Source organism: Aotus nancymaae, unplaced genomic scaffold, assembly GCF_030222135.1.
Source record: "Aotus nancymaae isolate 86718 unplaced genomic scaffold, 86718_ANA_hifiasm-v0.15.2.pri h1tg000089l, whole genome shotgun sequence".
Lineage (NCBI taxonomy): Eukaryota > Metazoa > Chordata > Mammalia > Primates > Aotidae > Aotus > Aotus nancymaae.
Window position 1 is genome coordinate 26,453,016 of NW_026988504.1, and position 111,691 is coordinate 26,564,706.

General features: G+C 52.0%; 4 protein-coding genes and 1 non-coding gene across 13 annotated transcripts; 3 read left to right on the forward strand and 2 right to left on the reverse strand.

Moving 5' to 3' along the window:
- Nucleotides 1-16,320: 16,320 nt before the first annotated feature.
- On the forward strand, nucleotides 16,321-24,224 carry NR1D1 (nuclear receptor subfamily 1 group D member 1). Its single transcript, XM_012452008.3, has 8 exons — nucleotides 16,321-16,988; nucleotides 19,635-19,976; nucleotides 20,258-20,346; nucleotides 20,450-20,594; nucleotides 20,948-21,591; nucleotides 21,912-22,097; nucleotides 22,896-23,106; nucleotides 23,735-24,224. Exons 1-8 carry the CDS (start codon nucleotides 16,958-16,960, stop codon nucleotides 23,932-23,934), a joined length of 1,848 nt encoding a protein of 615 aa, XP_012307431.1. The 5' UTR covers nucleotides 16,321-16,957; the 3' UTR covers nucleotides 23,935-24,224.
- Nucleotides 24,225-24,388: 164 nt separating this feature from the next.
- THRA (thyroid hormone receptor alpha) lies at nucleotides 24,389-55,036 on the reverse strand. Its single transcript, XM_012452009.3, has 9 exons — nucleotides 54,909-55,036; nucleotides 43,003-43,357; nucleotides 40,572-40,639; nucleotides 39,902-40,002; nucleotides 32,895-33,042; nucleotides 32,054-32,259; nucleotides 30,337-30,483; nucleotides 28,464-28,722; nucleotides 24,389-27,795 (listed from the first exon to the last, which is right to left on the reverse strand). The coding sequence occupies exons 2-9, from the start codon at nucleotides 43,053-43,055 to the stop codon at nucleotides 27,545-27,547; spliced, it is 1,233 nt and encodes a 410-aa protein (XP_012307432.1). The 5' UTR covers nucleotides 43,056-43,357; nucleotides 54,909-55,036; the 3' UTR covers nucleotides 24,389-27,544.
- An 8,510-nt stretch (nucleotides 55,037-63,546) lies between these two features.
- Nucleotides 63,547-93,434, forward strand: MED24 (mediator complex subunit 24). Of its 9 annotated transcripts, none has more exons than XM_012451997.2 (27): nucleotides 63,547-63,645; nucleotides 64,354-64,542; nucleotides 64,632-64,714; nucleotides 75,625-75,663; nucleotides 75,982-76,055; nucleotides 76,422-76,654; nucleotides 76,799-76,855; nucleotides 78,321-78,432; nucleotides 78,573-78,723; nucleotides 79,017-79,130; nucleotides 79,688-79,735; nucleotides 80,992-81,074; nucleotides 81,367-81,453; nucleotides 82,768-82,879; nucleotides 83,678-83,820; nucleotides 84,375-84,412; nucleotides 84,852-84,934; nucleotides 85,284-85,462; nucleotides 85,574-85,673; nucleotides 86,293-86,468; nucleotides 89,393-89,657; nucleotides 89,962-90,143; nucleotides 90,265-90,355; nucleotides 90,637-90,736; nucleotides 92,318-92,398; nucleotides 92,670-92,818; nucleotides 92,955-93,434. In XM_012451997.2, the coding sequence occupies exons 2-27, from the start codon at nucleotides 64,413-64,415 to the stop codon at nucleotides 93,069-93,071; spliced, it is 3,027 nt and encodes a 1,008-aa protein (XP_012307420.1). In that variant the 5' UTR covers nucleotides 63,547-63,645; nucleotides 64,354-64,412; the 3' UTR covers nucleotides 93,072-93,434. The 9 variants fall into 9 exon arrangements, with proteins under 9 accessions (XP_012307420.1, XP_064225219.1, XP_012307427.1 ...); XM_064369149.1 differs by having other exon boundaries at nucleotides 92,321-92,398; XM_064369147.1 differs by having other exon boundaries at nucleotides 63,561-63,636.
- Nucleotides 84,683-84,786, forward strand: LOC135271743 (small nucleolar RNA SNORD124). The gene has a single exon (XR_010339877.1). It is a non-coding gene; the product is annotated as a small nucleolar RNA SNORD124 (small nucleolar RNA).
- A 1,314-nt stretch (nucleotides 93,435-94,748) lies between the features above and the next one.
- CSF3 (colony stimulating factor 3) lies at nucleotides 94,749-96,912 on the reverse strand. Its single transcript, XM_012451992.2, has 4 exons — nucleotides 96,730-96,912; nucleotides 96,234-96,341; nucleotides 95,943-96,089; nucleotides 94,749-95,777 (listed from the first exon to the last, which is right to left on the reverse strand). Exons 1-4 carry the CDS (start codon nucleotides 96,910-96,912, stop codon nucleotides 95,613-95,615), a joined length of 603 nt encoding a protein of 200 aa, XP_012307415.2. The 3' UTR covers nucleotides 94,749-95,612.
- Nucleotides 96,913-111,691: the final 14,779 nt, after the last annotated feature.

Sequence of the window (111,691 nt, forward strand, 5' to 3'; positions counted from 1 at the left end):
AATGCTTGATAATGTAGTTATCACATTATTACTAATTGGCAGGATTTATTGATCAATATAAAGGGGGCTGAGGGAGAAGGAGGACTTTCCCGTCAAATTTCTAAGATTAACCAGATGGCAATTCCATGAATAAATCACATTTTCTTCCTCTCTAGCCCAACTGTGGTTCCAGACCAGCACCTTCAGTATCACCTGGAAACTTGTTAGATATGCAAATTATTGGCTTCCCACCCTAGACCTAATGAATAAGAAACTGCGGGGTGAGATATAGTAGGTGGTGTTTCAATAAGCTCTCCAGGTGATTCTGATATACTTTAAGTTTGAGAACCACTGCTTGGGACTCTACAACAGGGATTGGCTGACTTTTTTTTTTTTTTTTTTTTTTTTTAGCTGGGTATGGCTATGTTGCCCAGGCTGGAGTGCAGCAGCTATTCACAGACATGATCATACTGAACTGCAGCTTTGAACTCCCAGGCTCAAGTGATGCTCCCACCTCAGCGTCTTGAGTCACAGGGACTACAAGTATGTGCCACAATGCCTGGCTAATTTTTGCTTTTTTTTTTTTTTTTTTTTTTGAGCCTGAGTTTCACTCTTGTTGCCCAGGATGGAGTGCAATTGTATGATCTCAGCTCATCACAACCTCTGTCTCCTGGGTTCAAGCAATTCTCCTGCCCTCAGCCTCCCGAGTAGCTGGGATTACAGGCGCCCACCACCAAGCCCAGCTAATTTTGTATTTTTAATAGAAGCGGGGTTTCTCCACGTTGGTCAGGTTGGTCTCAAATTCCTGACCTCAGGTGATCCGCCCTCCTTGGCCTCCCAAAATGCTGGGATTACAGGTTTGAGCCACGGCGCCCAACCTCGTTTTGTAGAGATGGGGGCTCACCATGTTGCTCAGGCTGGTCTCAAACTCCTGGGCTCAAGTGATCTATTCACCTTGGCCTATCAAAGTGCTGGGACTACAGGCATGAGCCACTGTCCCTGGCCCTAACTTTTTTTTTTTTCCTGGAAACTTTACAGCTCTAAAATCCAAAGTCTAGGATTTCACTGCTCCAGACTAAGTAAACATGCTTTTCCCCACCAAAGCCAAGGGTGGAATTTTTGGATTGGAAGTCTGATCTTGATGTCAATTCACAGGATGACCTGACTAAACCACCAGAAAACTGAAACCTGAGAAGACGTCTTCTAAGAAGAGAAAGGAATTCTTGCTTCCAAACCATTCAGTTTTTAAGCTGTGGTGATCCCTGAACTAAGAAATACAAAAAAGGGGTGGGTGCAGTGGCTCAAGCCTGTAATCTCAGCACTTTGGGAGGCCAAGGTGGGCAGATCACCTGAGGTCAGGAGTTTGAGACCAGCCTGACCAACATGGAGAAACCCCGTCTCTACTAAAAATACAAACTTAGCTGGGTGTGATGGCGCATGCCTGTGATCCCAGCTACTCGGGAGGCTAATGCAAGAAAATCACTTGAACCCTGGAGGCAGAGGTTGCGGTGAGCTGAGATCGTGCCATTGCACTCCAGCCTGGGCAGCAAGAGTGAAACTCCGTCTAAAAAAAAAAATAAATAAAAAAAATAAAAAGAAGAGAGCTCTCAAAGGCCCATGGGGGCAAATAAGAGTTGCCAGCTGTTAGGGAGCCTAGGAAAAGTGTTTAGGACCCGTAAATCAAGTCCTTAAGTCTTTTTTTTTTTTCTTTTTTGAGACGAAGCCTTGCTCTGTCGCTCAGCTTGGAGCACAGTGGTGCAATCTCGGCTCACTGCAACCTCCACCTCCTGGGTTCAAGCGATTCTCCTACCTCAGCCTCCCAAGGAGCTGGGATTACAGGCGCCTGACACAATGCCTAGCTAATTCTTATATTTTTAGTAAAAATGGGATTTCACTGTGTTGGCCAGGTTGGTCTCAAACTCCTGACCTCAGATGATCTGCCCGCATTGGCCTCCCAAAGTGCTGGTATTACAGTCACTGTGTCAGGATTTAGCCACTGTATCGGCCTCCCTAAGCAATTCTGTCCCTAATGAGATAATCATTCTTTTTGCCCTCTGCCTAAGGGTATGGAAAGAGTTAAAACCAACACTTTCACCGTCCCTCTAAGGCTTATAGAATGGCAGATTTCCATTTCTATGACCTACATTCTTTGAAGGGAATGCCTATGTTGTGGAAAGAGGATGCAGCAAACCTTTTTACTTGACTGGGCTTGGTTTTCCCAGACCAAAAAAGAAAATGGAAATAGATCATCTCTAAGGTCCTTTGCAGCTTGATGACTGTATAAAGCTACATGTTCCAGCCAACAGTGGGGCAGAACTAACTAGGTAGTAAAAGGAGGAGACTTGTTTTGGCTTCTCCCCAGGGAAAGAGGATTCATCTGGACGGTTTCCTGAAGCTCTCAGAAAGGTAAATAGAGACTGAAGTTGCGTGGCTGGTATTAGCCCAGTCCTGTGGCACCGAAAGGACACCACGGTTGGAGAGGCCACCTTTGCCTTCTCTGGGAGGATAGGGGTTGGGAAACCAGTATGAAGCCACAGAGGCTTCCAGCTTTGCAGCCCGGCCTGGCTCAGCTCTTTCAGGCAGAAACCCTGCCCCTCGTTGTGTGAGCAGGATGCTAGTGTGCTGCTCTCCTGCTCTCCGTCTCGGGGGCCTCTCAGAGGGTAGGATACACCCTCCTTGCCTTCCCGCCCCCCCATTAAAAATCACAACTCAAATTTGGGTATTTTTCTCCTTCTGCTAGCCCCGCCAAAACTTTCAGCGCGTTCCGCCCACTCCACGTGGACCTCCCTTCCCTGTCCCAGCGGCCCCCGCGAGAACCCTCACCCCCAACATGTGACCAATTGTTATGTTTCCTTCCTGAGGCTCCCTTTCAGCTGGCACCAGCTAACGACTGAACAAAAGTGCCCCCTTCAGGGTGACTGTGGGGCAGCAGTTTGAGGGGAGGAAAGCTGATGAGGGATTAAGTACAATAGGGAATGCAGCTGCCTCTGCTTAAAATGATTTAATATCCAAATAGTTCCCTGGCTAATAACTAAGGATTACACAGTCAAACGATGAGACGAATGCAAGAGAAGGGTGTCGTCAAAGAAAACTACCTTAGGTGGAGTTGGATAAAGTTTTAATTTCCAGCTGCAAAGTTGGTTACCTCTACTCCAACTCCATTTCCGTGGAGTTCTTCATGATGTTGGCAGAGTACTCAGATCCTCCCATTCCAGACAAGAGCCAAGAATGCCCTAATTATGGGCTAGGTGATGGGAACAGGGCCTCCTCTGGGTGGGTGAGCTGCTTTTTGCTCACTACCGCCACCCTCTTCCTCAGCAACACTCTAGTTGTCTATGAGCTTGGATTCCTCGAGCTGACATAAATTGTTTCCAAAACGGAATATCTCCCTCTCTTCCCATTGGGGAACATTTTCCCTGGATGGGAAGAGCCCCAGGAGATCATGTTGGAGGAAGGAGGAGTGGGGCAGGCAGCAAAAATTAGTCCAGTGGGAAGCCTTGGTACATGGAACAAGGGGGCTAACCAGGGAAAGTTAGAAAATAGGTCAAAGGAAGCCACACTAGTTTCCTTGGAAAAAAGTCTAACCTAAGCTTTGTCCGTTTTTCACCTCCCTCCTATTTCCTACAGGACATGTAGGGTTGGGTAGGGAACTGAGGGTGAGGAAACATTCAAGGTTGGAGGCTGACTTGGGGAAGGAGTTATGGGCAAGGCTCAGAGAAGGAAGAGTAAGACTAAGTAGTGCAGGTAGGGAAGGGTAAATTTAAAATCAGAATTATTGTGGGGCCGTTTCTTTCTCCAAGGTCATAGGGGTCATGAATAGTGGATTGTCCAGAAGCTACCAGCCTGGGAGCCCTAGGAGGGCGACCTCATTGTAGCCAAGAAGCACACTACTTAGGGGCATGTTAAACAGTAATTTGTGGAAGAGAATGGGAGGAGTCCTGGGGCACCTATTTTCTTTTTCTTTTGTGTGTGCTTGTATGTGTGTGAATTTCAACTTTTATTTTAGATTCAGGGGGCACCTATGCAGGTTTGTTACAAGGGTATATTATGTAATGCTGAAGTTTGGGGTATGATTGAACCTGTCACCCAGGTAGTGAGCATAGTACCCAATAGGTACTTTTTCAATCCTTGCTGGGGCACCTGTTTTCAAGGGAAACAGCCCCAAAGCGACCAAACTAGAATGTTGAGGACTCTAGCCAGGACATTTGCTCTCCTATAACTCAGCATCTGTCAGCGCTCCCATTACCAGGTGCTATTTCCAGAGTCCTGGGCTTAGGGAGAAGGAAAGGGAGGGGCAGAGGTGGAGAGGCAGAGGGAGACCAGATGGGCTCTTCCCCCAGCACAACTGCAATTCCAGCTTTTAGCCACTCAGGGGCTCCCAAGCTCAACCACAACCCCAGAGTAAGGGAGGGAGATCAAGTTAACAAGCCTCCAGAGGACAGCTTGGGTCATCAGGGATGACCCTGAGCAGAGGGGTAACCCAGGAGTCATCTGCTCTGAGGCTGCAAGCCCTTCACAAGCCAATGAGACGGCCTCCAGCCTCAACCTTTCTCTCTAAAAGGGACTTAGAGCACTGAGAAATCACTCCCCACCTCTTACCCTCACCCTCTTCTCTGTGGTCATTTCCTCCTCCATGTATTTCCTTCCCCTACCCCATCCTCATGGTAGGAACCATCCCCCAGCCTGTCAGAGTCCTGAGGAATGTTTTTGCCTTGGCTGAGTGCCAAGCTGTGGACTTCCTGGGCTTTGGGGTGGGACTTGGCCAAGGGGAAGCCCTTTGGACCCAAGAGCCACTCGGTTCTGCACGGCCTGCCCGCTTTCTCTCTCTCTCTGTTAAGCAAAAGGCTCATCCATCACTCTGTGTCACCACCGCCTCACTTCCTCCCCCGACAATAGGATTTCCTTGCCAGGGCAAAACACACAATCTGGAAGCAGTGGTCATCCTAAACACTGTGGCTTATAGTGGGAGAGAGGGAAAGCACCTATTTCAGAAACTGCCTTCCCCATTCCAGAAGGCCGATAGCTGGAAAGAGGGATTCAGTTGCCAGGGTCCCGAGGTAAGGACTTTGTAAATGGTAATTAATCTCGAGAGCTCCTTCTGGATCCTTCTCAGAACCCTGAGTCTAAAGAAGTACAGGGTCTCTATATAGTTAAGCCTGGGAGTAAGTGGATTTCTGCATATCTTACCTTATACAGCCTTCATTTCCCTGAAATAAATCAGCTGAAATCTGAACTCACTCTTCCACATCATCTTTCTAGTCCCCTGCAGCAGACCGGTGTAACAAGAATAGGGAGCAGGCAGAAACCACTCCCAAATCTCATGAATAGAGACTGGGCCTGTCAGGGACCACTGGCTCCTCTCCAAGGGGTCACTGCTCAGGTGTACATTTTGGGGATGAGAGTCTTCTGATCTATTGCCCACAAAAAGCCCTCAAATGACAACATGAGAACATATAGTCCTGTGGCATCCCCTGCTTCAGGGTCCAGTCCCTCAATGCCCCTTTTGCAGCCTGTCTGCCTGATGTCATCATCTGTAGACCTGTGCTAGATTCCCAAGTTCCTATCTTGAAACCTCAGCCCCCGCACCCAGGGCCTAGGGGAGAGCCAATGTGGGTCACTGCAGCTGAGCCTGCAGGGCTGTCTGCTCCTTGAGCCTAGAGCCTTTCAGACACAGAGAGAAAGCCTTGAAGAGAAGCAAAAGAAAGGGCTCTGTGAGAATCAGAAGAAAGCTTATTCCTCAAAAAATGAAGCAGGGAGAGCCCAGGAGTCAACTGCTAGACTGAGACAGTAATAGGAGTTCTGCTCCTGAGAACTGCCTGTGATGGAGAGAAGGTCTGAGGAGAGGGGTGGGGCATGGCTCCCATCCCTCTCCACCACCACCCCCATTTGCCTGTGTAAGGGAAACCTTTGGATCTGGTGTCTGTCCCTCATTCTCCACTCGCTTTCCAGACTCAGGTTTCGTTCTCAGGAGGCTTTGTGATTTGCCTTAGGGACCTTTGTTTCCTCTGGCCACAGTTTCTGGGTCTCAGGAAGGTGGGGTAGATCAGGGATGACCCCGCCCTCCTCCCCTATTGAAAGACTTTTCCTGCTTGTTATCTGCTAAACTCATTTTACCCAGGGAACTTCCAACCTTCTGGGACCTCATTCCTTCTCTTGGTCTCCCTACCCTGGCATCTGAGATCTCAAGGAGTGAGTATTTGTGTGTGCCTGTGTGCATGGTCCTCATATTCTTTTAGTTACTCATAGGGAGTCAAGAGCCTATGGCTGTAACTAACTTGGGGTCCCCATGGCCAGCAAAAATAGATAAGGGCCTAATTTCTACCTCCAGCCTCAAACAAAGCCACAATCATTTGTTCAAATAGGAGCCTTGGGACAGGAAGAAAAGTAAGATGGAGGAAGGATAAACAAATATAATTCTAGCCTTTTCTTTCATTCTTCCCTCACCCAGTACCTTCCATTCCTCTTTGAGATCTCAGCTACTCATTATTCTACTACTGTTGTGCCATGTGCCCACATTTCCAGAATCTGCACACAGGAAGCACTCAATAAATCCTTTTTATGCTGGGTCAGACTAAATCTGATTATGCTCTATGGCTGGACTTTGAGATGAAGCAGCACAAAGGGGGAAGGCTGATATGTCCCGTACCTTTTTTTTTTTTTTGAGACAGGGTCTTACTCTGTCGCCCAGGCTGGAGTGCAGTGGTGCAACCTTGGCTCACTGTAACCTCCACCTCCCAGTTCAAGCAATTCTCCTGCCTCAGCCTCCCGTGTAGCTGAGATTACAGGCGTATACCCCACCTGGCTGATTTTTATATTTTTTGCTAGAGACGGGGTTTCACCATGCTGACTAGGCTGGTCTCAAACTCCTGGCCTCCAGTAATCCACCTGCCGTGGCCTCCCAAAGTGCTGGGATTACAGACATGAGCCACCACACCCAGCCTACATGTCCGCAGATCTTGGGCTAGATTCTCCTAGAGGACTGATTGCTAGGGACCAAAGACCTAGAACAGTAGGTCTCAGGCTTCCCAGAATCCCAAGGGCCTTGTTAAAACTCAGATTGCTGGACTTTGCTCCCAGAGCTTCTGATTCACTTGGCCTGGGAATATGCGTTTCTAACAGGTTCCCAGGTGATCCTGACCCCTTTGCTGTTCTTGAGAACCACTGTCTTAGAGAATCCCAGTTCACTGTGAGGACCTGATTGGTTCCTTTTTTTTTTTTTTCTGTTTCACTCTGTTGCCCAGGCTGGAGTGCAGTGGCCTGATCTCGGCTCACTACAACCTCCACCTCCAGGGTTCAAGGGATTCTCATGCCTCAGCCTCCCAATTCTTAGCTGGGATTACAGGCGACCACCACCATGCTTGGCTAATATTTTTGTATTTTTAGTAGAGACAGGGTTTCACCATGTTGGCCAGGCTGGTCTCAAATGCCTGACCTCAAATGATCTGCCCACCTTGGCCTCCCAAAGTGCTGAGATGACATGGCTCCAATTTTTTTTTTTTAAACGGAGTTTCGCTCGTTACCCAGGCTGGAGTGCAATGGCGTGATCTCGGCTCACCGCAACCTCCGCCTCCTGGGTTCAGGCAATTCTCCTGCTTCAGCCTCCTGAGTAGCTGGGATTACAGGCACGCGCCACCATGCCCAGCTAATTTTTTGTATTTTTAGTAGCGACGCGGTTTCACCATGTTGACCAGGATGGTCTCGATCTCTTGACCTCGTGATCCACCCTCCTCGGCCTCCCAAAGTGCTGGGATTACAGGCTTGAGCCACCGCGTCCAGCCCGGACATGGTTCCAATTTTATGTAGTTTAGGTGGAAGGAACGGGTGAGGACTGTGAGAACCTGCTCAGCTCTCCACCCTAAGGGGTACACAGATCTTAGAAAGAGAGGGCAAGGGCAAGTGTAAGTCGGTCTCAAACTGATTATCCATTCTGTCTCTTTTAAAATAGTCCATTGATTCCACCCTTATTGAAAGTCACTTCCCCAAAACATGTTTTGCAGCAGCAACAGGAGCACTAGGAATTTCCTGTGACTAGGCAGCGCCAGTGCCGGGAGGGGTGGAGGCACTGCTGAGGGAGCGCCTTCCCTTGGCTCGGGCAGGGCCACGTGCCCCACCCCCTCGCTCGCACATGTCTCCACCGCCACCGCCGCAGCAGCCGGGCTGTTTATGAGCGAGTTGTTGTGGTAGAAATGGAGCAGGCTGCACATGCTCAGGCCATGTGACCCGGCAGCCCGCGTGAGCCTCGAGCCGGCACAAACACACTGGGCCCCTTCCTCCATGGGCCAGAAAAACAGGCTGCGAGATGAGGAAGGAGGGAAAGGGCTCGGGGCTCCCTTCTTGTCTCCTCGCGCTTTATCCTGCTTCTGTCTCCTTTTGTCTCTCCTGAGCCACCAGCGGAGCAAACACCCAGGAAGGAAACATGGTCTCCCCAGGCAGCCCCTTAGTGTTTACACAACCGGGAACCCTAAGCCTCAAAAGAACAAAGGACCTTCACAAGCCAAGAACACAGAAGGGCCCACCCCAGCCCTCATAGTGATGTGTTGATGTCAGCCCAGAGCCAAGACTTGGCTTCCCTGTAGCCTGGGCTCCCCCAATCAGACTACCCTGTCCCTTCTTTCTAGGAAGGAGGATGCCACACACACACACAGCAAGTGCCCACTCCAGGATTAGAACAAGGACAATTCAGAGATTTGTGTGTTTGGGGACATGAAACAAAGGTTCTGCAGCAATGGTCTCTAAGGTTAGTGGACAGGAAAGGGAAAGTCCTTCTGCTACTTGGGGATGGGGAAGAGCTGAGGGCTGGAGGAAACCTATAAGGGCTTTCCCACTAACCCCTGTGCAGCTGGAGAACAAACGTGGGTGCAAAAGGCATATTCGGCCTCCATCCCTCATTGAAGTGCCCCATTCCATCTGCCTGGCCCTCTAAATCCCATGGGTCCTTCTCTGGGCACTCTAACCACAGACCCCCCACTTCTGGCCCGCTGCTCCTGCCCCCTACTCGTGACCCCATTTCTAAGCTGTGATGCCTCTTGCTGGGATATGAGGCTCTGCTGGAGTCAGGGGGACAGTAGGTTAGCAGGAACAAGCAAATGAAATGAGCACGACCCACATTTCCTCATCGCACCAAAACTTCGCAGATCCTGCATTGCAGAGCTAGCGCTTTTTTTTTTTTTTTTTAATCTCCGCTGGGCCCCTACACACGTCTGCATTTTTGCAACCAGCACAGATTTTTTTTCCAGGGTGCAAACTGCGCATTCTAATGAGCCAAAGCTCCTTCCTGCGGCATTGAAAATCTCTTTGGCAAATTGCTTCTTCCCCGATCACCCTCCCCTCAATTTAGAAGAGGGGGAGGGATCCCAAATTTGTGAAGTCGAATCCTCTCTCTCTCCTTCTCCTGCCCCCCTCCCCCAAGATACCGCAGTCTTTCCAGCCCAACTAACAGCTGCAGACCAGGGGAGAGAAGTGGGAGGAGGGAAAGTGAGGCTTGTTCCTTCTTTCCACTCAGGCTGAGCTGGTGGGGCGGGGGTTGCTTTTTTCCTTGGGCAGCCCATTGCAACCCCCCTTTTCTCCCCATCCCAGCCAGTGTTTATATAAGCCTCCCAGAAGCTACACAAGGCCCCTAATGCCTGCCCAGGCCGCAGCTCCTCCGAGGTCCATCCTGCTCACGAGGACTGTCATGAGCCTCTGGCCTCCCCAGGCAGCTGCATGGCGATCTGCAGAGGCCCAAAGAATGGAGAGACACTGGATAAGGAGAGGGTTTGAGATGGAGGCAGACGTGGAAAACCCCCTCTCCTTTGACCCGCCCTCCCCCCATTCTCCCTGCATCTGAGTTCTACAGAGGCTCAAGGGCAGCCAATGGGCAGGTGCAGGGGCCTGGAAGATGATACCACTGTGGCTCCAGCAGCATGGCAAAGATCGGACAGGAGGCCTTGGCATAGCATGTACTGGATGCCAGAAAAAGGGTCATCTGGGGCTTAGTCTCCATTGTCAAGGACAATCCATGCCGCCTCCAGGATCCTGTGATGTGGGTGGGATCCTGGGCTCTGAGAGGGGGACCTTCCTTCAGGTTCTCCAAAGCATCTGCTTAAGAATCGTTGGCCCAGGACAGTGGCTTTCGGAAGGGCTGGTTTTAGAGGTGCACATTGCTCAAGCAGGTAAATGGGGAAGTGGGACGCTGTTTCCTTAAGGCTTTGGACACAACTTTTGTCGGTCCTTGGTGGCCTTCCACACTCTCTCTCAACCAATCTTTTTTTTTTTTTTTCTTTTTTGAGACGGAGTTTCACTCTTGTTACCCAGGCTTGAGTGCAATGGCACAATCTCGGCTCACCGTAACCTCCACTTCCCCGGTTCAAGTGATTCTCCTGCCTCAGCCTCCTGAGTAGCTGGGATTACGGGCATGAACCACCAAGCCTGGCTAATTTTGTATTTAGAGACAGGGTTTCTCCATGTTGGTCAGGTTAGTCTTGAACTCCCAACCTCAGGTGATCCGCCCGCCTCGGCCTCTCAAAGTGCTGGAATTACAGGTGTGAGCCACCCAGCCTGGCCAATCTTCTTAATACAGCCCCTGTAAGGAAGCACCATGGGACTTTAAAGGGCCCTCACCTACCTGCCCCACTCTCCTCACCACCAGCAGCAGACGGCAGAGTCAGAGGGTTTGGGTAGATAAGAGTTTTCAGATGCCTACTTCTGCTAGTCACCTCTATAGCAGTCCGTGGTTTGTGCACCTTGTTCCTGCCCCTTCTACTTTTAGAACCAGATGAGGGAAATGTAGGATGGGGAGTGGGAAGAGTTTAGGGGAAGAGGAAATGTGGCTGGGGTTAAAGGAGAGATTGTGGAAGGCTGAGGTACTCCCCGGGACAGGAACAAGGGGTGCTTCGGGCTTCTGTTCTTGGTGATACATCCCACTTCCGAGCATCACCATTGCTTGGGAAACACCAGGATCAGTTTGCTGCTCAGACGTTCCCTGAAGGCAGCGGTACTCACTCTCTCTCTAGGAGGGGCAGTCTTGCTAGTAGAATTTCATCTTCAGGCCTGGGGTTGACCCTCCAGCATTGCCATTTCTTTTTTTTTATTTTTTTGAGACAGAGTCTTGCTCTGTCACCCAGGCTGGAGTGCACTGGTGCGATCTTGGCTCACTGCAGCCCCCGCTTCCCAGGTTAAAGCGATTCTCCTGCCTCAGCTTCCTGAGTAGCTGGGACTACAGGCGTGTGCCACCACGCCCAGCTAATTTTTATATTTTTAGTAGAGACAGGGTTTCACCATATTAACCAGGTTGGTCTGGAATTCCTGACCTCGTGATCCGCCTGCCTCAGTCTCTCAAAGTGCTGGGATTACAGGCGTGAGCCACTGCGAGGCCACATTGCCATTTTCATAGTGACATTGACAGTGGTAGTTCCAAGAGGTAGCCAGAGGAGGGCTTTAGCCCCTCCAGTAATCTCCATCAGTGCCATCATTCTTTGATGTGACATCTTCTCAGTCTTAAGTGCTATGCAAATACAGCTTCAAGACTAAACACTAGACTCTCTGGCACCCTGGACAAGTTAATAAACTTCTCTACGTCTCAGTTTCCCCATCTCTAAAATAAGAACGATACCTACAGCACAGGGTTGTTGCGAATATTAAATGAAATAATGTGTATAAAGCACTTTGCACAGTGCCTGGCATACGGTTGCTACTTAATACATATTTATGGCTTCCTTTCCTTGGAAAAAGCAGTAGTGAGGCAAAGATAGAATCTGAGGCAAAACACATCCATGGAACCCAGCCCTGGCTCATGCCTTGCCCTTTCTTTCTCCATTCCCCTCCCCCGCCCAAAAGCAAGTTAGCTCGGACATTGTCCTTCCTGCGGCATGTTCTTGAAGTTCTCCCCAACACATCGAGGCTTTGGGTGGGGTAGGGAAAGAGAGCTGCTTTTTAGAGACAAGCAAAAGGATTTAGGAGGACAGGGTGTGAGTCTCTCCCAGGCACATGGCTAGTTCCCTGACTCAGGGGCATCCCTAGCATTTCTATACCGGGGTTGCAGGGTTGCATCACCTGGGCAGACAGGTTTCTACTCTGGGCAATGGTTCCTTGGTGAGAAAGGAGGGGGTTGAGAAGGGACCTACAGAAGCCTGACCTGTTTCCAGCAAGGACCCACCCGCAGTCAGTCAGTCAGTCAGTCAAACAGTCGCCCAAGATATAGGCCACCCAGAATTTGCAGAGGGTGTTGCCCTGTTACCCAGAACCACCTACTGACAGGGAGAAAAGATCTCAGATCAAACACGCACACCCACACACACAGCATTCACACCCACACACAAACATGCAGTCTCATTCACCGTCATACAGTCACACACACACATGCACACATACATAATTCTGACCAGAGCTTAATGTTCTCAATACCTTTCCTTCCTCTCCTCTGTGTCTGCTGTCCTCTGTAGTCCAAGGAAATCAGGGAAAATTAAAGACATATTTGGAAACACACCGGCAGGATCCAACACTGCCCCTAATGGGAAGCTTCGTCCCCAGAATCCCAGACTCAGGAATCCATGTGGAAGTGTGTGCAGAACCAGGGTAGTGCCTTGCTGTAGCAGGTTGTGAATATGTATCTATTTTACCTGGATCCTATCTGAGTACCATTTATAAAGAGTTCAGTCCTCTCTTGAGCTGAATTGGGCTATCGGAGAAATGGTGTGTTTGTGTGTGTCTGTGTGTGTGTGTGTGTGTGTGAAGTGAACAGCAGGCTGGGTGTGGTGGCTCATGCCTGTAACCCCAGCACTTTGGGAGGCTGAGGTGGGTGGATCACCTGCAGTCAGGAGTTCAAGACCAACCTGATCAATATGGCGAAACCCTGTCTCCACTAAAAATACAAAAAAATTAGTCAGGAGTTGTGGCATGCGCCTGTAATCCCAGCAACTTGGGAGGCTGAGACAGGAGAATGGCTTGAACCCAGAAGGCGGAGGTTGCAGTGAGTCGAGATCGCGCCACTGCACTCCAGCCTGGGCAACAAAGCAAGACTCTGTCAAATAAATAAATAAATAAATAAATAAATAAATGAAGTGAACAGCAAGGTCCAGCTGGAGGGGAGGGGAGGAAGGTTGTGCTGAGATGCACCTGTTGTCTTAAGGTCAAGGTTGAGGTCAAAGAGAAGCCAAGATTCTTCTTGCTGGCTTTGGGTCTGATAGTTCCTGCCTTTCTCCCAGCAGCTGCTGACAGAGAAAGGAGCAGGGTACACAGACTGCCTAGAAGCTTCTGGAGCCAAAGGAGAACCTGCCTTTTCATTCTGTACCCCTCTCACCAGCTGAGAAGAAAGACCCCCAAATTACTTCTTTGTCAGAGAAAAGGAGGGGTCCTATAAAAAGTGCAGAGGCACTCCAGCCTGGACAACAAGAGCAAAACTCCGTCTCAAAAAAACAAAAAAAGAAGTGCAGAGGAAGGAAGGAGCGGGGGAGTAAGGTAACCCCTCTCCTGTGCCCTCTCCCTCCCAGCCTCTGCCTTCATACTGCACACAGACTGCAGAACAACCCAGCTTTTTGCCAAGAGTAGGGTCAGACTGACTGAATTTCAGCTCTTTACCTCCTCTCCCTCTTCCTTCTCACTGGTTGCAGCGGGGAAGGAGTCTTGACCCGGCCCCACCTCCTAGGGGAACAAACACCCAGCAAGTAACAAGGGGTAGGCAGGACCACCACAGCAGCAAATAGAGCTGTGCGCGTTGAGGACGACCCAGGGCAAGTAAGGGGAGGGTGCTAGTGGTGGTGCTGGTCTGTGGGGAGCTAGATGCATGCCGGGGGTCCTGATTTTGAGTCCAGCCCTGACAGACGCCTGGGCTCTGGCCCTGGCTTTGATGGAGTTAAGTCACAGAGAGCAGGCAAGTGCAGGACATGGCAACTCACCTCTTAGCTTTCCCTCCGGAGCACAGAGGGCGGAGGGAGAGTGGGTGGAAGCTGAAACCAAGTTTTCCTGAAAAGCCTCTTTCCTTGTTTGTTTTAGCCCCTCCCAGTCCCTCCTACGCTCTGCTGCAGCTTCCTAACTCTGAGCCAAAGGGCGAGAGAAGAGCCCACTGCCCTCTCTCTCCCACTTTTCTTGGGTACAGGGGAATAAAGCTAAAGCCTAGCCTGTTCTGGGAAGCTCATCTTCCACAGGGAGTCAGAGGCTGAGTGGTCAAGCTCCTGTAGTCAACCTCACTGTCCTCACTACCCAGTTTACTCCTGTGCCCATATTCTTTTTTTTTTTTTTTTTAGACAAGAGTTTTGCCCTTGTTGCCCAGGCTGGAGTGCATTGGCACAATCTCAGCTCACTGTAATCCCTGCCTCCCCGATTCAAGTGATTCTTCTGCCTCGGCCTCCTGAGTAGCTAGGAATACAGGCGTGTGCCACCAAGCCCAGGTAATTTGTATTTTTAGTAGAGACGGTATTTCTCCATGTTGGTCAGTCTGGTCCCAACCTCAGGTGATCTGCCTGCCTTGGCGTCCCAAAGTGCTGGGATTACAGGCATGAGCCACCACACCCAGCTTTTTTTTTTTTTTTTTATATGGAGTCTCACTGTGTTGCCCAGGCTGGAGTGCAGTGGCAGCGATCTTGACTCACTGCAACTTCTCCCTCCCAGGTTCAAGCGATTCTCCTGCCTCAGCTTCCTGAGTAGCTGGGACTACAGGCGTGCACCACCACACCCAGCTAATTTTTTTTGTATTTTTAGTAGAGAGGGAGGTTTCATCATGTTGGCCAGGCTGGTCTCGAACTCTTAACCTCAGGTGATCTGCCCCCTTCAGCCTTGCAAAATGCCGGGATTACAGGTGTAAGTCACCATGCCTGGCCTCTCATATTCTGTTTCTCTACCTTTTTGGTGGATTTCATGTTTCCCAGGCATCCATCAGTACCATCGCAGGAGCTGCTTGTGGAGAACAGCTTCCTATTTGAAGAAAACCCTCCCTAGGAGCACTGGGACTGGGAAGGAATTAGCAGGAGCAGCAGGTGGCTCAGGCTGCCTCTCCCTTGACTGCTTGAAGAAGCTTCCATCCCCCCCATGCCCCAAGCCCCAAGCTCTCTAACATGATAGACATCCCCTACTTGAGATCTGTTATTACTCATGGGACAGTTGCTGCTCTGAAGGGAAATGCTGGCTGATTCTTTTTTTTTTTTTTTTTGAGATGGAGTCTCACTCTGTGCCACAGGCTGGGCAATAGCGCGATCTTGGCTCACTGCAACCTTCATCTCCTGAGTTCTAGTGATTCTCCTGCCTCAACCTCCCCAGTAGCTGGGATTACAGGCGCCTGCCACCATGTCTGGCTAATTTTTGTATTTTTAGTAGAGATGGGAGTTCGTCATGTTGATCAGGCTGGTCTGGATCTCTTGAGCTTAGGTGATCCACCTGCCTCAGCCTCCCAAAGTGCTGGGATTACAGGCGTGAGCCACCAAGCCCGGCAATACTGGCTGTTTCTAACCCCCGTTCAGTGTTTCACTTCTTTATCTGCCCACCTCCCTATTCAGGGTGGGCAGATGAAACCAGCAAGGGACTTCTGACCTTGGGCCAGTCACTTCTCTTAAGTCTCATGTTCCCCACTCGTAAAAAGAGGGAGGCTTAAGATGATCCTCATGTTCTCCTCTGAGTAGTAATCTTCCGTGGAATTCAAATTCTACCCTCCAGCACCGAGGGGCGGGGGTGTCACTCTGCCCCCAGCCCCTACCTTATCTCTTTCCCATTACTTTAGGACCTCAAAGCACTTTCACTATTAAGTTCCCCCGTTGCCCTTTTTATTTCCCAAACAAAGGGAAATGACTCACCCCAAAGTCAACTGGAGTGGGTGGAGTGGTGTCATACAAGCAAACAGGGAGTCCCTACAGACATCCCTACCTCTGTGGCAACTCCTTCCCCTAGAGGTGTTCTCTCCAAGGGGAATAGAAGGGAAAGGGGGTCACATTTCCTTTCCTTCTCTGGACTTTGTCCCGAAGTAGACAGCAGCCTAAACTCCTGGCTCCAGGAAAATCTCCCTCCCTGGCTTCTCTCTCCCCAGTCACCAGTAACCTCAGGACGAGGTCAGTCCTGCAATCACGTGAAGCCCTCACGTTTGCAAGGTTTGCAGAAAGGGCCTCTTAGCTTTGATCTCCCAGACAGCAGCCAAGCTTGCCAGTCCCTCCCCAGAAATTCACATGCCCCTGCCATACAGGCTTTCTAAACACGCCACCCTGACTCTTCAGCGCACCCCACCCTACCCCACTCTCAGCTCCTCCCAGGTCCCGGCAAACGCTGTGCAAGGCAGAAAGGGGAAAGCACGCAGTCCGCCCACTTTGTCAGTGGACTGCAAATCCCGACAGTCTTGTCGCTGCGCAGGCGCACGGAGCTCAACGTGCCGGCTGTTGGAAAAGTGTGTCACTGGGGCACGAGGCGCTCCCTAGGATCACATGGTACCTGCTCCAGTGCCGCGTGCGGCCCGGGAACCCTGGGCTGCTGGCGCCTGCGCAGAGCCCTCTGTCCCAGGGAACGGCTCGGGCAAAAGGCGGCTGAGATTGGCAGAGTGAAATATTACTGCCGAGGGAACGTAGCAGGGCACACGTCTCGCCTCTTTGCGAATCGGTGCCCCGTTTCTCCCCATCACCTTACTTCCTGGTTGCAACCTCTCTCCCTCTGGGACTTTTGCACCGGGAGCTCCAGATTCGCTACCCCGCAGCGCTGCGGAGCCGCCAGGCAGAGGCACCCCGTGCACTGCAGAGACCTGACCCTCCTTGCTACCTTCTAGCCAGAACTACTGCAGGCTGATTCCCCCTACACACTCTCTCTGCTCTTCCCATGCAAAGCAGAACTCCGTTGCCTCAACGTCCAACCCTTCTGCAGGGCTGCAGTCCGGCCATCCCAAGACCTTGCTGCAGGGTGCTTCGGATCCTGATCTTGAGTCGCGGTATCGGCTCTCCGCCCTTAGCCAGTGCCCAGCGGGCAACAGCGGCGATCGCAACCTCTAGTTTGACTCAAGGTCCAGTTTGAATGACCGCTCTCAGCTGGTGAAGACATGACGACCCTGGACTCCAACAACAACACAGGTACTGAGATTCCTTTACTATCCATCTTCTTTTCTCTGTCACTGCCTCCCCATCTGCATCTACGCCTTATAACAAGAGGAACTTTATGAGGGACCCGGGACTCCCTCGGCCCAGAGATTTGCTAACATGCTGCAGGGCTTTAGTGTGGGATTTCCAGAGCGGGTTGTTCGGGCTGGGAATGCTCCCAGAAACGCCCCATCACCACCCCTCAGAGTCCCAAAGCTCCCTTGAGCCTCGAATCCCGTGGCGGGAGGAAATGGAGAAGGGGTACGGTGGTGAAGCGAAGACTTCAGGGAGACTGGGAGCTTTGAGACAGTGCCCCGAAATGGCACCATCTGTCCACTGCCTGCAGCTGTGGTATGCCTGGCCTCAGAAAACGGACCCCCTTCCCTCTTGTCTTCCCCTTCCTCTAGTTCCTGCAGGCGCGAGGGAATCTGAGAAGCAGTGGCGCGATCGGGGCTCAAGGAAGGTGGGGCTAGGGGAATCGGTCGTATCTCACTGGGGAATCCTCAGTGACAGGAGGGAGCGACACTTGAGGAGTCCGGAGCGTGGTGCCCAGCCCGAGGGAGGGTACCTACAGGGCCCCGGCCGCCGGGAGGGCTCACATGGCTCTAGAGCCGGGCCCACGTGCTGCGTTTGTTTTCATTCAGCAGAAGCCGTGGCCGCCACCCCATTGGTCGTTGCCTCCCGGCCTGGTTACATAATGAGCTCCGCCCCCCCGGTCGCCCCGGCAACGCGTGTTCCCTTCTCTCCTCCCCTAGGTTGTCCCGGCCCTGCTAGCTTTCGGGGTCCTGCCCAAGACCGGATCGCCGGGGAGGGGCGGGGAGGAGGCGGGGCTACTGCTCTCGATTGACGGGAAGCGGGGAGGGCGGGGCCTCCAGTTCCGGGGTTCCTCGTTGGGGAGCCACGTGCGAGAGGCACACGTGGAGCGGGGACGTGAGGCCGGCTGAGGGCCCAGCTCCCGCCCTGCCCCGCCCCGCCGAGATCTGGGTGAAGCTGGGCTGACTCACCGCCCCCGCCTGCCTCCTTTTCCGGTCCGCCTGCCCGGCCCGCTCCCCACCATGACCAAAACAGAGTAACAGGGAGCCATCCCTGACCTTTCATGGCCTTCTGCTTACACTCCCTAAGGAGACCTCACCCCAACCACCCTCATTCCTTTCCTCTTCACTCTATTTGCACCTACTTCACTGTACTGCATTTAGACTCAGCTTCCCCACATTCCAAATTCTCTGTTCCCCAAGCTTCTCTTTCTTTAGTTCTGCGAGCATTGTCTTCCCCTGACCTCCACCAAAAAAGCTGGGGCTCCCCAAAGCAGCTGCACCCCACAATCATAGCTGAAATGATACTGTCCTTTCTCTTCTCACAAAAAGGAAAACTGAGACCCAAAGAGGGGAGTTGATGTCCTCTAGGTCCCAAAACAAGTTGATAGTGATGGGTCTAGACCTAGCCTCTTTTGAGTGTGCCCCTCACTTCCACATTGGAAGCCTCTGCATGAAGGTCTCACTCCTTTTGGGGGATGGGTGAACTAGGTCAACTTCATTTACCACCAACTAATGATTCCATCCCCCACCTCAGCCCTGAAACTGTGGGAGCTGATGTGTTGTGCAACTATTTTCCAAGGAGCTGGGTTCACCCTGACCAACCTTGAGCTATTTTAGGGCCGCCCTGCCCAGTTTAGTGTGTGTCAGTGGGTGAGCAAGACATGTGCCTCTGCAGACACAGTGGCATGGCGTGTGTCAGCTCACACGTGTCCTGGAATCCTCCCTTCTCCCACCCCGCCCATGGCAGGCCAATCTAGGTGCTTGGCAGAGGTGTGGCAGGCAGGTCACCTTTTTCTCCTGCTAATACCACGGGAGCACAGCCACCTGGTTGGCAATGAAACCAGAGGGTCAAAGTCTCTGAGTGGGTAGAGAGCCAAAGTCGTTGTTACCAGGCTGAGATCTGAAGGGGGAATTTTAGAGCCCTAGGCTGGACAACTTGTACTTCCACCTCCTGGAACTCGCACCGCTAAGTCCTTTCTGGACACAGAGATAGAGTCCACTGTGACTCACTCTCTTAGAGGCCAGGGGAACCAGGCTGGGCAGATTCCTTCCCTTCAGTTCCCTCAGAGAATATATCTCCCAGACTAGGGGGAATGTGACCGTCTTTCTTTTGTAAGACCTCCACTCTCTTTACTGTTGACTAGATATCCCTCCATGGTCCATAGTCTCATCCCTGGATGAGATCTTAGTGTTAAAATCAGCAGCTGGGATTTTGTTTTTGTTTTTGGAGGACTGGGCACTATGAATGGTGCTCAGCTGCTCATCCCATCCCCCGATCTTCCACTGACAACTAAGTCATTAGCTGCAGTCGATATTCCCAAGGAAGGCATATAGGGAAGTTGGGCACATATGGGAAATGCCACAGGGGTCAAGCCTCACACTCAAAGCAGGAGCTGCACGTGTCCTGCAAAGGGTCATGGGTGTTGCTTGGCGGTGCTGTGTCTACTGTGTGTTGGGGAATTGCTTATTAACTTCAAGATTAGGGGTTCCACGTGGTAAACTGAGTGGCCAGCAGTTTTGGGGAGACAGTGGGGATGAGCCCAGTGGCACCCTAGGTCCGGAGACATGGCAGCTGACACCCCCTTTCCTTTTGTTCTCCCTCCAGGTGGCGTCATCAGCTACATCGGCTCCAGTGGCTCCTCCCCGAGCCGAACCAGCCCTGAATCCCTCTATAGTGACAACTCCAATGGCAGCTTCCAGCCCCTGACCCAAGGCTGCCCCACCTACTTCCCACCGTCCCCCACTGGCTCCCTCACCCAGGACCCAGCTCGCTCCTTTGGGAGCATTCCACCCAGCCTGAGTGATGAGGGCTCCCCTTCTTCCTCATCTTGCTCGTCATCCTCCTCCTCCTCCTCCTTCTATAATGGGAGCCCCCCAGGGAGTCTACAAGTGGCCATGGAGGACAGCAGCCGAGTGTCCCCCAGCAAGAGCACCAGCAGCATCACCAGTGAGTACCTTTCCAGCTGACTCGGAAGGGAAGCAGGCCCAGGTAGATTGGGAATGGGTTTTCCCGTGACGCAGGTCTCACCAGGGCCTACTCTGGCTTCAGGGATTTCTCCTAGAGTAGCACCAGCCCCTCTTCAGCCCAGTCTAGTCACTCCAGTGCCCCTTGACTCCAGAGTTCCTCCTTAGCTTTTCCCTCTTGGGATCTCCCGCCCAGAAAGCCTCCATACCTCTGGCCACTCAGCCTGGCCTCTCCTGCTCACCTGCTGCCCGTCTCTTCCACAGAGCTGAATGGCATGGTGCTACTGTGTAAAGTATGTGGGGATGTTGCCTCGGGCTTCCACTATGGTGTGCATGCCTGTGAAGGCTGCAAGGTGAGACGGGCTGGGGGTAAGGGCAGGGGCAGGTGGCCCCCTCCCCCTGGACACAGAGGTGCAGCCATGATGGAGGTGGTCACTAACCGCCCCTGCCCTCCAGGGCTTTTTCCGTCGGAGCATCCAGCAGAACATCCAGTACAAGAGGTGTCTGAAGAATGAGAATTGCTCCATCGTCCGCATCAATCGCAACCGCTGCCAGCAGTGTCGCTTCAAGAAGTGTCTCTCCGTGGGCATGTCTCGAGACGGTGAGGCAGCATCCCCACATCATCCCGCTTCCTTCCGCCCAAAGTTTCTGAATTAATCCCTCCCTTTTAAAAAGTCCCAAATGGAGACACATCATACTATGAATCTTATTTGCACAGGGCATGTCCATCCTTCATCTGCTTGGGTCAACATAAACTTCTATCCCGTTGGTCCCTCGGGTCACCTCCTACCAGCAGTCCCTCCTTGGGAAACCCCCTTGTTGGGTGCGGTCTTGCTGGTTTTAGTTTTGATGTGAAGCCCCGAGCCTTCAGGGCCTTGCCCTTTCGGGAGGAAGGAAAGACGAGAAACACGTGAGTGTGGTTGAGAACTTCCTGACACTGTTATCCTGTCGCAGCTGTGCGTTTTGGGCGCATCCCCAAACGAGAGAAGCAGCGGATGCTTGCTGAGATGCAGAGTGCCATGAACCTAGCAAACAACCAGTTGAGCAGCCAGTGCCCGCTGGAGACTTCACCCACCCAGCACCCCACCGCAGGCCCCATGGGCCCCTCGCCACCCCCCGCTCCGGTCCCCTCACCCCTGGTGGGCTTCTCTCAGTTCCCACAACAGCTGACGCCTCCCAGATCCCCCAGCCCTGAGCCCACAGTGGAGGATGTGATATCCCAGGTGGCCCGGGCCCATCGAGAGATCTTCACCTATGCCCACGACAAGTTGGGTAGCTCTCCTGGCAACTTCAATGCCAACCATGCATCAGGTAGCTCTCCAGCCACCACCCCACATCGCTGGGAAAGTCAAGGCTGCCCACCTGCCCCTAATGACAATAACACCTTGGCCGCCCAGCGTCATAATGAGGCCCTAAATGGTCTACGACAGGCCCCCTCCTCCTACCCTCCCACCTGGCCTCCTGGCCCTGCACACCACAGCTGCCACCAGTCCAACAGCAACGGGCACCGTCTATGCCCCACCCACGTGTATGCAGCCCCAGAAGGCAAGGCACCTGCCAACAATCCTCGGCAGGGCAACTCCAAGAATGTTCTTCTGGTAAGAGCATGGGGGCGGGTGGGTGCATTAAGAAGGTCGGGAGGACCTGGCAGTATGGACTTAGCATAGGGCAGCTGGGTGTTCCTGGAGGCTGAGTGTGGGGATTTCCTCTTCCGAGGAGAGAATGTCTTGTCTTGCATGGGCTCTGCCTGGGAACCCCTGATCTCTACCTGGCACCTGATTGCTACTTTATCTGAAAGACCCATTCTCCAGGGCCACAGCCCCTAGCCCAGGCAGAATCTGGGGTCCAGCTCGGCTTGGGGAGTCCATCTGACCCAGCCTGGCTGACACTCCCTTCCCTCAATCCCTTCCTCCCCCAGGCATGTCCCATGAACATGTACCCACATGGACGCAGTGGGCGAACGGTACAGGAGATCTGGGAGGATTTCTCCATGAGCTTCACGCCTGCTGTACGGGAGGTGGTAGAGTTTGCCAAGCACATCCCCGGCTTCCGTGACCTTTCTCAGCACGACCAAGTCACTCTGCTTAAGGCTGGCACCTTCGAGGTGAGTGACTGTTTATGCTTCCTGCTTTTGTTTGTTCGTTTTGAGATGGAGTTTGGCTCTTGTCACCCAGGCTGAGTGCAATAGTGCAATCTCCACTCACTGCAACCTCTACCTCCTGGGTTCAAGTGATTCTCCTGCCTTAGCCTTCCGAGGAGCTGGGATTACAGGTGCCCGCCACTGCGCCTGGCTAATTTTTGTCTTTTTAGTAGAGACAGGGTTTCACCATGTTGGCCAGGCTGGACTTGAACTTCTGACCCTGTGATCCACCCACCCTGCCCTCCCAAAGTGCTGGGATTACAGGCGTGAGCCACTGTGCCTGGCCATTTCCTGCTTTTGACCTTGGGAAGGATCCAGCAGAAAGCCTTAGTGTCTGGGGTGGGCTGGACCTCTGAAAGGTTTTGGAACCCAGTATCTTTGTCCTTATAGCCTCTGATTGGTGGAAGGGGCTGAGCTGCTGCTGCTGCTGCTGCCTCTGGATGGCTGGGACTTCTGTCATCTCAGCTGGAATTTAATCACAACCCATTACACTGAAGCACCCTCTCTAGACAAGAACAGATTAACGTTGGTGAATGCCTTGCCCAAGGTCACAGGTAGTGACAAAGTTGACACTCAGATTCAGGCTGATTAGATCCCAAAGCCATCCTTCCACATGGGCTCCCTCATTGCCCATTCAGAAACAAGCCCCACTCTACTGAGAAATGGAAGGCAGCACCACTAAACCCTCTGGCGAACTACAGGGGCGATTTGGCCAGTGCTCCTCCCACTCCACCCAGGATGACTGTTCCTGCCACCCCCCAGGTGCTGATGGTGCGCTTTGCATCATTGTTCAACGTGAAGGACCAGACAGTGATGTTCCTAAGCCGCACCACCTACAGCCTGCAGGAGCTCGGTGCCATGGGCATGGGAGACCTGCTCAACGCCATGTTTGACTTCAGTGAGAAGCTCAACTCCCTGGCGCTTACCGAGGAGGAGCTGGGCCTCTTTACCGCGGTGGTGCTTGTCTCTGCAGGTAGGTCAAGCTCTCACCTGACCCGGGGGAGGAGGCAGACGCAGTTCAATTCAACACACCTTTTATGGAGTACCTACTCTATGCCAGGCCCTGCACCGGGCACTGGGGATACAGACATGATTCAGACACAGTCTAGCTTGGGAAACAGACTCATGCCCAACTAATTATAAAACAGTGAGATAAGTGTCACAGTAGAAGCATGAACCAAGGAAGCACAGACAACTATTTCTGCCTGGGGGAGCTGGGGAAGGAGGTGACACTTGAGTGGGGCCTCAAAGGACAAGTAAGATGTTGCCAGGCAGAGAAAGGGGGAAGGGCATCCCAGGCAGAGGGAACTACAGAGCAAAAAGCAAAGGAGCCGGGCCATGTTCAGCCTGTTCAGGAAGGGAAGGTGGTCTTACGGGATGGGAGGTGACCAGCCCTGCTGAGCCCACGCTCCCAGCATTCGGGCCCCTCCTGCTCTTGGGGCAGAGACCTGGGAGAAGGTGTGGCGCTCCTTCTCCTTCCCCATCGGCCCTCTGGGGGGCTTCAGGGAGAGGCTGCATTGCCTGCCAGGTCCTCGCAGACCTCCGGTTCCTCGTCAGAGGAGCTCGGGGAGTCCGCCTCACTGCTGTCGTCTTCCCCACAGACCGCTCGGGCATGGAGAATTCCGCTTCGGTGGAGCAGCTCCAGGAGACGCTGCTGCGGGCTCTTCGGGCTCTGGTGCTGAAGAACCGGCCCTTGGAGACTTCCCGCTTCACCAAGCTGCTGCTCAAGCTGCCGGACCTGCGGACCCTGAACAACATGCATTCCGAGAAGCTGCTGTCCTTCCGGGTGGACGCCCAGTGACCCGCCCGGCCGGCCTTCTGCCGCTGCCCCCTTGTACAGAATCGAACTCTGCACTTCTCTCTCCTTTACGAGACGAAAAGGAAAAGCAAACCAGAATCTTATTTATATTGTTATAAAATATTCCAAGACGAGCCTCTGGCCCCCTGAGCCTTCTTGTAAATACCTGCCTCCCTCCCCCATCACCGAACTTCCCCTCCTCCCCTATTTAAACCACTCTTTCTCCCCCACAGCCCTCCCTTGGCCCCCTGATTTGTTCTGTTCCTGTCTCAAATCCAATAGTTCACAGCTGAGCTGGCTTCTGTGGTGTGTGCTCGTTTGGGGGGTGGGGTGGAAATACTGCCAAGGCTGGGGGGGCCACCTCTCCATCTGGTCAGTTTGTGGGGTGGGTACTCTGCCAGCAGATGGGAGGATATAGGGAAACAGCACACAAGTCTAAGGGGGGTGCCCAAGGGGGTTATTTTCATCATATATTTATTACATAAATATATAGTAAAATAGACGAGCAACAATTACCATAAAAATATCTTTCTTTAAAATCCTGACCCAAAACACAACGGGGTGAAAAATCGCACATAACAGACATACTGATTGTCAACGTGGGGCGGGAGTAGGAGCCCCTCAAGTCACCCCTACCGGTCCCACCCCTCCCTGGGGAAGAGACCTACCTCCTTCCCTGTTTCTGGCCACAGCCCCCCTCCCTCCAGCCCAGCACCAGCTTCTCATACATTCAGTAGCGCCTCTGGGCAGTGTCCCCCTCCCCCCGCCCAGGAGTTTCCAGGGCAGGAGTTACTGTCCTCCTTATGGACGGTGTCTCTGTCACACGCCCTGCCCTCTCCCAGCCCTGCAGACCCGCCACCAGGAGAAGGGGTAGGGGCTCCTCCCCCACCCTCCCCAAGTCTGAGCAGGGAGGAGGCTGGATGAGGTATGTGTGTTATGAGTGATGGGAGGGGCAATACTGAGATGGAGAGGCAGGTGGTGGGGGCAGGGTAGTGGTCATGGCTCTGGCACCCCCTTGTCCTGGCCTGGCCCCCTCGTCCTATTCCCAGCAACCTGTCCTCCCACCGATACTACACCTGCTGCTCCACCCTGCCTGCCCTAGTGCCCGGGCCAGTACTGAGGGAGGCATGCTGAGCACCCACATCAAGGCCATCCCCCTCATTAGCACCAATGGCCCCCAGGAGAGGGCCCTGTCCCCCACTTCCACAGCAGGGACTGGGACAGCTGCCTCTCTAGAGCAGGTGCGTAGCACTCCTGAGTCGTCCTGGCTCCTCCCCTACCACATGTACTCACTCACACATTCACGCAGAGGAACGCACGCATACACCCCACATCATTGAGGGGGAGGGGAGGGGTCTGGGGAGGAGGGAATCACAGCTCATATGATTGGGGAGGGTGGGGGAGTCCCAAGTGCCTGTAAGAGGCCAAGGCTCTTCAAGGCCTTTTCTCCGCCGTGTCCATGGCTGAGAATGGGGATGGAGGGGTTGGGTTGGGGATGGAGGGATGGGGAAGACAGCAGACAGGTCAGGAATTCCACTGGGCCCCCAGGCGTGGGAGGAAGGTACAAGAGGCCTACCCATGGGACTGGAGTAATACAGGAATCAGCACTCCAGGAGAGAGAGAGAGAGAGAGGATAGAGACAAAGACAGCAGGGCAGTCCGGGCCCCAGCAAGGTGGGACAGGCACATGCACAGGTGACAGCGGGTGCTCCTCCAGGCCCTCCACCCCTTTTGGAACACCTGAATGATGGGGGAAGGACACTGCCCTGGCAGACAGCATAGCATTGCCTTCCCATGTGCGTGTGTGCACATGTATGTGTGTGTGTATGTGGGTGTGTGTGTAGGGGGCTGTGGCAGGCTGAGAGTCAGGGTGGGGTGGCAGGTTCCCCACTGCTTAAGACATTTTTGCCCCAATAGTGCAAAGCGCAGGAAGCCCTGGCACCCCTCCCCCACCCCCTGCCCCAATCCCCATGGCTTCCGGGGGCATCTATGTCCACCCATCCATCCCTGCCGACATGCAGCCCTGAGCCCAGCACCCTCTGGTCTGCTCTGTCCCACCCCGACCTCCTGCTCCCGTTGGAGGACCACCTCCTCTCTCCCTCTCTCCCCTGAGGAGTGGGTGGCAGCCACAGGGAGGGGGAGAAGGGGAGCTCACCCAAGTGCAGACCAACAGAGCACCCTCACCAGGAGGGTGGGAGGGGCTCAAGCCAAAGTCCCTGAATTAGAGAAAAGAAGAGGGGAACAGGTCCCAGGGCAGAGGGGCAGCTGGCCAAAAGAGCTTGAAAGAAAAAGGAGCACCAACCACCCCCTCCCCTGTGGCCCTAAGTATCACTTATCTAAACACCCTCATTTGGGTGCCTGCCTGCCCAGAGTTAGTGCAGTGAGTAGGAGCGGGGGGAGGAGGGCAGAGGTTAGAGAGAGCCCAGAAGACATGGGAAACAGGGAAACAGAGTGCCTAAGGGTGGGAAGCTCTAGGAGACGCTCACGCACAGCCCCCTGACCCCCCACCCCTCCCCCACCAATGCAGTAGCATCCGGTTTCTGGCTAATACTGCAGGATATGAGGAGGGTAGGAGCTGGAGCCACAGTTTTTCCTGGGTGGGTGCCAAGGTGTAGAAGGAGGGGGTGGACAGGGAGAGGCCCCTAGGGCTGGGCACTTAAAGGGGAGCTGTGTGGGCGGCAGGGCAGGCTGGTGAGGGGCCAGCTGGCATCCAGCGTGAGAGGTAGATGGAACTCAGCGGGCACGAGTGGCAGAAAGCAGAGGATGTACTGGGGTTGGGGGTGCCAAAGGGGCACAGAGGGCGGGGCTCGGCAAGGGGGTGGCCAGGACCCTGTTGTGTTAACTCACAGCTCTGATCGGCAGCCCTACCCTTGGGGCTCTGGTGTGGGGGCATTTCTGTCTGATGTTGGGGGAGGAGGGGCAGCTCTCAAAGTGCATGGGGTGGTAAGGGGGGGGTCCCTCCCCTCTGGTCAGCCTCAGTTAATAACTTAATATCATCTCTCTCTATCGCTCGCTCTCTCTTTTTTGTATTTTTCTCTCTGTCTAGTTTTTCTTCATTTGTCTTTTCCCCTTGCTTGGTTTTCAAAGTGCAGTTAGAATAACTATAAATTTTAACCTCCGGGGGAGGAGCCAAGCCAAGCCGTTCTTTGTACCCAGGCACCTGGGGAAGTAGGAAGGCCCTCAGCCTGGAGGGGAGACCTAGGCCAAGGAACTGGGTGGGGGCTCGCTCTTGTGTGTGTGTGTAGGGGGTGAGTTGAGGGCATCTTCCCTCAGCCCACTTCCTCCTTCCCCTACAGTCAAGATGGCTTGTCCCCTCTCAGCCCCCCTGCCCTTCCCCTACCTTCTGAGAGGACGGGGTCCTGGGAACTGCAGGATGCGGTCCCCAGCCTCCCACACTGTCCTTTCCATAGCAAGTTCATTTGTTTGCCCTGTCCCAGGGCTGGAGGTCTGAGGAGGGACCTGGGCAGTGCGGGTGTGTGTGTGGGAGCTGAATCTATCCAAGGACGAGAGGAAGGAGAGAAGGGGTGTGGGGGGTCTCCCTCAGCCCCCAGCTCTGCCCCTTCTCTCCAGGCTCCTCCCCACCAGCTCCGCACACCCTCTGGCCGCCTGAGGCTTTAGACTTCCTGATCCTCAAAGACCTCGAGGAAGAGTGGGGGAAAGAGTTCGGTGGGGCACTCGACTTTCATGTGGAGGAAGCGGCTGGCGTGGCAGGCCCCAATCATGCGGAGGTCAGTCACCTTCATCAGCAGCTTGGGCCAGAAGTGCGGAATGTTGTGTTTGCGGTGGTTGACGTAGTGCTCGAACGCCAGCAGGTACGCCTCCTGACTCTTCTCGATCTTGTCCACACACAGCAGGCCCGAGCGGTCTGTGGGGAAAGAGGGGCATGAGGGGCGAGGGGCCGGCCGAGGGCCTGGAGATGGGGAGGGTGAGGTATGGGGGGGCGGGAAGAAAGGACTAGAGGGGAGACAGAGGCAGAGAGGCTGGGGGAGGTGAAGGGAGACGCTCGCGAGGGGACGTGGGCAGGAAAAGCACAGGGTGGAGGCGGCTGGGGAGTGGAGAGGGGTGGGGGGGCTGGGTAGATGGGGTAACACGACAACAGAGGGCCTGGGGCTGGGGCAGAGAGGACTGGGGTTGGTAGTCAGAGAGGTGGGGTGCAGAGGGGTGCAAAAAGATGGGTTTGGGAGACTGAGGAGGGATGGGGGATGGATGGTGGCTGAGAACAAAGTGGGGAGTGTGGAACCAAGGGGAATGTGAGTGACAGAGAGCAGAGGCAGAGAGAAGGACTGAGGCAAAGACAGGAAAAGGCACAGAGCAGGGATGGGGAGGCAAGGGACCGGCCTGGGGAACGAGTGAGGAGTGGGAGACAGAGCAAGGGATAGGGGACAGGGGATGGTTTGGGTGACAGAGATGTAGCCTGGAAGAAGATTCAGGAGGGAGTTGAGTACCAGGAGGGAGTTGAGTACCAGGCGGGGCTCCAGCCAACCTCTGGGGCCCCTGGAAGCTTCTGAGCCCTCCCGGACAATCAGCAGGTACCTGTTGACATTAGCAGCACAGCCTGCAGCAGAGCCACTTCCGTGTCATCCAGGTTAAAGGCAGAGAGTGACTTGCCCAGTTCAAAGATGGCGTCAGAGACTACGCCCAGGCCACCATTCTTGAGCTGCTCCCGCTTGACGGCCATCTCCCCACTCAGCGTCAGGGTGTCGCTCTCAGGATCGTAGCGGACAGCCGCCCGCAGGGACATGATCTCCATGCAGCACCCCTTCAGGAGGATGATCTGGTCTTCGCAAGGCAGCTGTGGAGCAGCAGGGCCACAGGAGCACTCAGCACACCCCTCCCCGCGTCCCTGAGTCTCCATAGAGTGTCCTCCAGGAGCCGTGAGGCTGGTGAGGCCCCCATCAGCCTCAGGCAATAGCATGGACTCTGAACGGCTGACCCTGTGTTGAGCCACGCTCATGCCCTATTTCATTTAAGCCTCACAATTATACGTGTGAGGCCGGGCACAGTGGTTCACGTTTGTAATCCCAGCACTTTGGAAGGCCGAGGCAGGCAAATCACTTGAGGTCAGGAGTTTGAGACTAGCCTGGCCAACATACATGGTAAAACCCTGTCTCTACTAAAAATACAAAATTAGCCGGGTGTGGTAGCATACACCTGTAGTCACAGCTACTCAGGAGGCTGAGGCAGGAGAATCACCTGAATCCAGGAGGTGGAGGTTGCAGTGAGCCAAGATGGTGTCACTGCACTCCAGCCTGGGCAACAGAATGAGATTCCATTTCAAAAAAGAAAAAAAAATAAATTATGCCTGTGAGTTAGTGCCCATCATCACGCCCAGCCCACACCAGATGGGAACACTGAGGCGCAGGGGATGGAGGTAACTTGTCCCAGGTCACATGGCCAGTAGGGCAGCCTGTCTCCAGCACTAGCGCTCTGGAAAATGAGAACTTTCAGACTGCCTGGAGCTGGGCGGCCACATAGATTTGAGGGATGAGGGGCTGCAGAGAGGAGCACTTGTAGCCAGGTGGTTTCTTAGAGCAGCTAGACCTTGGTGTGTGTCTCTGTGTGTGTTGTGTGTATGTGTGTGCTGGGAGGGTGTGTGTCTGTGTATGTATTCGTGTATGTGTCTGTGTGCTAGGTGTGTGTCTCCATGTGTGTGCCTGTGTGCTGGGCGTGAATGTGTCTGTGTCTGTCTATATGTGTGTTTGTGTGTGTGGGGGGCTGTACATGTATCTGTGTGTCTATGTGCTGAGTGTGTGTCTATGTGTCAGTGTGCTAGGTGTGTATCTGTGTGCTAGGTGTGTGTCTGTGTATGCATCTGTGTGTGTGCCTATGTGCTGTGTGTCCGTGTGTGTCTGTGTTTGTGTGCTAGGGGTGTGTGTATGTGTCTGTGTGCTGGGTGTATGTATCTGTGTGTGTGTCTGTGTGCTGGGTGTGTCTGTATGCTGGGCGTGTCTGTGTGCCAGGTGTGTGTGTGTGTGTGTCTGTGTCTGTGTGTGTGCTTGTGTGCTGTGTGTGTATGTGTGTGCGTGTCTGTGTATGTATCTGTGTGTGTGTCTGTGTGCTAGGTGTGTGTGTATCTGTGTGTATCCCTGTGTGCTGAGTGTGTATCTATGTTTGTATGTGTTTGTGCTTGTGTCTGTGCTAGGTGTGTGTGTCCGTGTTTGTGTATGTATTTGTGTGCTAGGTGTGTGTGTGTCTATGTTGTGTGTCTGTGTGCCGCGTGTATGTGTGTATCTATGTGTGTGTGTGTGTCTGTGTATGTATCTGTATGTGTGCCTGTGTGCTGGGTATGTGTTCACGTACAGGAATTGCTCCTTGTCCAGAGAACCTCAGATGAGCCTGTACTGGGTGACTCGGGGAGCAGGTTTCCCTCCAGCACACCAGGTCTCTCCTTCCTTCTGCCACTCACCTCGGAGAACATGGGCAGTTTTTTGGCAAAGTCCACCACACGGGTGATGGCCGGGGTGATGATCTTGGTAAACTCGCTGAAGGCTTCCAGGTCCACCTTGTCTCCATCCGGCATGGAGACAATGGGTGACTGGCCAATGTCCTCGGGCTAAAGAGAAAGACGGGGGTCAGCTGGGGCCGCAGCCCCCTTTCAGCCTCTCACTGAGGCTCCCTGCCCACCAGGGGGAGCTCCAAGGCAGCTTGGGGAAGAGGGGCCGCCAGTGCCTGAGTCCCAGCCCCAAAGCTTTCTCCTTCACCTTGAGCAGAGCCAGAGCTCCAAGTCAGCTGATAATACCAATGGCAATAACAGTAGTAGCACCTATAATGACTGAATACTTAATATGTGATCAGACATCAGGCTGCATGTTTTACACGTCTTATCTCATTTCATCCTGACCATAATCCTAAAAGGAATAATTGTGATAATCACCATTTCACAGATGTGGAAACTGGGGCATGGGGCAGCTAAGTAATAAGGCGAAAGTCCTATGACTAGCAGGTGGTAGGACCAGGGTTTGAACTCAGGCAGTCTGACTCCTGACTGCCACACTGCTTGGAATCAGAGCCCGTGCCCTTAACAGTGCACTGTGCCACCCCTGACATGCTCCACCAGGAGCCAGGAGTCGGGTTTCTGCCTTCCTTCCCATACAGAGCCAACTGTCCATCTCCTGCCAAACCGACCATTTCTTTTTGAGACAGGGTATTGCTCTGTTGTCTGGGCTGGAGTGTAGTGGTATGATTATGGCTTACTGCAGCCTCGACGTCCCGTGCTTAGGGGATCCTCCTGCCTCAGCCTCCTGAGTAGCTGGGACTACAGGCATGCACTGCCACACCCAGCTAAATTTTAAAATTATTCATAGAGGCCAAGCATGGTGGCTCACACCTGTAATCCCAGCACTTTGGGAGGCTGAGGTGGGTGGATCACTTGAGGTCAGGAGTTCAAGACCACCTTGGCCAACATGGTGAAACCCTGTCTCTACTAAAAATATAAAAATTAGCCATGCATGGTGGCGGACGCCTGTGATCCCAGCTACTTGCGAGACAGGTGGGAGAATTGCTTGAACCCGGGAGGCGGAGGTTACAGTGAGCTGAGATCATGCCACTGCACTCTAGCCTGGGCGATAGAGTGAGATTCTGTATCGAGAAAAAAAAAATTATTTGTAGAGGTGGGTTCTCCGTATGTTGCCCAGACTGGTCTCGAACTCCTGGACTCAAGCGATCCTCCCACCTTGGTCTCACAAATTGCTGGGATTACAGCCATAAGCCACTGCATCTGGTCCCAAACTAATCATTTACTTAGCAACTAATTTTACCAGGGCCTAACGAAATGCCTGGCACCTAGCAGGTGCTCAAAAATACTGTGACATGACTGTATCCTTACCCTTTTCTCCCAGTCATTATGGCAGAAAAAAGAAGAGAGGTCACCCTTGCTCCCTGCAAATTTGATGAGGAAGGTAAGGCCCTGTCCTCACGGAGCTCCCAATTGGATGGAGTAGGCAGGGTCCAGACAGCAAGGACACAAACACAGGTGTGTAAAATTTGGACAGCAAAGGTGGGAAGAGGATGAATTTTGAGTTGGATTACACTAAGAAGGCTTCCTGGAGGCGGCAAGACTCTGAGCTCACTCTCCTCTCCCTGCCACCTGGCTGCTGCTCTCCACATGCCCCCTTTCTCCTTACCAGGAATTTTCGCTTCTGCTTCCAATGGCTGCCCTGGGCATTGGTGCTGCGATGGGCCTCTGTGGCAATGTGGATGAGATCCCACTCTTCAGGAGTGGGCTCTGGTCGCTGCTGCAGTGATCGGATCATCTCCTCCTTCCGCCGCCGCTCCCGGTTCTGCTCAATCAGCTTACGCTTGGCCACCCGCTTCGAGTCATCTAGAACCACTGTGAACAGAGAGGTACACAATCCTATGCATGGCACCCTCCATACCCTTTCCATAATGCTCCCCGATCTACTCTTCCTAGAGTACAGGTTGGGTAAACTGAGGGCCATGGAGGCTAAGTGACTTCCCAAATCACCTAGCAATTGGGCAGCACAACCTGAATCATGATTAACCCCCGGGACCATGTCAACAGCAGTTTGGGCTGATCCAGATGAATATCATGTTCTGGTCTAACGGGTTATGGTGATGGTGGTTACCACAAGCTCCTGCCACCCAATCCCCAGCCAATGGAAGATGCCCTGTCTCATCTAGAAGTCGGATGCCTTCCCTGGGAGTCAAGAGCAATGTGCTAGGATGGGTGCTCAGGAGCTCCTCCTACCAAACGAGTTCCTCTCTCAGGCTCTCGAGTGTTATAAGGCAGGTAGGCACTGCAGCCCACACAGGGATGCTGTTTCCTTTACTGCAGGAAAGAGGGCGGCAGGGACCAAGACACTTAAATTCTGCCCTCAGCCTGACCTGGACTGGACTGCCACTCTGCCCTGTGGGCCCTGAGGTACCCTGGAAGGGAGCTGCCCTCCCGGAACTCATCCCCACCCCGGGCCACCTGGCTCTATTCGCCCCACCCGGGCCCCTTACAGTCCATGGCCATGCCCACGGCGATGCACTTCTTGAAGCGGCACAGCTGGCACTGATTGCGGGTGATCTTGTCAATGACACAGCAGCTGTCATATTTGCAGGAATAGGTGGGATGGAGGTTCTTCTGGATTGTGCGGCGAAAGAAGCCCTGGGGTGGGGGGAGATGGAGCAGGCTGTGATCATGACATGACTTCCCCTTCCTGAGCCAACCATAAAGTTTACTGGGGGTCAGGGGTGGAGAGTAAGGAAGGCAAGATCAGTGAAGGGACCTGACATCCTCCTGATAACACGAGCCCAGGATTACTGGGCTCGAGGAGCTGAGAAATACATGCCCTCAGCACCCAGGCTGCTGAGGGGTTGGGGGTGTCTGCGTAGTAGTGGTGGCAGAGGTAGGAATGATGACCACAGCAGGCAGCTTTGAACCTGGGATGGTATGAGGTGTTATGGGTCCTTAAGGAATAGCAGCTTTGGAAATCCAAGTAAAACCTAATTTTCCATCTTGCTAAATGACTCTAAAAACAACTTATCTTTACTAAGTGACTGACGTTGACCAAAAACTGGCCCCAAAACCATTCTCGTATATGTTGCCTGTTGCCTATGCAGGTGGAATTTATAAACAGGGGGACCACAAAAGTCGAGGAAAAGGTACTGAGTGTGAACTCTAGCAGGGAAAGAGAAAAATTTCAATTCTACATATTGGGATTCACCTTTATTTTATTATTTTAGACAGACATAATTTTATTATTTTCGCTCTTGTTGCCCAGGCTGGAGTGCAATGGCATGATCTCGGCTCACCGCAACCTCTGCCTCCGGGGTTCAAGCGATTCTCCTGCCTCAGCCTCCCTAGTAGCTGGGATTACAGGCAGGCACAGCCACCACACCCAGCTAATTTTGTATTTTTAGTATAGATGGGGTTTTTCTTTCTTTCTTTTTTTTTTTCTTTTTCTTTCTTTTTCTGAGACGGGGTTTTTCTATATTGATCAGGCTGGTCTTGAACTCCCGACCCCAGGTGATCTGCCCACCTCAGCCCCCTAAAGTGCTGGGATTATAGGCATGTGCCACCACGCCCAGCTAAGTAGAGACGGGGTTTTTCCACGTTGATCAAGCTGGTCTTGAACTCTCAACCCCAGGTGATCTGCCCACCTCAGCCCCCTAAAGTGCTGGGATTATAGGCATGTGCCACCACGCCCAGCTAAGTAGACACGGGGTTTTTCCACGTTTATCAAGCTGGTCTTGAACTCTCGACCCCAGGTGATCTGTCCGCCTCACCCTCCTAAAGTGCTGGGATTACAGGCATGAACCACCGCACCCAGCCAGGATTCACCTTTATATTAAAGGAAAAACCTCAAAAATCAAGATGATTGCAATAATATGAAGAATTAATCTTTGTTCATATTTATAATATGTCAGTCACTTAGTAAAGAAAAGCCTTGCCTGATGGGCGCAATGACTCGCACTTGTAATCCCAGCACTTTGGGAGGTTGAGGTAGGCAGATCACTTGAGGCCAGGAGTTCAAGATTGAGATGGGCCTGTCCAACATGGCAAAACCCCATCTCTACTAAAAATACAAAAATTGGCCAAGCATGGTGGCATGTGCCTATAGTCCCAGCTACTCTGGAGGCTGAGGTGGGAGGACTGCTTGAGCCCAGGATGTAAAGGCTGCAGTGAGCTATGATCGCACCACTGCACTCCAGCCTGGGTGACAGAGACCTCATTTAAAAAAAATAACAGAAACAAAAACCCAAAAGATAAGCCTTGTCTTTCATGGAACACCACACTGAATCCTCAGGACAACCCTATGAGGTAGGAATTGTTACTGCCTCCACTTTGCAGACTAGGAAACTGAAGCTTGGCGAGATGAAGCAATTTGCCCAAAGTCATGTGGCTGGTGGGCAACAGGGTCAGAACTGGGCCTCAGGTATGGGACACCAAGGTCTGAGCTCTCAGATTCCAGAGGGCATTAAAATCAGCAAAGGTGGCCAGGTGTGGTGGCTCACATCTGTAATCCCAGCACTTTGGGAGGCTGAGGCGGGTGGATCACGAGGTCAGGAGTTCGAGACCAGCCTGGCCAACATGATGACACCCTGTCTCTACTAAAAATACAAAAAATTAGCTGAGTGTGGTGGCGGGTGCCTGTAATCCCTGCTACTTGGAAGGCTGAGGCAGGATAATTGCTTGAACCCAGGAGACAGAAGTTGCAGTGAGCCCAGATCGTGCCACAGCTCTCCAGCCTGGGTGACAGAATGAGATTTTGTCGTTTTTTTTTTTTTTTTGAGACAGAGTCTCGCTCTGTCACCAGGTGCCATGCTGAAGTGCAGTGGCATGATCTCGGCTCACTGCAACCTCCGCCTCCCGGTTCAAGCAATTCTCCTTTCTCAGCCTCCCAAGTAGCAGGGATTACAGGCGCCCGCCACCAAACCCAGCTAATTTTTTGTATTTTTAGTAGAGACAGGGTTTCACCATGTTGGCCAGGATGGTCTTGATCTCTTGACCTCACGATCCGCCCGCCTCGGCCTCCCAAAGTGCTGGGATTACAGGCTTGAGCCACCGTGCCTGGCCAAGATTTTATCTTAAAAAAAAAAAAACAAAAAAAACCACCAAAGGCACCTACCAAAGATACAGATTCCTGGGCCTCACTCTAGAACTACAAAATCCAACTCTCCAGGGGTGGGGCCAAGGCATCTCTGTCTTTTCGGGGTGCTTCCCTGGGACTCAGATGTTCATGACGGTAAAAGATCCTTGCTCCATGCTACACTGTTTGTATTGCTTCCAGGAGGATTGTATTCCTTCTGCTAGGGAACTCTAAACCCCTCGTGGCCTCGGTTTGGCTGACACCAAGAAAGAGAGAAACTTCAAGCCTTAACTTTTTTTCTTTCTTTTTTTTTTTCTTTTCTTAAAACCCCACCTGCAGTCCCCCAACTTTTTTTTTTTTTTTCTAAGACAGGGTCTTGCTCTGTTGCCCAGGCTGGAGTACTGTGGCATAATCACAGCTCACAGCAGCTTTGACCTCCCAGCCTCAAGTGATCCTCCTACCTCAGCTGCCTGAGTAGCTGGGACCACAGGTGTGCACCACCATGCCTGGCTACTTTTTAAATTTTTTTGTAGGGACAGGGTCTCATTATGTTGCCCAGGCTGCTCTTAAACTCCTGGGCTCAAGCAATCCTCCCACCTTGGCCTCCTAAAGTGCTGGGATTACAAGCATGAGCTACCATCCCGGGCCTTTAACATATAAATAATTGTTTCTTTTTTCCTTTTTTGAGACAGAGTCTCACTCTGTCGCCAAGGCTGGAGTGCAGTGACATGATCTTGGCTCTCACTGCAACCTCTGTCTCTCAGGTTCAAGAGATTCTCCTGCCTCAGCTTCCCAAGTAGCTGGGATTACAGGTGTGCATCACCACACCCAGAAATTTTTTTTTTAAAGATCTAGTCCCATTCTGTTGCCCAGGCTGGGGTGCAATGGGGCAATCTCGGCTTACTGCAACCTCTGACTCCCGGGTTTAAGCAATTCTCTTGCTTTGGCCTCCCGAGTAGCTGGGATTACAGGTGACCACCACAATGTCCGGATAATTTAAAAAATATTTTTAGTAGAAATGGGGTTTCTCCATGTTGGCCAGGCTGGTCTCAAACTCCTGACCTCAAGTGATCCACTCACCTCAGCCTCCCAAAGTGCTGGGATTACAGGCATGAGCCACCATGCCCGGCCACACCCGGCTAATTTTTGTATTTTTAGTAGAGACAGGGTTTTACCATGTTGACCAGGCTGGTCTCCAATTCCTGACCTTACTCATTCATTCATTTGCTCATTTATAATCCCTCCTCTGCCACTCACAGGAAAATTGCCTAACTTCTCTGAGCCTCAGTTTCTTCATCTATAAAATGGGATAATCGCCAGGCATGGTGGCTCATGCCTGTAATCCTAGCACTTCTGGAGGCCGAGGTGGGTGGATCACCTGAGGTTGGGAGTTCAAGACCAGCCTGACCAACATGGAGAAACCCCATCTCTACTAAAAATACAAAATTAGCCACGCATGGTGGCGCATGCCTATAATCCCAGCTACTTGTGAGGCTGAGGCAGGAGAATCACTTGAATCTCGGAGGTGGAGGTTGTGGTGAGCTGAGATCGTGCCATTGCACTCCAGCCTGGGCAACAAGAGGGAAATTCCATCTCAAAATAAATAAAAAGGAAAAATAAAATAAAATGAGGATAATCATTCTATCTACCTGACAGGATTGCTGGGAGAATTAAATGAGATAAATCACTTGAAGTGTTTAAAACAGTGCCATGGGGTGCAGTAACCTCAGGTGATCTGCCTGCCTCGGACTCCCAAAGTATCAGAATTTAAATAATTCTGTTCCTTGGAAGGCCTTGCATTTTTAGGAGGTGATCCTGGAAAAGCTATCCAGGCTGAAATGATCAAAGTGACATCTAATCAGGTCTCCCAAGCACTTTGGGGGGCAAAGGTGGGAAGATCACCTGAGGTCAGGAGTGTGAGACCAGACTGGCCAACAAAGTGAAACCCCATCTCTACTAAAATTATAAAAATTAGCCAAGCGTGGTGGTGCATGCCTGTAATTCCAGCTACTTGGGAGGCTGAGGCAGGGAGAATTGCTTGAACCTGGGAGGCAGAGGTTGCAGTGAGTCAAGATCACACCATTGCACCCCAACCTGGGCAACATAGCAAGACTCTGTCTCAAAAACAACAACAACAAACAACAATTAGGACTCCCAAAGTCTATGACCTTGTCCCCTCTGACAGGAAGAACCTGCTGTCCTCTTCTCCTCTGTGCTCCCACTACGCCCCCATCACTGGCTCTCACTCTTTCAGGTGCACTGGAAACACCCCGGGATTCTGTTAAAAGGAAGGTTCCTGGGCTCCACCACAAAAGGGTTCTGAGTGAGTAAGAGTAAGATGAAGCCTGGGAATCTGCATTTTAACTAGTACTGCAGGTGGTCCATGAACCACATTCTGAAAAACACTGATGGGCCAGGTGCAGTGGCTCACGCCTATAATCCCAGCACTTTAGAGGCTGAGGAGGGTAGATCATGAGGTCAGGAGTTCGAGACCAGCCTGACTAACATGGTGAAAACCTGTCTCTACTAAAAATACAAAAATTAGCTGGGTGTAGTGACACGCACCTATAATCCCAGCTGCTCAGGAGGCTGAGGCAGGAGAATCACTTGAACCCAGGAGGTGGAGGTTGCAGTGAGCTGACACCTTGCCATTGAACTCCAGCCTGGGCAACAGAACTCTGTCTCACACACACAAAAAAAAAAAAAGAAAAAAGAAAAACACTGATTTTTGTTTCAAGTCTGTGTCTCTCTCTGACAGGCTGTGAGCAGCTTGAGGGCAGGGTACGTACTACACTCTCATACCTAATAATACACTGAAAGAATGGGCAATGGCTTGCATTTATCAAATGCTTCTTATGTGTGTAGCACTGTTTATTTATTTATTTGAGACTAAGTCTCGCTCTGTCGCTAGGCTGGAGTGCAGTGGCATGATCTTGGCTCACTGCAACCTCTGCCTCCTGGCTTCAAATGATTCTCCTGCCTCAGCCTCATGAATAGCCGGGACTACATGCATGCACCACCACACCCAGCTAATTTTTTAATATTTTTAGTAGAGACAGGGTTTCACCATGTTAGCCAGGATGGTCTCCATCTCTTGACCTCATGATTCTCCCACTTTGGCCTCCCAAAGTGCTGGGATTACAAGTGTGAGCCATCACACCCAGCCTGTTTTATTTATTTATTATTTATTGAGACGGAGTTTCACTCTTGTTGCCCAGATTGGAGTGCAATGATACAATCTCAGCTCACTGCAACCTCCATCTCCCAGGTTCAAGCAATTCTCCTGCCTCAGCTTCCCGAGTAGCTGGGATTACAGGCATGCACCACCACGCCCAGCTAATTTTGTATTTTTAGTGGAGATGGGGTTTTTCCATGTTGGTCAGGCTGGTCTCGAACTCCCGACCTCTGGTGATCCACCCGCCTCGGCCTCCCAAATTGCTGGGATTACAGGTGTGAGCCACCGCACCCAGCAATAGGGAGAGTTATTTTTTATGTTTTATTATTTTATTTTGAGACAGAGTCTTGCTCTGTCATCTAGGCTGGAGTGCAGTAGCACCATCACAGTTCACTGCAGCCTTAACTTTCTGGGTTCAAGCAATCCTCCCACCTCAGCCTCCTGAGTAGCTGGGACTATAGGCATGTGCCACCACACCCAGCTAATTTCTTTAATTTTTATTTTGTAGAGACAGGGTCTTGCTGTGTTGCCCAGGCTGTTCTCAAACTCCTGGGATCAAGGGATGCTCCCACCTTGACCTTCCTCCCAAAGGACTGGGATTTTAGGCATGAGCCACAGCATCCAGTGTTACTGTTTTAAACACTTCAAGTGAATTATCCCATTTAATTCTTCCAACAATGCTATAAGGTAGATGGAATGATTATCCTGGTTTTATAGATGAAGAAACTGAGGCTAAGAAAAGCTAGGCAATTTTCCTGTGAGTGGCAGAGGAGGGATTATGAATGAGCAAATGAATGAATGAGTAGCAGAAGAGAAAGTGGCCAGGCACAGTGGCTCACTCCTATAATCCCAGCACTTTGGGAGGCCAAGGCAGGTGGATCACCTGAGGTCAAGAGTTCGAGACCAACCTGGTCAACATGATGAAACCCCGTCTCTACTAAAAATCCAAAAAAATTAGCTGGGTCTGGTAGCACATGCCTGTAATCCCAGCACTTGGGAGGCCGAGGTAGGGGAATTGTTTGAACTCGGGAGGTGGAGGTGGCAGTGAGCTGAGATCATGCCACTGCACTTCAGCCTGGGTGACAAGAGTGAGACTCCATCTCAAAAAAAAAAAAAAAAGTGATGACCTAACAGGTGGGCTTTAGGTGACATATTGACATATTTATAGAGTTTGTCTGTCGTGCCAGGTTCTGAGAGACTTAAAGGGAGTAAGGTGGGGGCTCAGGTGGCAGGGGAGGGGCAAGAGGTGGCTTCCATACCTTGCAGCCCTCACAAGTGATACAGCGGTAGTGATAACCAGTTGCCTTGTCCCCACACACGACACACTGCTCGTCTTTGTCCAGGTAACTAGGGATATACCCTGGGAGGAAGGAAAGGATGGAGGAAGGCAGGCATGGCTGGCAGTCCCAGCAGAGAGGCCCTCACGCTTCTCCCCTTCCCTCAACGTTTTGTTTTTGGCCCCTCTCCTAGCCCAGCCTCCCTGGTAGAATCCTAGAGAGACACTGGGGGTGAACTTGTCCATCCTCTGCCCTAAGAGTATGAAGAATCTCAGTTCTTCTGACTGCCCATTCAGGGCTTTCTTCTTGCTCTATCTACAAGGCAGAGGATGGTGGGGAGGGAAAAATAAATGTCAGCAGCTCACTGAGGAGGGGACAGCCCCTCAGTCCTTCAGCTCAGGCCCTGATTCCGGTGGGGCCTCAGATGAGGGTGTTAGGGAAGGAGGGAAGAGGCCTTCATGACCTAATACACCCTCAAAAGCGGGATACATCCCCCATCACCTTTCTCACCCCAGACAAGGCCATCCCAAGCCCTCTAGGAGGCTCCCTGCAGGGAACACAGGAGCTGCTGGGACACGTCCAGGTCCAGAGGAGGCCTGGCCAGGTTTGGTGGGGTTGGGTGTGGAGAAGGGGCACACACGGCCAGCCTCACCTGACATGCTGGTTTTCAGGGAACATTGGCCGTTCTTTCTTTTTCGCTTTCCATCTGGTGACCTGGCACTGGATGGGGGCAAAGTGGGCAGAATCACAGAGCAGTCTTTGGGCAGCCCCTTTCTCCTCCGAGAGGCTTATACAATCCCCCCAGGTCTGATTCTTTCCATTTTGTGTCCTCATTCTACCTCCCTCGACCCCCCTCGGTCAGCTGACAATGCTTAAAAGGGTCCAGCTATCTGGAAGCTGCAGGGGAGAAAGATAAGGGGCTTGGCTGCAGCAGAAACATGCTCTAGAGCCCCAACACACACACGTTCACCCGCCAGAAGACCCGAAGCAGACCTGAAGCTCCCATCAGCCGCGGGACATCCTCATCTTGCAGTACATGACAAATATGCTGGAAGAATTCTCAGGATATGCTTAGAGCTATGTAACCTTTAGAACACACACATACATATGCAACATAACACCGGCGCAGATGAATAACCGTGCAGCCTTCGCCATAAACCCAAGTATGGTAAGTATGCGCCAGGGCTGACATATCTGTGCAATTTCCAGGGCATTCTTAATGCGCTATACGACCTCCAGGATATGCCCATGTGTTACGCAGCCCTCTGCACAGGCACCTCATGAACCCACCCCCATCCCTCCAGTGTGCACGTGTTGCTTGAGTTCCAGGTCATACACACACCCTAAATAACCCACAGCAATGGAAAACACTAGAGCCACCCTCTGCACAGCCTACATTTAACAGAGCAGCAAGCTGAGGCCCTACTTGTGCCTGGTGACACCATGAGCTGGAGTCAGCCATGCCTGAGCCCCTCTGTGCAAGGTATTATCAGCAACCCTCAGCCACTGCACATATATGTTGCCAGCTCTCCACACACGTTACATAACCTCAGCTCACACAGGTTATGTAAGCTGTCTACATGCATGCAAGGATTGCATAACCTCTGCACCCACCCTGCCTGTGGCATGTTGCAGGCCCCTTCCTCCTGAAGCCGGATACAGCTCCCAACACACTGACACAGTGACCTTGGCCAGGGTCACAGTCACAGACAGCCCTGTGCTCCACGCCCCCTGGGGATTACTCCTGTCTAGTTCCTACGAGGCTGAAAGGTCAGGTCTCCCTCCCGTCTTCCAGAGGGTTGGCTGCAGGGGAACTCAGGCCACCTAGGCCCCAGTCGAGCTGGCGTCTTCAGCAGTTACCACCAGACTCACAGCCTCTGAGTGCAGTCCTAGAGATAGCCACAAGGTGGCGCATAGACATGGGGGAGGGGAGGATGATGGGGGAGGGGCTGCAGTCCTAGGGGACTGGGGACTGGCATTCCTGCCTTTCTCCAAGCCTTAGGAGCAGACTATTCCAGACCCATGGAAGCCTAAGTTGGGAGATACAGGGGCTACAAGTGACAGCCTCACAGCAACAGGCCAGATCGTCCTCAGAGTCCTTCCCGGGATAAGGCTTTGGGGCGGGGCGGGGGGGCTACCCCATGCCCTGCCCAGCTGTGAGCTCCATCTACTTCCTCTACCCTCCAGGGACCCAGTTGTGGGCCTTAGGGCTTTGCCTGGCCAGGCCTTTGGCTTCCTGGCTCAGGATCTGATCTCCTAGGTAACAGCCAGCCACACTGCTCCCCGGAGCACCCCCACCCCCACCCTCTCCCTGGCCATAGGCACAGGCTGTACCCAGCTCCCAGGGCACCGTGCCAACTGGGACAGAGCTCTGTGCCACTTGGAGCTGATGGAAAAGGCAGAGACCCTCTGGGCTCCTTAAGGGCAATGCAGATCATAGGTAACCACTCCTAGATGTATATGCAGTGCTGCCACTTCACCCACGTGGAAGCAAAACCGTCATGGTTGGCATGCACTTCCACTTTCTGGGAGGAGCCCCATCGCAGTGCCCGCCCTTGATCATGAACAAGGAAGAGCTTGTGGGGCTCCCAATAGATTCCAAATATAAGCGTGGGCTGTGACCAATAGTTACTGGTGCATGTGCCCTGAAATGTCATATTACGTGAACTGCAGCTTGCGGACAACACACTTGTGGTCAGATGTAAACGGGCTGGTAGGGAGAGGAAGAAAATGGCAAGGTTGTTTCGATCCCACAGGCTCAAGGTGAGGGCAGCATGGTGGAGGAGACATGGGGGGGCATCTGAGACTACCCAGCTGTCTAGGGAGGGGCCCCTTACATGCTCCCTGTAATTACTCTGCTCCGTATCACTCCCGCTTCAAAATGGGCATCTCTCAATCCAAGTGCCTAATTCCCTGTCACATCTGAACATGACCTCATCTGCCAGACAGAGGTAGGCAGAAGGCTTGCTGGCCTCACGTCCATCCCGCAGAGGTGCTTAAAGGTGGTGCCTAAAGGAGAGCTCAGCCAGGTGCCCATGCCTGCTGCTTAGGAGTTGGCACAACTTAGTTGCTGAACCCATTACCTGTTCTCCTCTGGGTCTGACCCACACTCCACCTTGCTTGGCTTCTGTTCCATTCACTTCAATTCCATCCAGGATGCCCTCCAGCACGCCAAGAGACTGGGGTGGGCACACTGGCCCCCCCGGCACACCCACAGGCCACCCACCCCCTGCCACCCAGGCCCTAGGGCACAGCACCCATGATACCCGCCTCAGCACTTGGCCTTTCACACCATGCCCTGCGCCCCAAGGGGGGGGGGGCGGGTGGTGAGAGGGGCCAGGGAGTGGCAGGTGGGAGGGCTGGGGGCAAGCTGGGTATGTGGGTCCCGGGCTGTGGGCTGGGGGAGTAGCTTCAGAGTCTTGTCCTGTTCAGAGATCCCTGTGGAGAGAAGAGAGAGGCAGGGGTAAGAAGGTGTCACAGTGGGAGGGTGGGTAGGATCCCTTTGGTGGCAACACTGGAGGTTCTGGGGGCCTAGAACAAGACAGCAGTGGGCAGGAAGGGCAGGCACAGAGAGGGGACCAGGAAAACCCCTTGGATCACAGGTACAGCAGGAGAGATTGGAGATCCACCTCCTAAGCCCCAGACATAGGAAGAAATGGAGAGAGAGAATGAGATCATTCACGTACTAGGTAACATGTCTCAATCTTCATATTCAGACAAATGCCTGGCCCTTAATGAGCAGCTCTTTTTTTTTTTTTTTTTTTTGAGACAGAGTCTTGCTCTGTCGTTCAGGCTGGAGTGAAAGTGCAGTGGTGTGATCTCGGCTCACTGCAACCTCTGCCTCCCAGTTCAAGCAATTCTCCTGCCTCAGCCTCTATAGCTGGGATTGCAGATGCGCGCCACCATGCCTGGCTAATTTTTGTATTTTTAGTAGAGATGGGGTTTCACCATGTTTGTCAGGCCGGTCTCAAACTCCTGACCTTGTGATCCACTAGCCTCGGCCTCCCAAAGTGCTGGGATTACAGATGTGAGCCATCGTGCCCGGCCAATGAGCATCTATTAAACATTAGCTATTGTTACCACTCCTCTAGTCAAGTTTTCCCAAAATTCCTCTGTGTTACAGGGGTAAGAGGGGATGAGAGACAAGCAGTTTTCAGCACAGGCAGTGGGTATCTGTGAAGGAAGGGTAGGACACAGGGCGGCACGCAGCGAGCGTGAATGCCCATCTTAGTGCCTTCACAGAGAGACATGTTGAAAGCCGTGGGAACTGACCTCCCACGCTGCCGGTCAAGTTTATGATCCCCAACTCTGGCTCCTCATGGACTCCAGAGCTTCCCATACAAGGTCTCAAATCCCACTTCCCAGGAGGAGGATCAGACTTCTCAGTTGGTTTAGCTGAGCTGCTATTGACCAAGATGGCAAGGGGGAAAGGAAGGGAAACTAACACATGTTAACTAGAGAGATAATATGTGCCCTCTAAAGTGGGCACAAGAACTTCACAGATGGGGAAACTGAGTCTCAGAAAGCTTGGTCATTCACTCAAGTTCACACAGCTAGTAAGCAGGTGGCTGTGGGATACACCTGACAGCCTGGCCCTAATGCTCACCTTGTTCTGCTACCTAGAGTCCAGGGCAGTGCAACCTGGGTTGCAGACCTGTGGCTTACTGTCCGTGTGTACACAGGCAGGTGTGGCGGGTAGGAGGGAGACAAAGGGTACAGCTCCCTAACATATGACCTCAACCTCTGTCACATGGCCACTGCATAGGAGACCTCACCCCTCCGCCCCCTGGCCCCACCCTCAGGAGCTGATAAGGAGCCAGGGTAGCAAGAGAAGGGAACGATAAGTCAAGGGACTGGGCAGGGCTGGCAGCAGGATGGGGCCTTTGCACCCAGGCAAATCCACAGTGCGGGGAGCATGGGCATTACACAGAAAAGTGGCCCGTGCTGCCTCGGATACCCACCCCAGACCAGGACTGGGCACTGGGGGCTGGACAGGAGACTGGGGTGGGGGGGCGTGAGCAGGGAGCCTTAGCCCAGGGAACCATCAAGAAAGTAGGTCAAGTTTTTCTTGGCTTGTGGAGAAATTCCTGTTATAAATTTATAATGGCGTAGCCAGCCCTAAGGGGTGGAGGTGGGGGAGGAGAAGGGGTGGGTGGGGAAGCCCAGGGGCTGGGCACTGGGGCCTGATGCTCTCAGCCAGACAGTGAGGGGCAGGGGGCAAGGGCTGCTGCGGGGGTGGGGATGGACAATAGAGGACAGTCCTCTGACTCCATGTCCATGAGTGCCTACCGAGACTGCCTGCATCTGTCTGTCTGTCTGTGTCTGAATGTCTCTCTCTGGGTCTGGGTGTCTCTGTTCTCCCCCCTCCAGGCTGTGCCTCGGTGCTTGGCACACCCTGGCTGCGGTGCTGCCCCCGCCTGTCTCCTGCCCTCCTGGCACACTGCCACCACTTGTTTACAGAAGCTGGAAAAATCCACTCGCCAGCCGGAGGCCCAAGTGCCCCCGGGGAGGGGAGGAGGCAGGAACAGGAGTGGGCATGCTGAGAGAGGGGCAGCCCCAGGGAGCAGACCCTGAGGGCAGCCGAGGAGGACCAGTGTGTGCAGGCACAGGCACTGGCTGCTGTGGGCTGGGCAGGGAACACCAGCGGCAGCCACATGGCATGAGCAGCTCCTGCCCCAGGCCAGGGCTCCTGAGGGCCTCCCCCATAGGTCCCCGCCACTTACCAGTTGTTACATTGCAGACTTGGGGCAGTGCCAACCTAAGCCACCATGTTTATTTCCCCTTCCCTCTCCCCTGCCCAGCCTTAACTCCAAATGTATCTGGGTATTGCCAAGGGCCTGCACGTGCCCGCTGCGGGGAGGGGTAGGCTCGCTCTCTGCCCCACCCCTCTGCTGAACTGAATGGTGCCCTGGTGCTGGTCAGTGCTGCCCAGGCTACAGTCAGCCCAAGGTATTGGGCAGAGGAGCAATGTGCTGTCCTAGCTGCTAGGGTACCCTCATCGGGTACCCAGCAAGAGGTTGGAACCCCTGGGGACTCCTTGACATCTCTCCAGGGACGCTCTTGGGCCTCTGGGGTGATACAGAGGCGAGGCAGAGGGCCCAGCACGCGAGGAGACACGCACCACGTGAGCCTATGCTAGCCGCGGCAGAAAAAGGTCAGTGGATAAGGGGCATGGGCAGGGGTACCCACCCTCTCTCCCCTCCTCCAGAGTCCAGCTTAACGCCCCAAACTCCTTCCCGGCATCCCCTCGGTGGAGGTGCGGGAGGCTCCGCCCCAAGGAGGCCGAGGGGGCGGAGCTACGGGGTTCTGCGCCCAGGCTGGACAGCAGGACAGCAACACCCACCTGTCGACTGGCCTGGCCACCCACTCCCTCCTGGTGAGATAAGAGCTGCCGGGTGGCAGTGTGGGCAAGGTGCCCGTGGAGGGGAAGCATTTCATTAAGCTTAAGTGCTTCTGCCACGGGGGGACAGGGACACGGGGCCAATGCTGCATCCACGGGCGCCAAGCCAGATTCCCACTGCCTGGCCGTCCCGCTCTGCAGTCCTGTGAATCTGAGGACACCCCCAAAGGACTCCTGCGGCTGCCAGAGGGGAGTTTCTGTTCCTAGGATCTAGCCCCCAATACTACCCCAATTAACCCTCCTGCGTATCTGCTCTGGGCTTTGGCCTCACCTTTCTGGGGCCCCTGAACTTTGTCCTTAGTGCTTTGAAGAAAGCCCAGCCCTCCTTGCCAGCCACAGAGACACGTACACATAGGGGGGCTGAGAAAAGGATGTAAAAAGGAGGGGTGGGGGGAAGAGGGAAGGAGGGAGGAGGGGGAAGAACAAAGCGATGGGACAGGGCTGGGGTAGAGCTAGGGGTGACAAGGCAGAAGAGGGAGAGGAAGAAAGGGGAGCCAGAGATGGGGGATGGGGAGAAGGGGTGAGGTAGAAAGGAGGACAGATACAGGGAGGAGAGACACATGAAGGAGGGGAGACAAAGAGAAAGGTAACAAAGAAAGATGGGTGGGGGGCTTCGTACCCTGCCTAAGTCCCACCCCATGCAGGCGGGGGGAGAGGGGAGTAGGAATGGTTTCCACGGTGACAGCTGGTTCTTGGTGGCCTGGCATGTGGGCTATTAATAGTGCTGTGGGTAGGTTCACACCTCCCTCTCCCCTTCCCCTCTGCCTGCTGCTAGGGTGGGGGGAGATCCCTCCCCCACCACCCACTCCCGATCACCCAGCCTCCCCCCATGGGAGCCAGGAAGGGCGATGCCAAGGGGCCAGGGTGGCCGCCGTGGCCCAGACACACAAATGGGCATGCATGGGCACAGGCGTCTGTGGGCAGCACTGCCCCCATGCCAGCACGGGCACCACAGGCAGCCACCCACACCGAAGGGCCCTGGGGGTCTATGGTGGCAGCAGCACTGCAGCAGTGACACTTGCCCCCGCATTGAGGGCAGAGGCCTCTCTAGGGCCAGGACCCTCTCTCCTTTCCCACACCCCCTGTTCTATTCTCAGGTGTGGATTGAGCAGGGCTGCCCCACCCAACTCTGTTATCCTAGTGCCAGGAAGGAGAGGAGGAGTGAAGGCGGGAAGGAAGGTACTATTTGGCAGGTGTGATGTGGAGAGGAGTACACACAGACTCAGGGCACCAGCCTGGCAGGCATGGGGAGATGGGAGGAGGGGAGGTGGCACCCCTGGGTGAGCTCTCTCTCGCTGGGCCCCCAGGAGACAGGTTCTGGAGCTGGGGGGCCGTGACTCATCACCTAGCCACTGTGGGGCCTTAGAGGCTAGAGAATGGGAGATGGGGTGGGGATCCTCATAAGGGGGAGACTGGTTACTTAAACAAAGGCTCCTCCCTACCCCCCCCAAAAGAATATAACAGGAAACCCTCCTGCAGGTCAAAGACAGAAAGACATAAACAGCAGCCTTGACTTGGGCCAGATGCCCAGTATTAACATCAAAGACTGTGCTTCCCACCCGGCTCCCCCATAGCCTCACCCACCTGCTGCTCTCCTCTCCCTCCTCCTCCCTAGGCCAGCTCTAGTCGGGCATCAAGGTGGGTGCCCAGGTCTGGAGGTCTCCTCCCAGGTCACATCTATCCCCATGACCACCAGTGGGTGGTCATGCCCACACCCATGCTGGAGAACTCAGCCCCTCCTTATCAGCCCAACTCCCCTCCGGAATGGAGGCAGGAGATCCAAGTAGCCAAGAAAGCAGAAGCAGGAGCACCCCCAAGCTGGGCACGGCACATTCTCCCCACCCTCCCCCCAGCAGCCAGCGGGTAATTGGAGCTGGGAGCTGGGGCAGCTGAATGCTGGAGGCACGAATGTCACGGGGCCAAGGCACTTGCTGCAGATGGCACCATGGGCACAAGGCTTGGGGTCCTCCCGCCTCACTCCCTCCTCTAAGGCAGTAGAGGAAGTTGCCTGCATGCCCTGGGGAGCATGGCCCAGGAGAGCGGGGAATGGTGGAGGGGGAAAGAAAGGCAGGGATGTCCACCCAGGCACCCCAGAGGCAGGAGCTAGCCCCTACCCAAGCAGAACTGGCAGAGGCAAAGAGAGAGACAGAGACAGAGAGACAGGGAGAGAAAGGGAGGAGGGAGGGAATAGGGAAGGAGGGAGGAACAGGGAGGGAGGAGAGAAAGATTGAGAGTGTGTGTGAGAGAGAGAGAGAGAGAGAGGGAGGGAAAGCGGGGGAGGGGGAGAGAAAGAGAGAGAGAGGGAGAGGGAAGAGGGAGGGAGGGAGGGAGGAAGGGGGGAGAGAGAGAGAGAGAGGGAGAGGGAGAGGGAGGGAGAGAGCGCGAGTGAATGCAGCTGAGTCTCCGGCACACACACGGACACGTGCAGACACACACACTCACTCCGCATGCGCAGAGCCACAGGGCTCTGGGTACCATTCCAGGAGATATTCAGAGCCCTCCCCAGCCCACACATGCACAAAAACACTCTCACATGGATGCGTGCACAACACACCCACTCACTGATGTGTACAAAAATGCCGAAAGACACCAAAGCCTCGGTTCCCCTGTTCCCCCACCCCCAGGCCTGGTAAAAGAGAAAAAGAAACAGGCAGCTGGGGCTCTGGGAGCCAAGAGTCGATCTCTTCCTTAGAAGAGGAAGAGAAGAGGAGGAAGAGGTGGGCCAGGGGCTTGGTCCAAACATTCTGCTCTTGGCCACTGCTGAGGGGCATGGCTGTGCCTTTGGTACCAACCTTTAACCCCCACCCCCAAAACAGGGAAGGGTAGTATTTCCTGGGTACCGGTAACACCCATCTTGCTTCCCTTGTCTACCCAGCAAACTTATGACCCTCGCTATAACCCCAGCTTTGGCCTGCTAAGTGATACCAAGGTGGAGCTACATATGCCCCCACCACACACCAGTTCCAGATGATTCAGCGAGAGACTGAGAACTGTCTCTGGTTCCAGGTGGCATGTGTATGCCCTACTCTGGCATGCACCAGGCCCTGGGAAGAAAGGAGAAGCCACAGGCATTGCTCACCATGCCAGGAGGCAACACGCACTGAACATGGGGGTCATCCCACCTTGTGTTACGTGCCCTCACCCTAAGTGAGACAGGAACCATTGTCTCTAGATAATGCAAACCCAGGCCCAAAGTCATACAACTAGTGAATGTCAAAGCCAGGTCTCCCAACTCCCAGCCAGTGCTCTTCTCACCATGGTCATGCTTGCCTCCCTCCCCAAGGATACAAAAGTCCCCCAAAGTCCCCTAGACACCTTTGCAGCCATGAGAACCAGAGTTGTTTTTTTTTTTTTTGAGACAGAGTAGAATGCAGTGGTGCAATCTCGGCTCACTGCAACCTCCGCCTTCAGGGTTCAAGCGATTCTCCTGCCTCAGCCTCCCTAGTAGCTAGGATTACAGGGATGCACCACCATGCCTGGCTAATTTTGTATTTTTTAGTAGTGACGAGATTTCTCCATGTTGGTCAGGCTGGTCTCGAACTCCTGACCTCAGGTGATCTGCCCCCCTGGGCCTCCCAAAGTGCTGGGATTACAGGTGTAAGCCACCATGCCCAGCTGGGTTTTTTTTTTTTTTTTTGGAGGATGTGGTGGTGGGGTCTCACTCACTCTGTTGTTCAGGCTGGAGTGCAGTGGCACAATCACAGCTCACTGCAGCCTTAACCTTCTAGGCTTAAGCGATCCTCTGGCCTCAGCCTCCCAAGTAGCTGGTAACATAGGCACGCGACACCATGCCTGGCTAATTTTTTAAAGTTTTTTTTAGAGATGGGGGTCTCACTATGTTAACTGGCTGATCGTGAACTACTGGGCTCGAGTAATCCTCCCGCCTTGGCCTCCCAAAGTATTGGGATTACAAGTGTGAGCCACGTCGCCCAGCCAAGAACTAGAGTTGAGACTGGTTCCCACTCCAAAGGGTCCCTGTCACCCCTGCAGGGTATCCTCCTGTTGTCCCTGCTTCACTTTGAAGGGCATGGCTAAATAAAAGGGGTTTGGAGAAGGGATCCTGATCACCAGACTCTCAAAGGGAAAGAGGCAACCCAGGACAAAGGGTGGATCTCAAGGTGCTGTGCCCACCAAAATGAGTACCTCAGTTTCTCTCTGCCACCACCTTTCACATTAAGGCCCACTCCATGGAGGGGAGGGGAATCTGGTGTTTATCAGCCAGGGCTGGGTCCTGGTTGATCAATGCTGGGACCTCAGGAGGGAGGAAGGGCACTGCCTCCTCTTTGAGCCCACACATAAGAAAGAGAGGGGACAGCTTTCCTTGTTCTCTCTCCCCCACCCCCGGAGCTCAGACTCTGAACAGAGATGCAGTGATGCCCAAAGATTTATGCACATGTCCCTAGCTGAAGGGGTGTGTCCCAGGCTGAGGGGCCAAGAGATCCTTGTAAGCTGAAGGGTGAGGGGCAAAGGAGGGTGGGGCAGAGGCGGCCTCCTTTGGCCTCTTTCCCATACACTCCAGGTTGCAAAAATTTGTCTGGGAAGAAAAGATTACAAGAGAGTGAGAAGGCTGGAAATTGGAGACCCACTGCCTCAGGCCCCAGTCTCACTGATGTCTAGGAGAGTCCATTCTCCACCAAGCTTCTCTAAGAAATCTGGGAGACCCCAGGCCCCACAGCCTTCTTTCTTTCTTTGTTGCTTTTTTTTTTTTTTTTTTTTTTTGAGACAGAGTCTCACTCTGTCACCCAGGCTGGAGTGCAATGGTGTGGTCTTGGCTCACTGCAATCTCCGCCTCCCAGGTTCTGGCAATTCTCTGGCCTCAGCCTCCTGAGTAGCTGGGACTACAGGTGCATGCCACCACACCCAGCTAATTTTTTTTTTTTTTTTTTAGTAGAGATGAGGTTTCACTATGTTGACCAGGCTGGTCTTGAACTCCTGACCTTGTTATCCGCCCACCTCGGCCTCCCACAGTACTGGGATTACAGCCGTGAGCCACCGCACCCAGCCTCAGGCCCACAGCTTTCTTCATCCATCACAACAGCTCACGCAACACAGTTTGTTATGAACTAGGTACTTTTTAAAGCATTTTTCCTCAAAGAAGCTAAATGAGGTAGACATGATCATCCCCAATTTACAGATAAGGCAACGGGGAAGTTAAATGGCTTGCTCAAAGTCACACATCCAGTGAGTGAGAGCTGGGATTCAGACCCAAGCATTCCATCACCATCATCATCATCATCATCACATCATCATCATCATCATCATCCCTGTTCCTAACTGTGATGGCATATCACCTGCTTGAGGGATAACGCCTTGTTCTTTCATCCAGCTACGCGTTCCCTGAGACCAAGCTTTGGTCTTTGCCCTCGATCTTTGCCCCGAGGGCTCTCTGTCAGTGCCTCCACCTCCAAATAGGCCAAGGCTAGAGGGGAGCATGGCCAGAAGTGCTTGGTGCCCCCGGGCCCTGTGCCTCCTACCCCAGTTCCTCCTCCTCAAATGCCCTCTCCGGAAGAGGTTCCCCTTCTAGGCTGGAACCTGCACACACGGGTGGGAGGGCCTCGCTCAGCCCACACTTAGTCTGGGCAGCTGTGCCCTCAGAACCAGGCCCTGAGGCTGGGAAAAGAGGACACAGCTGTTGGGCATCTCTGAGGTGGGTCTCAGCTGCCAGGGGTGTGGAGAAAGGCCATTGTGAGCCCTGCCACGGACCCAACTCAGGAGGGTCCTGCCAGCTCCTGCCACTGCCCATGGGGTGGTTCTTTTCCAGCTTGGGCCAGTGTCTGGGGAGTCTCTTCACTGGCTTGTTTAGGAGCTGCTAGCTGGCTGCAGCCTGCACCCTGAGGGCGCCCACAGAACTGGTGTCCCCAGGCTGGGTCTGGCTGCCCTAGGGGTCAGCATGGGCAGTGGCTGTCCCCCCTCCCTTCCCCCATTCCCAGCCCCTAAAACTTGCTGGCCACAGCTGCAGCACTAAGGAAGTGCAGGAAGTCCTGAGCAGCCAGCTGAGCCCCCTCACCGCCCCCCCAACCTCAAGCTGACCCCAGAGGCTGCCTGGTGGGGGGGGGGCAGGGGGCGGAGCTTGGGTATTAACAACTGGAAAAGTATGAAGAACATCACTGCCAGTCCCCAGCTCTGAGACAAGGACAGGGGTAGATGGGGGTAGCGACAGGGTGAGAGAGAGTTACAGACTGGCAGAGAAACAAGGAGAGAGAGAGAGAGAGAGAATCAGACACCGCAAGACAGAGCAACAGAAAGAGAGAGAGTTAGAGAGAAATTCCAAGTCAAAAATACACATCACTCATGCAGACACTCGCCAGCCGATGGCCTCTTAAGGAAAGCTTCCAAGTTTGGGCAGGAGGGTCCAGGTGGCAAGAGGGGCGGCCAGACTCAAGGTGGGATGCAGGAACTCAGCTGGGGGTGACTGAGTGTTCCCAGGAAAGGCCCCCAGGCAAATGACTCAGAGCAGGGCAGTTTGATATCCCTGAGCTTTTAGGGTAAGGAGGAGTGCAGCTCTCCCCTCCCCCAGTTGTCAAGAGAATCCCAGCTTCTAGAAGTCACTGGACACTGAGCCCAATACTTGGCCCTCTGGAACCCCCCTGCACCCACCGTCTTTGCTCTTGTTTCTCTGACCCTCCAAAAGAAAATAAAAGGAAAAAAAAAAAGCCCATTCTCACATAGTGGCTGAGCCTAGAGGAAGAAGGCAGGAAGAAGCTGAAAGGGAAAAGTCTGTGATTGTGTGCATCTAGGTGTGTGCTTGGCTGCACAGGCTACAGCTGTGTGCATCTGGGGTTATGTGGACACGACTGTTCATGTGGACCTGGGCCCTGTGAACTCGTTCTGTACCTCAGTTCAGGGGCCCATGTGCAAATGAGTGCACCTGTGTCTGCAGGTTCCACAGTCAATCAACTAACAAGTAGTTACAAAGCAGCCGTTGTGCTAGGCTCTGGGTGCGATCCAGAGCTCTTCAAATGATTCTCCCAGGTCTCCAAGAGCTCACTGTCTAGTAGGGTTGGTATGTCAAGCGACAGAGACCAAAAACATGTCATCGGGAATTCATGCTTTGCACCATTACGCAGGAACACCTTTTCATACAGGCAAATTTAATTTTCTTGGGAGCAAGGGTTTTCTTGTCTACAGAACCTCAGAGCTCCACAGTAAGAGTCCAGGAAAATACTTGTTGCTAAGTTGTGTATACATGTGTTGATGTGTAACTGTGTTTGCATCTGACTGACTGACAGCTACTGTCACGGCAAGCAATGATGACTGTGTGACTGGGCTTATGTGAGCACGTGTGTGCCTGTGAGTGACAGGGTCTTTTGTAATTGTGCGGCTGTGTGCAATTGCTCTATGTGCATGCATGCATGTGACAGTGACTTTTTCTGTGTGGGTGACAGCAACTCCTCCTTGCCCGTGTGTGACAGCCTCTCCGTGTGACCCTGTGCGTGGGTATGTGCCATGGGTCGGTCCCCATGCTCTTGGTCTCCCGTGGGTATGTCCCATCCCTCTGAGCTCCACGGTGCAGCAGCAGCCTGCCTCTTCCCTTGTCCCCATGTGGGTGTGTCCAGCAGCTCCTGTCCTTCAGTCTGCCTGGGTGTCCCTGGGTGTTCATGTGGCTGTCTGTGTGGACATATCTCTGTGTCTGCGTGTCACTTTTGCTTTCCCCCCATCTTGGACAACAGTCCCCTTCATCCCCTCCCCCTCCTGGAGACGAAGCCAGCACTGAGGGGCAGGCTCCTATCTCACTGGCTTTCCTTCTGTGTCCCCCACCCCCACCCCTGGACCGGCTGCTCTTTCAATTGCCCCTGTCATCCCCCCAGGCCTTTCTTTCACGCTGGGCAAGGGAGGGCCCCAGATGGAGAAGGGGCACCAGAGACACGTTGCAAGGGGAGGGAAAAAGGTGGGGTACACACACACAGGTCCATTTCTCCCTCTCCACCCCAGCCAGCAACTCTCCTAATCATCTAGGCACCATCAAGTGCACCCCCTCCACACACACATTCCCCCCCAGCAGCCGCGTTTTTGCAATTAGAGTGTTGCAACCAGACAGCCATGCTCAACTGGAAGGCGGGTGAAGGGGGGGGAACTTCCCTCTCCCCGGATCCATGCAAGCCCACCCCCGCCACCGCACTCATACTGCCCTCCGCAGCTGGAGGCAGCTTTGCAAAGGCCACTCGGCCTCAAAGGCTAGGGGTGGGGGCTGGCGGGGGGGGGCAGGCCTCCGACGCACCGTAAACAAACCGCGGCGCGGCGGGCGGGGGAGCTCCGGCGGCCGGCAACGGGGCCCGGCCCGGGAATGCGCAGCAGACTGGCCGGACAGAGGCCGGGCGGGACGTCGAGGGGGAGGCCCGGACGCCATCTCCGCCTGCAAACCCCGGGGCCCACCGACCTCCTAGCAACACCTCCCTTCCCCAGGGCGTCAGTTGCAAGCTCCTGGGCTCGTGACAGGGTCACTGGGGCGCCGGGAAAGGCTGAGGCTGACAGCGGGTACCCCCTGCGCGACCCCGGCCCGCCTGGGAGCTGGCCACGGAGCCCCGCGGCTTTGCATAATCAATCGCGAGGCATTTGCATATTAATACCCCCTCGCTCCCTCCTCCTTACCTCGGCGTGGCGCGCTGGACCGGGCTGGGCAGCGACGCAGGGGTCTCAGCGCCCCGTGCCGTGGGCGTCCATGGGGGGCCGGTGGGGCCCGGGCCGCCCGCCTCCTGCGCCCGGGTGTGAGTGCGAGTGAACGCGGGGGGGGCGGGGGGCGAGTGTGGCGGCCCCGCGGCTCCTCCGGCAGAGGCGGCGGCCGCTCTGGCTCCTCCCTCCCCCGCCCCGCTCCGGCTGGGGCTCGGGCTCGGCGCGCCCGGCCGGCTCGCGGCTGCTCCCTGCAGGCCGCCTCGCCGCCGCCCGCCCCCGCCCCCCGCCCCCTGCCGCGCCCCGGGACCCCCGCCAGCGGCCCGGCCGCCCCTCGGCCGCCTCTGCCCCGCCCCGCTCGGACTCGCCCTCCCCCGCCGGGCGGCTCCCGCAGGAGTGGGTACTTGGTGACATATTTTGGAAGAGATGTCATTAAAAAATAGCCTTTGCTTGCCGGGAGAATTGGGGATTTTCGGGTTTGCACCATGGGGGTGGGGGAGGAAGTACCGAGGAGCCGCCTGCACCTTACACATGAGGAGAAAGTCTAAACACCAAACGCTTGCAGGTGTAGAGTTTGTTTAGGAGTTCGGGTCCCTTCTCCGCCAGTAACTCACTGTGTGACCTTGACAAATCACCACTGCTGTCGGGGGCAGAGCTTCCTCAAGCTTCAGCCGCGAGGGCTGGGCAGATCACCCCTGACGTCCTTTTAACTTCAATCATCCTGTGTTTTTAATCCTTGTGTGGGCTCAGTACCTCCCTCCCCTCTCATTTCTAACATCAATACCGATCCACTGCCTCCCCTTTCCAGCATCACCCTTCTCCATATAGGCTCTTTCTATTCTCTGTCACCAGCCATTTCCCCAACAATCTGCTCCCTCTCCTCAGCTCGGGGAGGGGACAAGATTTGCCATACCCCCTCAATTCCTAGCTGCTGGGTGGTGGTATTTCCCCCCGTGTTTGCTCCCACCAAAATCCAAATGGTACCAGAGTCAATCTAAGGAAGCCGGTGGGCTGCATACAAATGGACCCCCTAACCCAACCCAAAGGAGAGGTCTCCACTGTGCCAGCCCCACCCCCAGCACACACACACACACACAACACACACACCTGCATTCATGGACATAAAACCAACCCAGTGACGCCAGAGCCCCTTTCATCTCGGGATCTCCCAGTTCCAGGCCAAGCCCTAATTACCCCAGCACCCCCCTGGCCCCGCCGGTTCCCCTGCTGTCATTAGCCTAGTTTTACCAGCGGGGGCCACAGCCTTCCCATGGCTCCCAGGGTGGGGCCCTGCTACACAGTCTGCTCTTGGAGAGGGGTGTGTGTTTGTGTGTGAGCATGTGTGTCAGGGAGAGCTGCTCAGCTCATGGCCCAGGTTATACTGGATAGAATCACTTGCCGAGTGTGGGATCCTGACCCACAGCTTATCCAAGCTGGGCTACCCTTGCTTATGTCTCAGTCTCAGGCACCTGCATCCTCAGTGCTGTTGGAGCCCCTTCTTTCACAGGGCATACTGGAGTTTGTAATGCTTGGCAGAGGGGAGGGTACCTCTCTGGGGGTCCCTGGAACCATGGAGATGAGAAAAGCAGCTGGGATGAAATCCATGGCATGCAGAGTGCAGTGGTGGTGTTGAGGGCATGCCATAGGTAAAGGGAGCCTGTGATGTGCAGTGGCAGCTAGAATGGGGAATTGAGGCAGCAGCGTGCAGAGTCTCCATGCGGTAAGCGAACCTGTGTTCAGTCTGGGCTAACGGGAGACAAGCAACAGCTGCAGTGTGGGGCAGGAGGCTGCAGCGTGCAGAGTCAGTGCAGTGGGCAGAATGAGGTGCACTGAGGGTGGCTGTCTGCCAGTCGGTGCCACCTCCTCGGTGATCAGGTTTGGCCGAAACCCTGGGGTGCACGGCTGCAGTGTGCAGTGCTTGGGGTCTGTGCTCTACCCTGTATGGAACTAGTCCCTTGGGATTGGGCTGCTCAAGGAGCTGGGAGGGAATCCTGATGCATGAGATACATTTATACTCTGCATCACAAAGACAGAACTAGGAGGCAGTGGGGAGGGCCAGCAGTAATCTGGATCAGGGCCGGAGTGATGGAGTCCAGAGGCGGAGGAGTAAGGTGCTGTGGTTTTGTCTCCCTTCCATCCTGGCTTTCCCCACCATATCTCTCTTTGATGCAAGGCCCTATAATATTGTGTGGGGAAGACTTTCTGAAATCCTAGACCCAAAGCCATATAAAATGATGTGCCTTCTGATTCACTTTTTTTTTTTTTCCTGAGGGGCAGAGTAGGGCACTCAAAGACAAGGGTTTACCATTTCCATCTTCTCCACCCCTCCTTTTTTTTTTTTTTTTGAGACGGAGTTTTTCTCTCGTTGCCCAGGCTGGAGTGCAATGCTGCGATCTCGGTTCACTGCAACCTCCGCCTCCTGGGTTCAAGTGATTCTCCTGCCTCAGTGTCCCTGTAGCTGGGACTACAGGCATGTGCCACCATGCCGGCTAATTCTGTATTTTTTTAGTAGAGACGGGGTTTCTCCATGTTGGTTAGGCTGGTCTCGAACTACTGACGTCAGGTTATCCATCTGCCTCAGTCTCCCCAAGTGCTGGGATTACAGGTGTGAGCCATCATGCCCAGCCCCCATCTTCTCCTTTCAAAAATTTATTATTATTATTATTATTTGAGACAGAGTCTTCCTCTTTTGCCCAGGCTGGGGTGCAGTGGCACAGTCTTGGCTCACTGCAACCTCTGCCTCCTGAGTTCAAGGGATTTTCATGTCCCACCCTCCCAAGTAGCTGGGATTGTAGGCATGTGTTAGCATGCCCAGCTAATTGTTTTTTATTTTTTGGTAGAGACAGCATTTCACCATGTTGGCCAGGCTGGTCTTGAACTCCTGGCCTCAAGTGATCCTCCTGCCTTGGCCTCCCAAAGTGCTGGGATTACAGGTGTGAGCCACCGTGCCGGCCACCCCCATCTTCTCTTTACCTCTCTCTCTTTCCTGGGCTCCCAGTATGGACTGGTGACAGATCTGGGCAGGACAAAGTGAAGCGCACACTGCCTTCAAAGCAGGCCTCTGCCCAGGTGCCAGGATCCAGCCCAGGTCTGGGCTTAGAGTCCCTGTCCCTGTGTTGCATCATCCGTCTTCCCACCCCACTCACCCTGCCCACCCATTTCTTGAAGCTGCTAGCTCTTCTCAGATTCAGTTCATCCTCGGCTCCTGCTCCGTCCTTGTCATGAAACCCCCCACCAGGGCTGTCCCCTCCCATTCCCCACCTCTGCTTCAGCGCATTCCCTGACTCTATCAGAAGGGTAGGGGTGGCATGAATAAGGATGCATAGACCCTCCAAGGGGATATGTCTGATGGCCCCTGCAGCTGAGATTTCTGTTGCCAAGGAGGTAGCAGGAGCAGCCTGTTCTCTGGGCTCCCATCAGAACAGCCATGCCCAGGCCCCTCCCTCTCTTCCTCCGTCTCTCCCTCCCTTCCTTCCAGACTGTTGCTAGGAAGCACCCCAAGATTTCTTGAGGATACGACCCCTAGGAAACAAGGTAACCAGATATCTTTCTGAAGAGGATTTTTTTCAAAGTCTGGCAGCTAAGACCCCACACAGCATCTTCTACCCCTGCCCAGAAGCCTTACACATCTCTAGCAGTTTGGGAAACAGGAGACAGGCCCCTCTACCAGCCACCCTGGAACAAGCTCTGTGGCCTGGCCTCAGAAATTCCCCTCCTCTAGCTCACCTTGACCTCCTGGGCCTAGATCAGGAAGTGATGGCATGTCCAGCATACACCTCTAGACTCCGCAGATAGAGCTGAACTTACTGGGGGTGCTCTGGAAAGACAGCAGAGGAAACTGAGGCTCCACCAGCTAAGAGAACTCAAAGCTCAGATGTTTCTCCCTCTGAGGGATTTCCCAATCAAGAATAGTGGTGGAAATGTAGGAAAGAAAGTTGGAGAGCAGGCTGGACAAGGTGGCTCACATTACCAGTACTTCGGGAGGCTGAGGTGGCAGGATCTCTTCAGGTCAGGAGTTCAAGACCAGCCTGGGCAACATAATGAGACCCCCTATCTCCAAAAAAAAAAAAAAAAACAAAACAAAAACCACACAAATGATCTGGGTGTGGTGACGTGCACTGCACCTTCAGTCCTGGCTACTTGGGAGGCTGAGGCAGGTGAGAGATTGGGAAATTAGCAAACAATTACCCTGGTAAGAGAAAGTGACCATTTAATTCTCCCCTTTGTCTCATCAGGGGCCCTTGCTATGGGTCACAAAAGAGGGAGCCAGGGAAGGGACCAGGACTGGCTGAGCCTTGCTTTTGGTAGCTGAGGCAAGAAATGGAAAAAGAAGCTGACACCTTTTCCAGGCTGTCTTTCAGGGTTTCTCCTACCTTTATTCATTCATCTGACACTTTTTTTTTTAAGCATTTAATATGTGCCAAGTATTAGATTCCCCAAATGCTCCCAGCTTCTGGTTTCACTTTGCCTTACAGTCTTCTCATCCTGTCTTTGCCAGCAGGAGAGAGGAGAGGAGGGGGAGCAAGGAAGTCTCCCTTGCCATCAGAGTTTGGGGCTTACCTTTCTGCCGCTATCCCCCTCCAGTTAAAGGGGAGGATGGGGCAGTATGATATGGAAGCCAAAAGTGGAAAGTAGAGCAGTTCTCGGGGCCTGGAGGGAGGGGCGATACAAAGGGAATGGCAGGCTGACCTCCCTTCTCAGCCACTGTCTGGTCCAGGCCTCAGGATCATAGCACCTCTCTTCTCTGTGCGGGGAATATGGAGAGGGATGGCCATCCTTCAGGGTGTTAGAGGGGAAGCCACTCCAAGAGTTGATTCAAATTCTGCCTTTCACCCTCCAGGGGCAATGGGAAGACAGAGACAGGCAACTGTGGGGGACAGGCACTGTGGGTGGGAGTGACACCCTGAGCTGAGTCCCTAAGGTGCAGCCACCTCACAGCCTCTTTTCCATCACCCCCTCCCCCAGACAGATAGAAAGCAGGGATTTTGCTTTGGTGACTGGTATGAGGAGGAAACTGGTTTGGAGCCAGCTGTGTATGAGTGTGTGGGAGTGACTGTCTTTCTTTTCCCATCCACCTGCTGCCCATAGTGGGGGGACCCAGGCAAGCTTCCAGAGAAAAATGTTCCACTTCGGGAAAAGGAATGACTCAGTTTCCCTATGGAGAGAAGGGAGGCTGACACCCTCAGTGCCTTGTATGCTTACCAACGATTTCAGTGTTTCTGGGTTTTTGGGTCTGGACTCTTGCCACTTTTCCTTATACTGTTTTCTAGCCTAGATAGATAAGGAATGTCCCCTTCCCCTTGGGTACCCGGAACCCTGTTTCTCGCTGCCTCTTACCTCACTCTGGCCTAGCTGCTTTTCTGACACTTCTCCAGGTGTTGCCATGTCACTCTGACTGGTTGACTTCCACCTGCCCCTCTTCTCTCTCTAGCCAGGGTAGCCAACACGATGAAGAAAGAGCTTGGGGCTCGGGGCTAGGACAGCAGAGGTGGAAGCTCAGTCCCTGTCCCTGTTGAGAGGAAATGAACAGCAAAAGAAAGTGGGGAAAGTAGGAAGGGGCTTTGAGATGGGCCGGGGGCTATTTGTTGTACACCCAAAGGAAATGTTAGCATCTCTCTTTTCACTCTGTGTAGGATTATCATGGGGTCCTGTGCTTGCAGCGAGCCAGACAGCTCAAGGGGGTCCCTAGGAAGGTATTGTGGTATGGAAGGAAGAGGTGGCAAAGGATGCCTCTGATGATTACAGACTAGAGAGGCAGGAAGGTCAAAGTGGAGAAATTAAAAATGGTCCTTGCCCAGAGCTAAGGGAGTCCTTGTACATATGAGTCCAGCCTTTGGGGAAACCTTGCCAAGCCTAGAGCAAGGGCTGCTGGTGGGAGGTGGGGAGACAGAGAAGGCAGATGGCCTGACTACAAAAGCCGCCTCCCTGTCACTGCGAAGTGGGGAGGAGGCACCTCCCTAGAAATCTGCCAGGCTCTCTGCCAGAGGGAATGGTTTGAGCTCAGAATATCACCATCCTCAGGGCCCAAATAGTCCCCAGTCCTGTGTGGACTGGACCCAGCACCCACTAACTCAGCCAGGAGCAGTCACAGAGTTGACAGCTTCTCTCCAAGAGAGACAGTTTGGGCTCTGAGGGATGTGACAGGAGCTCCAGGATGATCCAGGAATGGCTCCAGGTCGAGGGGCCTCAGGCTGCAGAAACAGACACGGAATGAGAGCAGGGGAGCAGGTGAAGGTAGAGTGAGGGCCTGGGAGAAGAAGGGAAGTCAGATATGTGAGAGACTGAGGAGAAGCAGGGTTTGAGGCAGTCTCAAGTGTGAGTGGAATAATGGGGGGGCCGTCTGGAAGGTGAAGGTGAGAAATCCGTGTTGTCCCTCCTTCCTGCTTTAGAAGCTTTGGCAATACATGTTTGGCAGCTGCTTTGTATACACACTACACCCCAGTGGTATCACTTGGGCAGGCACAAAGGGAACTGAAGGGAGGGGTGTGGATTGAGTATATGGCGAAGGAGAAAGGCCATAGGCAATACCAGGGGGACATGATCTGACCCTTCTTTAGCCACACTCTTCCCTTTGGAACAGAAGTCCTTGACTCCTTGTTTAGACCATGCTCTAGACACCCAGGGCGCTGTAATTCTCTGCCCAAATGACCACAGTTTTGCTTCCAGAGACTTAGTGGGCTGCTCTCCCAGATTTATCCTCCTGAGGACAGATTTTGCCACTCAAAGGGTGAGCAAATGGTTGTCAGAGGTCAGGTGTGGTGGCTCACACCTGTAATAACAGCACTTTCAGAGGCCGAGGCAGGTGGATCACCTGAGGTCAGGAGTTCGAGACCATCCTAGCCAACATGGTGAAATCCTGTCTCTAATAAAAATACAAAAATTAGCCAGGCGTGGTGGCACGCACCTGTAATCCCAACTATATGGGAGGCTGTGGCAGGAAAATCACTTGAAACTGGGAGGTGGAAGTTGCAGTGAGCCGATATTACATCATTGCATTTCAGCCTGGGCAACAGAGCAAGACTCTGTCTCAAAAAATAAATAAATAAATAAAATAAAATAAAGAATGGTTGCTGGGGAATACGGATTGAGCTTGAACTTGTCAACTAGGATACGAGGATATTGGGACTGGCTAAAGGCCTCCATGTTTATTTCTTTATTTTTTTGGTAGAGCTAAGAGGCTCGTTATGTTGCCCAGGCTGGATTTGAACTCCTGAGCTCAAGTGATCCTCCTGCCTCAGCCTCTTGAGTAATTTACTCTTATTCCTGCTTGTAAATGTTAGGGATGACCAGTCCATAGTATGGGGAGGGATGAGGACTATGCATAAGGAGGCTCAGACATCGAACCCAGAGGTGGGTAACCTTTGCTTTCGGGTTTCTCACTGGGGGAAAGAAAGGCTATGCTCAAGGCCCTGCACATAATAATTTATATACGGACCTGTGGGATAAACAAGATTTAAACAACAATAACAAACTTAAAAGAAAATTGGGGCCGGGCACTGTGGTTTACGCCTGTAATCCCAGCCCTTTGGGTGACCAAGTGGGCGGATCGCTTGAGGTCAGGAGTTAGAGACCACCCTGATTAACATGGAAAAACCTGTCTCTACTAAAAAAACCAAAAATTAGCCGGGCGTGGTAGCGCATGCCTGTAATCCCAGTTACTTGGGAGACTGAGGCAGGAGAATCTCTTGAACCTGGAAGACTGAGATCTCGCCATTGCACTTCAGCCTGGGGAACAAGAAACTCCATCTTAAAAAAAAAAAAGTTTTTGATTACAGGAAAAAAAAAAGAAGGTGATAGAGGACCCCCACATATTCTGCACCCAATTTTTCTTTTGATTAACATCTTAGCATTAGTATGATGCATTTGTAACAACTAATTAACTAATATTGATACATTATTATTAACTAAAGCCCATGCTTTATTTAGATTTCCTTAGTTTTTATCCAGTATTCTTTTTCTCCTCCATGATCACATTCAGAAAACCACATTACATTTGGTTATCAGGTCTCCTTAGCCCTCTTAGCTGTGGCAATTTCTCATAATTCCTTTGATTTTGATCACCTTCACCTTAGTTTCCTCCTTACTTTCCTTTGTATTCAAGAAGTATGGAGGGCCTGGAGATTCTGGTAGGACTGTCAGATTCGGGGGTGGTGATATGTGTGCAACTAAGGCACGTCAGTGTCGCTTTTGAAATATAGGTATGGAAATGAGAATAACTCCGGTAGCCCCAGGGGCTTAGGAGAACAGAAAGAGGGCCAGAAAAAGAGAAAGATCGTATTGCTGGACGCAACACCCTTGCCCTCCACGCCACACCCTTGTCCCCAGCCACACCCCTGCCGCACCTACTAATGAGGCTAACGAACGAAAGGGTGTCGGAATACGATGGAGAAGCCTGGTCGACAGTGACGTCGTGGGCAACGTCGGGTTATGAGCGGCCTTTCGAGCTCTTCGAGTCTTTGAGTCTCTGTGGTGCCTCAGCTCCTGGATGTCCTCCCTTAACGGAGAGGAACAATGCGGGTCGACTAGCCTAGTCCCTTAGTTTCCTCGCCAGCGCAGACAAATACGGTTTCCGTCCAAGGAACTACAATTCCCAGAAGACAGCGGGGCGTTCCTTGCTGAATTTCTATTGGTTGGCGTTTGTTACTCCCAGCCAATAGAAAGTGAACTTCTTGACAAGGGTCAAAATGGCGATTCCTAGGACCTAGAACTGGTTTGTGTGGTAGGCTTAAATTTGGGGAGGTGGTGGATAAAAAGGAAATTGGGAGGTATAGTTACAGGGTTGGAGAAGGTGGAGGAAATGAGGGGACAAATTGAACTTGGCGTGGTGGTGGCCGAGGGACGCATTTAGAGCTAAGGGCGTAATTAGGCAACCAGGACTGGCTTAACCCCTTGATGCCCTCCTCAGTCTTTCTATTAGTTCCTTTGATACTTTCTTCATTTATTTATTTATTTTTTTTGAGACGGAGTTTCACTCCTGTGCCCTGACTGGAGTGCGGTGGCGCGATCTCGGCTGACCGCAACCTCCGCCTCCGGGGTTCGAGTGATTCTTCTGCCTTAGCCTTCCGAGTAGCTGGGATTATAGACATGCGCCGCCGAGGCCCGGCTAATTTTGTATTTTTAGTAGAAACGGGGTTTCTCTATGTTGGTCAGGCTGGTGTCGAACTCCCGACCTCAGGTGATCCACCCGCCTTGGCCTCTCAAAGTGCTGGGATTACAGGCGTGAGCCACTGCGCCTGTCCCAGATACTTTCTTCTTAGTGCCCCAGTTTAAGGAAGGGTGGTTCAGGAGGAGAGAGCCTGACAGGAGCTTGCCTTTACCTCTTTTTCTTTCAAATTCCCCTACTTCGCTTAAATCTTCTGCATCTTCTCCTTTCTATTTAATTTTGCCTTCCCCTGTTCTCCTTAGAACTTCGTCTCCTTTTGTTTAGCTCCATTTCTCTCACCTCAAAGCCGGCCGTCACCGGCGCCATCTGCTCAGAGTGAAATCATGAAGGTGGTGAACCTGAAGCAAGCCATTTTGCAAGCCTGGAAGGAGCGTTGGAGTGACTACCAATGGGCAATCAACATGAAGAAATTCTTTCCTAAAGGAGCCACCTGGGACATTCTCAACCTGGCAGGTCTCAAGTGAACTGGGAAAAAAAGGATGGGAGGGATAAAGCCAGAGAAGTTGTAATCGCTCAGTCATGTTTTGTTATTCCCCTTGCAGATGCATTACTGGAGCAGGCCATGATTGGACCATCTCCCAATCCTCTCATCTTGTCCTACCTGAAGTATGCCATTAGTTCCCAGGTAAGCTCCCTCCAAACTCCCACCAAGAAATGAGAGTTTTTGGGGTAAAAAACTTGGAGTGCATTTGGTGCATTTGGGCCCTGGTGGTTCATGCCTGTAATCCCAGCATTGTGAGAGGCCAAGGTGGGCGGATTGCTTGATCCCAGGAGTTGGAGACCAGCCTGGGTAACATGGCAAAGCCCAATCTCTACCCAAAAATATAAAAAGTTAGCCCTGCGTGGTGGCACCCCTGTAGTCCCAGCTACTTGGAAGGCTGAGGTGGGAGGATCACCTGAGCCCTGGGAGGTCAAAGCTGCAATGAGCCATGATCCTGCTGCTGCACTCCAGCCAGAGCAACAGGGTGAGACCCTGTCTCAGAAAACAAAAAAAATTTAGAGTACAGTTGTGCAATTGTCAGTCTACTCTTTCTGGATGAATTTGTTTGAATAGATCATTTCACTGAGTTTCAGTGACCTCATGAAAACAATAGTACTTCATTTGTTATGATGAATATTACATTCACGTATTCTGCTGGGAGTGGTAGGAGGTAGCACAGACCTGTGGCCCCACCTACTCAGAAGGCTGAGGTGGAAGGATTGCTTGAGCCCAGGAGTTTGAGGCTGCAATGAGCATTGATTGTGCCACTGTGCTCCAGCCTGGGCAACAGAACAAGACTCTGTCTCTTAAAAACAACAACGACCAGGTGTGGTGGCTCACGCCTGTAATCCCAGCACTTTGGGAGGCCGAGGCAGGCAGATCATCTGAGGTTAGGGGTTCAAGACCAGCCTGACCAACATGGAGAAACCCCATCTCTCCTAAAAATACAAAATTAGCCAGATGTGGTGACACATGCCTGTAATCCCAGCTACTCGGGAGGCTGAAGCAGGAGAATCACTTGAACCCGGGAGGCGGAGGTTGCGGTGAGCTGAGATTGTGCCATTTCACTCCAGCCTGGGCAACAAGAGTGAAACTCTGTCTCAAAAAAAGAAAACAAAAAAACCCCCCCACCACCAACAACAACCAAAAGAAAAAGGATTCCATTTACTTATTCTATCAACAAATGTTCATGAATGCTTATATGTGCAAGACAGTGCTAGCCCCTGGGGACATAGCTGTGAACAAGACCTGATCCCAGTACACATAGAATTTAGTGGGTAATACAGACATGTAAATAAGCAGTCACTGGATGAGTTTATGATGAAGGTTAGGATAGAGTACAGATGCTCCTCAGCTGACAGTGGGGTTATGTCCTGATATACCACTCATAAGTTGAAAATGTACTTAATATGCATAACTTGCCAAAGATCTTATATTTGCCTTAAATGTGCTCAGAACACTCTAGCTTACAGTTGGGAAAAATCATCTAACACAAAGCCTATTTTATTTTTATTTATTTTTATTTTTTGAGAAGTAGTCTGATTGTCACCCAGGCTGGAGTGCAGTGGCACAACCTCGGTTCACTGAAACCTCTGCCTCCTGGTTCAAGCAATTCTCCCTGCCTTAGCCTCCTGAGTAGTTGGGATTACAGGCACTGGTCACCATGCCTGGCAAATTTTTTTGTATATTTTAGTAGAGGCGAGGTTTCACCATATTGGCCAAGCTGGTCTTGAATTCCTGACCTCAGGTGATCTGCCTGCCTTGGCCTTCCAAATTGCTGGAATTACAGGCGTGAGCCACCATGCCCCGCCCACAAAGCCTATTTTATAATGAAATGTTGAATATCTCACGTAATTTATTTATTTTTATTTTTTGAGACAGACTTTCACTCTGTCACCCAGACTGGAGTGCAGCAGCATAGTCACGGCTCACTGTAGCCTCCAACTCTCTGGCTCAGGTGATCCTCCCACCTCAGCCTCCTGAGTAGCTGAGACTACAGGCATGTGCCCAGCTAATTTGTGTATTTTTTGTATAGCCGGGGTTTTTTCCATATTGCCCAGGCTGGTCTTGAACTCCTGGGCTCGAGCAGTCTACCCTCCTTGGCCTCCCTATGTGCTGAGATTACAGGCATGAGCAGCTGTGCCTGGTCTCAGGTAATTTATTGGATGTTGTACTGAAAATGAAAACACAATGATTGTATGGCTATTTATTTTTGTATATTTAGTGGGGGTACAAGTGCAGATTTCTTTTTCTTTTTTTTTTTTTTTGTGACAGAGTCTTGCTCCGTTGTTTAGGCTGGAATGCAGAGATGTGCACTCCTTGGCTTACTGCAGCCTCCGCCTCCTTGGTCAAGTGATTCTTGTGCCTCAACCTCCTAAGTAGCTAGGACTACAGGCACCTGCCATCACACCCAGCTAATTTTTGTATTTTTAGTAGAGATGGGGTTTTGCCATGTTGGCCAGACTGGTCTCGAACTCCTGATCTCAGATGATCCATCTGCCTCAGCCTCACCAAGTGCTGGGATTATAGGCATGAGCCACTGTACCCATGCATATCTCTTTTTACACCATCATAAAGTTGAAAATTTGTAAGGCGAACCATTTTTAAGTTGGGGACTGTCCTTGCTATGGTAATACCTGGGAAAGGCACCCAGGTCCAGTCTGAACAGTCAAGGAAGGCTGTGTAGAGGATGTGATGTTTAAACCAAGACCTGAATATTGAGTAGGAGTTAGCCAGGTACATTGAGGAGAGTGTGTGTACAAAGCAGAGAAAAGGATATGTACTGTCTGGGAGGCAAGAATCACATAATGTCGTTCAGGAACTGAAAATAATTTGGTATGGTTAGAGAAAAGGAGTTTGCTCTTAGGACCCCTTTCTCTTTTCTTTTTTCTCCTTTTTATTTTTTTGTATTTTATGTAGAGACAGGGGTCTCGCTATGTTGCCCAGACTGGTCTTGAACTCCTGGCCTCAAGTAATTCTCCCACCTTGTCCTCCTAAAGTGCTGGGATTATGAGTGTGAGTCACTGCACCCGGTCTCAGGACACCTTTACATTCTTAAACATTTTGAGATTTTTCTTAAAAGTATTTGATTGCATTTGATCTCATGCCTCCCTAAAATGTATAAAACTAAGCTGCACCCCAAACACCTTGGGCACGTTTTCTGGACTTCCTGAAGGGCCATAGTCACTCATATTTGGCTCAGAATAAATCTCTTCAAATATTACAAAAATATATATTGGCTGGGTGTGGTGGCTCACGCCAGCACTTTGGGAGGCCAAGGTGGGTGGATCACTTGAGGTTAGTAGTTCAAAACCAGCCAAAATGGTGAAACCCATCTCTACTAAAAATACAAAAATTAGCTGGGTGTGTGGCAGGCACCTGTAATCCCAGCTACTTGGGAGGCTGAAGCAGGAGAATCGCTTGAACCCGGGAGGTGGAGGTTGCAGTGAGCCTAGATTGCACCACTGCACTCCAGCTTGGGCAACAGAGCTAGACTCCGTCTCAAAAAAAACCAAATTAGCCAGGTGTGTTGGCGGGCACTACTCAGGAGGTTGAGGCATGAGAATTGCTTGAACCCTGGAGATGGAGGTTGCAGTGAGTTGAAATCACTCTACTGTACTCCTGCCTGGGCGACAGAGTGAGACTCCATCTCAAAAAAAAAAGAGAAAAGCTGAATTTTCAAATCTGCTTTTGCATTCCATTGTCACGATAGGCATTTTGTTTGAAGCTTACGAAGAAAATCTGTCCTCAGATATCAGATGTTTAGTTTGAAAATGGAGGAGTATTTTAATAAGCGGGTCAGATAACTCATATTTTTCTTTGATACTACACTAAAATTCAACAGGTAATTTGAAGTCTTATAAGTAAACTTTTTATATTATTACATTAAAATTCACTGGTCTCAGGTTGAATGTGGTGGCTCCTGCCTATAATCCCAGCACTTTGGGAGGCTGAGGTGGGTAGATCACCTGAGGTAAGTAGTTTGAGACCAGCTTGACCAACATGGCGAAATCCTGTCTCTACTAAAAATACAAAAAATTAGCCTATCCTCTGAAACGCAGGCAGAAAAAAAAAAGAAAAAAAAATTAACCGGGCGTGGTAGTGTGCGTCTGTAATCCCAGCTACTTGGGAGGCTGAGGAAAGAGAATTGCTTGAACCTGGGATGTGGAGGTTGCAGTGAGCCAAGATCGCGCCACTGTACTCCAGCTTGGGTGACAGGACTAGACTCCATCTCAAAAAAACAAAACAAAACCAAACAAAAGTTAACCAGGTGTGGTGGCGGGCACCGGTAATCCCATCTACTCAGGAGGCTGAGGCAGGAGAATTGCTTGAACTTGGGAGGCAGAGGTTGCAGTGAACCGAGATAATGCCACTGCACTCCAGCCTGGGTGACAGAGCGAGACTCTCAAAAAAAAAAAGGGAAGAAAAGAGCTGAATTCTAACATCTGCTTTTCTCACATCCCACATTCAATTGTCACGATAGGTGTTTTGTTTGAAGCATATGAAGAAAATCTGGCCTCAGATATCAGATGTTTAGTTTGAAAAAGGAGTTTTTTTTTTGTTTGGTTGGTTTTTTTTTGAGATGGACTCTCGCTCGCTGTGTCTCCCAGGCTGGAGTACGGTGGCATGATCTCAGCTCACTGCAACCTCTGCCTCCCAGGTTCAAGTGATTCTCCTGCCTCAGCCTCCTGAGTAGCTGGGATTACAGTCGCCTGCCATCACGCCTGGCTAATTTTTGTATTTTTAGTAGAGACAGGGTTTCACCATGTTGTTCAGTCTGGTCTTGAACTCCTGATCCCATGATCTACCTACCTTGACCTTCCAAAGTGCTGGGATTACAAGTGTGAGCCACTGTGCCTGGCCAGGAGGAGTATTTTAATAAGCTTTTCAGGTAACTGATATTTTTCTTTGATACTATACTAAAATTCAACAGGTAATTGAAGCCTTATCAGTGAACTTTTTATACTATTACATTGAAATTCATTGGTCTCAGGTGGGGGGTGGTGGCTCCTGCCTGTAATCCCAGCACTTTGGGAAGCCAAGGTGGGTGGATCACCTGAGGTCAGGAGTTCGAGGCCAGCCTGGCCAACATGGTGAAATCCTGTCTCTACTGAAAATACAAAAAATTAGCCAGGCATGGTAGTGTGCATCTGTAATCCCATCTACTTGGGAGGCTGAAGCAGGAGAATCTCTTGAACCCGGGAGGCAGAGGTTACAGTGAGCCGAGATCGTGCCACTACACTCCATCCTGGGAGACAGAGCAAGACTCTGTCTCAATAAAAAATAAAATGAGATGAAATTCACTAGTCTCTTTATTGCACCTTGAGTAGATCTTTTATCTGTGTATGATTTTTGTAACATCATGAATTGGTAATTTGGAAAATTCCATGACTAACTTATATAGATATTTCAATTGTTGACACATTTAATTGTGTAATACCATCACGTCATGGAGCCTCCAGGACACTCCACTGTACAATTGTGAGAGAATTAGACCAAAAAGGTAAACAATATCTTAGTAGTATTTTAAAAATAGTTTTGAGTTTCTAGACCCCCTGAGAGGTCTTGGGGACCCTGAGGAGTTCCTGGACTATACCTTTAGAATTGCTAGACTGGCACTTTAAGGAGGAGAGTGGTTTAGAGAGAGAATGATAAGGTTGTAATAGACCTGTGAGTGATGCTAAGAGAATTTGGACTTTATTTTAGGGTAACAAGTAGTCATTGAAAGGGTTTTAAGTGGAGGAGTCACATGACAGGACTTCCTTAAAAATATGCATATTTTAATTAACATAGAATAACATACAAAGATCTTAAGATCAGTTCAGTGAGTTTTAGCAGTTGTATATACCCATGTCACCAGCATCCAAAATAAGATACAGAGTATTTCTGTTCTCCCAGAAATTCCCTTTTACCACTTTCTATTCCACTCCCCTCTCCCACAATTGCCTTTATTTGGATTTGTAGAAATGTAGTCAGATGTATTATACTGTCTTTTGTTTAACATAAATGTTTTTGATATTTATTATTTATGTTGTGTATGTTAGTAGTCCATGCTTTTTATTTATTTATTTTAATTTGAAACAGGGTCTTACTCTGTCACCCAGGCTGGAGCATACAGTGGCATGATCACAGCTTACTGTAACCTTGTCCTGCTGTGCTCAAGTGATCCTCCTGCCTCAGCCTCCTAAGGAGTTGGGACTACAGGCATGCACCACCATGCCTGGCTAATTTTTAAATTTTTTGTAAAGATGGGATCTCCCTATGTTGCCCAGGCTGGTAATTTTTACATTTTTGTAGAGATGAGGGTCTCACTTTGATGCCCAGGCTGGTCTCAAACTCCTGGGCTCAAGCGATCCTCCTGCCTTGGCCTCCCAAAGTGCTGGGATTACAGATGTGAGCCACCCATGCCCGGCCCCATTCTTTTTTTTTTTTTAATTGCTGAATAGTATGTCTCAGTTGACACATAAGATTTTTTTTTTTAATTAAAAGTTTTTTAAGAGTCAAGATCCTTGCTTTGTTGCTCAGGCTGGAGTGCCGTGGCACAACAGTGGCTCACTGCAGCTTTGACCTCCTTGGCTCAAGTGATCCTTCTGCCTCAGCCCCCCAGGTAGCTTGAACTACAGGTGCGCACCACCATACCCAACCAATTTTTGCATTTTTTATAGAGACAAGATTTCACCATGTTGTCCAGGTTCATCTTGAACTCCTGAGCTTAATCTGCCTACCCTGGCCTCACAAAGTGTTGGGATTATAGGCATGAGCCGTGGAGCTCAGCCTTAACCTACTGCTGCGTGATGTTCCATGTGTACTTTTTCTTTTTTCTTTGAGACGGAGTCTTGCTCTGTTGCCCAGGCTGGAGAGCAGTGGCACCATCTCGGCTCCCTGCAACCTCCCCCAACCCACCACCCCCACACTGGGTTCAAGCGATTCTCCTGCCTTTGCCTCCCAAGTAGCTGGAATTATAGGCACACACCAACACACCTCGTCGATCTTCGTATTTTTAGTAGAGATGGGGTTTCACCATGTTAGCCAGAATGGTCTTGATCTCCTGACCTCATGACCCACCCGCCTTGGCCTCCCAAAGTGTTGGGATTACAGGCGTGAGCCACCTCGCCCGGATTATTTTTATTTTTTCGAGACGAAGTCTCACTCTGTTACCCTGGCTGGAGTGCAGTGGTGCCATCTTGGCTTACTGCAACCTCTGCCTCCCGGGTTCAAGTGATTGTCCTGCCTCAGCCTCCTGAGTAGCTGGGATTACAGGTGCACATCACCACGCCCATCTAATTTTTGTATTTTTAGTAGAGATGGGGTTTCACCATGTTGGTCAGGCTGGTCTCAAACTTCTGACCTTGTGATCCTCCTGCCTTCGCCTCCCAAAGTGCTGGAATTATAGGCTAGATACTACAGAGTGAGACTCTGTCTCAGAGAAAGAAAGAAAGAAAAAATTAGGCATGGTTGTGTGCACCTGTAGTCTCAGCTACTCAGGAGGCTGAGGTGGAAGAATTGCTTGAACCCTGGAGCAGCATTGCTGTGTCATAGCCTGGGTGACAGAGTGAGACCCTGTCTCAAAAAACAAACAAACCAATGGAAGAGTCTTGAGTTGTGTAAACACTAATGGGAAAGGCAAGAAAGAGAAAGAGGCAGAGAGAAAAGAAAAAGAAAAAATGAAAAAAGAAGAAAGAGAAAGAGGCTGAAGTAACAGAGAGAAGCAAGCATATATGAAAGACCTTTGTGACCTGTCAAGTGCTGTGCAAAATTAGTAATTTATTCTTCCTTCAGAGTCAAGAGGCTCTTTGGCCCTGTGTTATGCGAGTAGAGGGCACTTAGGAGTAGTAGGGGTGTTGAATATTCAGAAGAGCAGAGAGGATTTGAGAGCAGCTGCAGGGTCGGGGGGGCTAGCCACCAGCGTGGTGGCCACACAGAGGGCCTCTCCTGCCCTGGGGTACTGTGGTGGTTCAGAGCTTCTAACAGTGATAGAATGATTAAGACTGGAATAGGCCAGATCCTGCTGTGTAAAACAGTCCGTCATGTAGAAAGCATTTTCGGGTCTCTGGAGTAGCAGTGGTTTATTGATACAGTTAACAAAATTCTACTGAACGGAATTCAGACTTTGAAGACCAGAAATTCATTTTGATGAACGGCCTCTCTCAGAACATACAGGATTGGGGGTTTCTCTCCTGGCATATGAGGGTCAGTGTTTAGTGGGGACATCCGGCTCCCCCTACAGGTTGGTATCCAGCAAGGCTCAGTTCTTTGCCAAGCACTCGCTATGGGGACATCAGTTATAAATAAACAAAACACTCGCTGGAACGTTATGGTCATCCTGCCCAGGCAGGCTCCCAGCTTTCTTATAGATGTCAGACACTAGTTCTGGCCTCACAGTGTCGTGGTTCTGAACACTGATTGTATTTAAGCCTTCTGTGTTTTGCTTCTGTTCACCCAGGAGTACTAGTGAAAGATGCCTGAAAAGAGCAGTGTATTCTGGTGATAGGGAAATCACACATAGGTGGAAAGTTTGCCATACCCAGGTGATTGAGCAGACAGCTTTCGTCTTTTTTTTTTTTGAGACTGAGTCTCACTCTGTTGCCAGGCTGGAGTGCGGTAGCTCACTGCAACCACTGCCTCCTGGGTTTAAGCGATTCTCCTGCCACAGCCTCCCGAGTAGCTGGGACTACAGGCACACACCACCATGCACAGCTAATTTTTTTTTTTTTTTTTTTTTTTTTTTGAGACGGAGTTTTGCTCTTGTTACCCAGGCTGGAGTGCAATGGCGCGATCTCGGCTCACTGCAACCTCCGCCTCCTGGGTTCAGGCAATTCTCCTGCCTCAGCCTCCTGAGTAGCTGGGATTACAGGCACGCACCACCATGCCCAGCTAATTTTTGTATTTTTAGTAGAGACGGGGTTTCACCATGTTGACCAAGATGGTCTCGATCTCTTGACCTCATGATCCACCCGCCTCGGCCTCCCAAAGTAATTTTTGTATTTTTAGCAGAGATGGGGTTTCACCATGTTGGCCAGGATGGTCTTGATCTCTTGACCTAGTGATCCTCTGGGATTACAGGCATGAGCCACCTTGCCTGGAGGTTTGTACTCCTCCAGCAGAGACAGCCTAGGTGGTGATTGTCCTGATACTTTCTGTCATTGTATCCTGCTTTTGTATTTTGGTATATTTTGCCACCGATTTTGAGTATACAACTGTAACTATTTTTTGTGGTATTATTTATATTTTATCAGCATACTATAATTTTTTTTTAATATGACAAAAGATTTTCTGTAGGGTTTAATTTCAGTCAGGACAAATTATTTCTTTTGAACTAGATCTCCAGTCTTATGATCATGATGAATAGGTTTTGCTAATAGAAATTTATTTTAAGGTAAGATTTTTCCAGAAGGCATCTAGTTAGTAGAATTCATCTAATTCAAAGCAATAAAAACTTCCTGAGGACCTATTGCATATCAGTTCCCGAGCTAGATGCTAGAGAAACAGATATAAATTCAATACCATCTCTGTTCTCTGGAAACTTACTGTTCAGGTAGTATTTCCCAAAATGTATTTTGGAAATACTGGGCACGTGAGATTGCTTGGTCCAGTAGGTTTGAAGGATATTGCTTTGTTTTATCATCAATCTACTTAGAGATTCTCATTGTAGATGAGTATGTCATGGTTCAAGAAGTTTTGTGGTAAAGTTCTCTGTGTATGTTTAATCTAGTGTTTCTCAAATTTATGTTACACACAAGCCCAGGGTATGTGTGTGACATTTCTTAATAGCCTGAGAACTTCTGGAACAGCATGGACTTTGTACAGTGATAGAAATGTTCTTTATCTACACTGTCCAGTACAGAATCCACTGGCCACCTGTGGCCATGGAGCACTTGAAATGTGGCTAGTGTGACTGAGGAAATGCATTTTAAATTTTATTTAACTTTAATTAATTTACATTTAAACAGCCCCATGGGGCTAGTGACTTCTCTAATGGATAGGGCAGCTGTGGAAGCTACTTTGAGTCATGCTGAGTTAAAGGTGTGTTTTTATTTATTCATTCTACAAACATCAAGCTTGTGGTGGTCACTGAGTAAAAATGTCCTTGTCCTCAAGGAGCTCCTAATTTAGTGGGGACTGCAGGCACCTGCCGTGTAATGATGAGCCTAAGGTGATTACTTGGAGCACAGAGGAATGGGTTCAGCTTTGGTGGGGATATTGGAGTTGATCAGGGAAGGTGTCCTGGATGGGTCCTAGAGCGTAAGTTCTGAAGAACAAGTAAGACTTTATACAGTAAAACTTACTCCCTGTTTCCCTTCTTTTCTTTTCTTTTTTTTTTTTTGAGTCACAGTTTTGCTGTCAGTCATGCTGGAGTGCAGTGGCATTATCTCGGCTCACTGCAACCTCCATCTCCCAGCCTCAAGCAATTCTCCTGACTCAGCCTCTTGAATAGCTGGGATTACAGGCATGTGCCACTATGCCTGGTGAATTTTTATATATTTAGTAGAGATGGGGTTTCACCATGTTGGCCAGGCTGGTCTCGAACTCCTGACCTCAGGTAATCCGCCCTCCTCAGCCTCCCAAAGTGCTGGGATTACAGGTGTGAGCCACCACACCCAGCCACTCCTTGTTTTAAGGTGCAGGTACTACCTACTCAGTGCAGGAAACGTTTGTCTCTGATTCTTACCCAGATGAAGCCCCTGTTCTTGCCGGAAGCTATAGGAATACAGTGACGTGACTTCACTCTTGCCCGTGCTTCTGCCCACCAGCTGTCAGTTAGCCCACGCTTATTGAGGACAATGAGTAGCATGTGAACATGAAACATGGAGCCTTTGAGTATCCCCCAAAATCATCTTCTTGATGGGCTTATGCTGATACCATTTGCAGTGAGTCTGACAGAAGGAGGAACGGGGCGGTACACAGTGACACTGCCTCTCCTTCCCTGGGTTGAGGAGGGCCTCTTGAAGGGGTTGAGGTTCAGGAGAACTGCAGCAACTTGAAGCAGCAGTGTTTGTTCCTCTCAGCCGTGGGAGATGAGTGGTCTAAGGATTATCTTTCTTCCTTCCCTCCAGATGGTGTCATACTCCTCTGTCCTCACAGCCATCAGTAAGGTATGACTATAGACACTCTGGAGCTAGGTGGAAGATGACAGACAAGGCCCCACCTCCTGGCGGGTGGCCCTGATCCTGTGACCCATGAGGCTGGGCAGGCAGCACATGATGCCTGTGGCTGGCATTGCTGGCCTTCCTTGGGAGGGGGGTCCTGGCAAGTAGGCGCTGGTGCTTGGGAGCCAATGTCGTGTTGAGGATGCTGAGTCTGGAACCCAAAGTTGGAGGAGAGAGGAGGAATCCTGAACGCAGTCTCTGCCTTGTGTGAGCCCTAGGGGTGGACAGGGGCGTTCCGTAGCATCTCCACTGTTCTTTCCGCAGTTCGATGACTTTTCCCGGGACCTGTGTGTCCAGGCTTTGCTGGATATCATGGACATGTTCTGTGACCGTCTGAGGTAAGAGCAGGGGTAAGGGGGCTCACAACGTTTCAACCTTGTCTTAGTGCAGAGGTGAAGCTCCTAGCACACAGACCAAGACCAATTCTGGGTTCTCACATTTTTTCACCCCACCTGCCCATCCATACTCACCAGTCCCCTCCTTTTCTTGCTCCCTTAGGACAGATCTTCCTCTGTGTCTGGAGTAGCTCATTTGAAATCTTGTCCAGTAGAAGCCAAAGGGGCTAAGTGTCATTCCCAGGACTTTGTTAGCTTCTCAGCCCTAGTTCCTAGTGGGGAAGTGCCAGGGACTCTGGGGAACATTGGTGTGGGTTGGATTTCAGCCATTGGAAGAACAGAGCCCTGATTTTGCATCCTTCCTGGTAGCTGTCATGGCAAAGCTGAGGAGTGCATCGGACTGTGCCGAGCCCTTCTCAGCGCCCTCCACTGGCTGCTGCGCTGCACGGCAGCCTCTGCAGAGCGGCTCCGGGAGGGGCTGGAGGCTGGCACTCCAGCAGCTGGGGAGAAGCAGCTTGCCATGTGCCTTCAGCGCCTGGAGAAAACCCTCAGCAGCACCAAGAACCGGGCCCTGCTGCACATCGCCAAACTAGAGGAGGCCTGTATGTCCCCTGATTCCCCTGAGCCCCACCTGCCGCTGCTCCCATAGCCGGTCCTTTAATTGAGAAGGGAGAGGCAGGATGCCATCCCACTTCTTTCCAGGAGGATCTGAAACCATCCCACTTCCTTTTTTTTCTCCCCATAAGCATTGCACACATCCCAGGGACTTGGGCAGGGTGGCACCCGAGCCAATCAACCAACAGGTATTTACTGAGCATTGTCGTATGCCCAGCACTGTGCTAGGTGCTGGGGGCGGGGGGTGGGGGGGCTATCAAAGGAGCATGTGGCAGGGTCCCTGCCCTCATCAAGCATAGCTGCTAGTGGGGAGCAAGACTAGTATGTCACAGATGCGGAAAAAACTAGAGGACAAGACAAGCACACCGTCCGTTATTGTGTTTGTCTCCACGTTACTCATTGTCTGAAAGCAAATGCCTCTTGTATTTGAATGTTAACCTAAAATGCCCCTTTGAACACAGTGCCTGTCTGCTGTTGGACCTGTTGGACCATAAGCCTCTTGCCTCAAGTTCAGTTGTTAAGTGTGGGTGCTCTCCAGAGCCTGAGAACAGACAGAGCACCTGGTGGGAGGGAAGATGCCAGTATTTCCAGCAATGGGGTCCTAAGGCCACAGTCTTGCTCCTTGAAGCCCACGTGGCTTGGGACCTCCTACAGATCTCTTGTTCTCCAGGGACAAGATTGCTAGAATGGGTTACTCCCGAGACTTTAGGACCTGATGGGAGAGCTTGTTTTAGGACTAGTATATTTATTTCTTCCCCAAGTATGTTTTACTGCCTGTGAAAAGTCCAAAAAGACAATCATTATATAAAAATGGTCTGCGTTGACAGCTTCTTACCTACCTTGACCCTTGATAAATGTTTACTGGCTGAAAATCGGATGAATACTGAATTTTAATGGCTCTCGAGTCTTGTCTTTTTTTTCCCCTTCTGTGCTCCATGGAGGTTAATGGGCTAGTTGGTGCCATTATCCATCATTTGACCCTCTGGAATTGTAACTAGGATAAGTAACTTATAATTCAGTGCTGACTGATATGGCTTAGACCATGAGTGTGGGCATTAGGAAGGAGAGAACAGTCAGTTAGACCAGTTGGGTGAGTTGCTAAAGGAACTGGGGCTTGAACAGAGGGGCTCGGAGCATGGTGGGAGTTTGAGAGACGGTGTGTGAGAGAGACCTTCAGCAGCGGAGGGCAGCAAGTGTGCCGCCTAGATCAGGGAGTGGTTGAGAATGGGGAGGCCATTCAGGGACCCAGCGCCCCCAGGGGAGAGTGACAGCCTCTCCAAGGCTGGATTTGGAATCCGCCCACTGCTCGAGTGATTTGTGGCCACACTCCCTGTTCCAGCTACTGGACTCTAACCTCCCTCTGCCTCTCTCTCCCGAGCCTGTGTGATGCCATACCTTGTGAAGTCAGCTGGCTGTGTCTCCTGGAAGTTAGGCCTTTGGGAATGGTCTGTAGGGTTTCCAGCTCTAGGTGCCCACCCCTCTTCTGGAAACAGTGCATGCTGCCTCAGGCCCCTGCCTCCCTGTCGTCCTGAGGGGAAGTCTTCCTGTGTGGTTTTGAATGTCAGAGGTGGTGCCAAAATCAAAGAGTTTGGGGCCAAGCGCTCTCTCTCCCCTGTTTCCCATCACATTTCTGCACTTCCTTCCCTCTGCCAGCCTCCTGGACTGCCATTGAGCATTCTCTCTTGAAACTTGGAGAGATCCTGGCCAATCTCAGCAACCCCCAGCTCCGGAGCCAGGCCGAGCAGTGCGGCACCCTCATTAGGAGGTAGTGGCTCCCTGGGGGATGGTGATGGAGGGAGAAGGAGGACACGCCCTGGGGTGGGAAGATGTGGCACCTGGTGCCATCCCCTCCACCTTCACCTTTGGCCCCCTCAAATGCTGTCCCCTGTGTTTATGACCCCTCAGCATCCCCACGATGCTGTCTGTGCACACGGAGCAGATGCACAAGACTGGCTTCCCCACTGTCCACGCCGTGATCCTGCTCGAGGGCACCATGAACCTGACAGGCGAGACGCAGTCCCTGGTGGAGCAGCTGACGATGGTGAAGCGCATGCAGGTGGGAGTGGCTGAGTGGCTCTCCCTTCCCCAAGGCGGGCCAGCCTTTTGGGGGCAAGAGGGAGGATTCTTCTGGTCCTCTCTGGGAGAAGTGGGTTTCTCCTGCTCTGTGATGGATAGTGGGTGCCCGGCATGTACACTTATGTCATTGGACCTTACGCCTCTGGTTCTCAGCACAGAGCTGGGCAGTGACTCTGCCATGCAGTCTCTGACCCAGCCAAATCCTTGGGTGTCCATAGAAGGATGACAGGGTACAGGCACCCTCTTAGGCCTCGCCCTTGGCTCTTCCCACAGCATATCCCCACCCCACTTTTTGTCCTGGAGATCTGGAAAGCTTGCTTCGTGGGGCTCATTGAGTCTCCTGAGGGTACAGAGGAGCTCAAGTGGACAGCTTTCACTTTCCTCAAGGTACTGGGGACGTGGGCGGGACAGAGCCAGTCTAGGAATGGTTCTCAGGAAGAGCAGTGGCACCCTGGACGTCTGCCCTGTGTTTCTCCCTGTGGGTGCTGGGCCCAGCCTGCCAGGTATCCCAGTACAAGTTCCCATTGATCATTTTCTCTGAAACTGCCAGGGCTATATTTAGCCCATTTGGCAAACTCTGTTTTTTCTTACCACAGAGGTGCAGTTTAGCTTGGTCATCAGACAGATTGCTGCAGGGCAGTGAGGGGAGCCAGGGAAAGAGGCCCCAGTCCTCCTTGAAGCTGGGAATCTACTTTTGCTTATGGCATTTTTTTTCTGTTGAGTGAGCAGAGGTGCAGGGTCCCTGTGTCCTGTGCCTAGGCCTGGTGGCATAAGGGACCCAGGTACCTATTGGCTGTCATTTAGCTCTAAGTGTGCTCTCACTTCCAGGGCAGGACTGTTCTTGTCTCTCTCCTTGGAGCAGGGGGTTGGGGGGAGGTCTTCAGGGGTAGATGAAAGAGAAAAGAAACGGATCTTGCTGTTTTTCCCTCTGCCTTACCCCCTAGATTCCACAGGTTTTGGTGAAGTTGAAGAAATACTCTCATGGGGACAAGGTGAGTTGAGGAATTGAGATGGAGGCGTGGGAGCAAAAACAAGGGCAAGGGAAGGGTCCTTCAGGCCCCAACTGGGCAGTGTTCTCATGCCTGGAAGAGAGCTGGATGCGTGTGTGCATGTGTGCACCTCAGTGCTTTGCTGTGTATGTGCTTCAGTGTGTGTGTGCTTCAGTGTGTGCACCTGCTTCATTGTGAGTGTGCTTCAGTGTATGTTTCAGTGTGTGTGCTTGTTTGTGTGTGCGCTTCAGTGTGTGTGTGTGCCTCAGTGTGTGCTCATGCTTCAGTGTGTGTTTCAGTGTGTGCTTCAGTGTGTGTGCTTCAGTGTGTGTGCTTGTGTGTGTGCTTCAGTGTGTGTGCGCTTCAGTGTCTTTCAGTGTGTGTGCTTCAGTGTGTATGTGCACTTGTGTGTGTGCTTCAGTGTGTGTGTGCTTCAGTGTGTGCATGCGCTTCAGTGTGTGTGTGCGTCAGTGTGTGCGTTTCAGAGTGCGCTTCAGTGTGTGTGGGCTTCAGTGTGTGTGCGCTTCAGTGTGTGTGTGTGCTTGTGTGTGTGCCTCAGTGTGTGTATGTGCTTGTGTGTGTGCCTCAGTGTGTGTGTGCGCTTCAGTGCATGTGTGCTTCAGTGTGTGTGCACTTCAGTGTGTGTGTGCTTCAATGTGTGTGTGCTTCAGTGTGTGTGCTTCAGTGTGTGTGTGTACTCCAGTGTGTGTATGTGCTTCAGTGTGTGTGCTTCAGTGTGTGCGCTTCAGTGTGTGTGCACTTCAGTGTGTGCACCTGCTTCAGCATGAGTATGCTTCAGTGTGTGTGTGCTTCAGTGTATGTGCTTCAGTGTGTGTGTGTGCTTCAGTGTGTGTGTGCTTCAGTGTGTGCACCTGCTTCAGCATGAGTATGCTTGTGTGTGTGTGTGCTTCAGTTTGTGTGTGCTTCAGCATGTGCACCTGCTTCAGAGTGTGTGTGTGCGTTTGCTTCAGCGTGTGCGTGCACCCACCACATACACCCAGGCTCCAGGCAGAAGGCAGCTAGGCAGCTCAGGCTGATGCCTCCAGCAGTCAAGATTGCCTGAGATGATAAGGGCTGGGTGGCGCTGTGGGGAGCAGTGATGCCTCATACTTCTCCCCATCAAGTCGCTGGGAGCCAGCAGTGGACAGGGCCTACTTACAGGCTCTGTATCCGGCAGCATGTCCTTGTGAGCCTGCACTGCAGGCTGAGGGAAGAGCAGAGGACCTGGAAACCAGGTAAACACTTCTGTCTCTTTTTAGGACTTCACTGAGGATGTCAACTGTGCTTTCGAGTTCCTGCTGAAGCTCACACCCTTGTTGGACAAAGCTGACCAGCGCTGCAAGTATGAGCTCCCCTGCTCACCCCTGCCCTATTGGAAGGCGTTCTGGGCTCTTCCCTGATCTGTGCCTGAGAAGCCTCAGGGGACTCTGTCTCCTTGTTCACTCCCCTTGGCAGGGGCAGGAAGCAGCAGCCCATAGTTGCTAAGTCCCCAGAGCCCCTCTACTGTCCCTCAGGCACTCCAGATTTTCCTCATCCTGAAAGAGGGAGGAGGATGCTCAGGGACCTGCTGCTCCCTCTGCCCCCGACCATCCCAGCCAGGTACACAGTTCCCTCAGCATCTTTCTCCCTCACAGCTGTGACTGTACAAACTTCCTGCTCCAAGAATGTGGCAAGCAGGGGCTTCTGTCTGAGGCCAGTGTGAACAACCTTATGACTAAGCGGTAAGTGTGAGCACACCTGGGCTACCCCAAGAGCCCCTTGACCTCTTTCTTGTTACGATGGGGCTGCTGGGTGCCTTTCAACCTTCTGTCTAAAGTGTGGGCTGCAAGTGACTGGGATCATGCCTCGGGGTACAGGGAACAGGAAGGAAAAGATGGCACCGGTGTCTTCAGACCAGAGTTTTACACTCTTAGTCACTGCTCTTTAACTCATACCCATCTTTGTGATAAAAGTAAAAATCCTAGGCTGGAGGCGGGTGGATTACTTGGAGGCCAGGAGTTCAAGACCAGCCTAGCCAACATGTCAAAACCTCATCTCTACTAAAAATACAAAAATCAGCTGGGCATGTGGTGTGCACCTGTAATCCCAGCTACTTGGGAGGCTGAGGCATGAGCATCGCTTGAACCCAGGAGGCAGAGGTTGCAGTGAGCTGAGATTCCACCATTGCACTCCAGCCTGGGCAACAGAGTGAGACCTTGTCTCAAAAAAATTAAAAATAAAAATTCTGAATCTTCTTTTAATCTTAAATCTGCTTTCAGAGCATTTAAGATTAATGATAGACTGGGCAGGGTGGCTCATGCCTTAATCCCAGCACTTTGGGAGGCTGAGGCAGGTGGATCACAAGGTCAGGTGAAACCCCGTTTCTACTAAAAACAGAAAAATTAGCAAGGCATGGTGATGTGGCCTGTAATCCCAGTTACTCAGGAGGTTGAGGTAGGAGAATCACTTGAACCCAGGAGGCGGAGGTTGCAGTGAACTGAGATCTTACCACTGCGTTCCAGACTGGGCAGCAGAGCGAGACTCTGTCTCAAAAAAAAAAAAAAAAAAAAAAAGACTAATGATAAATTGCTGGGTGCAGTGGCTTACGCCTGTAATCGCAGCAATTTGGGAGGCCAAGGTGGGCAGATCTCCTGAGGTTACGAGTTTGAGACCAGACTGGCCAACATGGTGAAACCCCGTCTCTGCTAAAAATACAAAAAGTGGCCGGGCATTGTGAGTGCCCAGCTACTCGGGAGGCTGAGGCTGCAGCCTGAGAATCGCTTGAACCTGGGAGGCAGAGGCTGCAGTGAGCTGAGATTGTTCCACTGTACTCCAGCCTGGGTGACAGAGTAAGACTGTCTCAAAAAAAAAAATACTAATGATAAATCAGTGATTGTGATATTGACTATGCTTCCATAAACTTCACCCCAACCTTGGAGGTTCTTATGTGTGTCCCACCTCCTCTGTGCATTTGCTTCTGGGCTTGAACAAGGGAATGTGTCAAGAATTTCTCTCCATTCCTCTTCCCTTCCTTGTACAACTGGTGATGTCCACAGAAAAGCAGACCGGGAGCACGCACCCCAGCAGAAATCAGGAGAGAATGCCAACATCCAGCCCAACATCCAGCTGATCCTGCGGGCGGAACCCACTGTCACAAACATCCTCAAGGTGAGTATGCCCTTCCCTGGTCACCATGGTCTTTCCTCTTCCCAGTGCTCTATCTGCTTGCAGATAAATAAAAAGAGGCCTCAGACCTCTGTTTCCTTTAGCTTTTACACATAGTTGCTTTGGAGGTAGTGAAAGGGGAGGCAAGGGCAGCTATCACTGAATGGTAACCTGTGGGAGCTTCATTTGTACATCAGGTGCTGCAGTAAGCACTTTCTCTTAGGCTGTCTCACGTGGAAACAACAGAGGCGTGGGGCGCGGTGGCTCACACCTGTAATTCCAACATTTTGGGAGGCTGAGGTGGGACGATCACTTGAGGTCAGGAGTCTGAGACCAGCCTGGACAATGTGGTGAAACTCCATCTCCACTAAAAACACAAAATTCACCTAGTGTGATGGTTTATGGAAGTTTATGGAAGCATAGTAATTCCAGCTACTTGGCAGGCTGAGGCAGGAGAATTGCTGAACCCGGGAGGTGGAGATTATGGTGAACTGAGATTGCACCACTGCTGCACTCCAGCCTGGGCACTCCAGTGAGACTCCATCTCAAAAAAAAAAGGAAATGACAGAGAAGTTCCCAGCCGTGACCTTGCCCACCCCAACCTTACCACCTTCATGCCAATGTAGACGAGAGGGATGGATTGGAAAGCAAGGATAAGTTTTAGGAATGATTTTCCAGATTGAAGTCAGAAAGATGTAGATTACATTCCAGGTTGTGAAAGAGAGAAAATGTGGCTAGGCTGTATCTTGGGTGGGGGGTCTTCAGTGTTCTTCAGGACTTGATTTCCTGTCCTGTCTCCAGACGATGGATGCAGACCACTCTAAGTCCCCGGAGGGACTGCTGGGCGTCCTGGGCCACATGCTATCCGGAAAGAGTCTAGACTTGCTACTGGCCGCTGCTGCTGCCACTGGAAAGCTGAAATCCTTCGCCCGGAAATTCATCAAGTGAGGAAGGCCAAGCTCCTGACCCCAGGGTGTGCGGGGAGGCCATGCGTGTTGGCAGGAGATAGCAGGGTAGGAGTCAGGTGCCTGGGTCTGGGTATCGTCTAGAGACCCACGGGCCTAGGCAGAGCACCCTGGCTGGAGATCTTGTAGGAAGGGCCTGTTCTCACAACCTAAGTGTTCTTTTCTCTTCAGCTGAGGATGGAGTGGACGTGTTTGGTAAAGAGATGAGGGTAAAGGTTGAGGTGTTGAACACTGGACATGGAGGAATTCCGAGTATGCCCAGTTATTAATAAGCAGCTCTCAAATTCTGTTGCCTTTTTTGGTTGCCCTGGAATTTGACATATAGAACATTGTTCCATTCAGTGAACCATTCTCTAGGCCTTGGAAATCTTCTCACAATAGTAATACTTTTCCTGTAGCAGCATGTCTCATTTTAAGTTTAACCTGTAACTCATAGACTCTAGCAACCACTCTCTGAGCATGTGTAGCCCCCAGTGCCCAGCTACTGCTCAGCTCATGCTTTAGTCAACGCAGCCTGTCTCTATTCCTTTCAGCTTGAATGAATTCACAACCTATGGCAGCGAAGAAAGCAGTAAGTCAGCCCTGTGCAGGCCCAGGGGCCTGAGGAGGGGTGTGGAGGGAGAGTGTGGGAGGGAGGAGGGTGGGTGGGAGGAAGGAGGGCACCTGGGCTCAATGTGGGGAGGCTGTACTGCCTCCTCAGAGCCATGACCGATGGAAGCTTCCACGGAGCTTGAAAGTGGGTAATGCTGGAAAAGGATTCTTACCAGACCATCCCTGTGTCTCGTTCCCCACACCCCTTATGACTTGGTTGGGTATGCTGGAAGAGGGTGCTGGGGGCCTTTGGTCTCAAGGAAGGGATGATGTTCCAACTGAGACTCAAGAAAAGGATTCTGAGCCTCGGAGCTTTGAAGGAGCCACGTGGTCCCTGACCTTCCTAGAGACAAATCCCGATCCCTGTCCACTCAGACATGGGCTTTCCCTGGTAGCTCAGCTGTCCTGTCCTTCCACAGCCAAACCGGCCTCTGTCCGGGCCCTGCTGTTTGACATCTCCTTCCTCATGCTGTGCCACGTGGCCCAGACCTATGGTTCAGAGGTGAGAAAGAGGGGAGCGGCCGGGACGGGGCCTCAGGGGAAGGAGGTAACCCGGAATTCTCCCCACCTCACCACCCGCCCCGCCACAGCCTCTCAGCCAGTTAGTTTTGTGGGCCTCAGAAACCAAGTGCCCACCTGGGCTGGAGTCTGCAGAGGCCCCTTCAGCCCCATGCTCACACTGACCACTAGGTGGCAGCATAGCCCCCGTCTGCCTCCGTTGAATCGGTTTGTCCCCAGTCTTCAGGCTGGGCTGGAGCAGCAACGTGATGGGAAACAGTGCAGCCCCAGATCTAGCGCTGGCAGGCGCCGCGCCCTCTACTCTGCTGGTGCCCCCTCTTCCCCTTTCTCAGGTGATTCTGTCCGAGTCGCGCTCAGGAGCTGAGGTACCTTTCTTCGAGACCTGGATGCAGACTTGCATGCCCGAGGAGGGCAAGATCCTGAACCCTGACCACCCCTGCTTCCGCCCCGACTCCACCAAAGTGGAGTCCCTGGTTGCCCTGCTCAACAACTCCTCGGAGATGAAGCTGGTGTCAGTGGCCCGGGCACCCACTCCAAGGGTGGCGGTGGGGGCACGGCCAAGACTCTCTCCCTGAGCCTGTCCCCGCTCCCCTGTGGTGACTTCTCCCACGCACACCCACAGGCAGATGAAGTGGCACGAGGCCTGTCTCAGCATCTCAGCCGCCATCTTGGAAATCCTCAATGCCTGGGAGAACGGTGTCCTGGCCTTCGAGTCCATTCAGGTAGCCCCGCCTTCCCAGCAGCCTTTGCCCCCGTGAGCCAGCCAGTGATGGCTTGTTATATTTTGTAAGAGCAAGAAGACCTTTAATCCAGGAGCTGATGTGTTTTTGTTTGTTTGTTTGTTTTTTGAGACTGAGTCTTGCTTTGCTGCCAGGCTGGAGGGCAGTGGAGTGATCTCGGCTCACTGAATCTCTGCCTTCTGGGTTCAAGTGATTCTCCCACCTCAGTCTCCCGAGTAGCTGGGACTACAGGCGTGTGTCACTATGACTGGCTCATTTTTGTATTTTTAGTAGAAACAGGGTTTCACCATGTTAGTCAGGCTGGTCTCAAGCTCCTGACCTTGTGATCTGCCTGCCTCAGCCTCCCAAAGTACTAGGATTACGGGTATGAGTTACCACACCTGGCCCAAGGAGCTCATGTTTTAATATTGATCTTTTGTATAATCTAGTCTTAGCCACTCCCTCTGGCCCAGGTAGCTCTGGGAAAAATCAAACTCATGGAGAGAGGTGTGGGATGTCTCTGGGGACTCCACCCGCTGCACTTAGATGCCCACAGAGGCTGAGAAGGTGATGGCCCAGGAATGGGAGATAGATGGTGCCCGTCACCTTTCCTCTCCCCTAGAAAATCACTGATAACATCAAAGGGAAGGTGTGCAGTCTGGCGGTGTGTGCGGTGGCTTGGCTTGTGGCCCATGTCCGGATGCTGGGGCTAGATGAGCGTGAGAAGTCTCTGCAGATGATTCGCCAGCTGGCAGGACCACTGTTTAGTGAGAATACCCTGCAGTTCTACAATGAAAGGTCAGTAACCCGCCCTCCCTTCTCAGGCCCAGCAGGTGTGTTGTGAGAAGTCCATCCAATAACAAGCACCCCTCTCTTTTCTGACCTTCGCAAACACGCTGCTCGATCACTCACTCACTTTCCTGTTCATGCATTCACTCACCTGACTCGGTCAACACATAGTGTGTTTCTCTGTGGCAGAAATGTCTGTACGCCAGCACCTGCTGTGTGTCAGAAATGCAGATCCCAAACAACTACGATCCTGCCCTCAGAAACTCAAGTTCTAGACAACTAGCTCTCCAAAGAACAAAGCTGTGTAACTGTCTAGGAACTAGAAACGTGTCTGTAGATTTTACAGGCCATCCCCCACCCCCTGTTATCTTTTAGGACAGTTTCCTGCCCTGGCTCTTCAGTTTTTAATTATAAAAAGCACATAAGATTTGCCATCTTAACCATGTTTAAGTGTCCTGTTCGGTAGTGTTCAGTATATTCACACTGTTGTGTAACAAGTCTCCAGAACTTTCTTCTTGCATCTCTGAAACTTCGTACCCACTGAGCAACTTCCCATTTTTTCCTCCCTCCATCTCCTGGTAACTACCATTTTACTTTCTGCATCTAGGAATTTGACTACTTTATAATTTTTTTTTTTTTTTTTTGAGACCCAGACCAGAGTGAGTCTCACTGCAACCTCAAACCTCTGGGCTCAAGTGATCCTCCCACCTCAGCCTCCCGAGTAGCTGGGACTACAGGCCCACACCTGGCTAATTTTTTCTATTTTTTTGTAGAAACGTGTTCTTACTATCTTGCTAGGTCTTGAACTCCTGGCCTCAAGTGATCCTCTCACTGTGGACTCCCAAAGTGCTGGGATTGCAGGCATGACTCACTGAGACTTGCTGAATTTGACTACTTTTTAGATGCCTCATTTAACTGGAATCATACAGTACTTAACTTTTTGTGACCAGCTGACTTCACTCACCATGATTTCCTCAAAGTTCATCCATGTAGTAGCATGTGACAGAATTTCCTTCCTTTTTAAGGCTGAATAATACTCTGTTGTGGGCTGGGTGTGGTGGCTCACGCCTGTAATCCCAGCACTTTGGAAGGCCGAGGCAGGTGGATCACTTGAGGTCAGGAGTTCAAGGTCAGCCTGGCCAACATGGTGAAACCTCATCTCTACTAAAAATACAAAAATTAGCTGGGCATGGTGGCAGGCACCTCTAATCCCACCAGCTACTTGGGAGGCTAAGACAGGAGAATTGCTTGAACTCAGGAGGCAGAGGTTGCTGTGAGCTGAGATCGCGCCACTGTACGCCAGCCTGGGTGACAGAGTGAGATGCTGTCTCAAAAAAACCTCTGTTGTATGGCTATACCGCATCTTGATGATCCCATCTCTGTGACACTTTTTTCCACTTTTGGGCTATAGTGAATAGTGCTGCTGAGATCATGGGTGTTCACAGCCAATATGTTTTGGGTGTTGCCTCGCAAGGTAGCTGTTGAGAGTGTCATTTATTTATTTATTTATTTATTTAGAGACAGAGTCTTTTTTTTTTTTTTCTTTGAGACGGAGTTTCGCTCTTGTTACCCGGGCTGGAGTGCAATGGCGCGATCTCGGCTTACCGCAACCTTTGCCTCCTGGGTTCAAGATTACAGGCATGCGCCACCATGCCCAGCTAATTTTTTGTATTTTCAGTAGAGTCGTGGTTTCACCATGTTGACCAGGATGGTCTCGATCTCTTTACCTCGTGATCCACCCGCCTCGGCTTCCCAAAGTGCTGGGATTACAGGCGTGAGCCACCGTGCCCGGCTAGAGACAGAGTCTTGTTCTGTTGCCCAGGCAGGAGTGCAGTGGTGTGATCTCAGCTCACCACAACCTCCGCCTCCTGGGTTCAAGCAGTTCTCCTGCCTTAGCCTCCCGAGTAGCTGGGATTACAGTCGTGCGCCACCACGCCCAGCTAATTTTTGTATATTTAGTATAGATGGGGTTTCGCCATGTTGGCCAGGCTGGTCTCGAACTCCTGACCTCAGGTGATCCTCCCACCTCAGCGTTCCAAAGTGCTGGGATTACAGGCGTGAGCCACCACGCCCAGCCTGAAGATGTCTTAATGGAGAGAAGGGAAAGCATTGAGCTGCATGAGGTTTGGGAGGGTCTGGAAAAGCACCTCTCATCTTCCTCTTGCTTCCTTCTTTTTACTTTCTTCTCTCATTTCCGTCCCCCCTCCCCCACCCCTACGAAATAGGGAGCTTTTGCTCTGGTGTAATCCATTCTAAGCTTCCTAAGTCCTATCTGGGTAAGGGATAGAGGGAAGTCTGTGACTCTATTGTGCAGGTGAGAAAAGTGGCTCTAAAAGTCATAGCAGCTTTCCCAGAGCCACCCCGCATTCCAGGAACAGTCAGCACTTGGCCAGGTCTGTATTCATATCCGAAGCCTCTTTCCTGGTGAAAATTCCTGGATATATACTTCTGTCTGCCCAGCTACCAGGGGCCGGGAAGAATCCTGTGGGGCAGCCCTTGGCCCTCTCCTGGAAGGAACTGTTTTCTTTGGGAGGAGGCCAGGGCTGGGCGGGGACCCCCAAGTAGCCCAGGGGGAAGTGATTGTGTTTATTTATGCAGCAAGTTGGCAGGGCCCAGGCCTGGGGAATGAGGGAAGTTGGAGAGTGAGGGAAGAAAAATGTGAATATCTGGCTGGAGTGGCCAGGGGGAGGAAAGCCCCTGCCCAGTCCCTGTTTATAGGCTTTGTGCACTGCAGGTGAGAGACCTGCCAGGAGCAGGGTTGGGGCCAGGTCACCTGGGGGTGTCCCCTCCCCCAGCACGGATCTGGGTTAATTCCTCAGGGAGATTTCCATCACCCAAGTCCAGGGGAAAGTCTGCATGGGTATTTCCTCACCTCCCCTCCCCTCCCTGCCCCACAGTGGCACCTGAGCCTCAGGTCCTCTCGGCCCCCCCAGGGTGGTGATCATGAACTCCATCCTGGAGCGCATGTGCGCGGATGTGCTGCAGCAGACAGCCACGCAGATCAAGTTTCCCTCCACCGGGGTGGACACAATGCCCTACTGGAACCTACTGCCCCCCAAGCGGCCCATCAAGGAGGTGCTGACAGACATCTTTGCCAAGGTGCTGGAGAAGGGCTGGGTGGACAGCCGCTCCATCCACATCTTTGACACCCTGCTGCACATGGGCGGTGTCTACTGGTTCTGCAACAACCTGATTAAGGTACTTGGGCTGGAGTGGCTGTGGGCCGACGTGGGTCCTGTGGCCTGGTTCCCCACACCTGGCCTGGTCAGCCAGGCTTCCCTGAGAGGCTGCAGTGAGCCGGATGGCCCCCCCGGGGATGCCTCGCCTTGGGGTTGCCTCCTTGGGGAGCTCTGGCCAGAGGCTGGGATTCAGCCTGAGGGGTACAGCAGCACCTGGGGCCCCTCTTCGGGCCTTCCTGGACAGCCATGCTGGAGTGGCAGGGTGTCAGCACCTCAGATCCTGGGCCCCCGGCTCCTAAACTGCCCCTGTTCCCACGCACCAGGAGCTGCTGAAGGAGACGCGGAAGGAGCACACGCTGCGGGCGGTGGAGCTGCTCTACTCCATCTTCTGCCTGGACATGCAGCAGGTGACCCTGGTCCTGCTGGGCCACATCCTGCCTGGCCTGCTCACTGACTCCTCCAAGTGGCACAGCCTCATGGACCCCCCGGGCACCGCTCTTGCCAAGTAGGATTCTCTTTAGAGCTTGGTACCACCCTGGGGGACTGGGCTTTGGGGAGCCTAGGCAGACACAGAAAGCCCCTGGGTCTTCTCTCACTGTCCCCCCTTTTCTGGAACCCTTTGCCAGGCTGGCCGTGTGGTGTGCCCTCAGTTCCTACTCCTCCCACAAGGGACAGGCATCCACCCGCCAGAAGAAGAGACACCGTGAAGACATTGAGGTAGGGCCCCTCTGTTCACTTGTTCATTTCCTGAGGATTCAGCACTTCCTGAGGGAAGCAGATGTGGTGTGATTGGTCAGGGATCTGCGGGTGGCTTGTGTGGCCCCGGACTGCCCGTGGGTGCGAGGGGCCTGTAGGATTGTGGGAGGGGGTGAGGAGAGAGGGGCTCAGACCCTGCTGGCCGTGCTGACCTCACTCAAATTGGAGCTCCAGCTCTTTTCCTTGACAGCTGGAAACTGAGGGGTTTAGGGTTATATAACAGTGACTCTCACACCCTCTAGGATTACATCAGCCTCTTCCCCCTGGACGACGTGCAGCCTTCGAAGTTGATGCGACTGCTCAGCTCCAATGAGGATGACGCCAACGTCCTTTCGAGCCCCAGTGAGTGTGTGGGCTGGCGGCATGCTGCTCCCTTTCCTGGGAGTTCACTCCCCGATGCTGCCGCTCTGCCGCTGCCCCAGCTGGAGGCATCTTTGCAGCTGGTCAGAGAGGGTATGGCAGGGACCTGTGCTGTTCTATCCCCCAAGGGGGTGCTCTGTGTCCTGCCCCTGGAGAAGACGTTGCTGTTCTCGCTCCCTGAGGGTTGAAGCTCCTCTGCTCAGGTCCAGCCTGGCCCATAGTTCCACCCCAACCCCCTGCCCCCTTCCTTACCCCAGGGTTGAGGGGATGACAAGCTACCCAAGTGAGTTCACTGCGTCAGGCACAGCCTGTACTGTTGACTCACCAGCTCTGACCTTCCTTCCTTCCCCCAGACATGCCTGGGGAGGCCCGGGCTGGGGTTAGGGCTGCTCCCCACCTTCCTGCCTAAAGAGCACACCCCCGCTACTTCCCTGGAGGTTATCCTTCTCGCTGTCCTCTCCTCCCTTCCAGGCTTCCTGTCAAGGGCTCCTTCTGTGGCATTTACATTTTCCTGTTTTCAGAGATTTCTCCTGAGCCTGGACGTTTTTCTGAAGGCTTTTAGGGACTATGGGACCAACTACACACTTGATCAGAAAAAAGATGCTAGGTCTGCCACCTACAAGCCCTGTGACCTTTAGCTAGTGACTGAGCCAGCCCCCGTCTGGGTTTCTCGTCTATAAATGGCGTGTTGTGAGGAGGAAATGCCAAGATCGGCCCCTGGCCCTGTGTGCTCACTACACGTTAGTTTTTCTCTCTCATCTCCGTTGGGATCTCTCTGTATCCGAGGCCCCTCTGTGCCCTTTTTATTTTATTTTTGAGTTGGAGTCTCTCTCTGTCATAGCAGGAGTGCTATGTCTGTCTCTGTGTCCAGGGTGGAGTGCAGTGGCGTGATCTTGGCTCACTGCAACCTCCGCCTCCCAGGCTTAAGCGATTCTCCTGCCTCAGCCTCCTGAGTAGCTGGGACTACAGGTGCCTGCCACCTAGCCCGGCTAATTTTTGTATTTTTAGTAGAGATGGGGTTTCACCATATGGGTCAGGCTGGTCTCAAACTCCTGACCTCAGGTGATCCACCCGCCTTAGCCTCCCAAAGTGCTGGGATTACAGGCATGAGCCACTGTGCCCGGCCTGTTTTTTTGAGACAGGGGCTTGCTGTGTAGCTCAGGCTGGAGTACAGTGGCACCATCTTGGCTCACTACAGCCTTGTTCTCCTAGGCTCAAGAAATCTGCCTCAACCTCCCAAAGAGCTGGGACTATAGGCTTTGGCGCCACGCCCAGCTAATTTGTACATTTTTTGTAGAGATGAGGTCTCGCTAGTTGCCAAGGCTGGTCTCAAACTCCTGGGCTCAAGCGATCCTCCTGCCTCAGCTTCCCAGAATGCTGGGATTACAGGAGTAAGCCATGGTGCCCGGCCTCCCTCTGTGCTCTTGATCTCAGGGTCTTCTCTGGGCTCTCCATATACCAGTTACATCTGCTGGGTGAAAGTTGGGTGGGGGCATCCCCAGGGAGCACTGCTTTTGCACTCGGCAGGCTGTTTACCAGCGCTCCATCTGCTCCGTCCCACAGCAGACCGGTCCATGAGCAGCTCCCTGTCAGCCTCTCAGCTCCACACGGTCAACATGAGGGACCCTCTAAACCGAGTCCTGGGTGAGTCCCCCACCCTGCTGCTGAACCTGGGGCCTCCCGGTGCCCCTCCCTTCCCCTCATGCCCCTCGTTGCTGGCTGTCCTGGCCCCCAGGCTCCGTCTAGTTCCCCCTTCTCCCCTCCCCAGTTCCCTTTTGTATTTTCTCTCTGACACCTTGTTTTGGGGGCATCCTCAGCACGTCCTTCTTTTCCCTTTTCAGTCCCACCTCCCAGAGCCTGACCTCACCCCCTCTCATGGAACTCCCTCCTGTCGCTCTCCCTGCACTCTCCACAGCCAACTTGTTCCTGCTCATCTCCTCCATCCTGGGGTCTCGAACCGCCGGCCCTCACACCCAGTTCGTGCAGTGGTTCATGGAGGAGTGTGTGGACTGTCTGGAGCAGGGCGGCCGAGGCAGTGTCCTGCAGTTCCTGCCCTTCACCACTGTGAGTACTGCCCTCCCTGGGGTACCACCCTCTCCCGCAGGTGCTGGGGCCTCAGGGAGGGGCCTCTTTACTCCTGGGACAGCACACCTGCCACCAGCCGTCCTGCAAGCAGCATCTGTCTGTCTGTCCGTGGCAGGTGTCGGAACTGGTGAAGGTGTCAGCCATGTCCAGCCCCAAGGTGGTTCTGGCCATCACGGACCTCAGCCTGCCCCTGGGCCGCCAGGTGGCTGCTAAAGCCATTGCTGCACTTTGAGGGGCTTGGCGTGGCCGCAGTGGGCAGCCTTCAAGGGGAGCAGTGAGGAAAGATGAGGCATCATGGCTCACATCTGCCCTACATGGTGCAGCTTCCCATTCCTGCTCCTGACTCCTGACCTCCAGGATGTCTCCCTGTTTCTTCTTTCGAAATTTCCTCCGAGTCTGCTGGTACCTGAGGAGCGTGAGCAGCCTGGCCCCTTGGCCCGGCTGTCACCCCTGTGTTCATCCACTCTAGTCCAGGATCAGTCTTACCTCTGAGGAACTTTCTAGATGCAGAGTGTGTATATATGTACATATAATTTTTTTGTAATACGTGAGGGAAGTCTACCTTCATTTATTTGTAAATAAAGCTCCTCGTGGATCCCTTTGTGACTGAGTGCTGTTTGTGTCGGTGCCATCCGGGACAGGGCACAGCGTCCTCTCCCTGGACTCCTTGCTGTGGCCAGGGAACAGCTCACTCCTGTGGTGAGGAGGAGGAGGAGGAGGAAGAGGTGCAGAGGCGCAGGGCTCAGGGTCCTATGTATGCTTGCTCAGCTGGGGAAGGGCTGGGGGAAGAGCAGCTTCCCTTCCTCAGAGCCAAGTTGGCCGGCCTGCTGCCCCCTCCCCCAAAGCCAGCTAGTTGTACCCTGAAAAGGGAGAGGCTTTGGCTCAGGGCCCCACAGTGCTGGGGCAGGGTGGCCTGCTCTTCTGTCTCCTGAACCTGGCCCAACCCCGCCCACACTGAGTAGCCTGGGATATGATCTGTTGTCTCCAGAAAAGGGCTGGGGAGCTATAGGGAGGAGGGGGATGCGGGGGCTGGACCTTCCTGTAACCTTTCCTTGCCTGCTTCACACATCTCTGAGCCCCTAGATAGAGGACTCCGAGCTGGCACTGGGTGCTTCTGACCCTGCTTTCCAGGAGCCACTGGCAGGGCAGGGAAGGTGGGAAGGACTGGGAGATGAGGAGAGGCTTGGGCAGATGGTGGACAGGTGCGGGGGGCGGGGGCTGACGGGAGCACCCCAGAGCCACACAGGAGTCTTTGGCTGCAGGAAGGCCTCACACCTGTGGTGTGGCCCCTGGACCCCCACTCACCACAGCTCCCCACCCTCCTGGGCCGTGAGCTCAGCCCTCTTCAGCCCACGGGGCTGCCGCAAGCAGGAAGTGGCCAGCTCGGGTGAGTGCAGAGAGTGAGCCTGACCAGGAGAGAAGCTCTGACCCCAGTGGCCAACTTGAACTTGGCTTCCTCTTTGTGGGCAACTTGATGAATGGGCTCAAGTTTATGGAAGATGGTAAATGACAAGGCTGGCGTGGTGGCTCAGCGCCCCCTGGCTTCATCTCGTCTGGCTGTGTCCTGCCTATTAAGCCCACCCTGACCCCAGGCTATCTCTGTTCCAGGTTCCCATGGTCCCGTGCCTGTCTTCCCTACGAGGCTGTGACTGCTCAAGTGCAGATGCCATATCTGCCTTGTTCCCTGCTGTGTCCCCAGCACTTAGCCCAGCGTCTGCACAGTGCTAACATATATACACACACGTGTATTCCATATATCTATATACGAGTGTCAGATGAGCTCAGGAACCTTCCTCCTCCTCCCTGCGCCTCCTCCCTCGCTCCCTCTGGTGTCTCCCACCATTCACCCACCTCCCCAGCCCCTGGCCAGGCCCCAGTTGGACTCAAGAAGAAGAAGGAAGGACATGACTGGAGACAAACACTTTATTATCCTGAAGCTCCGTTACAATGTGACAGTGGAGAGGACACCGGTGAGTGGAGGGTGAACAGGTGGAGGGTGACAGTCAGTCGAGCTTCCTTTCACACACACGCCGACACGATTCCTCCTGTCTGATCCCTCCCACATTCCCAGTCCCTGTCCAGCAAGGCAAATGTCCAGGCACCTGCCCTGCCTGAAAAAGAGTCACAGTCCTGACCCTGGTGGGGGCAGGGCAGGTGTCCCAAGGGCACCAGAAAAATGGGCATCACATGTCGGTGATGTCTGAGCTCTCATGGGGAGTCAAACCGTGCCCCAAAAATCTTAATAAAAACAAGATTCCCCAGCAGATTCGTGGGACCCCAGGGCTATGCCTTCCAGCTCTGGCTGCCTCTGCTTGTCCAGGGACCTCACACCCAAGGGGATGCAGGGCACGCTGTGCAGTCGGCTGAGGCCAGAGTGAGGGGCGCAAGGACCCAGATGGGGAACACTGTGTTTAAATATTAAACAGGGATTTCTTGTCTCCCACGTGGGAGACCTGATACTCTCAAGGGCCCCAGGTGCGGACCCTGGGGACCAGGGCCCACTGTGGCTTGTCCCAGTACCCACTGCAGAGCCAGGGCTGGGGAGCAGTCACAGTAATAAATACTTGGTATTTACCTATCCACCTCCCAGTCCAGAGGATGGGAGGACAGGAGCTTTTTCTCACTGCTACAGGCAGGAGAATGAAACTCAGAAATGGAGGGAAGGGCACAGAGGCATGGGGCTCCATTCTGCTCTTCTCTGTCTTTAAATATTATGCTTAAATAGCCATAAATATTAAATAGCGATAAATACATGGGATGGGAAGGGCTTGGCTCAGGTCTGGGCAAGTTGGCGTAGAACGCGGTGCACCAGCTCCAGGAAGCTCTGCAGATGGGAGGCCACCAGGAGGCCTCCCACCCGGCGCTGGAAGGCAGAGGGCAAGGCTGGTGTGGCGCTGCGGGTGGGCTGCAGGGCAGGGGCCGTTCCCAGCTCTTCCATCTGTGGGGGGAAAGCTGCGATCAGTGGCTGGGCCCTGCTGGGTGGGCGTTATTACAAATGAGGAAACGCTGGGGGCTGACAGCACGGGCAGGGCCCATACACAGGCCCGGCTGCAGTGCCTGGAGTGCCAACATGACCTTGGGGACCCTGCCCAACAAGGCTCACCTGCTGCCAGATGGTGGTGGCAAAGTCAGCGATGTCCAGGCGCAGCATGTCCAAGGTGGGGGCCAACTCGGGGGAGATCCCTTCCAGGGTCTGCAGGAGGCCCTGGTAGAGGAAGAGGCCGCTATGGAGCTGCCTCAAGCAGCCTGTCTGGGGGACAGAGCAGAGAGTTAGGGGGTGCTGCTGGAGACACTCCAGTCATGCCCCCAGCTTGGAGCCTGGATACCTGGGGAGCCAGGGGTGTCCCTCCTCTCTTTGCCCCCGCCATTAGCCTTGTCCCCTCCTGACACTCACCAGCTGTAGGGCCTGGCTGGGGCAGCTGCTCAGGGAAACCTGGGAGATGCCCAGAGAGTGCCTGAATAGCACCATCTCCTCGGGGTGGCACAGCTTGTAGGTGGCACACTGGGGATGGAAGGATGCTGAGTGAGACTTCCCCTGGCCAGGTCGCCACTCCTCCTTCCCAGGTCCTCCCTGTCTCTGGTCTTTCCCCTCCCTCCACGTCCTGCCAGGCCGTTCAGTCCCTCTCTGCCCTATACCTCCACACTGTGATCTCATAGGGGTCCTGGTCCCTTCTCTTGACTGTGATACCCCCACTCCCATCCCAGCCAGCCCTCCCTAGCACTGTTCGCACCAAGCACCTCCTCCCCAAGTCCCTTCCCAGCCTTCCCCAGCTCCATCTTTCCTAATACTCCCCCACGTCCCTTCTAGAGGATGTCAGCCCCATAGTTCCATCCCCCTTAGCTCTCCCCACTGGGGTTCCCTCCACAGGCCTCCCGCCAGCCTCACTCACCAGCTTCTCCTGCAGCTCCGTGCCATCGCCCTGGACCTTCCTCACTTGCTCTAAGCACTTGAGCAGGAAGCTCTGGGGCAGGGAGCTGGCAGGGCCCAGGGGGGCGGCTTCCTGTACCGTCCAGAGTGCACTGTGCCATAGCAGCAGCTGCAGGGCTGGGGACAGAGCGGGCTCAGGAGACATGCTGTCCCCTCTCGGGGACACCGGCGCCTTTAATCCCCATTCCCAGAACGGGGATCCCCAGCCCCTCTGCCATGCCAGCCTCCCTCCCATGCCAGGGCGGGCAGCTGTCCCATCCTGGGCCAAGACACTCACCCACCAGCTTCATGGGGCTCTGGGCGGCAGGTCCAGCCATGGGTCTGGGTGGGACTGGGCTGCAGGCTCTGGGTTGTTTTGGGGCCCAGCTCCAGGGGGGCCTTTATACATAACCCCATGGAGGCCCGGGAGGAAATTACCTGGGGCCACGACTAAGGCTTAGTAATAACTTCCCAGGATTTATGCAAATTTGGTGTCCAAGACAATGCAAGGGGGTTGGAACAAAAAGCTGTTTGCGAAAGTTTTGTGAAATTGTGGAATCTCTGATCCTTCTTTGACGTCGCCTTGCCCCCCTTAAAATCCCTTCCTCCTGCTGCCCCGCCCCAGCCTGATAGCCCCAGGGTGTTTGAACAGAACAGCTGAACAAAGGCTGAGCCGCTGATAGATACCTGGAGGCCACAGCAGACCTGTGGGGATGGGTCTCCCTCCCTGCTCCAGCAGACTTGCCAGGGCAGCCTCCTTTGCCCCCTCCTTTGGGATTCTCAAGCTACCTGCTCCCCAGGCCCCCAAATTCTAAGAGTGAAAGGAAAAAGCTGGTTGGCCCCATTCCTACCCCCAAACTCCTGGGAGGCTGCCTGTCTGGGTGACTTCCTGAGGGCCCCTACCTAAGATTCGGACATAGGGTCTTGGCTCCTGTGCCCACCCCACACTCGGATAGGTATGTACCATCGAAAGTTCCAGGCTGTCCTGTCCCGAGCTGATGAACTGGGAACTCCCCAGAATCCCCCCGCCCATGACTCATTCAGCTAAGCCCCTGGAATCCCGGTAGAGACCAGAGGAAACCGGATGTTTGTCCCAAATGAAGCAAGACCCTTTGAGACGATTGGCTCACCTGACCTTCCACCTCCGTGTGCACAACCCCGACAGCAAGGTCCTCAAGGGCTTTGGAAATGGGGCACTGGGACACGTGGCTTCCCTGGCCATTCATCTTAAAGTGGACCTGGGCTGGGGTGAGAGAGTGGAACCGCCCCCATCTTCGCATCCTAGAAGCATGCAGCGTTAGTGCCGGAAGGGTCCTTGGAGTCGGTTCCAACCCTGTGAACTGGGCCAGGGAAGGAAGTGCCTTGCCCAAGGTCATGGTAAGCGACAGAATTGTAGCCTGGACCTCTGGCTCAGGCCTGAACATTTCCTACAGACCACCGGGCCTGCCTGGGGCAGTCTGACCACATCCGAGACTGTTACCTTCTGTTCCAATTTACCCCACGTGCCAAGAAACAGACATCTCTGGACGAGGAATGGCCAGCTAACTGTATGGGGCCATCTCTGGCACTTGGGGGCCCCCTGGTGGTCACCGCTGGCAGGGGCGTCACCTGCTTACACATTGCTGTCTGGACCCCTGTCCGGCAGCTCCACCTCAGCTCCGTGGCTCAGCACCTCGCACTGATGGGGCCCAGCTCTGTGCCCAGCTCCCTGGGAGTGGAGGGTGCTTTTCTTTTTTGAGACAAGTCTTGCTGTGTAGCCAGGTTGGAGTGTGGTGGCACGATCTCGGCTCACTGCAACCTCCGTCTCCCAGGTTCAAGTGATTCTCCTGCCTCAGCCTCCGGAGTAGCTGGGACTATGGTCACATGCCAACACACCCAGCTAATTTTTGTATTTTTAGTAGATATGGGGTTTCACCATGTTGGCCAGGATGGTCTTGATCTCTTGACCTGCCCACCTCAGCCTCCGAAAGTGCTGGGATTACAGGCATGAGCCACTGCACCTGGCTGAGGGTGGGTTTTTAACAGGACCATGGAGGGCAGGAAATCCACATTCTTAAACATGTTGCCTGGTAACTACTGCATATCTCTTATATGTCTTTATTACACTTTTGTCAGTTTTCTTTTTTTAGGGGGGAGAGACAGAGTCTGGAGTGCAGTGGTACAATCACGGCTCACTGCAGTCTCCACCTTCTGGGCTCAAGTGATCCCTCCACTTGAGCCTCATGAGTAGCTGGGACCACAGGCACGGGCCATCACGCCCGGTTAATTTTTGCATTTTTTTTGCAGAGAGGGGGTTTCACCATATTGCCCAGACTGGACTGGAACTCCTGGGCTCAAGCCATCCACCCGCCTTGGCTTCCCAAAGTGCTGGGATTACAGGCGTGAGCCACTGCTGTCATTTCATCCCGTCAAGCAACTGGTGTGTGGTAGCTGAGGGAAGGCCTCAGAGAAGTGAAAGGACTTGTTTAAGATCACAGAACTAGCCGGTGGCTGAGCCTGGTGGGATGTGCAGTTAGATCATCTTCCCAAGCCCCTGCTGTTTCCGTGACACTACTTTTCTGTCAAGAAAGCTGTACGTCTTGAAGAACAGCTCAATCCAGACTTCAGCCCCACGCAGGGGAAGATAAAGACCAAACAGAGAGCCAGGGCTTGTTACCACCGGCCACGACACATGAGGCTGAGCCGGACTGGAGGCTCAGAAGCCACCGCGATCTGACGTGGGGACAGGCTCCAAGGACCCTCGGTAGTCACCCTTCCAGCTTCCAGAAGGCTCTCCCAGGTATTTCTTCATGGTCAGAACCGGCTGGCAGCTTCCCCTCCCACTTCCTGTTTCACCTGGGACTGGCCTTACAGCCTCTTTGTAAAGGATCTGGACTAATGCTCATTCGTTGTTGCGGGAAGTGTAGATTGTAAAAAATCTCCTTGGATGGCAACTTGGTAGTGTCTCGTTAATGTGGAAATGTTAACTCTGCTTCTCAGCTCTGCTTCTCAGAGCAGTAGTACGCAGTCCTGAGTATGTACACTGAGTCAGGCTAATTTTTGTATTTTTAGTAGAGATGGGGTTTTGCCATGTTGGCCAGGCTGGTCTTGAACTACTGACCTCAAGTGATCCACCCACCTCAGCCTCCCAAAGGGCTGGTATTACAGGCATGAGCTACCGTGCCTGGCCAACTTTTGCACTTTTAAATGGTTGGGGGAAAGTTTTTTAAAAGACAATTTTATAAAATGTAAAAATCATATGAAATTCAAATCTTGGTGTCTATAAAAGATTCATGTATGTATTGTTTATAGCTGCTTTTGTGCTAGAAAGGCAGGACTGAGTAGTTGTGACAGAGACTGTATGGCCCACAAGCCTAAAAAATGTACTATCTGGACCTTTGAGTCTGCAAACTATATACATAGTATATATGTACCAGGAGACATATACAGAGCTTTATATTTTCTTTATTATTATTATTTTTTTAGAGACAGGGCCTTACTCTGTTGTTCAGGCTGGAGTGCAGTGGAAGATCTTGGCTCACTGCAGCCTCAACCTCCCAGGCTCAAGCTATCCTCCCGCCTCAGTCTCCTAAGTAGCTGAGACTACAGGTGTGCAGGACCATGCCTGGCTATTTTTTTTTGTCTTGTTTTTGAGACAGAGTTTCGCTCTTGTTGCTCAAGCTGGAGTGCAATGGCACACTCAGCCCGCTGTAACCTCTGCCTCCCAGGTTCAAGCAATTCTCCCGCCTCAGCCTCCCGAGTAGCTGAGACTACTGGCACGTGCCACCATATCTGGCTAATTTTTTTATTTTTAGTAGAAACGGGGTTTTACTATGTTAGTCAGCCTGGTTTTGAACTCCTGACCTCAGGTGATCCACCTGCCTCCGCCTCCCAAAGTCCTGGGATTGCACGTATGAGCCACCACGCCTGGCCACCTGGCTAATTTTTTGAATTTTTTTTTTTTTTTTTGATATGAAGTTTCACCCTGTCGCCCAGGCTGGAGTGCAGTGGTTCGATCTCACCTCACGGTGACCTTTGCCTCCTGGGTTCAAGCGATTATCCTGCCTCCTCAGCCTCCTGAGGCTGGGATTACAGGCACCTGCCACCACACCCAGCTAATTTTTATATTTTTAGTAGAGATGGGGTTTCACCATGTTGGCCAGGCTGGTCTCAAACTCCTGACCTTAAGCGATCCACCCACCTTGGCCTCTCAAAGTTCAGGGATTATAGGCGTGAGCCACCATGCCCAGGCATACTATTTTGTTTTTTTGTAGAGACAGGGTCTCCCTATGTTGCCCAGGCTGGTCTCGAACTACCGGCCTCAAGTGATCCTCCTGCCTTGGCCTCCTAAAGTGTTGGGATTACAGGCATGAGTCACTGCACCTGGCCAGATATGTTCTTTGGAACATTATTATAGTAAACCAATGGAAATGCATTTGCAATGGCCATCAGCAGGGGAATTGCTAGATAGATACCGGTCCCTTCATACTATGTATGCTCCCAACCTGTCTAGAGTGAAGACTCCATGAGGAAAGGGACTTTGTTTGGTTGTATTCTCAGTGCTCAGAACAGTGCTCAGCATGGGCATCGACATGATTAGGTCTCAAAAACAATACTGAGTAAAAACAGAGCAAATTACATTCCTATAATATACCACTTACAAGAGTTTTAAAACTCAGTACGGGCCAGGCATGGTGATTCATGCCTGTAATCCCAGCACGTAGGGAGCCTGAGATAGGAGGATTGCTTGTGAGCCCAGGAGTTTAAGATCAGCCTGGGCAACATAGGGAGACCCTGTTGCTACAAAAAAATCAAAAATTAGCCAGGCATAGTGGTGCAAGCCTGTAGTTCTAGCTACTTGGGAGGTTGAGGTGGGAGGATGGCTTGGGCCAGGGAGGTTGAGGCTGCCGTGAGCTGTGATCACCCCACTGCAGTCCAGCCTGGATGACAGAGTGAGATCCTGTCCTCTAAATAAATAGATAGATAGATAGATAGATAGATAGATAGATAGATAGATGATAGATAGATAAATAAATAGATAGATAGATGATAGATAAATAGATAAATAGATAGATGATATATAAATAGATGATAGATAGATAGATAGATAGATAGATAGATAGATAGATAGATAGATAGATAGATGATAGATACGGTTTGGCTCTGTCTGCCCACCCAAATCTCATATATCTCATGTTGAATTGTGATTCTGAGTGTTGGAGGTGGGGCCTGGTGGGAGGTAAGTGCAGCACCTTCCCTTTTGCCTTTTCTCCTGCTTCTGCTGTGGAAACACGCTTATTTCCCCTTCGTTTTCCACACCTTCATCTTATGCTTGTAAATTTCCTGAGGCCTCCTGAGAAGCAGATGCCTGTACAGCCTGCAGAACCATGGGCCGATTAAGCCTCTTTTCTTTATAAATTACCCTGTCTCAGGTATGTCTTCATAGCAGTGTGAGAACAGACTAATACAATAATAAAATGAACAAAAGCTCAATATTATTCTTTTTTTTGAGACAGAGTCTTACTCTGTCACCCAGGCTGGAGTGCAGAGGCTCAATCTTGGCTCTCTGCAACCTCCGTCCCCTAGGGCTCAACGGATTCTCCCACCTCAGCCTCCCAAGTAGCTGGGACTGCAGGTGCGCACCACCATGCCTGCCTAATATTTTTGTATTTTTTGTAGAGATGGGGTTTGCCATATTGCCCTGGCTGATCTCAAACTCATAGGCTCAAGCAATCTTCCTGCCTCAGCCTTCCAATGTGCTGGGATTACAGGCGTGAGCCATCACACCTGGCAGCTCAATACTATTTTGTAGTAAAAATATGAAAACATAAACAGGAAGACTGCCAGCTGAATTATCAGAGTGGCTGCCTTTGCCAGGAGAGCAAGATGGACTTCCAACTTAGCCATAATGTTTTATTTATTTATTTATTTATTTTGTAGAGATGGGGTCTCACTCTGTTGCCCAGGCTGGTCTCAAACTTCTAGGCTCACGTGATACTCCCGCATTGGCCTCTCAAAGGGCTGAGATTATAGTCATGAGCTATGGTGTCCAATTTATTTCTTTTTTGATTACAAAACTTCACAGAATAATGAAATGTTAACATGATTAAACGGGTGGAGAGTATACGGGTACTTATTTGTTATGTTGTTCTTTGTACTTCTATGTAGTTTTCAAATTAAAAAACAAAACAAAACAAAACAAAACTGGAAGGTGGCCAGGCATGGTGGCTCATGTCTGTAATCCCAGCACTTTGTGAGGCCGAGGTGAGTGGATCACTTGAGGCCAGGAGTTCGAGACCAGCCTGGCCCACATGGTGAAACCCCGTCTCTACTAAAAATACAAAAATCAGCCAGGCATGGTGGTGTGCATCCGTAACCCCAGCTACTGAGGTGGCTGAGGCAGGAGAATCACTTGAACCCTGGCAGCGGAGGTTGCAGTGAGTCGAGATTGCAACACTGCACTCCACCCTGGGTGATAGAGTGAGATTCTGTCTCAAAACAAACAAATAAACAAAAAAAAACTGGAAGGTAAAAGAATACAGTGAACTCTGCAAGCACAAAAGTGACACTTGGCCCGGGCATGATGGCTCACACCTGTAATCCCAGTACTTTGAGAGGCCAAGGCTGGTGGATCATTTGAAGTCAGGAGTTCGAGACCAGCCTGGCCAACATGGAAAAACGCTGTCTCTACTAAAAATACAAAAATTAGCCGGATGCGGTGGTGGGTGCCTGTAATCCCAGCTCCTTGGGAGGCTGAGGCAGGAGAATCGCTTGAATCCAGGAGGCAGAGGTTGTAGTGAGCTAAGATTGTCCCACTGCACTCCAGTCTGGGTGACAGATTCCATAAAAAAAAAAAAAGTGACTCTGAGTTTCTTTAGGAAAACCCACATCAACAGGATTCATCCAGACAGTGGATGAAGAAGCCTCCAGACAGTCAGTAGACAGAAAAATGGCCCATAGAATCGGGAAATCATGGCAAATGACCCCAGTTCTCTGGAAGAGAGTAATAAACTCTCTTCAGTCACTTACAATCAAGATTGAAGATTTATAACCTCATGTGAGGCTGGGCTCCTCAGGAAGAATGCTCATTACAGCTACAAACATTAAACAAGTTGAAAAGGGGCTCAGGCAGCTGTTCTTGCCCTGTGTATGTCTCCTGATCACACACGCAAGAAAAGTGGCTTTTGAAATCATGGAAGTCTGTCAAGGGCCAGAAGGACTGCTACATGGATACCCAAAGACAAATGAAGATAGATTGGATAACAGAATCCCAGAGTGGTGGTTAATACTGAGGGTCAACTTGATTTGATTGAAGGAGGCAAAGTATTTCTCCTGGATGTGTCTGTGCAGGTGTTGCCAAAGGAGATTAACACTGGAGTCAGAGGACTGGGAAAGGCAGGCCTCAATGCAGGTGAGCACAATCTAATCAGCTGTCAGCACAGGCAGAATAAAAAGCTGGCAGAAAGACCAGACTGGCTGAGACTTCTGGCCTCCATCTTTCTCCTGGCTGGATGCTTCCTGCCCTTGAACATCAGACTCCAAGTTCTTCACCTTTGGGACTCTTGGACCTTCGATTGAAGGCTGCACCGTCAGCTTCCCTACTTTTGAGATGTTGGGACTCAGACTGGCTTCCTTGCCCCTCAGCTTGCAGACGGCCTATTATGTGAGTCAATACTCCTTAAACTTCCCTTTATATATACAACTATCTTATTAGTTCTGTTCCTCTAGAGAACCCTGAATAATACACCCAGGCTGAGGCCGGAAGAAGGCAGCACAGCCTGAGAGAAGGCGCATTAACTTTGTATCGGGTCAGCCTGGGTTCAATTGCAGGGCTCATTTAACCCACCTGAACCTGTCCTCACATCCTAAAAGGACACGGAGGAGGTGCATAACCGTGGTCCTCCCACCTCATCCTTCCTGAAAGGGAATCAAAGATCTTTGAGAAGTTTTTGGGATTGGTTTTCAAAATCAAAGGATAAAATGGGGAAAGGATTGGAGTCCTAAAAATAAATGAAGAATCTGGATGCTAGGATCAAAGCATCTGCTACAGAGACTAAGGGGTGGGTTTGGGAAGCATAGAAGGGCTGTTTTGCAGTCAACTTTAGGAATTTCATCATACTGAGAGGTAGCAGAAGGTGAAAGGAAGGAGGGGATGCCAAATATTGTGACCAGGGCTGGAGTATGATCAGGGGCCAGAGCAGGGCCAAGCCAAAACCCTTGTTTAATGGAAATTAGGAATACAGGCAGACCTCGGAGATATTGCAAGTTCAGTTCCAGACCACCACGATAAAGGGTGTCACAGAGGTGCTGGTTTCCCAGTGCATATAAAAGTTATGTTTACACAGGCCAGGCGCAGTGGGTGGCTCACACCTGAAATCCCAGCCCTTTGGGAGGATGAGGCGGGCAGATCATGAGGTCAAGAGATCAAGGCCAACCTGGCCAACATGGTGAAACCCCGTCTCTACTAAAAATACAAACATTAGTTGGGTGGTGTGTGCACCTGTAGTCCCAGCTACTCAGGAGGCTGAGGGCTGAGGCAGGAGAATCGCTTGAACCTGGGAGGCAGAGGTTATAATGAGCCGAAATGGTGCCACTGCACTCCAGCCTGGGCGACAGAGGGAGATTCCATCTCAAAAACAAAACAACAAAACAAAAACAAACAACAAAAAAACCTGCCGAATGTGGTGGTGTGAGTCTGTAGTCCCGGTTACTCGGGAGGCTGAGGCTGGAGGATGGCTTGAGCCCAGGAGTTCTGGGCTGTAGTGCACTATGCCAATCGGGTGTCCTCACTAAGATCAGCATCAATATGGTGACCTCCCAGGAGCGGGGCACCACCAGCTTGCCTAAGGAGGAGTGAACTAGCCCAGGTCGGAAACAGAGCAGGTCAAAACTCCCATGCTGATCAGTAGTGGGATCGTGCCCGTGAATAGCCACTGCACTCCAGCCTGGGCAGCATAGCGAGATCCTGTCTCTAAAAAAAAACAACAACAATAAAACGCACACACACACACACACACACAAACAAACAAATTTGTATTTACACTATATAGGCTGGGCATGGTGGCTCATGCCTATAATCCCAGCACTTTGGGAGGCTGAGGCGGGCAGATCACCTGAGCCCAGAAGCTCAAGACCAGCCTGGGCAATATAGCGAGATCCCATCTCTACAAAAAAATGCAAAAATTATCTGGGCGTGGTGGCACTCGCCTATAGTCCCAGCTACTTGGGGGGCTGAGGTGACAGGATCACAGCCCGAGGAGGTCAAGGCTACAGTGAGCTGTGATGGCGCCACTGCACTCCAGCCTGCACAACAGAGTGAGAGCCTGTCTCAAAAAAAAAAGTTATGCTTACGCTATACTGTAGTCTATTAAGTGTGCAATAGCATTATGTTTCAAAACATATCTTATATATGTACATACTTTATTTATTTTTTCTTTTTTCCTCCTCAAAGAGACACTCTCAGCAAGAAATGTACATACTTTAATTTAAAAATACTTTCTTGCTAAAAATGCTAGCAATCATCTGTGCCTTCAGCAAGTCCTAGTCTTTTTTTTTTTTTTGAGATGGAGTTTCGCTCTTGTTACCCAGACTGGAGTGCAATGGCGCCATCTCGGCTCACCGCAACCTCCGCCTCCTGGGTTCAAGCAATTCTCCTGCCTCAGCCTCCCTAGTAGCTGGGACTACAGGTGTGCGCCACCATGCCCAGCTAATTTTTGTATTTTTTAGTAGAGACGGGGTTTCACCTTGTTGACCAGGATGGTCTCGATCTCTTGACCTCGTGATCCACCCGCCTCGGCCTCCCGAAGTGCTGGGATTATAGGCGTGAACCACCGCGCCCGGCCCAAGTCCTAGTCTTTTTGCTAGTGGAGGTCTTGCCTGGTGTTGATGGCCACTGACTGATCAGAGTGGTGGTTGCTGAAGGTTAGGGTGACTGTAGCAATTTCTTTTTTTTTTCTTATGTTTGTTTTTATTTTTCCTAAGCCTTCAGGTGAGAACAATTTTTTTTATTTTTATTTTTATTTTTTTCTTTTTTAAAGTCTTTTTCAGACAAAAGAGAACAATTTCTTAAAATAAGAAAATAATGAAATGTTCTGCATCGATTGACTCTTTTCTTTTTTCTTTCTTTACTTTTTTTTTTTTTTTTAAGATGGAGTCTCATCCTATTGCCCAGGCTGGAGTGCAATGGCATGATCTTGGCTCACTGCAACCTCCGCCTCCTGGGTTCAAGCAATTCTCCCACCTCAGCCTCCCCAGTAGCTGGGATTACAGGTACCTGCCATTATGCTTGGCTAATTTTTGTATTTCTGTAGAGATGGGGTTTCACCATGTTGGCCAGGCTGGTCTCGAACTCCTGACCTCAGGTGATCCACCCACCTCGGCTTCCCAAAGTGCTGGGATTACAGGCATGAGCCACCACACCCGGCCGACTCTTCATTTCTAGAAAGGTTTCTCTGTAGTATGCGATGTTGTTTGACGTTGTTTTACCCACAGTAGAACTTCTTTCAAAATTGGAGTTAATCCTGGCCAGGCGCAGTGGCTCACGCCTGTAATTCCAGCACTTTGGGAGGCCAAGGTGGGTGGATCACCTGAAGTCAGGAGTTCAAGACCACCCTGGCCAACATGGTGAAACCCGTCTCTACTAAAAATACAAAAATTAGCCGGATGTGGCGGTAGGCACCTGTAATCCCAGCTACTGGGAAGGCTGAAGCAGGAGAGTCACTGGAACCCAGAAGGCAGAGGTTGCAGTGAGCTGTGATCTCACCAGTGTCCTCCAGCCTAGGCAACAGAGCAAGACTATATCTCAAAAAACAAACAAACCAACAAAAACTGGAGTCAATCCTCTCAAACTGCTGCTGCTTTATGAACTAAGTGTACATAATATCCTACATCTTTGTTGCTGTTTCAGCGATGTTCACAGCATCTTCACCAGGAGTAGATTTCATCTCAAGAAACCACTTTCTTTGCTTATCCAAAAGAAGCAACTCCTCATCTGTTCAAATATTATCATGAGATGACAGCAAAAGTCCCATCTTCAGGCTCCACTTTTTTTTTTTTTTGGTAGAGATGAGGTCTTGCTATGTTACCCAGGTTGGTTTGGAACTTCTGAGCTCAAGTTATCCTCCTTTCCTGGCCTCCCAAAGTACTGGGATTGCAGGTGTGAGCCACCATGCCTGGCCTCAGGCTCCACTTCTAATTCTGGTTCTTTTGCTGTTTCTGCATCTGCAGTTTCTTTCTCCACTGAAGTATGTCTTCAGCCCTTCAAAGTCATCCATGAAGGTTGGAATCAACTTCTTCCAAACTCCCATTAATGTTAATATTTTGACCTCCTCCCATAAATCACATGTCATCTTGGAGGCATGGACCAGAGAGCTATATTTTCTTTTTGAGACAGGTTCTCCCTCTGTTGCCCAGGCTGAATGCAGTGGTGTGAATATGGCTCACTGCAGCCTCAACCTCTTGGGCTCAAGTGATCCTCCTGCCTCAGCCTCCTGTGTAGCTGGGACTACAGGCACGAACCATCACACTCAGCTATTTTTTTTTTTTTTTTTGAGACACTGTTTTACTCTGTTGCCCAGGCTGGTGTGCAGTGATGTGATCTTGGCTAACTGCAATCTCTCCCTCTTGGGTTCAAGTTATTCTCATGCCTCAGCCTTTCAAGTAGCTGGGATTACAGGCGCTCGCCACCATGCTTGGCTAATTTTTGAATTTTTAGTAGAGATGGGGTTTCACCATGTTGGCCAGGCTGGTCTTGATCTCCTGACCTCAAGTGATCCACCTGCCTCATCCTCCCAGAGTGTTGGAATTAGAGGCATGAGCCACTGCACTCGACCTAATTTTCTTTTTTTGTATAGACAGGGTCTCACTTTGTTACCCAGGCTGGTCTTGGCCTGCTGGGCTCAAGTGATCTTCTTGCCTCAGCCTCCAAAAGTGCTGAGATTATAGGTGTGAGCCACCATTTCAGGCCTAATTATGAATATTCTTTGTTTTCTGAGACAGAGTCTCACTCTGCCACCCAGGCTGAAGTGCAATGGCACATTCTTGGCTCATTGCAACCTCTGCCTCCTGGATTCAATTTAAGTGATTCTCATGCCTCAGCCTCCTGAGTAGCTGTGACTACAGGAGCGTGCTACCACGCCCAACTAATTTTTTTTTTTTTCCAGTGGAGATGGAGTTTCACCATGTTGGCCAGCTTGGTGTCAAACTCCTGACCTCAGGTTATCCATCTGCCTCAGCCTTCCAAAGTGCTGGGATTACAGGCAGCTACCACATCTGGTCCTAATCATGAATATTCTTAATGGCATCTAGAATGATGAATGCTTTCTAGGTTTTCAGTTTACCCAGATCCATCGGGGGAATCACTATGGCAGCTATACCCTTACAAAATATATTTCTGAAATAAGATTGAAAGTTGAAATTATTTCATCCATGGGCTGCTGAATGGACGTGTTAGCAGGCATGAAAACAGCATTATTTCCCTGGTACCCCTCCATTAGAGGTCTTGGGTGATCAGGTGCATCGTCAGTGAGCAGTAATAACTTTGAAAGAAACCTTTTTTTTTTTTTTCTGAGCAGTCCGTCGCAACAGTGGTTTAAAATGTTCAGTAAACCTCACGCCTATAATCTCAGCACTTTGGGATGCCGATGTAGGCAGATCACCTAAGGTCAGGAGTTTGAGACCAGCCTGGCCAACAGAGTGAAACTCCATCTCTACTAAAAATATAAAAATTAGCCAGGCATTGTGGCACGTGCCTATAATCCCAGCTATTCGGGAGGCTGAGTCAGGAGAATCACTTGAACGGGGGAGCTGGAGGTTGCAGTGAGCTGAGATTGCACCACTGTATTCCAGCCTGGGCAACAGAGCAAGACTCTGTCTCAAACAAGAAACACAAAACAACAACAGCAACAGCAACAAAACTGGCCAGGTGCGGTGGCTCACGCCTGTGATCCCAGCACTTTGAGGGCCGAGGCGGGCGGATCACGAGGTCAGGAGTTCGAGACAAGCCTGATCGACATGGTGAAACCCCATCTCTTCTAAAAACACAAGAAATTAGCTGGGTGTGGTGGTGTGCACCTGTAATCGCAGTTGTTAGGGAGGCTGAGGCAGGAGAATCGCTTGAACCTGGATGTGGAGGTTGAGATGAGCCAAGATGGCGCCACTGCACCCCAGCCTAGGCAACAGAGCAAGACTCTGTCTCAAAAAAAAAAAAAATGTTCAGTAAACCATGCTGGAAACAGATGTGCTGCCAACCAGGCTTTGTTGTTCCATCTATAGAGCACAGGCAGAGTAGATTTAGCATCATTAGCAAGAGCCCTAGGATTTTCGGAATGGTAAATGAGCATCGGCTTCAACTTAAAAGTCGCCAGCTCCACTAGCCCTAACAAGAGTCAGCCTCTCCTTAGAGGCTTTGAAGCCGGGGATTGGCTTCTCCTGGCTAGCTATGAAAGTCCTAGGTGGCATCTTCTTCCAATAGAAGGCTGTTTTTCTACACTGAAGGTCTGTCGTTGAGTGTAGCCGCCTTCATCAGTGATCTGAGCTGGATCTGGACGGCTAACCTGCTGCAGCTTCTCCATCAGCACTTGAGGTCTGTCGTTGAGTGTAGCCGCCTTCATCAGTGATCTGAGCTGGATCTGGACGGCTAACCTGCTGCAGCTTCTCCATCGCTTGCACTTTTGTGGCATGGAGGCAGCTTCTTTCAACCTCACAAACCAACCTCTGTTAGCTTCTAACTTTTCTTCTGCAACTTTCTCACCTCTTTCTACCTTCACAGGATTGAAGAGAGTGAGGGCCTTGCTCCGGACTTGGCTTTGGCTTAAAGGAATTTTGTAGCAGGTTTGATCTTTCTAGACTGAAACTTTCTCCTTATCAGCAGTAAGGCCGTTCTGTTTTCATATCCATGTGTCCACTGAAGCAGCACTTTTATTTATTATTTTTATTTTTTATTTTTTTTTGAGATGGAGTTTCGCTCTGTCACCCAGGCTGGAGTGCAGTGTTGTGATCTTGACTCATTGCAAGCTCCGCCTCCCCTATTCAAGTGATTCTCCTGCCTCAGCCTCCAGAGTAGCTGGGATTACAGGTGTGTACCACCAAGCCCAGCTAATATTTTGTATTTTTTTTTTTCTTTTTTTTTTTTTAAGACAGGGTTTCACCATGTTGGTGAAACTGGTCTTGAACTCCCGATCTCAGGTGATCCGCCCGCCTTGGCCTCCAAAGTGCTTGGATTACAGGTGTGAGCCACCACGCCTGGCCATATTTTGTATTTTTAACAGAAATGGGATTTCACCATGTTGGCAAGGCTGGTCTCGAACTCTTACTCTCAAGTGATCTACTTGCCTCTGCCTCCCATGAGCCACTGCACCCAACCTGGAGCATGCGCTTTTAATTTCCTTCAAGAACTCCTTCATAACTTGGCTACCAGTTTGGTGCAGGAGGCCTGGCTTTTGGCTTCTCTCAGCTTTCAACATACCTTTCTCACTAAGCATTATCATTTTGACCTTTTGATTTAAAGTGAGAGACGTGATTCTTTCTCCCTTTTTTCTGTTTTTTGTTTTGAGACAGGGTCTCACTCTTACCCAGGTTGGAGTGCAGTGGCAGGATCTCAGCTCACTGCAGCCTCTGCCTCCACCTCCCAGGCTCAAGGGGATCCTCCTACCTCAAGCTCCCAAGTAGCTGGGACTACAGGTGTGTGCCACCTTGCCGAGCTAATTTTTGTATTTTTTTGTAGAGATGGGGTTTCACTGTGTTGCCCAGGTTGATCTGGAACTCCTGAGCTCAAAGAATCCACCAGCATTGGCCTCCCAAAGTGCTGTGATAATAGGCGTGAGTCACCATGCCTGGCCAAAACTTAGGCCATTGGAGGGTTATTAATAGGCTTAATTTCAGTATTATTTTGTGTCTCAGGCCATGAAGACACTCAAGGAGAGGGAGAGAGACAGGGAATGGATGGTGTGTGAGCAGTGAGAACACAC

What these genes read in the sequence shown, in the direction of transcription:
- THRA (XM_012452009.3), bottom strand. Translation starts at nt 43,055, where the DNA reads ATGGAACAGAAGCCAAGCAAGGTGGAGTGTGGGTCAGACCCAGAGGAG. An exon ending in TCAGACCCAGAGGAGAACAG is followed by an intron (nt 40,640 to 43,002) that starts GTAATGGGTTCA and finishes GCCCCCATCCAG; the next exon opens with TGCCAGGTCACCAGATGGAA. An exon ending in CCTGAAAACCAGCATGTCAG is followed by an intron (nt 40,003 to 40,571) that starts GTGAGGCTGGCC and finishes CCTTCCTCCCAG; the next exon opens with GGTATATCCCTAGTTACCTG.
- MED24 (XM_012451997.2), top strand. Translation starts at nt 64,413, where the DNA reads ATGAAGGTGGTGAACCTGAAGCAAGCCATTTTGCAAGCCTGGAAGGAG. An exon ending in TGCGGCACCCTCATTAGGAG is followed by an intron (nt 78,433 to 78,572) that starts GTAGTGGCTCCC and finishes ATGACCCCTCAG; the next exon opens with CATCCCCACGATGCTGTCTG. An exon ending in AATACTCTCATGGGGACAAG is followed by an intron (nt 79,736 to 80,991) that starts GTGAGTTGAGGA and finishes GTCTCTTTTTAG; the next exon opens with GACTTCACTGAGGATGTCAA.
- CSF3 (XM_012451992.2), bottom strand. Translation starts at nt 96,912, where the DNA reads ATGTCTCCTGAGCCCGCTCTGTCCCCAGCCCTGCAGCTGCTGCTATGG. An exon ending in CGGAGCTGCAGGAGAAGCTG is followed by an intron (nt 96,342 to 96,729) that starts GTGAGTGAGGCT and finishes TTCCATCCCCAG; the next exon opens with TGTGCCACCTACAAGCTGTG. An exon ending in CCAGCCAGGCCCTACAGCTG is followed by an intron (nt 96,090 to 96,233) that starts GTGAGTGTCAGG and finishes TCTGTCCCCCAG; the next exon opens with ACAGGCTGCTTGAGGCAGCT.
- NR1D1 (XM_012452008.3), top strand. Translation starts at nt 16,958, where the DNA reads ATGACGACCCTGGACTCCAACAACAACACAG. An exon ending in ATGCCTGTGAAGGCTGCAAG is followed by an intron (nt 20,347 to 20,449) that starts GTGAGACGGGCT and finishes CCTGCCCTCCAG; the next exon opens with GGCTTTTTCCGTCGGAGCAT. An exon ending in TTAAGGCTGGCACCTTCGAG is followed by an intron (nt 22,098 to 22,895) that starts GTGAGTGACTGT and finishes GCCACCCCCCAG; the next exon opens with GTGCTGATGGTGCGCTTTGC.